The sequence below is a fragment of the Felis catus genome, chromosome A3 (genome assembly GCF_018350175.1).
Source record: "Felis catus isolate Fca126 chromosome A3, F.catus_Fca126_mat1.0, whole genome shotgun sequence".
Taxonomy (NCBI): Eukaryota; Metazoa; Chordata; class Mammalia; order Carnivora; family Felidae; genus Felis; species Felis catus.
In genome coordinates this window covers 106,168,188-106,312,366 of record NC_058370.1, presented here as the reverse complement: position 1 = coordinate 106,312,366, position 144,179 = coordinate 106,168,188, and positions in this window count along the sequence as shown.

The window sequence follows — 144,179 nt, the reverse complement described above, 5'->3', positions numbered from 1 at the left end:
CTCTAAAATCACCTGAGGAAGCCACAAGAAGATTTGTTTGTACACAGTTCAAAACATAATCAAGAATCTGATAATCTGCTGTGCTGCAACCCAAAGAGAACATAAGGGGGAAAGATGATGAATAAGGCATCGCTTCTTTGATCACATTTTCAACAAAAGAGCAAAATTCAGTACTGTTTAGCAGCTTACAATGTTTAACATCTATGCTCATAATAGAAACAGAAAACTATTTCCAAGACCTCTTTTTTACTTTGTTTACACAAATTCTGCATTTCTAACCCCACCTCCATGGAAACAACATTTAGGCAAGGAGCAGTCAAAAAGGTTTAAAATCCCAAGTGGCTGCGATCACTGTGGCAGGGAGGAGGGCAGGAGAAAAATCTTTTTCAATTCCCCTCCTTGCATTCCTGCCCCCATTCTAGAGACAAACCTCTTACAGGCCAATTATAAATATAGACAGATACAAGCCTGGTTAAGACAAAGGCCCGTAAAGGAATGGATGAGCGTTATCTGCGTTTTACCACCCAAATAACAACTGCAAAGATCTGCTGACTTAGAAACTGAACTCTGATGACCCTCTAGTCTAGCCTCTCACACCATGCAGAAATTTCTACTGTAACATACCTAAACCCTCCCAGTGAGAGAACTGCATTAACTTCCTGCCAGGAAACCCATCCTATCCTGCTATAGCTTTGAAACTCAGGTCAAGCTCGGGAAAACTAGGAACTACAGACCTACTTCACTTCATAGGCAGGGTCTTGAGACGAACTGCCAGGGCACAAACAAGGAGGAAGCCAACTTCTGGAGCTCCACTGATTCTCAATTAGGTGTCTACTTGACAGGCCTAACATTGCAGCAATTGTAACATAAGCAAAAAGTGGTTCTCCAAAGATGATGTTCTCAGCAGACAAGCATGCCAAGGGTGAAGACAAGTAAAGACTTCCATCAGCTCCAAGGGCTCTAAAGGGTGACTCAGCCTGGTGTTTGAGCCTGAACTTCAATGGAAAAGAAAGATCCCGACCCCCTTTGTTTTATCTTCCTTGGTCTAGTCAATACCCAATTACCAGATTGGCACCTAAAGTGTGTGGAGCCCAATCCTAGACCAACAGGGTGTGATCCCCCTCGATTACCCCTCTTTCCTCTGTCGAAGGAAGACCTACTCAGGTGACTTCTTCCTCTCTGACAGAGGACTAATTGGGGAAGCCTGTAGAGTGAAACTGGCTTTATTGCCTGCTGGCTTGGTAATTAAGATGACTGGATGTTAAACAGAATTACTGGGATCACTTTGCAAAATATACAAATATAAAATTATTACACTGTCCACCTGCAACTACCATAATGTTATATATGTCAATTATATATCAATAAAAAGAAAATGGCCTTACATTTTGACTTCTCACGTGAATTCATGAATTTTCTAATGCAAAATTTACCTCCAACATCCAAAACACCAAGAAAACTGGGCTTTACCAACAAGTTACAGTGCCCGTGTCTAATTTATCTTTGTACCCACAATGTCCAGAGCAGTGCCAAGCGCACAGCATGCGCTTGGCAAACATTAGCTGCCCTAAGCAAAGGACTGAAATGTGTTCAAATACTAACCTTCAAAAGCATTTCTTCTTGCTGGAGATGATTAGAATCATAGGGTTCTCCGTGCAGTTTCTCCATATCCGCAAATAAGGTTTTCGTACTCAACAATTTGCAGAAGGAAAACCTGAAGAGAGTCCTGACCTAAGAAATTCAAAAATAGGGGTGCCTTGGTCGGTTAAGTGTTCTACTTCAGCTCAGGTCATGATCTCACGGCTCGTGGGTTCGAGCCCTGCATCAGGCTCTGTGCTGACAGCTCAGAGCCTGAAGCCTGCTTCTGATTCTGTGTCTCCCTCTCCTTCTCTCTCTCTCTCTCTCTCTCTCTCTCTGCACCCCCCCACTCGTGCTCTCTCTCTGTCTCTCAAAAATAAATAAATGTTGGGGCGCCTGGGTGGCGCAGTCGGTTAAGCGTCCGACTTCAGCCAGGTCACGATCTCGCGGTCCGTGAGTTCGAGCCCCGCGTCAGGCTCTGGGCTGATGGCTCAGAGCCTGGAGCCTGTTTCCGATTCTGTGTCTCCCTCTCTCTCTGCCCCTCCCCCATTCATGCTCTGTCTCTCTCTGTCCCAAAAAATAAATAAACGTTGAAAAAAAATTTTTTTTTTAAAAATAATAAATAAATGTTAAAAACAAAACAAAAAATTCTTTGGCATTTGTTCACTTGATCTATGTGCAATAGAACTTTTTCTTATTTATATATTCAGGACATTGCTCAAATAGTATCTTACTAAAGCTCCACGTGGACAGTTGTCGAAGTTGGCTAAAACTTACCTCTCATTTTGGACTTTTCTTAAGCCAAGTTGCAACAGCATGGCTTAAAAAAACGAGGGAGCTCTTTATGCAGGTGACTTTGACAGTAAGATGTAGAAAGCAGAATGACAGCTTCTTAGAGATCATTCTGCCACCCGCCAAAGGGGGTATATCAGAAATATCTCAAAAGCATGTGTGAGAGAGAGAGAGACAGAGACAGAGAAAGAAATAGCCTTCAGGGATTCTTTTAAGATAAAACATAAAACTCTATGCCTATAGGTGGTGTTAGACCACATCTCCAAGGCCTTCCTTGTGCTAACAACTGAAGAGATTTGGCACCTGTAATAACGATGACATCTATTTTAATGTGATCTTTCTAAACTTAGATATGAGGTCACTCCCCTGCTCAGGGTCCAGGGAGAGGGATGCGAAAGATTCAACCCTTCAGGACGCTGGGCTGAGATGCCCTGTTGGCTGCATTGCCTGCTGTACACACTCTGTCAGACGGCACAAATGTCAGCAACTTCCCCCAGTTTACAGGGAAGGCCCCCATCCTAAGCCCACCCTGGGACGTGTGGCCTGTCATCGACACAGAGGAGCAGGTGGCGTTCAGGGACTTTGACGTTGGCAGGGGGAACTGCTAGCCCTCTCCCCCACCCCTGCCCTGACTGTTTCATGGGTTTTTAAAAGGCCTTTAGGGGGGCGCCTGGGTGGCGCAGTCGGTTAAGCGTCCGACTTCAGCCAGGTCACGATCTCGCGGTCCGGGAGTTCAAGCCCCGCGTCAGGCTCTGGGCTGATGGCTCGGAGCCTGGAGCCTGTTTCCGATTCTGTGTCTCCCTCTCTCTCTGCCCCTCGCCCGTTCATGCTCTGTCTCTCTCTGTCCCAAAAATAAATAAAAAACGTTGAGAAAAAAAAAATTTTTTTTAAAGGCCTTTAGGGTTTGCCCCATCCAGGCAAAAATAAATGAATAAAATTTTGTAGGGTTTCTCACCAGCATGAGCTCAGCAGGTGGCTCCTAAGGGACGTAGGATTACTAAACACTTTCCCACATGCTTTACATTCATTGCGTTTCTCTCTTGTGGAATTTCTCTTGGGCATAATATGGTTAGATTTGCTTCAGATGGCTTGTCCACATCGGTAACATGCATAGGGTTTCTCTCCAGGTTGAGTAGATGCCTGCCGATTAAGGGATACGTGGTAATTGAAGGCTACGTGGTAATTGAAGGCTTTCTCGCTTTCATTGCGCTCAAAAGGATTCTCCCCCATAGAAAACCTGCGCCTTTTCCTGCCAGTAGATGGTTTTTCCCAAATTTCATTCTGCTTTGTGGTGGTCTCTGGGGTTCTTGGTTGAGCCTTCCGGTCTGCACACGTGTCCTTGAGAAGTTTCTCCCGGGTCCGCAGCTCTTCCTGCTCCTCCAGCGCCAGCAGGCTTGGGCTTTCCTAGATGAGACCGCACTGAGGCCAGCCGGGTTCCTAAAGTTCTATGGTGTCGCGTCTCTGTACAGGATTTTCCGAGCAGACTCCAGCAATGCCCGCTCTTCCTGGGATTAAGTGCACCGCCACTTCCTCGAGGGTCCCCGCGTCCTGTGACCAGGCGGTCGTCAACCTTGGAGCCATGGCTTCCCGCTCCACGTTCCCCTCCTGCAGGCAGGTGGGATCTTGCACAGACACCGTGACAAAAAAAGCGGGCAGTCTCTCCTTTTTAAAAGACAAGGACAGCAGCTATCACACCTCAAGTGGCGGTGGCGCTGGAGGTCCCCACCAGGCCAGGAAAGCCAGACTTGCTCGCGGTCACGCGTGGGTGGGGGCGGCCCTGGCGGCGGCAGTGCTTCCACTCCCTTCCGGTCTGGGGGCGGGGAGCTGAGGAAGGCCCTGTGGGCGGGCCCAGAAGCCCCTGAGGCGGTGGAGGGTGGAGGATGGAGGCTGGAGACTGGAGGGTGGAGGGTGGAGGCTGGAGGGTGGAGGGAGGCGGGCGGGAGGGGAGGGGGGGTCCCATCGCTTAAACGATAAACCGGTCATTCCCGTACCAGAGCCTAAAGTCCTTCTGCCTAGCCTCTGCTTTCCCTTCTGGCCCTCGTTCCATTTACCCACCACCACCCTGCGCTCAGCATGCCATTCGCCAGCTTCACCCAGGCCACACTGAGCCTCAGTTTCCACAATTTTGCAGTACTGAGCCTCTCACGTACAGGCGAACTGACAGCACATTCCTCTGGAGGACCACCTCCAACAAGGGATAACGATGCATTAAGTTTGTCAACCAGCTCATTTCTAAAACAATCAAAAGGCATTGCTCTTCACATCTCTTGAGGACAGATGGATAGAGCATGTTTCAAAATAGGAGACCAGAATAGGTGAACCTAGATCTCATTTTTTCCTTCCATGTGCAAATAGAGGTTCATTATTAAGGGGCTATATAACACAAGGACCTATCCAGTAAGTATCGGTGACAATGACCTCTTTGAGGAGACAGAGGAAATATAACCCTGTTATATTTATGAGACTTATTATATATATGGTCACTGTCTTTTAAAATTCTAATTTACTCATAATCCATTTCAGCATCCAGTTAAACTAAATTAACGTGAGTCCTGGATAAGCCTCATGTATTTTGCCATTACACAGCAGTTTCAAAATTTGGTGTGCTTGTTTGTTGTGTTATTGTTTGCTTGCTTGCTTGCTCATATGGGGCTTCATTAAGGAAAATGTGCATATTAAACAATTTTTAAAGTTCTCTAGAGGTCAAACTTTATCATAATCAATGTTTACATCTCTTGAGAGCTAACCGAGCGTCCAGGAACTCTTCCAACGGGAGCTGACTCCTGATATTGACAAGTGTGCAAATTGCCATAAAGATGAGGATCTTGTGATGGGTGGTTTTCCATTTTCTTGCTGTAAGACGCTTTTCTGCATTTTTGTGCATAGTCCTCAATGTCTCCCAATGTAAGATCTGGGCAAGAAGAGTTGTGGGACAAAGAGGAAGCGATAGATTCTCCCCTACAGCATTTTTAGACAGCAGCAATTAATTTCCTTCATAGTTTTCATGCCATACTCTGATTCAGTCACAATATTGCTATTGGACTTATTGATCCAAGGGGCATTCAATTTTAGCTGTGGAATGAAGAAAACAGCTGTAACGTATTTTTTTTGTTAACCTAAATGATACTTAGTGATTGTCTGAATGAGACACTTATTTTTAAGAGTCTTTAAACTCTGTGATGTTAATCATTTGACCAAAGTTCTTAGGCACTAACTAGCAGGTAATCTCTGACTTTTTTTGCAAAGAAAAGAATGTGGCCAAAGTAGTTCTCCACATCTCTGAGTTGTGCAGGTATGCATACTCTATTTTATGTACTCATTTTAAATGGTGACCTGTTTTTTAATACTTTTCTTGACTTGAGAGCTGGGAATCGATAAGTGTGTAATTAGAAAACATTAAAGATACAGGTACTAGAGCTGAAATGGCTGCTATCAGGAAATCCAAAAATAATCAAACTAGTGTCTTGGTTCTTTAATTCATACGCAACCTTTACTCACTGCTCTTTGATTAAAATGCTCCTTTGAAACTTAATTTATTTTTGCCCTCTTTGCAAGATGATTGATGATTAGGATTTTATCTGCAGTCTGCCAAAATTATCCATTTACATACCACTGACCACCCTCTGCGACAGTGACACTTTTATTGATGAAGTTCAATTTTCTATTAAGAACTAAGAGTGAAATATTATGTGTATGTAAGTCCGTAAATAAAAGAAATAAGTGACTTTGATGGAATATTCTAAAGCAAAAACAATATTTTAAGAGATGAAGCAGGAAGATAGAGCATCTGCTTCTCAGTCCTATATGATGAAGCCAGCTCCCAGCCACCAAACAGGACAAGGAGTTCATAAAAACCTATCACATTTGCCTTTTGTTCCCCAAATTTACACAGGTTAGTTGCCACTTCCCTGTGTAACTACCTCTTACTCTGAGCTTTTCTAGCACCTCAGTTCCCCCAAGGTCTCCCATCCCTACACACACTCATATATCTCCCACTTTTTTGACTCCACACCTCGGGCTTAATTTCCCACCCAAACCTTTTCAGCAACTATCCAGTTGAGGCTCATTGCTTGGACTCTTAGAGGATACAACTTTCATCTCTTCTGGGGCCTGGAGTCTTGCCACAAGTAAAAGAGTGTTTGTTTCCCTGGCCCCAGAAAATGCACAGGCTGCATCATCCCACCCTACTCACTCAAGTTAGTGAGGAGTTGAGTTAGGGGGAGTTGAGTTAGGACGAGTTGAGTTAGGGGGAGTTGATAGTTGCCTATTTACACATGTAAGGGGCCAAAATCACAAAAACCAGGATGACCCAAGAAAGAAGAAATATGAGTTTAGGAAAAGGAAAAATAATTTATCAACACGTACTATTTGGTACTGATAAACCCATAATGATAGGTCTAATTTTTACTGCAAACAAAAAAGACATTAAGAACTTAGAGAAGATGCAAAGCCCCAGATGTTTAAAAATTTTTAACACTTTCTGAGTTTCTGAGTCTGTATTATATTGGAAAAAGAGACATTATCTGATTAATATATCTGATTTTTTTATCCCATAACTTCCCAGACCGTCTCCAGGCAAAATCATATAAGGATTCTGAAAGTCCTATTTCTCTTTGTTCAATCTTATTTATATCATTTTATGTCATATTATATGGTTTATAGTGATTATTGGATATAGTGATTATTGAATAAGTATAGTGATTATTGAATAAGTATAGTGATTATTGAAATATTGAATAAGAATACTTACATGCAGAATTTATAATGAATACTCATGCTGCCAGCTGATCCTAGCTTAAAAGATAAAACACTTTTATCTTTTATCATCAAAAACGATCTTGATGCTCCTGTGTGCTCCCACATGATGTCCCCCTCTGCTGTGGTCTACGCAACCTTGCTCCCAATAATTCTGTGTGTGTTAATCCCATACTTCTCTTTGTGGTTTTATCACCTATGGTTGTATCTCAACAATGCAGTATTTAGTTTTGCATTATTTGAACTTTATACAAATGGCATAATTCTTCTGAAAATTATCTACTTGTTTCAAACCTGGTTCATGCAGGTTGACTCATAGAGCTGAAATTCATTAATTCTCAGTCTTGCATTTTGTTGTACTGTATGAATATACCCACTTTCAGTTCAGTTGGACTTTTTGGTTGCTTAAAATTTTTGCAACTACAATCATTGCAGATACAAACATTCTTGGTTCATATATACAAGTTTTCTCCTAAACATGTGCCTAGGAGAGGAAGTTGTGGGGTATACGATTAGCACAAATATTTAAATTTACAAAATAATGTTAAATAGTTTTCCAAAGTGATTTTATCAACATATTCTATCTCTGAATTACTGTGACAGGTATCTGTTAAAATATTCTGCTATGTTGGTAAATTTGATAAATTCTACTTATAGTTTTGGGGGGGGTGTTTATGGCCTGTGATTAAGTTCATAGAAGTTCTAAACTATTACAACTTTCTAGTGGATTGAAACTCATGGCTAAGTAGTAATTTTTTATGTCTCTAGCAGTGCATTATTTGAATTTTATGTCTGAAAGTTGATTTGGTGTGATATTAATATAGCTTCTTTATCATTCTTGTAGTATTAGCCTCCTCTATCATTTTTTTCAAACTTTTACTTCTAACGTTTCATGCCCTTATGTTTCAGGTGTGTATCTTGTAAACATCCTGCATCTATATGCTTTTATATAATCTGAAATATTTTCTTTTCAACTTTAGTCAATGGATAATTACCATTATTTCCTCCTTTCCAATCTTTATTCCTTTAGTTTATTTTAAAAATATTTTCGTATGCTATTAATTTGTGCCTTCCCTTTTTTTTACCTCCCTCAATTTTGCCAAATGTTTTTCTTATTTTCAATTTTATTTCTTGATTATTTCTATTGTGTCTTTGTTTTCTGTTCCATCGATTTTTTTGCTCTTATGTTATTTCCTTCCTCCTATTTTCTTTAGGTTAATATTGTTATCCTTTTGTTAATATCTTGTTGTATACTTAGCTCATTAATTTTCAACTTTTATTTTTCTCTAATGTAAGAATTTAAGGCTAAAAATATTTCTCAAAACATTACTTTTATTGCCTCCTACAAGTTTTGTCTGAACTATTTTCTTTCTGTTCTTACCACTTTTTAATATTCATTGTGAATTTTTCCATGATTTTTCAGTAATTTAGAAAATTATTTTAATTTCCAAATATTAAGAAAATTATTTCTCTTTGCTCTTAAGCTCTGATTTAATTGCATTGTGGTTAGGGGTTTTCCCAGAACAGTAACTTCGAAATTTAATGGAAACTTGCTTCATTGCCCAATACATAATCAATTTCATAAATACCCCATTTATAAAAGCTTGACAAGAATGTATATTGTCTAATGTTGAACACAAAATTCCATATATGTCCATTAAATCAAGTTTGCATCTATATGTTCTAATTCTGTAAAAAATTGGCTTAATTTTTTTTGCAGTTTTTCCTACCAATAATAGGGAGAAGTACAGAATCTCTCATTATGATGGTGGTGGGTTTGTCAGTTCACATATATTTTGAGGTTATTTTAATTAGTTGCACACATTTTTAGATTTGTTATATTTTCCTCAGGAAACCAATTTTTTCTCATTGCGTTACAACTTTCTGCATGCATTAGACTTTTGCCTTACAATCTTTTTTGTGTGTGATATTAATATAGTACACCAGGTTTCCTTCATTAGGAATTTCCCGACAAACCTTTCTCTACCCTTTCACTTTCAACTGTTATGTGTCCTTACACTTCAGATGCATCTTTTGTAAATGACATTTATCTGAGCTATTTATCAATTTGCAATCTCTGTCATTCAACTGGTGAGTTAAGTTTATTTACATTTATTATAATTATCAACATGTGAAATTATTTCTACTATATATTTCTTTTGTTTCTCTCACTTCTTTCCTGTTTTCTTGCTTTTTCTTATTGAGTTTTTGTTTCTTTTCTTCATTAACACACTGTTTTTCCCATATACTGACTTGGAATTTATACTCTTTCTATTTATATAATGATTACCTGTAACATTTTACCATGCTTGTTTAACTTAACAAAGTCTAACATTAACCCATCCCTGAACTTTAAAACAGAGTAGCATTGATCATCTCCTCCTTTCCCAATTTACATACTATTTGACACTAACATCTATTTTATTCAGACAATGCTTATCTGGACTGTTCAACAGGTTTTTTTCTTTTGTGATTGTTTCGGCTTTGTCTTTAAAATAGTCTTTAGATTTTGGAGGTTTCATGAGAATAGATTTCTTGGTAGTAGGCTCCTGTTTCTTGTTTGTTTGTTTTTTAACCTTCAAATGTCTTTTTAGAATATATTTTACACTCAAAAATAAATAAAGTGTTAAAAAAATTGTTTTAAAAAGAATATATTTTACATCATTTGCATCATTTTTAACTATAAAACCACTTACATCATTTTTCATTGCTTTCAGCAGAAGTATTATTTAGGGAAACTAGTCTTTAATTTCTGCAGATAGAAAAGCAACTCACAAAAATCTTTAAATATTTATAAAATAGGACCTAAAGAAGTAAATTGGGGGAAAATGACTTTTTTATAGTAAGAATTGCCATCTTTCGTGTAAAGAGATAATCCACCATTAGTTGAGCTTTTGTTTTGAATTAGAATGATCTGCACAGCTCTAGCCTTATTGCATGCTCTGTTTCCCAGGTGGCCACTGGCACACATTCCTAAGTTGGCAGAGGAAAATTCTACCCTGGCCTTGAAACAGAGCCTGGATAATTGGTCCATATGAACACTGTAGCCATGGCCTTGGCTCCTTAGCAGCATGTGCTGACCAACTAAGCCATCCCACTAAACTGACCACCCTCTTTGATTACTCCCAACAAAGGAAAAGGGCTCATTTTTATCCTTAACTTCAACTATAATAATGATGCATACACAGAAATATACCTGATAAATGTAGATAAAAGGACTAAACCAGAAAAACATCATTTCCATCACCAATGGAATAGCTGACCCAGACAAGGATCGATCATTACTGGGTGCCAAAGCCACCAAAATTCACACAGTCTCTCAATCATCCTCCAGATTACATATCAAATGCAAAGAGGAAACTACATTTTACAATGGGGAGATCTCACATTCAAAAACCCACTGCTGTGGGACAACCGGATGTCAGGTGATACAATAAGAAATACCAACATTATCTGTGTGGTATCTTGCCCCAAACATTTAGCCTGATTCTAATCATGAGGAAAAAAAGTTTTAAGTTCAGAATATAGGCCAGTCTACAAAACAATAAGTCAATGCTCTTCAAGAAAAAGTCAATGTCATTAAAAATAAACAAGTAAAAGGCAAGCAGAATGCTCTGGATTAAGAGACTAAAGTCACATAACAACCAAATGTAATGCAAGAACTTTGACTGGATCTTGGATTCTTAAAAGACATTTCCTCAGTTGAATATGGACAGCACATCAGGCAATGTTACTGAATTAACATTTTAGGTGGGAGACTGGCATTGTAGTTATGCAAGAGAATGTCCTTGTTCTTAGGTTTTACAAGCTGAAGTGGTTAAGTGTGAAGTGTCAGGATGATTGAAACTTAGAAGAAGATAAAGAGGGAGAGGGGTGCCTGGATGGCTCAGTCAGTTGCGTGTCTGACTCTTGCTTTCAGCTCAGGTCATGATCTCACAGGTGAGACGGCACCCTCTCACCCTCTCACAGGTGGAGCCCCCCCATCAGGCTCTGTGCTGATAGTGTGGAGCCTGCTTAGGATTCTTTCTCTCCCTCTCTCTCTGCCCCTCCCTCATGCTGGTGCTCTCTCTCTCTTTCTCTCACTCTCTCTCTCAAAATAAATAAACATTTTTTTTTTAGAAAAGATAGAGAGATAGATTAGGGGATTCAGAGAGAAAGAAAGAAAAAGGGGCAAATGTTTACAATTGAATGAGGGATATATAAGTGCCCATTTTCTTAAGTAGACAGATATCTTAAGATAGATATCTTCTTCAAGTTCTTCAAAATAAAAAGTTGGGGAAATAATGTGTGATGACCCATTCTCTTCCCTTACCTCACTAAACAAGAAATCTAATCTTGAAATGGAGCCTAAGAGATTCAGGTAGATAGAATACATTTCAGAGTGAAGGTTGATAAACGGGGAAACAAATGTCTAAACAAGTTATGGCATCTCCTTATGGATCTTAAGACGTTGGGTGCATGATTGTGGGTGACTTGATATTACAATCACTCAAGCTAAATGTCTGGTTTAAAGCTGATACCTTAATGTTCCCTCCTGCTGAGGAATTTCTGATTAATTCCTAATTAATTTACATTAAAGACATTATCTTATAATTAGTTAAGAATTCAAAAGAACAATACAACAGAATAATGCATTATGGAGGTCTTTGAAACTATATTGAGGCTTCAAAATGTGGGTCAGCACACTGATGCAATAGACTCCCAGTAGTTAGCTTGTGTTAATATTCAGTATCTCCCAGCATAGTTTAAAATAGAATCCAATTCTAACACCAATGGATTAGGGAAATAAAATTTTCCCCTCAAGCCTAAATTCTGGCCAGTCTGCATTGTTGAACCATTTTATCCTAAAGCCATTATTAACTAAGAATGTATATTTTAGGGGCACCTAGCTGGCTCCTTTGGTAGAGTATGCATGCTACTCTTGATGGCAGGGTCACGAGTTTGAGTCCCACTTTGGGAATAGAGATTATTACTTACAAGAAAAGAAAAACTAAATAAAAAATAAAAAGAATGGGTGTTTTAGTTTGTACATTATGCTCTCTTGGAAGAACTTGAGAATGTTAAGATTGATGTTGGCAATATGTTAGGGACAATAAAAGCCACTAGAGCAAATATATATTTTACAAGAATACCATACTGTGAAAAAGTAAAGCAATTACAAGTTAAATTATGAAACATAATGCCAATTTAAATAAATGTCAATTTCTAATTCTATAAATTCTTTCTTATTTGCACTAAATACCAATGTTAATAAATCATTCCTATAACTACCAAAAATGGCTGTACTGGTTAAAATAGTTAAAGCTTTGGGCACCTGGCTGGCTCAGTCAGTTAAGCGGCTGACTTCAGCTCAGGTCAAGATCTCATGGTTTGTGAGTCCTAGCCCCGTGTCAGGCTCTGGGTTGACAGCTCAGAGCCTGGAGCCTGCTTCGGATTCTTTTTCTCCCTCTCTCTCTGCCCCTCCCCTGCTTGTGTTCTGTTTCTCTCTCGAAAAAATAAGTAAACATTAGAAAAAAATTTTTAAACAGTTAATGCTTTAAACAAAATATCTACAGAAAGCATACCACTAGGGTATACAGCTTGAAAATATGAAATCTTAAACATCTTGCCTAGATATTGAATCATTTACATTATAAAGAAAATAATTATTTTACCAAGTGACAATTTATCTGTGACACTTCTTAAATAGTCTACCGAGACTCAAGACTCAAAAAGAGCTTTTTATCCAGAAAATGCCTAAATCACCTAAGGAACTTCTGATTTTGTTTTTAGAGATTTCCAGGGTTGAAGATTTGTCTTGTTCATAAACATTTTTATCATCAAGAGCTTCTTCCTTCTCTTACCACAAGTTATCCCTTGTAATGTTTGTTTAAGCTAAGCTGGTCAAAGTTATGCACTGATATGGTATAGTCATAGCAATCAATTGAAAGTTATTTCAACTTGCTCTAAAAGGACTCTCTTGGATTGTTTTCCTGCTTCTCTGTATCTCTCTTGCAATGGAATGACTGACTGGTAGAGCTGGAAGGAACTTTTAGACTATATTGTTCAGTGGTTTTCAATATGGGCGCTGAGAAGTCTTCATGGTTTTCACAGATAGATCTTCTCTGTCTCCCAACCAGCAACCAGAGTTTCCCAGAAAGCTGACATTTATAGTGAAAACTTGAGGTCTACATTTGAGACTCCTGTTCTTGGTTATTCACTTTTACTTAGCTCTTAATCTTTTCAATTTTTTTTTTCTTCTGTGGACCATGCCAAATTTCTGAAAAACCCATCAATTTTAAAGACTGTAAAATTGGACACACGGAGAGTCCAAAAAAAACTTACAGTTTTCAAGTGAAGTGCCGACCAAAAAGTAATTACAGTAAAATTTATTTGTAATTTACATCCCAGATGTTATACTTTGGTCATTTAGAATGCCTTGAGTAAAAAGAACAAGAATAAAGAGAAAGAGTATTAAAAACAAGAAAATTACAGCTATATTGCTTATGAAAAAGATTTCACAAGAGTAATAATTCATTTTTAAATATAAAAAAGTCTGTCTTTATTTTTTAATTAGTTTTGAAGAAATAACATAGTCACAAATTTCAAAAATTAAAAAAAAAAAATTCTGAACATGTCCACAGTGACAGCATCCTTCCTAGCCTGGTCCTCTGTCCATCAAGTCCTCCTCCCCTTCCTCAACTTCAAACAGGGTAACTGTCATTATTGTGTCTGTGTATTCTTCCAAAAACATGTATACACAAAAATATCAAATACAATATGTATTTATCTATCCCCCTCAATTTTGCATGAATGTAAATATTCTATACATGCTACTCAGAAACTTTCTTTTTTCAATTAATATACCTTGAAATATTTATTGAACCTGGCATCTGTTATGTGCCTGGCACCCTTACAGGAAGCTATAAGAGAATTACACAAATATGCTACTTCTAATTCTCATCACAGTATTCTCCTAGAAGTCGTCATAAAATAAGTTGTCATTAATTGTACCATATTTCTTCATGTGAACATTATAATTGGGGGATTGCATCCATAACCCAACAACCAAATCAAATAAATTATAGTTAGGACCCAAAATATATTAAATCAAAAATAGAAAAGAAATCTTTAAATTATTGTTAGACAGTTAATGTAATTATTTTTCAAATACCACAATTATATACATATAAATACAAATTTCCAAATGATTATATATCAATGCCCCAATGCCTGCAAACAAACTTCTAACATAAATTTTACCTATCTAAAAATATATTCACCACACACACATTTGATGATATTTTTCTTGACTTCTTAGAATTTTTAAGGTTTTGTTTTTTGGTTTTGGGGTGTTTTTTTTGCATGATTCTAAGGCCTCAAATCTCCTTTTTTGCAGTCACATGCTTTCTTCTCTTGGTAAATAAATGTTTTATGCAGAAGATTGAAAATCATTTCACTGATACCATTCTTTTGAAAAATAATCATTTTGAACATATACATATTTGAAGTCTTTTCAATGAGGGCTTGTTTTAAGAGTTTATTTTAAAACTCTCTTAAGTTGATCCTTTTGTTATTTTCCTTTGTCTTAACCTTATAAATAGTATCAATGAGAGCTTTAAAGGGAAAACAGAATTACATGAGAGTCTTTTGGGCAGAAGATGTGAAAGCTGTAGGGCGAGGCTCATGATCACTCACTTTGGCCAAGAGTAGAGAGAGGGGAGCAAGTGGAAGGGGAGCTTTGATCTCCATGGTGGAAGATGGTGTTCAACTTTTTTTTAACTGCCTAAATCACTGTGTAGCATATTGACCTAGGAGGAAACCCTCAAATAAATGGACAAATATGGATGAACGATAAAGAAGAGTCTGACGGCAAAATGGAATCAGTGAGTTGTAATCAGCAGGAATTGCCTGTTTTAAATCTGATTCTCAGCAACAAATTACTTATGGTTCTTAATTTTTTATGTCATTTCTGCTTTTAAAAACCCAAAATACAATCTCTAATCTAAAGACGTGGCAACATGAATTTTCACTCAAGGATAACTATTTTGATTTAATGATTTTAAATGTGCCATGAGGTGACTGTTAGTGCGGTGTAGATGTTCATCACAACAGGTGTCTTAAGAAAATGTTTTCTTTTGATGTTCTCCTACCTCCCTTTCTGCTCCTCTTACTCATCAGCCCTCAGACTCTGTTCCCCAAAAGGCTGAGTATCTTCACACTGCTTCGGGCCCTCTCTAGCTCTTTACTCAGGACCACTCTCTTCCTGAAAGTTAAGAGCCTCCAAAATGGCCAGCCCATTCCCCAATATCCAATCATATACCCCCTTCTCCTGGGAAAGCTCATGATTTGGGAGCAATGAGTATTGATTGGAGAACTCAGAGCTGTTGGAAATGCAGAACATGAAGAACAAGTGGATGAGCCAAAAGAAAGAATACCAATAGGATTACATCTGTATTATTTCTACAATTATATGCTACCACTGATTGTAAAACATACTGGTGAAGTTGGTGGTAAGGTTGAGTTCCTGACACAGAAGTTGAATGAGTGTCGATGGCCACAATCATGGCAATAAACTTGAGTTCCTGGCACTTCATATTTATTGGGACAGAACAAAAGCATTCTTTTCAATATGAAGGTTCTACAGGTAAATGTTGAATATTGTTTCTAGATGCATAGCCTTGAATGTGATCCTCAGCCCCCTCAAAGATTTGAATACCTTTTTATATGTCTGTGGTTTTAGTCAACTATCCAAGGTGAATTCTGTTGTTTGCAACTAAAAGCTCTAATAAACTCTACTTCACAGAGTTGTGAGGCTCCAATGAGATACTGTAAATTAATTAATGTAGGTTGGTAGTATGATAAGTTTTTAAATTTGTGTTCAAAAGAAAGGATAACATTCAGTTGTGCTAAACACAGTTGACTCTGTAGTTTATTTTCCTTGTATTGTATGTCCTTTCTCAACAGCCCCTTATATAATTTGGACCATTTGGGAATAGTGAACAGCAGTTAAATATATATTAACAATATTGGTTTTACTATAATGATCCTTACTTAAAATTTATTTAAAACTCTTCACTAAAGTAATTTTTTAATGTTTATTTATTTTGAGAGAGAGGGAGAGAGAGAGAGAGAGAGAGAGACAGAGAGATAGCAAGTGAAGGAGGGGCACAGAGAGAGGGAGAGAGAGAGAATCCCAAGCAGACTCTATGCTGTCAGCACAGAGCCTGATGCAAGGCTTGGTCCCATGAACCGTGAGATCCTGACCTGAACCAATATTAAGAGTCGGACACTTAACCCACTCAGCCACCCAGGCACCTCACTAAAGCAAATTTTTAATCAAAGTAATTTTCATTATAGATTTATTTGTACTCAGCAATTCTTGCATTGTTACCCATCTGAGTCTCTGAGACACAAGACTATGAGGACTTTAGGGCAAGCACAATGCATCATTCATGATTATACCAGCACTGGGCCTGACATATAATAGATACTCAATAAATGTTCATTCAAATAAACTAAATTATAACCAGAAGGGCAATAACCTGAACACTCTATCAATTTCATTTGCTTTTAGTAGAGGCATTCCATGCATGTGTGGAAAAGTTTGCACTAGTCAGTTGGTGCTTCACTCTACTTCCTTGTAGATATTTTTATTAAAAATTTTTAAAATATTTATTTATTTTTAAGAGAGAGACAGAATGTGAGTGAGGGAGGGGCAGAGAGAGGGAGACACAGAACTGAAGTAGGCTCCAGGCTCGGAGCTGTCAGCACAGAGCCCGACACAAGGCTCGGACTCACAAACCGCGAGATTATAACCTGAGCCAAAGTCGGACGCTTAACAGGCTGAGCCACCCAGGCGCCCCTATTGTAGACATTTTTTAAGTTCCAAATTGATGAGTAACCTCTTGAATTTCTATATAAGTGATAGATAAAATAGCTGTATTATTTTACTGAAAAACAATTATTTTAAGCCAAACAAAGCCTAAACTCTCATCTCTCTCCCTTTGGGCTAATTAAGAGGTAATTATACACATGTAAAATGTGCAGCAACTAAAAAACAAGGTCTTCATGTGTGGACCTTATTGTTTGCATCTACCTGGACAGACCAACAAGAAGCAGAAATGCCCTTGAGATCATTGCTGAGAAATCAAGTTTGTTTCTCCTGGGTTGTTTCATGGTGAATCAAGGGACAAATCTGACAAAGGAGGAGGAGAGAGAGGAATGCTGATTCATCTGTGAAATGACCGTCCCTTACATAATCATTCTTGTTCCAAGGGCCCTTCTGTACAAATTTTACAGAAGTGCATTTGGATGAAATTGTAACGAGATGTTCCCTGATGATCTCAACCATGAAACCACCAAGTCATTCCGTTGGAATGTATTATGATTCTCTCTTCCTTGATGCTCTCATTTCATTATAGAAACGGATGCAAAAGTAATGAGCCATCCTACATAGATTTTGGTTAAATGCCTTACTTTAAAGATTATTTGGTCTGCTCATAAAAAAAAGAAAGCTTAACTTTATTCCAAACTATTACCTTTGCAATTTTTTTCCAAGCAGAATTATAGTTACTAGCTTGCATCTAGTACTGTATACGTAAACACTCAACTATCTTTAACATCTCAAACAACAGGAGACTTCTGGTGTTTACTTCCATAAGGTAGCCCTCAGGATGCAGAATACTTCTGACTAAACTCATCAAAGAATGGAATACTTTATACAGAAGTACAGATTAAAGATTAGGAACTTTCCCTTTGGAAAGATAAAGGCTAAAAGGAGGCTTGTTTTGGCACAAAAACAGACACATAGACCAATGGAATAGAATAGAAACCCCAGAACTAGACCCACAAACGTATGGCCAACTCATCTTTGACAAAGCAGGAAAGAACATCCAATGGAAAAAAGACAGCCTCTTTAACAAATGGTGCTGGGAGAACTGGACAGCAACATGCAGAAGGTTGAAACTAGACCACTTTCTCACACCATTCACAAAAATAAACTCCAAATGGATAAAGGACCTAAATGTGAGACAGGAAACCATCAAAACCTTAGAGGAGAAAACAGGAAAAGACCTCTCTGACCTCAGCCGTAGCAATCTCTTACTCGACACATCCCCAAAGGCAAGGGAATTAAAAGCAAAAGTGAATTACTGGGACCTTATGAAGATAAAAAGCTTCTGCACAGCAAAGGAAACAACCAACAAAACTAAAAGGCAACCAACGGAATGGGAAAAGATATTCGCAAATGACATATCAGACAAAGGGCTAGTATCCAAAATCTATAAAGAGCTCACCAAACTCCACACCCAAAAAACAAATAACCCAGTGAAGAAATGGGCAGAAAACATGAATAGACACTTCTCTAAAGAAGACATCCGGATGGCCAACAGGCACATGAAAAGATGTTCAGCGTCGCTCCTTATCAGGGAAATACAAATCAAAACCACACTCAGGTATCACCTCACGCCAGTCAGAGTGGCCAAAATGAACAAATCAGGAGACTCTAGATGCTGGAGAGGATGTGGAGAAATGGGAACCCTCTTGCACTGTTGGTGGGAATGCAAATTGGTGCAGCCGCTCTGGAAGGCAGTGTGGAGGTTCCTCAGAAAATTAAAAATAGACCTACCCTATGACCCAGCAATAGCACTGCTAGGAATTTATCCAAGGGATACAGGAGTACTGATGCATAGGGCCACTTGTACCCCAATGTTCATAGCAGCACTCTCAACAATAGCCAAATTATGGAAAGAGCCTCAATGTCCATCAACTGATGAATGGATAAAGAAATTGTGGTTTATATACACAATGGAATATTACGTGGCAATGAGAAAAAATGAAATATGGCCTTTTGTAGCAACATGGATGGAACTGGAGAGTGTGATGCTAAGTGAAATAAGCCATACAGAGAAAGACAGATACCATATGGTTTCACTCTTATGTGGACCCTGAGAAACTTAACAGGAACCCATGGGGGAGGGGAAGGAAAAAAAAAAACAGCTTAGAGTGGGAGAGAGCCAAAGCATAAGAGACTGTTAAAAACTGAGAACAAACTGAGGGTTGATGGGGGGTGGGAGGGAGGAGAGGGTGGGTGATGGGTATTGAGGAGGGCACCTTTTGGGATGAGCACTGGGTGTTGTATGGAAACCAATTTGTCAATAAATTTCATATAAAAAAAAAACAAAAAACAAAAAAATAAATAAATAAAAGGAGGCTTGTTTGAAATTAATAAAATCATGTATGTGAACATAGATCAGGTTTCCAAACAATACTAACTGCTGTAAATTCAGTGTGTCCCCCCTAAAGTTCACTTGTTGAAACTTAACCCCCACGGTAATAGTATCTGGAGGTGGGGCCTCTGGGAGGTCAGTAGATAACGAAGACAGAGCTATCAAGAATGACCCCAGAGACGGGGCGCCTGGGTGGCGCAGTCGGTTAAGCGTCCGACTTCAGCCAGGTCACGATCTCGCGGTCTGTGAGTTCGAGCCCCGCATCGGGCTCTGGGCTGATGGCTCGGAGCCTGGAGCCTGTTTCCGATTCTGTGTCTCCCTCTCTCTCTGCCCCTCGCCCGTTCATGCTCTGTCTCTCTCTGTCCCAAAAATAAATAAAAAAAACATTGAAGGAAAAAATTAAAAAAAAAAAAAAAAAAGAATGACCCCAGAGAGCTCCTTGTTCCTTCCTGTAGCCATGCGAGGAAAGGGGAAAGAAGGTCATCTGTGAAGCAGGAAACAGGTCCTTATCAGACACAGAGTCTGCCAGCACCTTGATCTTGGACTTCCCAGCCTCCACAACTTCTATCTTGATAAATCACCCAATCTATGGTATTTTGTTATAGCAGCCCCAAATGACTAATTCAAATTTGGGGGGACAAATAGAGGGATACATAACTTTAACATAGTTAAGAGATGAACAAAATCTCTGGTGAGAACGCCTTCCTTAATTATCACTCCTTTACCTATTCTATTAAAAACTGATTGGAGTTGGCAGGCTTCTTTTTAAAACCAGAGCCAGTCCCAGGAAAGGATCAAAACCACTAAACATTCACACTATAGTGCAAGCTACCATATTTTCTTTATCCTAAACATTTATAACTTATACATTCTTTTAGTAAGTAGTCTCTCCTCCAATAACCAGATGCTTCAACTGCCAGCCCCACCAGCTAAATAAAATCAAGCACCAAACTCTTCCTTACCATTGCTCATAACTAAAATATAGGCTCCCATGATACCTTTGACTTGTGAAGCCCAGGTATATCCTAGGTGCAAGGGAGGTTGGTAGGAATTTCAGTTCTGACTTCTATAACAATAAAACTATCCTCATAAGTTGGTGATTTCCTTCAATATAGAAAGACTTAAAAAATATGATGGGTAAGCACAAATATAAGTGTCCAATAAAAGGCAATAAGATAGGACCCACTGTCCTCATTGTTCAGAGAGACTATGCATAGTAACTAAAATCACAACCCGGATATGGCAGACTTCCACTGATATTCTTTTCCTGACTGAATGTCAAAGTATCCCAAATCAATACTTCTGTTAGCAACAAATGCACCTCGGATAAACCTCATCGGCTATGATACTGCCCTTGTGCAAAACTCCAAATTAATACTTATAAAAAAAAATAACCACACACTAGATTACCAATGGACAGATTTTAACACCTATAGGCAAATTGTTTTCAGATCCAGTAACTGCGTTAACCCAAAGACAGAAAAATATGTCTGAAGATGCTGTCACAATTACATGTCGACATCAATCGAATCGACATCTGCCTCTATTGAAACCTCCAAAACAGGGAGTCTAAGGAGTTGGATAAAGAAGTTGAACTGCAGTCCTTCGGATGTTTCAGAAAGCTTGCAGCATAATTGTAGACAACCAGAACCTTGTTATTCATGTGTGTGGGAATTTTATGTGCTGTATTTAAGACGTGAGTTGCAAATGAAGAGAAATCCCATGTTCACACCACTCCAGTGGGTGCTGGCTACAATTTTGCCTTGGCAGAGAAGAAAAAAGAAAGCCTCGCCCAGCTGCCATTGATTCTACTCTCTGTCCTTTTTTCTCTATGTCCCAGTTTGCAGGTGTGTTTTTGCAAAAATATTTTTAAAACTGACAACAACAACAAAGCATGCCAATGACTGATAGCCGAAACAGGATTTCCATACGGCTGGAGGCTTTGTTTATGCCCTGACACATGCAGGACAGACACCTTTTGTGTATGAGCGCTGAATCATAGGATCTCAGAGGTAAAACAGCCCTCAAAGCAATGGAAATCAGTTATATTCGGTCATGAGTAAGGCTGAGAAAATATTAAAGTAGATTTTGAGTCTCTACTTCTCATTAAATGTGGCTACCATTATTTTCTAAATGACTTGAATAGCAAAGGCATCTTTTATCCACACCAGGGACCTAGAATACAAAATACAAATTAAATCTTTAAAATTTATGTCCAATAAATATTGGTAAAACTAGGAAAGCGTACTTTGGCTCTGTCGGTTAAGCATTCGACTTTGGCTCAGGTCATGATTGCACCATTCGTGAGTTCGAGCCCAGCGTCAGGCTCTGTGCTGACAGCTCAGAGCCTGGAGTCTGTCTTGGATTCTGTGTCTCCCTCTCTCTCTGCCCCTCCCCTGCTCATGTTCCGTCTGTCTCTGTCTCTCAAAAATAAATGAACATTAAAAATAATTGTAAAAAAATAATTGTAAAAAATAATTGTAAAAAATTGTAAAAATAATTGTAAAAAAATTGTAAAAAATATATACTTTGGGGCATATATTAGGGGGCACAGTGACTTTAAAGGACTTTAACACTGTAGTTCTAAATACAGACATGGATATCTAAGTCAAAATCCTTCTTCATACTATAATGGAGAGAATGGTCCATATTATGTAGAATAGCTGTTTTGTTCTATATGTGCTATGCTTTATTGGAGTACAATTATAAAGAAACTAAACTGGGGTCTAAGAAACAATCATTCAGATAACTATGTGTGACTATCAATGTCAAATCCCCTGCAAAAGTTACTCCTCTTTGTATTAGCAGGTGCATCTAAAAGTATAAAACTTGTGGAGTGAGCAAACACTAAAAATCCTAAGAAAGAAAAGCATCCAATTATCTGTGATTTAAGTGACTAGTAGTTACCTTAAACACTATTAGTTTTTTTTAAATCTAACAGACTTTTTTTTAAAAAAACACAAAACTAATAGAATTCAAATGTTTCGTATCAATTTAAAAACTAAATTGAATTTGCATCAAGGCAAATTAAATTTGACCTCTTTATTCTGACTCCATGAAAAACAGTTCTGGGTTAAACTAGAATATTAAATTTGCCACTAAGAAGTCAGCGTTCTTAGACATCTCTCTGTATCTTGAAAAGTCTGTTTCCTTTTTGCCCTCCAATTCTGTCATTTTTTACTCTACCTTAGATTTCTGTTTCATTATAGGCACCCTACCCAGAAGTGGCAAGGATTTACTGAAAATTATATGAAGTTCCACTTGAAGTAAAAAAGTAGATGAGAAGGGAAAGTGCTATCCCTTCTACCAATTGGTAATTTAACTTCTGTTTTATTTTTCTGTTTATTCGTTTGTTTGTTTGTTTTCCAACAGAAAGGGTGCTAGATGCCTGGGCAAAGTCCATAAAATGTCTTTAAAATCTGTGAGTGGAATTCACCAGTAATCCATTGCAGCCTTTCCATGACTCCTAAAATCTGAGGTGGCACAAACTGATCTTTTGCTATTACTGCCTTTAAATTCACTGGCAAATGAGTGAATTGTAAATGCCTTGAGGTTAAGGAACCCTTTTTATTATCATTTTTTTCTTCTGGTTAAAAAAAAGAATCCCACACAAAGAATTCAAGGATAGGGACTTGGGCTGGAGAAAGAGCATAGATTAATTATGTCCATTATTACCGACTTATTAAAGTGGAATAACATTGAGGGCAAAGCCAACAATGCAAAGAATTCCCAACCACCCCTGATTTTTCTTTTTCCAAGAGAGTTTCTAATATTCTTACTTTTCATTTTTGTGTCCTTATTTTACTTTTTGGTCATTAAAAATATTGGGCTAAACCCCACTGGTAAACCACAGTCTAGGCTTTGTGCCACTTAATGATTAAATGGAAAGAAAGTGTCTTGGGGCGCCTGGTTGGCTCAGTCAGCTAAGTGTCTGACTCTTGATATCGGCTCAGGTCCTAATCTTGCAATCCTGAGATCCAACCCCAAGTCGGGCTCTATGCTCAGCCAGTCTCTCTCTCCCTCTCTCTCTGCCTCTCCCCCCCGTCATGCACACACTCACACTCTCTCTCAAAATAAATAAATAAACGTTTTTTTAAAAGGAAAAAAAAAAGAAAATACCTTACTCATCGTAGAAAAGAAAACCCTTATTTATTTATTTCTATGGAAATATTGCAATGAGTTGTAAACATTTTATAACCAAAGAAAAACAAATAATTGTACTAGATGGAATTGAGAACACAAATAGCAGAAGAACATACAACCAAAGAGTTAAATGTGATTATCTCTGGATGGAAAGAATATGTAATTTTACTCCTGTTTTTTTAGTAGTAATTTCTAATATTTCAACAAAAGGCATATATTGCTTTTGTAAAAAGAATAAACGATAAAAGTCATGTTTGATTTTAAAAATACACAGCCAGAACTTAGTCCACAACACAATTGCAGAGGCCTCTATTCTATTCAATCCTATGGCCTTGCAGGATGATAAGGATGAAGGAGAGATTCTTCACAAATCTGGAAGCAAATACAGTGCAGTGGTTAAAGGCATGGGTTTTGAGGTCAGACAGACTTATTTTGGAACTGTAGCCCTGCCTCTTGCTCTGTGTGTTTAGCCAAGCTTCCTAAGCTCTCTCAACCTTGGTCTCCGCCATTGTAAAACGGGACTAAGGATACCCAAGTACAAAGTTCAAACTCACTGTGAGGATTAAGAAAGGATTAAGTCTTTTAAGGCTACCATTTTTGCTAGTAGCCTTTTGCTAGTAGAATGATAATAATTTGTTTTACTGATGTGTTCATACGAATTATTTTGGATAACATGTATAGTATTTTAGAAGCTCAGAAGGTTAGAAATCTTCTGGCTCTAAATTTTATGTTGATTGAAACATACTTCAAAGGCTATCAATGAGGGGTAATAAAAGGGAAGTTAATTGAAAAGCCTGAAGCTGTGATTGATCCCCTAGAGCGTTTGTGTCTCGAAAGCATTAGGGACTGGGGTTTGTCCTAATTAAGGAAACGAGCATTCTAGGAGCTATTCCGTGGCCCCTCCATATGGCATGGTGGGAGACCAGCATTATTTTAGCCTTGGTCCCCTAAACAATGTTTTCTTCTGTCTGGAGTCCCAGAATGCTTCGACAGCCTTCATGGTGGTTCCTCTTATAAGAGACATAACAAACAAGATGGATAACAAGCCCTCCAGAAAAATCTGTTTTTCTTGAGGATAAATGACAATGTTCTACTGTCCTTAGAATTTTCACTTTCCCTTTTCTAAGAACAAATAACCGTAAGTGTAATATTCTAAATCACCATCACTCAAATTCTTGTGAAACATTAAGGAAAACTATCCTATCACATTAAGAAAAACCTAAGTGAAGGGCGCCTGGTTGGCTCTGTCAGTAAGCGTCTGACTTCAGCTCAGGTCATGGTCTCGTGGTTTGTGGGTTCGAGCCCCATGCTGGGCTCTGTGCTGACAGCTTAAAGACTGGAGCCTGCTTCAGATTCTGTGTCTCCCTCTCTCTCTCTCCCCTTCCCTCGCTCATGCTCTCTCTCTCTCTCTCTCTCTCTCTCTCTCAAAAATGAATAAACATTTAAAAAAAGTGTCTAAGTAAAAATAATAAAAAAGAAAAACCTAAGTGAGATACTTTGTACTTTGATACAGAAAGTTGGCTTATTTTTCTTGTTCCATAAGGACAATAGTCATCCTTTGTATCAAATGGGTTCGTTTATCTACTACTGCTTCTCCCTATAACACAGAGCCTAATTTCAAGTTTTCTGGGAGTATGTATAATTTATTTACAAGAGCCTCAAGACTGCTTGTATCCACATCAGAGAGCAGCATAATGATGATAACCACTTATGGCAAGAGGTTCTTTTTTAAATTGCAAAACATTAATGATTTAATTTACTCTCTCAGAATCTAGATGGGGACTGAAACCATAAGCTTATTCTATCCTCTGGGTAAACTTCATGCTGATTTATAAGGTGTGGAACTTTTCGTCAGTTCTGTTCTTTAGGATGTTATTAATCAAACTCTAGAAGGAGATGGCTTTTAGACTGAGGCCAGAATGCCTGGATTCTAGCTGTAAGCCTGCCACTTCCAAGGTCATTAGCCTTGGATAAGTTTACATTTCTGAGCCTCAGTCTTCTCAACTGCAAAATAAAAAGTTGAAACAGATGATTTTCCATGGGCCATTTCCAGTTCTAAAATTCTAGGGTTTCTAAGAGATGCTTAGTTTTATGTACTGTAGTTCATAAAATGAGAACATTGGAAAGACACCCTGACTCATCAAAGGCATGTAAACTTTAAATTTTAACTGTTTAAAACACATTATCTCACATTATCGGTAATGATTATTTATTTTCTTCGTGCCTATTTCCCGATGAACATTGCCTAGAAAATATTTCCTGTACATTTAAAATGTATTATTCAGATGGACACACATCAAAAATTGTAGTTACGGTGTATAAATTGTAAAAGGAAACCATTCTTAGCCTCTGCTTTCACCAATCTTTCCTTTTTAATTAATCAGGTACTCGTTCATTCAATAAACATCCAATAAGCATGTTTGGAGAATGTATGTATCAAGTGATATAAACAGACATTCCACTGTTTACATTATTCATTTAGTTTTTCCAGAAATCCTGAGGGTTAGAGAACAGGGTATTAGAGAAGTTACATGGGGCAAGTATTTGATAAGTAATGGGGCAAGAATTTGACCCCAGATTTGTTGGATCTGTCCCAAATATTTTTGTTTGCTTTTCAGACCCATTCATCCTTCATTCATTTCCACTCTGCCTCCAACCAGGATGGCTGACCTGTATGATTACATCAGTGTGCCAATAGGGACACCCAGAAAGAGATACTAGGGAAAATAGGGAGTGAGGACAGATGGGAAGTTTATGTCCTTGCCTCCTTCCCTGCTGGCTGAGTCCCTTCACTAGAGCTCAGGGTTCCACTGAAGTTGGCCTGCGCTACAACAGTTCTCCCTTCCAAGTTATGCTCACATTTTTTAGGTTAGCGGGTCTAGTCATGGTAACAGGTCTGCAGTACTACACTTGACATGATTTCCTAAATTCTGCCCTTGCCTTGAGAAATAGTCCCTTTTGAAGCCCTTCTCAGATTATCTTAATTAGAATATACTTCTCTTTCTTGTAGGGATCCTGACTAACATAGTCACCAAATTTCTTTCTACCACACCATGCCATTTCACAAGGTAGCGAATATATACATTCACTATATATATATATATATATATATATATATATATACACACATACATATATATATGTATGTATACATATATATACATGTATATATATGTATACATACATATGTATACATATATATGTATGTATACATATATATATGTATATATATATGTATGTATACATATATATATGTGTATATATATGTATATATATGTGTATATATATATATATATATATATATATATATATATATAGCAACCTTATATAATATAGTGACCAACTGATTTGATCAAGTATTTGAGAACAGATATCTTCCAATAGTGACAACAAATGCTAATAGTTGAAAGACATTATCATTGTTCTGCTCCTATATTTCTCTCAATTAAAACTAAATTTCTCCCAATTAAATCAGCAAAGTATAGGATTCAAGCATGATCAAAATTCTGTTATTGCCTCAGTATGTTTTGTATCAGAACAATTCAAACAAATCTAACCCACAGTGGTACTGAGTAAATGACCTATTATCGGCTCCTTCCATTACAGGGAAACACCCATGACATGCTATCCCTTCAACTACCCATACTTCAAGACAGGGCCCAGGGTTAAGTTTGAAAGAGATTTCCAATATAGGAAGGTTTATGTGACATCACAAAAGAAGTACACCAACTCTTCATGTTGTTATTTCTATTGCCTGGAGTCTGACATAAACTCTAATTTTTTTTGTCTCCTCTATTTGAACAAAAAGTAGTGGTAGGAATTTCTGCTGATTCTACCAAATGGGCAGAATTCTAGGACTACTGGTGTTCTTATATCCTAGCTGAGGAAGATATCTAAACACCAACCTCTTTGTTTGAGTCAATTAGATAATGAGGCATGAAGGACGAGAATTTCTTGGCCTAAAGCAAGCAAGGACTGATTAATCTAAATGTTGTTGCAGTAATGGAAAAGACATGTTTGCTTGTTTGTTTGTTTGTTTTTGAGAGACAGTGAGTGAGAGTGGGTGAGGGGCAGCAAGAAAGGGAGAGAGAATCTTAAGCAGGCTCCATACCAGTGGGAAGCCTATGCAGGGCTTAATCTAACAACCATGAGATCATGACCTGAGCCCAAATCAAGAGTTGGATGCTTAATGGACTGTGCCACCCAGGCACCCCAGGAGAAAACATGTTTTAAGCATTGAAAAAGAAGTCTCTAAACCGTGCATCCTTAGCCTGGGGACTTTTAACCTGGGATTTTAAGTCTTGGGTTTGGGGGAGTCTTTGAAACTACTGAAATATATGAGGGGCACCTGGGTGGCTCAGTCAGTTAAGCGTCCAACTTTGGCTCAGGTCATGATCTTGTGGTTCGTGAGTTCAAGCCCCACATCGGGCTCTGTGCTGACAGTTCAGAGCCTGGAGCCTGCTTCCGATTCTGTGACTCCCTCTCTCTGCCCCTCCCATGCTCGCATTCTGTCTCTCTCTCTCTCTCTCTCAAAAATAAAATAAATTAAACATTAAAAAAAATTTTTTTAAAGAAATATATGAAAAGGCTTGTGTGCATGTGCTTTTGACTGGTAAGAGATTCCATAGCATTAATTAGAGTCTCAAAGAGGCCTAAAAACCAAAGTTAATAGGGGGAAATGGGCAATATGTCTCTTTATTGGCAAGACCAGAGAACACAGATGAGTAGAAAAGATTACTTAGATATTATTCTGATTCCATATACTCATCAGGCAACCTTTTTGTTTTAATGTCCCATGTAGAGTTAAGTAAGATATATATCTAAACTTCAATTATTGCTTTAGCTAAAAATCAGTTTCATGAATTTGAAATAGGCCCTTTATGTCCTTTTTCTCAGGGCTTGAATTTCTCTGAATAAGTTAATTGCTGAATTTCCAGACATATTGAACTGAAGAACTGGACCCAGGAACAACAACCAAATAAGTCCCTGATGTCTTTGAGATCTTTTCTGACAACCAGCCATAAGCCTAAACCACACGGCCCCTCACTACCACAGGTTTAACCTGGAGTTTTAATATGCCAATATTGAATATCAAAAAAGCTCACATGTTCTAGTACTTTCCTTCCCTTATACGTTTATTACTTTTTTCTCACCAGGGAAGCGGCAGTGAGCAATTTAGTGACTGAAAATAATTTTTTTTCATTTGAAAAATAGACATCCTGAGGATATAATAAAGAATAACATTTGTTTAGAGGGAACAAGGTAATAATTGTTCCTTTCTATCCAGATCAGTAGACTTCACTTTTTGTGCTATGTGGAAGAGGTAATAATGTGTTTGGTCAGCTTTGTCCTCAAAGAGTTATTGACGTGATTTTTAAGAAGTTACATTTTTCTGTCATTTATGTTCACATAAAGGAGTGCTCTCTTCAAAGGAAATATGCTAGAAAGAAATCCATTATGAGGCTGTAATGAGTGTCCTTCACCAAATTCAGGATAGAGAGTTAAAGCCATAACTTCCATGTTCTTATTCATGCTGGAAAAGATTTTGAATCTCCAGTTCAGATCATAGAATGCTCAGAAGAACTATCTTTTAACACCATTATATCCAAAAGAGGCACTGCTTCTGTAATGCCCTCTGTAGCCCCCAAAGTTTCTTTCAAACTCTCTCAAAATCATCACCCATGTCTCCCAAGGCATTGATCATTTATCTCTATCATGCTCAACTCAATGCCTTCTTGAGGCTATTCAGGAATGAACATCCTTTACCATTTGACACTAATCACTCCCTTCTTCAAAAACTCTATCTCCTTAGTCACTGTGTTTAACTGCTTGAGAATAGTTTTTCTTGGTCTCCTCATAGGTCCCCACTCATTCTCCCTCATCTCCATTACTGACCATTCAGTGCCTCAGCCCTCCTCTTAAATGCTGTGTTCTCCAGGATTCCACCCTTGGTAATTTTCTCATTGAGAAATCTTATCCACCATTTCTATGTGGCAACACCTACATATGTATCTTCATGCCAGGTCACTCTGCTGAATATCTAGATCCGTTGCACCTAAATACCAACCAGGCATCCCTATCCAGGTACTTCAGACTTGCCTGCCCCAAATGGAATCCATTATCTTCCCCAGCCACTCCCTAGGCAAACTAGTTCTCCCTTCTATAATCCTCTTTTAGCTTAATTTTGTCCCTTTTCACCCAGGCATTCAAGTCAGAGGTTATTAATACTCTGAGACCTTCATACAAGTGATAACATCTGAGCTTCGTCCTCATAAATAAATAGAAATGTGCCAGTTTGGCAAGAACACAGAAGAGCATTCCAAGAAAGAAACAAGAATTTCAAGAAGGCATTGAGTTGAGCATTTTTCCTTATGTGTTCTTTCAAGCTCATAATAAAAGGAAAGGACAAAGATGGGGGGAAAGTTTGAGTCATAAACAGCACGATGTATTTAGAGAATGATAAGAAACTATATTGGGCTGGATTATAGAGGATACAGTAGAAATTGGCAGGAGATGAAATAGAAGTAGATTGGGGTCAGATTGTAAAAGATCTTACGCCTCAAGCTAAGGCTTTGTACTTTATTCTATCAGCAATAGGAGGTCTCCTACAATCCTTTTTTTAGCAACACTTTGTGCCCTTCACACTGACTCTAGTCTCTTCCAAATTCTCATCAGATCTGTCCTGAGTCATTTTGAGGAAATGTATAACTCTCAGAGAGGCATTCGCTATTTGTTGCTCAAGGTTCATGGGGACTACAATAGCATAGTCTTCTTAATAAAGACATTGTAGTGAACATTTATTATGTTAGATAACCATCATCCACTTCCCCATCTTTTGGAAACAGAAACTCAGTTTTCTCTTCCACTTAAGTTTGTGTGCTTCAAGTGGAGGTGACTCTTTGTCTCGCTCCTGCACCCTTTCCTCCACCAACTGGACCATTTCATCACTCTGACCACAGAAACTAATTGAGAATACCCAAGACTCCATTAAAGCAAATGATAGTCGGGTACAGATATTTAGTTTGGACTGTTTAGGGAGATGCTTTCTGGAATATGAATGTGGGGAGATGTTAAGAGTGCAGCAACTAGAAACCAGCTTATCCCCACCAAGAGTCTGAGGATAAAGACAGCATGGAATAAAATATAGGCAAGAGATATCCATAGCTGTGTTTCGAGTGCCCTGGGGGATACAGTGTAGTAATTGCAAAGCCTCCACCTTCAAAGCTTAAAACATATCTGCGAAAACATAATAACTATAAGAGTAATACTTAAGAAAAAGAAAGAAATTGGGAAACAACCCTCTTCTAGTTATACCACAAGGAGTCAAGAAAATAAAACAAGAGTGTTCATCTCTTCTCTATTGAGATACACTGGAGAGTCTGCCAATCCACTCAAACTTGAGAAAAGCAAATTTGAAGGAGTATTAAATTAGGCATGTAGGTTTTCATTTGTCTCTCAATCTTTTCTTCATTTCTTTCTCCCCGTCAGCTCACATTCTTAAATATTAATGGGTAAAAACATTCTTACCCCTTACCCTGTGCTGGCTTTATTGTGAACCGTCTTATAACCATGTTTTTCTGTAGAAAAGGAGGGGTGTTGGCACACTAATTTTAAACCAGATTGACAGGCAACAGAAAGTTAGACTGAGAAATGCTCACATGATTCGAGTGCAATCTAGGGATGGTGATGGAAGAAAGATGCTTCAGAAAACTGCAAAATCAGGAGACAGGATGACCGAGTGAGACTGAAGAATGGAGAAAGAACCTAGGGGAATTTGGGCAGATCAGAGCAAAAAACACCAGTACGTAAAACTATCCAGGCATAAAGAAAGCTCCTAGAGGAGAGATTTATTAATATATTTTTTATCATGCTTAGCAGAATCTAAATGAGGGGAAGAAATATAAAATGGAAAAGTTCCAAAGAGAGTTGTTTTGAACTGAAACTAAGGAGTAGACCTGAGAGCAAAGTACAGAGCTTAAGATCGGAGGACCATAACCACCTCATCCTGTAAAAGCCCAGCGCTGTTTCTATCTGGCTCATGCTGGATCTAGTAATGAGGCCATCTGCTTGTAATGTTTGCTCTGTGTGTGGCTTATGCCCAGAAATCTCCACGCCTTCCAGCAAAGTCATTTTTACACTGTACTTGACAGACAGAGCATGTGTTTGTGCTAAAAACACTGCAGGAAAGGGGTACTGGGAGGAATCAGAAAAGCCTTGACCTTGGAAGAAGACAGTCATGAGTTCCAAGGAGGTAGTACCAAAAAGCTAGGCGCAGGGGAATGCTGAAGAACCTACCAGAAGTAATTCCTGAGACTCGTATCACACCATGGTAGGCAAGAACATCTGTTTGCAGTTGCTTTGGGGGAAGACAAAGCATTCTTTGATTTTAAATAACTTTACTTTCTTCAGTTTTTAGCTAAAAGAAGTAAAGCCAAAAATGACTTTGAAAATCTTAGTGGAGACCCCACTGCCAACTGGAAAAAGCCCAAATTACTCATCATGATCTTTTACAACCTGACCCCAATTTACTTTGCCACCAACCCCATCTCATGCATTTACTACCAAACCCACTCAAAAGTTTGACAGTCCACAAATGTGGCAAACCCTTTAATGCCTCCATACCATTGAAAGTGTCATCTGCACTGCCTGAAATATAATTTTCACCCTTTTCCAAACGGATTATAATCCTGATGAGAAAACATATTTCTGTCTAGCATGCTTCTTCCAAATAATAGGCACTGTGATTAAACGACATTTTTTATATGCCTCTTCTATTCAGCATCTTTCAGCAACTATTTTCTATCACCCCAAACCAGATGTCTTTTCTTGTCCATCTCAGACCTAACTATTCTCCCACTTCTACCTCACAACCCTGGTTGATTTTAGTAATGCTTTCTTAATTAAGCAAATTGCTTTTGGTTACACACACACACACGCACACACACACACACACACACACACACCACATTTGCCCCCTGGTTGTCGTGCGTGGAGGGTACTGGGCAGTGAGCATGGGAAGGGATCTGGCAAGTCTGAGGTGTGTATGAGGTCTAAGAAGCAACAACCCCAATGCAGCTGACAGAAACGAGAACCAGACCCCTGAGCAGTAGCCATCAACAGAGACTAGGAAGACTGGAATGAGTATGCTTGGAAGGGATAAAACCTTCTAAGGTGTCTACTTATGTAAGAGAGGATGCCATGGAGTCTACCCTGTTGTCAAATAGGGAATACTGCCTCTGCATCCCTCTAGACTCCTAGTTCTTTTTTTTAATTCCAGTGTACTTAACATACAGTGTTAAATTTGTTTCAGGTGTGCAAGACAGTGATTCGACAATTCTATACATTACACAGTACTCATCACGATAAGTGTACCTTTTATTTTTAATGTTTGTTTATTTTTGAGAGAGAGGGAGAGAGAGAGTGACAGAGAGAGAGCAGGGGAGCAGCAGAGAGAGAGGGAGACACAGAATCTGAAGCAGGCTCCAGGCTCCGAGCCATCAGCACACAGCCTGACGTGGGGCTCAAACTCACAAACCATGAGATCATGACCTGAGCTGAAGTCAGCTGCTTAACTGACTGAGCCACCCAGGCGCCCCACGATAAGTGTACCTTAATCCTCTTCACCTATTTTCCCCATTCCCCACCCATCTCCCCTCTGATAACTGTCAGTTTGTTCTCTGTAGTTGAGTGGTTTTTTGGGGGGTTTGTCTTTTATTTTTTTCTTTGTGCGTTTGTTTTGTTTCTTAAATTCCACATGTGAGTGAAATCATGTGGTATTTGTCTTTCTCTGGCTTACTTCACTTAGCATAATACCCTCGACATCCATACATGTTGTTGCAAATGGCAAGATTTAATTCTTTTTTACGGTTGAATAATATTCCATTATATATATATATATATATATATATATATATATATATATATATATATATATATATCTCCCACCTCTTCTTTATCCATTCATCTATCGATGGACACTTGGGCTACTTCCATAATTTGGCTATTATAAATAATGCTGCTATGAACATAGGGGTGCATGTATCTTTCTGAGTTAGTGTCTTTGTTTTCCTTGGGTAAATACCCAGGAGTGTGATCTTTGGATCATATGTAATTCTATTTTTAATTTTTTGACGAACATCCATACTGTTTTCCACGGTGACTTCACCAGTTTGCCTTCCTACCAACCGTGCAAAAGTGTTCCTTTTTCTAGACTCCTTGTTCTCATTCTCCCTGTCATTCCATGTGATGCCCAGAACTCACCTCCAGGATACCCCAACTCCACTCTGATATTCTGCTATGTCCCTGGCATCTGTATCTTTGTCAGCTACTTTAAGATGTACATGTCTGTCTCCACAATGAGACTGTAGGCAACCAGAGAGCAATGGCATTGTCCTACGTAAGTTTTTGACATGTACTCCAACATATAGGACAGTTTGTGCTGAAACAGTGCCTTTTTGAATGTATGAATTAGAGGCATTTTAGCCCTACCACCCATGTCATAATTGTTCTGTATATGAATTGAATAGATAACACTTTATTTACCTCTTTTGCTGTTGAGATATGTGATTTTTTTTTTTTTACATTCTAACATCATTCGTGTTCTGTAAAGTTGAATGAAGTTTGCCTTTGTTCACTAGCACCTTGATGTATTTCACGTGAAGAACATTAGCCATGGATTAAACAACTTCTATTTTGTGAGTAGAGGCTTCTTGGCTATTTGTCCAGTTTCATCACGGTGATGACATGAGGAAGCACTTGGAAAGAGAAAAACTGTTCCTGACTGTACATATTTCACACGTTCTGATTTTATATGCTTTGTAATACAGTAATCATATACTCAATTATAGCTTTCAAGGAACTTTTTCTTAATGAAATTTGCATTTTATTAATTCCAAATCCACAATAAGTGGGACAAAGAGAGGGTTGAATTGTGACTTTATTCGGGAATATCATTCTTCATGGTCAGATTATGTGTTCAGAGCTCCTCAAATTATCTACTCTACAAATGGATATGTAAAATGCTGTACAGACACTCTCTGTCATTGCCAAAGACAGTCACCGCTCTGCCCTCCAAGAGAAAATATTGCGTTAACTTAGGTTAAGATACTTTATGCCAGGAATGTTCATTTCAAAATACCTTACAATGCAGATTTTTTATTAGAGCAGGTTCATATTTTTAACCTGTAAATCTTCCTAAAGTGAACAGCTTACTGCACAGTTAAATGTCATTTCAGTTGAAGATTTTTAGGGTTTTTTTTTTTAATTAAGAGGTGCATTATTTTTAGTGGCTTTTTCAAAATCTAATTTTTTTGAAACCAGAGTTGGAGTCTCTAATTCCTTTAGACATCTCATAATTGTGTGCTCTTCAATGCATTACGTAGAAACAGTCAGACTTCAGTTTTGCTCCCATCTGCACCTCATGTAACTAGAATCTTATTCTATAAAAGAAAATATATTAAGTAATTATGATGATGACCATTTTGTTCTTGTTTTCTTCTTTTTCCCATTTGAAATCCCACAATGAATGTGTTTTAATTTTATGTTTTTTTCCTAATCTGAACAAGTTAAAAAAAAAAAAGAAAAAACTATCATTTTTCTTTTTGTTGATTTTATTATATGGTACTGCCATCTATGGGTCCTACTCAAAGAGTAATTTTGGTGTGGGGGAACGAAATTTATAATTTGGAACCTAAACAACCATTGAGTCCTTACCTCTTAGTTACAAATAAGAAATTCAAAACTCTAAAAGGCTAAATAACTTCAATATAGGCACATGACTAGTCAATACTAGAGGCTGAATTATCACGTATACTTAACGTTTTATACCTGTACAAGTGATTTTTAATTTATATTTATTTGCCTCTTTTATAACTGAAACAAGCAGAAGTATCTGGTTCCTAACATTTGAAGATGTATTGCTTTTTAAAGTGAGGTAAAGATGAGCTATATTAAATATATAACCATCTACCATCTAAGGATCCCTATGTTAAGTAATTAACTTGCATATTTGTTTTGACGAATCTTTAAAGAATAAGGCAAGATCTCTGTGTTTAAGGAAGTTTTAAATCGCATCATATTAAGAATATATTTGCTTAAAAAGAAAGAAGATACTTGCATACAAATCTTAGGTAAGTTATTTAAAGGTAGGAGGAAGAAGAATTCAATGTAATTTTTAATTCTTTGAAATAATCTCCAGACACCAGGGCGTCAAAGGAAGAAAACGAAAGTGTGATTATTACCTCTGAGAGTAACCACAAAAATATTTTGAAAGCTTAATGGCAAGAAATTCCAATGAGAAATTCACACATTTTATATTTCTTTCTCCAAAACTTCAAATTTAATTTTAAAAAACACATTGGACATAATACTTTTCAATCTTCTTTTTTTGGTGTATTCAATTTTAATACTGCCAACATGTTAATAATTTTTGCAACAATCATACGAATGAAATTGATCTTTGATTTCCTTTTTATTCAGCCTTAGAAGGTTCTGGAGTTAAGTTATACTGGTTTCTTAAAATGAATTGGGAAGCTTATCTACTTTTATGCTGCACAACAGGTATTATGGTATTGGAAGTACACTTAATGTTATTCCAAAACCTACCCTCATTTTAGGTTATCATGGTCCTTTTCCTTCATCAGCTTCTCGGGGACTTCTGGAAACTGTTACTATACCATGAATATGTGTTGGGTTCTATGCAAAATATTTTTGTTTTGTTTTGTTTTACAGCAAGGTAAACTTGAGGTATAACTGATATACAGAAAGCTGAGCATATTTATGTATCCAGTTTCATGAGTATGGGACATATGCATACACCGATGACAGCATTTCCACTATCAAGGTAATAAATACATTCATCACCTCCATAAGTTTGTGTCCTTTTGGAGTTATTTCTTTTTGTTTGTTTTCATTTTTTGCTTCTTTCTGTGGGTAAGTAAGCATGCTTTGCATGAGATCCACTCTCTTAAATGTTTAAGTGAACATTCACTTCTTTCTTGACCTGAGTACTATTTTACTGTTTCCCAGTTGTGTTAACTTCGTGTGAGGACTCTGAGATATTAGCATTTCCTAAAACCATGTCATATAATTGTTAGGATGTCCTTGGAACCACAGTAGAGGGGACGGCCATCTTGCCAGCGCAACCCAATGAAAAGCTCCTAGCGGTGCACCGGAACGACTTGAAGGTCAACCAATCACCCAGCGCCAGTGCAACCCAACGGAAAGCCCCAAGTAGCGCGCCAGAACTAATTGGAGGCCAACCAATCACCCAGCAACAGCGCGACCTGCAGCTTACCCCACCCACCACACCCGGTTGCGACTTCTCTCTCTCTCTCTCTCTCTCTCTCTCTCTCTCTCTCTCTCTCCTCTCAGTCACAGAACCTCATCCGAGACCTTAGTTCCCAATAAAGCCTTTGACTGCTAAAATTTTTTAGCTTCTGACTCTTATCTTTACCCTGCCTTACGCCTGACCCTAACAATAATCACTACAGAGTAACAAACAAGAGACATTCATTAGTCTATCTGCTAAAAACTGAAGTTGTTAGTGGATCAGCCCACACTCTCCCACCCATGTACTGATTCTCCCTGGCCTATTCTTGAATAACACCCGAAGTTCACAGTGAAACAAGGCAATTATGTGGAAGGTAACTATTTATTCAGGGAGAATAATAACAGTCACAGTAAAAAGTACATGATTTCTTTTTGTATTTATTTTCTAAGGAACTTCACAGTTACTTTAATGATCTTTTGCAGGATGCAGAGAGAATTTATTTCAAGAAATTTCTTTGCTGTATAGGTTAGCCTAACCACCTAAATTAACTTCGTGCAAAGAACAGGCCTTACTAACTTCCCAAAAAAAGGCTTATAATGAATGTCCATTGTAAACAGGAAAATAAATGATTTCTCAATTCTCCCTGCGTAGACCATGCTTGTTTTCTCATTTACTAATCACTTCATAAAAATTTTTTTTAACGTTTATTTATTTTTGAGACAGAGAGAGACAGCATGAACGGGGGAGGGTCAGAGAGAGAGGGAGACACAGAATCTGAAACAGGCTCCAGGCTCTGAGCAGTCAGCACAGAGCCCGACACGGGGCTCGAACTCACGGACCGCGAGATCATGACCTGAGCCGAAGTCGGACGCCCAACCGACTGAGCCACCCAGGCGCCCCTCTCATTTACTAATCACTTTATAAACAAGGTAGGAAATAATGTGAAAACTGTTTCGAATAAATGTAACCACATTCTGCCAGTGCTTACTGAAGATTTAATAACAAAAATAATTATAATCAACATTTAGAATGTGCTTACTATGTGCCAGAGAGTTTAATTCCTGAGTTCATGCTCTCAAAACAATATTATAAATTTACTGTATAGAGAGTTCTGGGTTAGATGCTATGGGAATTGTAAGTATGAGCAACATCCAGTCATGGTTCCCCCAAATTTTGTAGTCTCATGAAGAAATAATTTTACAAATCACTGGAACACACACACACACACACACACACACACACACACACACACAAATCTATGTACAAGAAAGGTGCAAATCAAGTGCTATTTGACAAAATTCTTGGAAGAGATATCCTTTGAGACTAAACTTTAAAAGCACAGGTAGAATTTGAACAAAAGTTGAGGCCAAAGTATACCCCAGAAAGAAAAAAAATATCAGATAAAAGACAAGTAAGTGGGAAATTTTAGATGTGTTCAAGTAATATCAAGTTACCTATTTTGGCAGGAGCTTCAGTTAATATTAACTTTTAGGGGTGTCTGGGTGGCTCAGTCATCAAGCATCCAACTTTTGATTTCAGCTCAGGTCATGATCTCACAGTTCATGAGTTCAAGCTCCACATCGGTCTCCATGCTGTCAGTGCAGAGCCTGCTTGGGATTCTCTCTCTCTCCCCCTCTCTCTCTGTCCTTCTGGAGCCTACTCACTCACTCTCTGTCTCTCTAAATACATACATACATACATACATACATACATACATAAAATAGTAAAGTAAAAAAATCAACTTTTAGAAATGATCGCAAAAAGTTGAATCAGAAATAGACTGTGGAAAGTCTTCTCAACCACAGTAAGTATGTGATGGATTTAGGCACAGAAGGTAACTAGAAAGTACTATGAGCTCTGATCCATTCCATTCATTGGAATGGTGACAAACAAGAAGCTAGAGGATGTAGAACAATGAAGAAAACTATTTACAACTTTAAAAGTGGTTGGGATGGAATGAGGATAGAAACTAGAACGGTGGTGGTAGGAAAAATATAAGGGGACGGTTATGAGAAACATGATAATGGAATATATCCTGTGGCTTAGCATTCACTAACTAGATGTGAGAATGACAGAGGAGTCTAAGACACCTTACAGGTCTGAGTCAAAATGATCTGGAAAATGATGCTGCTATCAGGCATAGGGGAATCAGAAGGGATACATCTAGATGGGGGAAATGACAAGTTTCTGGTGAGAATATGAAATTCAAATTGCCAGAAAGCATCCAAACGGAATTCCCGGGAGGGCAGGTGGAAGCGCAAGTCTGGAAATCGGTGCTGGAGTGGGTCATCTGAATTCTTTCCACATTGAAGAGATCATTGAATTCATAGGAGTAGTTGAAATTTGAATTGCTTAGCAATAAGAGGGCCAATGAAAGCAATCAGGAAATCCTTATTCCCAGTATGACAGGAGATCGATAACTAAAGAAGGACATACAGAGGACTTCAGATAGGTAAGAAGAGAACCAGGAAAAAATGCTACAGAACCCAAAAGAGGAACCAGTTTCAGGGAGGAAACTGTCAAATGTTTCAGGCCAGGGGAAGACGGTAAGGACTTAGAATACATTTCAGATTATACTAGGGGAGACTATCAGTGATCTTTGACATAAGATTTTTATTAATGACCTTCCCCAAAATATTAATTATCACCAACAGTGCCTTTTACCAACAGTGTCAGCCTGCATTATTTGCTCTCAGTAACTGATTTACCCCCCATTTTCACTAAGAGGAAATACACTTCAGTAAGAGGAATACACTTCCAACCCCATGATTTTGGGCTTGGCCTTGTGACTTGTTTTGGCCGAAAGAATGTGAGCAAACTTATGCCATCTTCTCACAGAGGCAGAGACTGTGCTCGTGCGGTTAAGTTCTGCCCCTCTTGGGTTCTGCCTTCGGCCACAAGAATAGCACGAGGGTAGGGGCTGCTCCTTCAGCCTGGGTCCTGGAATGGGAAGATCGATGGAGCAAATCCCAGCTGAGCCCAGCCAAAACGGCTCAGCCAACTTTCAGCCCTCTTGCAATATAGGTTAAAAATAAATGCTTGTGCTCGTAAGCCATCGAGTTATCACAGTCTTTTGTTACCACGGCAAAAGCTAATACACCACGGTTAGAAAACAGATAGGCCTGTTTAAAACATTAGAAGCTTTGGAAATGTTGCTGTTTGAAGTTGCCTGAGGCATACAAATTAAAAATAATTTACATTAATCATTGTCATAAACCTGAATCAATGTCTGAAAAACATTGCCTATTAGCCCTTGGCCATTCACTTAAGTAATTTGTAGACACATGTGAGCCTTTGTAAAGCCCCTCTAATAATGTGATATACAAGATGTAAAGCATGTTTTCTTTTCATTTGTCTCCATGGGCTCTTTAATAGCCCTATAGCCACACTCTCCCAGTACTTGGATTTACCAGGGAAAGTCCTTTTCTTCCCTGTTATTGTTGGCAAAAGCTGCATCATTCTGGTCTGTTCAGAACTCAACAATCTGTATTGCCAATTGTGCTATTACAGTGTCTCTTAAGAGTTCTACCACTGTTCCTTTATTCTTGGTACTTCTTTGTGATTTATGAGTTGTTTTACGGCAGTGTAATGTGGCTCTTGACATATAGTTGCAACACACTAAATTGCCCTGATTTAAATAAACAGCTTAACATGTGACTGTATTGAAGCATTTTTAAATGTGGGATTTTTCCCCTTGATTTGGCCTGAGAAACCAATGGCATAAAAATTAAAACACAGTGCCTCAGCTTATCACGTGTACAATGTTTCCTTTGCTGCTTCTATTTGTGATGTTGCTGGCAACTAAAACTGTGTGTCTTTGAAGAAAGATAGTATATTGCTTTACAACATGAAGATTTCTTTCATTTATCATCACGATATTTCCAAAATCACATGGATAGTTACTTGCATAAAAACAGAGATAGCTCTGTTTTTAATTATGTTTCGTATCAAATCAGGAAGATGCAAATGTGTGTAAATAATGAACAACTATACACTATTTTCCTTGTAAATATTACCAGCACCACCCTGTGTGGTCAGAAGCATGTTGCTGATACTAACCTGTTACACCTGGAAAAAAACGAGGTTGAAGACATGCCCCCAAATGTGCAACTATCCTGAATGCAAAAGCTGCATCTGTAACCACTGCTGACTCGAGGAGGAGGCAGCAAATGGCACAATGGGGGCAGATGTAAAGTCCAGGAAGGTACAAAGAGGCTGGTATGGAACCGTTAGTGAAAAGATGAAAGGGATTTTTTTAAAAATGAAAACCCAACAGCTTTCAAGAGAAGGCAAACTGGGGAGTGAAAGTTCTCAGTGGGAAATACATCAGCATTGCTTCAAGAAATATTTTTAAATTAAAGGAAATCTGGATTCTTAGAAAACGGTACCTGTCCAAATGTTCTTTTCCCTGCTTTTATTACTTTAAGTGTTTAGTTCTCATTCCTCATTAAATAATAGTACTCCCTACCTAATTATGTTCTCAAGAGTATATTTAATTACAGTTTCTACGTTCTGTGATTTGGTCGTTAAATCAATACACTATGACATCATGTTTCTCCTGGAGCGCACTCAAAAAGCATAACCTACTCAGCCCTTGGATTTTCCTTTTTTTCTCCTGAGAATTTTCCCTTTCTTTCTTTTTTGTTATTTTTATTTTTTGAAGAAAGAGAATGTGTGCATGCACATAAGCAGGGGAGGGGCAGGGGGAGAGGGAGAGAGAGAATCTTAAGTGGGCTCCATGCTGTCAGCTCAGAGCCTGATGCCTGGCTCATCTCACGAACCCCGAGAGCATGACCTGACTGAAATCAAGAGTCAGACACTCAACCGACCGAGCCACCCAGGTACCCCAAGAGTATTGCCTTTTTATACATATGGGAAAATATGGCATTTCAGGTCCACTGTAATTTCTTCCTCCAGCAACGAAGCATTTGTAATATTGCCTTGAACTATGAGCCTACTCACTCTTTGAGCCTTCCTGGAGAGTTAGCCCTGAGCTCTGCATCCCATATGATTGAGTGGGAGCCATACCTGAACATCTGTCTCAATTCAACCTCCAAATTCAGTTCTTAGTTCCACTATGGAAGCTGAGGAAAATAAAAAATTTTGACTTTAGAAGTTCATTTTCTCAAATATCTCCACACATCAGTAAAGCTAATGATTTATTTCTCCCTAGTTTTTGCTTTTTTCTTTTTCCCTTCAGGAAGCCGTATAAGTGCAGAAATCATAAGAGACCAAAAATTAAATTTCTTAATAGGAACTATCAAATGTTACAATGCAATTTATCTTCTCGCATAGTTCGTCAACAAAATTTTGGAAACCACTAACAATAACAACACTACAGTATTTATCTTGTAAGATTCTTTAAAGGACCTACTTCAGGAATTAGTGAGGCAAAGACAACAGGTTAAAGATGCCAACCCATATCCGAGGTTAGGTAACATTGTATTCATTAATTTCAGCACACCATCCTTAGTGATAATGTGTACTAATAAACAAAGTGTACATTTTCCCCTCTCCTTAAAGAGTTTGGATGTTTAAGCTTTGTATTAAGTTTAGTCAGATTTAAATAATCAAATTGTCAGCACATAAAAATCAAATTGAAAAGATTTTATTTCTTTAACTGTCAGAATTAGAGCAGCTTACATGACAGCTTATATTCTCATTTTTTTAAACTTTTTTTTTTTGAGAAAGAGAGAGAGAGAGAGAGAGAGAGAGAGAGAGAGAGAGAGAGAGAGAACAGGCAGGGCAAGGGCAGAGAGAGAGAGGGAGAAAGAGAATCCCAAGCAGGCTCTGTGCTGTCGGCATGGAGCCCGACGTGGGGCTCAATCTCACAAACCATGAGATCAGACCTTAGCTGAAATCAAGCGTCAGAGACTTAACCGAGAGAGACACCCAGGCACCCCTACATTCTCATATTTTGTTTCTATTTCTTCTGCTTTCTATTATTTCCTAAGATCCACAATTTTCTTTCTTGCAGCCATAGCTTCAGTATTTATAAGATTTTATATAAAGCAAAGTATTGCTTCTGAATAAAGACTTAGATTTTCAAATTCCTAAAGATACGGGTAGGTTCTGGATTTCTTTAACATCAATATTTAATAAGTGTGCAAGCAAAGGACACACTTCAGCTTAGTTAAAAGTCAACAAGGTAGCTTGTGTGTTAGGTGCTGTCATTGCCATGTGACAGATGAGAAGCTGTGATTCAGCAAATTTTTTTTTAAATCTTGCTTTAGGTTAGAATTTGTAGGTGAAAACACCCAGGTTTGGCTCTTTTGCCACCTCAACCTTCCTTCCAAATCTGTTGTGTCTAAAGATGCAGTGTCATCCCCTGATGCTCCCTCTCACTGCCTACCTCACCCCTACCTTCCAGACACATGATGCTCCCTCTCACTGCCTACCTCACCCCTACCCTCCAGACGCAAGACTATTAGGCCATATTAAACTGCTTTGCGCCTCTGAGCCTTTTCTCTCACTCTTCTGGAATGTCTTACTCTGCTTATGGCTGCCTGAAAACTAAATAATTTGGGGGGGTAGGGGGGGAATGACAGCTCAGAAGTCACCATCTCTTAAGAGAGCTTCGTGAACTCCTTCTTACAGTTTGCACCCACCACACCACTTTGTAGCCTTCCTCCCCTATCTCTTTATCCCTGGTCCTCCTTGCCCTGAACCTCCTCCCAGATTGTGAGCAATTTGAGAACAGGGACTAAGCTCATCCATCTCTGAATCCAAATCCACAATACTTAACCGCTGAACAACACATCACTGGCCCCAGTTAAAATTTGTCAAATTAGGCCCTCAACTTTGAACAACAATCATTATATAAACAGCAGGTGGATATGACAGAAGACGATGTTTCCAGAAGTAAAAGGGCCTTGTATGTTGTATCCTGGTGATTTGATAACATTTTTGAATGAGCTATTCTCCATTCATAAAGAAGAGAAAAACTTCTATCCCCTTAAACGTTTCTAGTCTCACAAGATAAAAATGGTATGAACAGATGAGTGGTCAGACTATGTAAGGACTGTCAGAAAGCATTACAGATCGCTTATTCCAAAGATCATTTTAGTCAGTTCACAGCAGATACTTTCATATGGCAAGGAATCTCATCCATTTATCTATGTATTCACATTTGTATTAATTCTCTATTGTTGCATAACAAATTACCCAAACTCTAGCGGCTTAAAACAAAGTTTCTGAGGGTCAAGAATCTAGGAACAGCCGACTTGGGTTGACATGGTCTCTCCTTAGGTAGTAGTCAAGCCATTGACTGGGTTTGTAGTCATCTCAAGTCTCAACTGGCACTGGAGGATTAATTTCCAAACTCATTTACAGGGTTGTTGGCAAGCCTCAGTTCCTCACTGGCAGCTGGCTGGGGGCTCCAGTTCCTTGCCATGTGCACCTCTCCATAGGGCTCAGGACAGCTTCTTCCCCTCAGAACAAGAAAAATGAGAAGGAGAGAGGGAGAAAGGGAGAGAAGGAAAGGGAGAAGGAGAGGAAGAGAGAGAAAAAAAGAGAGAAAAGAGCATACTCAGGCTGGAAGCCACAGTCTTTTTTATTACCTAATCTTGAAAGTGACATCGATAATTTCCACCACTTCCAGTGTGTTAGAACTGAGTTAGTAACTCCAGTACATACCCAGCAGGGAGGAAGTAAACAAAGATATGAATACATGCAGACAGGGGATCTCTGGGAGCCATCCTAGAGGTTAAAATGTTACAAGTTTATCCTAGAGTATATTCACTTGGAAGATACATTGCTTAAAGCCAGTTGTATTTTGGAGGTATACAAGATTTCTATGGCCAAGCTGGACTTCCAGTTATACCTATTTTAATTTTGTTTAACCTAACATTATTGCAGTCATGCTTTATATTATTGAAAATTGAGTTCTAAATTATTAGTTGTTGCATGTTTTAGACTAAGTCCTAAATTAGTTTGTTTAAAAAGACTCTTAGTACTGACTCTCAGGGCTTTGATTTAAAAATAATTTTGGGGGGCGCCTGGGTGGCTCAGTCGGTTAAGCGTCCGACTTCGGCTCAGGTCATGATCTCGCAGTCCATGAGTTCGAGCCCCACGTCGGGCTCTGTGCTGACAGCTCGGAGCCTGGAGCCTGCTTCAGATTCTGTGTCTCCCTCTCTCTCTGACCCTCCCCCCCGTTCATGCTCTGTCTCTCTCTCTCTCAAAAATAAATAAACGTTAAAAAAAATTTAAAAAAATAAAAATAAAAAATAAATACAATTTTGGTTCATATTGTCTTCTAAATATTAAAGAACTTCTTTTACCCCCAGCTTGGCTAGATTATTAACTATATGGCTCCATAATTAATTAGCAATATAGACCAGCTAGTCATACTCCAAGTATTGGCCAGAAAATACCATCTCAAATTATCTGCACACCATATTTAACTCAGCTGAGAGAAACCAAATTTTTGGATGACTGATTGAAGTATATGGAGTCCACTATTTCCTCTAAAGACTCTAAAAAAGTATTTCTCAAGTGTAGTTCATAGACCTCTTGTACCATCAAAGACTCCCAAGGTGATTACCCAAACTCAGACTCTAGCAATCCACTTCCAAATTACTGAGTCAGAATCTCTTAGGGGCGATAAGGATGGGAGAGATTCATGAATCTACACTTAAATGAATTACCCACAACCTTTGCTACATTAAGCCAGATCATTAAAGAATGATCATATTGGTCCCCTGGAAAACAGATTCTACTGAATTATATTCTAGTATCAGTGCTTTTTCCCGACATTGATGAACCTTATGAGAAATTATGAGACTCAAGATTGTGTATATTTAAGAATCCATAGGAAAATTTTCTCACTGGTCTTAGTAGACTTAATTCCCAAATGAATGACTTAATTCTATGTTATGCTCATTATGAATCTTATCACCAATCCGTTTTCTCTCTCTGACTGATCACTAGAAAGGCCAAAGTCAATCTGTAGCCCACATTTGGCCTGCGCATAAAACTTCATAGCTTGAACCTGAGGTACCATTTTCATTCCTGCCTTCATTTTACTTAGCTGGCTTTATTTTCCTTCACCTTGTTTTTTGTTCTAAACTAATTTTAATTTAGTTAAACTTTCTATATTTTATGTTTCATTGTAAGTTTATTTATAGACTCACTGGAACAAGGAAGATGAAATGATTTAAATTTTTTTTTTTTTTAACATTTATTTATTTTCTGGGACAGAGAGAGACAGAGCATGAACGGGGGAGGGGCAGAGAGAGAGGGAGACACAGAATCGGAAACAGGCTCCAGGCTCCGAGCCATCAGCCCAGAGCCTGACGCGGGGCTCGAACTCATGGACCGCAAGATCGTGACCTGGCTGAAGTCGGACGCTTAACCGACTGCGCCACCCAGGCGCCCCAGAAATGATTTAAAGGTATGACTATTTTGAATTAGTGAATGAGAAAAGCATACATAATTTTTTTAATTTACCTTTCTAAACTCATTGTTCTGTTTGTTTGTTTGTTTGCTTGCTTTTTACCAAGTCCCTGAGCCAAAGTCTAAGTTACTTATTTATCTTGAGCCTTTCCTGAGAAATGTTAGCTTGGAAGTACACTTACCATGTGGTTTCCCATCTGTATTAGTTCCCTTTAAATTTGTACTGCTTTTCCTTATAATAACTTTACCAAATTACAGGAGACACAGGAATTATTTATGTTTTAACATCAAAGATCTAATTGGCTTTATTAAACGATTCATGAATCGGGCAGCATCCCATCTAGCAAACAGGGGAGCTACCAAGGAATTGTTTTTAAGTCACCCAAGACCCTATCATTTGAACACATCTGTTGTCTTTGTTTTGGTGCATTTCCTTCTAGTCACGTTTTGTTAACCTAGAGCACTTTTCAATTTTACTCAGCAAACATTTTCTGAGTGCTGACGGTGTGCCAGTCAGTGTGTTACATACTGGGTTGCAAAGATAAAGACACAGACAGCTCTGTGTAGCAAATTATGTCAAGATGTAAATAAGTAATGCAATACAATGTGACAAGTGTGTGGCGATCTCTAGCCCTTCACAAGCCGAAAACCCTTCAGTCAGGACCTAAAAGATGAAGAAGAGGTCTGTTCGTAACCATTGGAAAGAAGGCATTCCGCACTGCCACACAGCGATGGCTTGAGAATGAGGCCCGAAAGGTAGGCAGCCAGGGACCAGGATTGTGAAAGGTATTACATGCCGGGAACTGTGATATTCTAGAGACCTATTACAAAACCAGAGAGAGTTTTAAGTGGAAGAGTAACATGAACAGATTTGCATTTCAGAAATCATTTTGGTAGCATTAGGAAGGACTATTTGGAAGAAGGGCTGCCATTAAGACAGATAAGCCATCTGAGAAACCATGGCGATGGTGGTAAGACCGTCTTAACTGGACCATAATAGTAAAAATTAAGAGTCAAGGGACAAAACAGAAATGTTTAAAGAGAATCAACATGACTCAGTGACTACACAGTAGTGAGCATACCATAGGGGCCAGGTGGGAGCGGAGGGGGTGGGGGTAGAAAAAAAATCTTGAGTGACTTCAAAGTTTCCGGTTTTGGCTGCTGGAATGACAATGTTGCCATTAACAAAGAAAGGAAACAGTTCCAAAAAAAAAAAAAAAAAGGTTGCAAATGGGATTGTGGGGGAAGGTTGGAGACTAGTGAAGAGATGAGAGTTAGCTGAGAGGTCATCCTGTTTGAAATGCTGGTGGGGCTGGGAGAGACTCCCTTTGTGGCTCTTGCATATATACAGTCAGAAGAGATTTGGGAGCATTCCCTAACTGGCTGGTAGTTAAAACTCGTTAAACCTTTGTTAGGTCTGATTTAACGTGTGCTGAGGGAGGAGGGATGGAGGCAGTAAAAAACTGATGGAAATGAGTGGAGCAATTAATGAGGGACAAGGAAACAGAGAATCAGCACAGATCAGAGCCAAGATTTGGCTGTAATGGCACAGACACAGAGCCATGCGAGAGACTTCTTTAGTTCAAGATGAGAGAAGCCTGGAGGAGACTTCACTTCTGTGTGAAAAAAAAAATGCCTTAGTAATAGCAAGGGAGCATTAAGAAAAGGCATTCATTGCCTCCCTTCCCTGTTATCGCTGGACCGAAAAGAATCAGCAACTTTCACTCAGGGCCTTCAAATGCGAAAGCTCCACTCTTCCATACTGCCTTCCTAAACCGTCCAGAATAAAAACAGAATGATGTTGAAGTGGTAAAGGACCATGGACATCTTTCCAAGTCATGTTCCTATACAGACACCAAGTTATGCTCCTATATACTGCATCCTCTCTAAAGAAGTCTGAGAAGAAGCCAGAGAAGACCTCCAACACAGACACCTGTTTAATTTGCATTAACCACAAGTTTCCCAATGATGTGATTGAAGAGTTGCCCAAGGTTATTAGTGAGCTAGGAATAAAACCCAGGTCCTTCCAAGCATCTAGCAGTGTTTTACATATATTCCTTGGAGTCAGGTGCTGATAAGATACGTCAGAAGCCACCAGATAAGATTAAGAGGAGACTGGGTAGGTAGGCCTCCAGGTATACCCCACCATTTCAATCAAAACAGCTTTGCTTTTATCTGTTTTATATATCAGTGTTCCATTTAAAGTTTGGAATTTTTTAGTGTTTTAAACTAGTCTACTAGACGCATGCAAGTTTAAAATAGAAAATGGTAGGGTGCCTGGGTGGCTCAGTCGGTTAAGCACCCAACTCTTAATTTCGGCTAAGGTCATGATCTCTCAGCTCACGGGATCAAGCTCCCGTGGTAGCACAGAGCTATCCACTGATAGCTCCACACTGATAGCACAGAGCCTGCTGAGGATTCTCTCTCTCCCTCTCTGTCTGTCCCTTCCTGCTTGCACACACACCCACTCTCACAAAGTAAACATTTTTAAAAAGTAGAAAACAGTATTTTGATATAGCTAGTTGGGTGATTTTGTTTGGACCAAAAGCTCTAACCACTCAAATAAATTACAGGCTCCTTGAAGGTCAGAATTTTGTCTTAAACTTCTTTGAATCCCCTGCTTCCTACCAATGGGCCTTACACAAAATAGATGAACAAAAAAATTTATATTTATGGAAGACAGATTTGACCCCAGGACACTTTATTACTTAGTGGCCTTCCCTAAATATCTCTATTAATAGGCAGAAGACATAGGGAAAAGTCTTGTACCAACAAAGAATCTTCATTTCCTCCAAAGCTTGAGTGTAAGCTGGGGCCCTTGAGAAAAACCAAGTCTTGTTAATCGGCCAATGTGTTCCAACACCTGAGTAAGACAGGAAGTGTGAGATGGGAACTCTGGTTGGAAAGTCAGAGCTCAGCCCCTTCAGTGGCCCAGGAACTAGACCCTCTGAATGTAAACAGAGAAAAACTAGTTCAGAGTGGCGAAGGAATTTCTCATTTATTTTTATAAGAATCAATATCACATGTTAGAAGGGAATGAGGCAGACATTGATATAAACCCTGTTCCATGATTTTTTTTTAATTTTTTTTTCAACGTTTATTTATTTTTGGGACAGAGAGAGACAGAGCATGAACGGGGGAGGGGCAGAGAGAGAGGGAGACACAGAAACGGAAACAGGCTCCAGGCTCTGAGCCATCAGCCCAGAGCCCGACGTGGGGCTCGAACTCACGGACCCCGAGATCGTGACCTGGCTGAAGTCGGACGCTTAACCGACTGCGCCACCCAGTCCATGATTTAATAGCTGTTCCATGATTTAATAGCTATGTGACTTGGTTTTAAGTTCCATGATTTAATAGCTATGTGACTTGGTTTTAAGTTCCATGATTTAATAGCTATGTGACTTGGTTTTAAGTTCCTTGTTCCATGATTTAATAGCTATGTGACTACCCTGTTCCATGATTTAATAGCTATGTGACTTGGTTTTAAGTTCCTTAAACTATCATATCCTCAGTTTACTCATCTGTAAAATGGGGTGAACATTACATGCCTCACAAAGATTAAATAAGATAATGTGTTTAACATGCATTTCACTGTGCCTGGCATGTAGTAATCTCTCAATAAGTTGTAACCATTATTACGTAGGAAACAGCACAGGTTTAATAGAAAAGGTTGGGCTTTGATGCCAGGGGTGGGTGGGGACACCAAATTTAATCTCCGTCCTTGGCTCTACAACATTGATGAGTCACTTAACATCTCTGGGTCCCCTATTCTTTATATGTACAATAAGTTAATGACACCTAATTCCTTCATCAAGTGATAGCTCCCCGAGAAGGAGTAGAGATCTAGGATCTTTTCTTTCATTTTTTTTTCAGCTTCCCACAACAATGTGATGCTCATAAATCCATAACCCATGTGGTCTAGGGTTGTAAATCATGCAGCATTCAACAAAGCAATCCCCAAAGTTAATTTCAAGCTTTATTTTCTTCTTTCCAAATTATCCATCATTTCATATTTTCTGGCTGCCCATCATCCCTGAGAGCTTCCTATTCTTCCCTGTGAACATATTCTGTCTCATATATACTTTCAGGACCCTGCCATCTTGCTTCCTCTATCACATCTCCCCTGTCCTGTCACCCTCTACTGCACACCATCCCCAAGGTGGACAATTGTGCCCTTCGAATTTCCTCAAAACTGGAAAGGAAGAAGCCAAGTGGTACTGCTTAAGGTTTTTCTGTTCTTGTCACATGGGGTATGGGAAAGGCTGTTTTACCCCCACATGGTAATGATTTTGTACTATCACCTTGACATGATATTATCTTGTCTTCTCTACCCTGTGACTATGAATTAGGTAATTTTGTGACTGTGTGAACTCAAAGCATAACAACGCTTGGCTTAAGCCCTTAAGAGCTTAAGGGCTCACACGCTGCTCCCTAAAACTATGCCATTGCATGGGTTGAGAAACAGATGTGTTTTTACTAATTCTTCTACTTATTGGGTATTTTTTTTTAATTCTCAGAGACACAGCTTGTGTTAGGAACAGCTCTGGCATTGCTGAAGAGTTCATTCAAGGGCAGTGGTTCTCAAACTTTAATTCACTTTAAAATCACCCAGTGAACCTTTAAAAACTTGGAATACCTAGACTGAACCACATGCCAATCAAATCAGAATCTCTAGAGGTAAGACTCAGGCATCAGCATTTAAAAAGTGAAACTAGAAAAACTCCCAGGTGATTACACTGCACGCCCAAGTTTTCATCTCACCACAGTGCATCTCACAGTGGAACTACATAAGAATCCCCTAAAGAGGTTTCTTAAAAATTCCAAGTCCCAGTGTCTATGATAATTATATCATAATCAGTGGGCCCAAGCACTGAGTATCTTTTAAGATATTCTGGGTGATTCTATGTGGCCCATTTAAGAAGTACCATTGTGTCAAGAGAATAACAAGACAAGCCACAGACTGAGAAAATACTTGTAAAGCATATATCTAATAAAGGACAACTACCCCAAATATACAAAGAACTCATAAATCAACAACCAATTAGAAAATGAACAACCCAATTAAAAATTGGACAAAAATCTAAACAGACACCCCAACAAAGAAGATATACAGATGGAAAATAAGCATAGGAAAAGATGTTCCACATCACATGTCAAAACATCTCAGTTCTTTTTAAGTTTCTTTATGTTGAAAGAGAGAGAGAGTGTGTGTGGGCAAACACAGGGAGAGAGAGAGAATCCCAAGTAGGCTCCATGCCATCAGGGCAGAGCCCGATATGGGGCTCAAACTAACAAACTGTGAGGTCATGACCTGAGCTGAAATCAAGAGTTGGATGTTTAACCAACTGAGCCACCCAAGCACCCCAATACATCACAGTTCTAGCCAGACATAATTCTCTATCCAGCTCTGAAACCAGCAATTATTTATACTGTATAGAACCGTAGAAAGAGAAGGAGGAAGCTGAAAAGGCAGAAAACAAAGAGGAAAAATATCCTATAAAGACTTTGCTTGAAGTATAGATGTACTACCCTTAAAGGATCAATTGGCCAGTACCCCTTCCAGGAAAAGATGATTCCAGCATTTCTCAACATACATCTCCTCACACTTACATCAGATGCAGATTCCTGGGCCCTACCTAGACTTGCTGAATCCAAATCAATAAACATAAGGTAGAAAACTGAATTACTAACAAGCATCCCAGAAGATTCACATGCCTAAAATACGTTTGTGAAATACTGATTTAGAGGAAAGCTGAGTTCTAGTAAGTCTCATGATGCCAAGTCACATAGCTCTCTTTTCAACTACTTTTCAACTCTTTTAAGTCTCTGATGGCTGAATGGAACTCAACATACCATTATCCTTCCCAGGACTGAAGGATAAGGATTCACATCATTCAGACCTCTTACTAAATTGCATCAAGGTGAGACCCAATCAGCTTGCAGTGAGATATGCCATGAGAAACAGGAATTTGTTGTTCTGTCTCCTGCAATGAAGGCTTTGAAGATGTTGCTGATTTAGAAAATGTGTTCTCTTCACAAGATGCTCAGGAGACATTTCTTTCTTGTGTTGTAAATAGCAGTGCACCTTCTGAACAATTAGATGGTGGGTTTTTTTTCATCTTTGGAGGAAGTAAATGGCTTAACTAATCAGATTTCTTTCTATACATTGACCAGTCTAATCTGAGGCTTATGTCTATCAAATACCTAGGATTTAAAAATGTGCATCACTGAGGTGCCTGGGCTCAGGTCATGATCTCGCGGTTCATGGGTTTGAGCCCCCACATCGGGTTCTGTGCTGACAGCTCAGAGCCTGGAACCTGCTTCGGATTCTGTGTCTCCCTCTCTCTCTCTGCCCCTCCCCTGCTCGTGCTCTGTCTCTCTCTCTCTCTCTCTCTGTCTCTCTCTCTGTCTCTCTCAAAATTGAATAAACATTTAAAAAAAATTTTAATGTGCATTTCTGAGTTAATTTCAGTCCTAACTCTTTTTATGGTCTTCCTCTTTAGTTCCCCTTGCCTTTTTCACCTTCAATTTGTTATCTTTTTATCTTTTACATATCCTTAAAAACCACTTTAAAGTACTTTCTGGAACAAAGCATGTTCTAGACAGATAGATGGGTAGACAGAAAGATAAATCCTTCTGGGCCTCATTTTCCTCAGTTATAAAATGAGGGATTCAGACTAGGTGATCACTGAGGTATTTTCCAGATCCAAAGCCCAGAATTCTCACATAAATTTTGGTACAACAATGAAATCTTGTTTTAAATATACCATATTTTTAATGTGTTATTGCAACATTTTGCTAACTAAGAGCTTAGACAGAAAAGTAAAGAAATACCAATTTCAGAAAGGATTTTATATCTACAGAATGCAATTGTCTTTCACTCCATCTGGTTTTACGATAGTGCTTTATGACTTTATGAAACCAATAGAAAAAAGAAAAACACCACTGTCAGTTAAAAAAAATTCATTTGGGGCGCCTGGGTGGCTCAGTCGGGTAGGCGTCCAACTTCAGCTCAGGTCATGATCTCACCGTTGGTGGCTTCGAGTCCCGCATCGGGCTCTGTGCTGACAGTTCAGAGCCTGGAACCTGCTTAGTGTTCTGTGTCTCCCTCTCTCTCTGTTCCTCCCCAGCTCGCACTCTGTCTCTCTCTCTCTCAAAAATAAAGATCAAATTTTTTTTTAATTTCATTTTAGTCGAGTTTGCTTATTCCTCCATCTTCCACACATTTTTTTAATCTTGTCTTTCCATTTTTCTTTAGACCAGTAGATAGACACATGATATTTTGATATGGAGACAACAAAATTTGATTTTCAAAATGTAACATCAAACATTGTGAATATATTCACACTGAATTATATACTTACAAATGGTTAAAGAGATACACATTATGTATGTTTCGCCACAATTTTTTAAAAACAAAACAATATTGGGGCGCCTGGGTGGCTCAGTCGGTTGAGCGTCTGACTTCGGCTCAGATCATGATCTCGCGGTCTGTGAGTTTGAGCCCCGGGTCAGGCTCTGTGCTAACAGCTCAGAGCCTGCAGCCTCCTTCAGATTTTGTGTCTCCTCCTCTCTCTGCCCCTCCCATGCTTATGCTCTGTCTCTCTCTGTCTCTCAAGAACAAATAACCGTTAAAATTTTTTTTAAAAAACAAAACAATATTTATCACAAGAAGTTGCTACCTTTAAACCTTATCTTTAAACTATTACCCTTGCAAAATAGTTTTTGCACTATTCGTTTCTAATTTATATGTTTGAATATTGCATATATTCAGAAAACTATAAAATGGCAGAATTAATTTGTAAATTACAATCTCCTTTAAAAAATATTCCTATTTAAAGATACATGAACAGCAGTTCACAGAATGCAGTTGCCACAGAATTACCAGGGAGATACTGTTTTCTCCTAAATAATTTATACACTTTTTACATTTATTATCATTGACTGATTTGGATAATGCTCTAGAATGTTTCCTAGGATACACATTCACCCCAAAATACATTTGTGATACTTCCATAAATCATCATCCATGCCTAACTAACATACTAGGTCTATTTTCAGCCCTTCTGTCCAAACATTCCCTAAACAAAAGTCTCCTCTGTTTTACTTCAAAAACCAAAAAGGGTTAAGGCATATATGTAGAGATATAAATGCGGCTACAGATACAGACATAGAGGTAACTTACTGCCACATGCACAGGAAACACGGAAAAGAAGACAGTAGGAGAGAGACAGTAGGAGAGAATTTCACCTGGTCTTTATCAAGACCTTTTGTGTTTTACAAGGTGTTTTAAATAGAAGGTCTCCTTGAATTTTTGTCTTTCAGCCTCAAAACAACAACAACAACTACTACTACTGGTATTTGAGACACTTTCACATCTTCTACCCTCCTCCTACCTACTTTAATATTGTTGTCCTAGTTCTAAACTCTTGGTTCTGTGGCATTGCTTCAGGCCCCACACTTGACCTCTCCAGATACGGTGTTTGGGCCTTCCCTATAACAGAGAGAAACCAGCACAGTGCAGCCTCATTAGCTGCTTCCTGCTGACTCTAAAAAGGCTGAATGTACTTCCAGGTCCACCACTATGCCTGCCTCTGAGGCAGGCTTATTTTTTCACATGTATATGCTGATAGAAAGTACCACCCTGCCAAAACAATAATCTATCCTAGAGGTAAAAGGAGAACCAGCCCTTTTCTGTACTTGCAACAAACCCTAGCCTAATGGGATATGCTGGAAACCCATAGAACTAGAAATAGAAGACCAGCCACTGGTTTCCCAATTCACATCACAGGCAATTCAAGAATATTGTGGAGTTTTATGGACTTGACTTTTACGGACTTTTTGGTGCAGCCCAAAATGGTCCTGTGTAAGTGCACAAAGTGCAAAGGAGCAAAGAAGCTCCTTCTTAGGGGTCAGCCACACAGGAAGCCCTTTACACACATTACCAAACTCTTCCCTTGGCCTTCTGCCTCTCATCGTTAGACCCCCATGCACTACTACTGATCAAACAGTCTTGCCCTTTATTTTATACTTAAGTTCTCTCACTAGCCCAGATTTGAGCTGTGAAGAATGTGGACCTGTTTAGTACACTCAATGTATAGTTTGAATAAATTTAACTGGCTGTCAAACCTTACTTTATCAAGTTATCACTGTTAGAGCCTTAATTTCATATAACTCATGGTTATTTGTAAGACTTTCTATTAAAGCAAACACCCAAAACAGGAAAAAGAAAGAGCAGTAAACAGATTTTAAATATATAAAGTCTATAAGAATAGCCTGTTTTAAAGTCCTTTTGAAGTCTTAGATTGAAACAATCATCAATCAATGCAATTTAATTCACTAGCAGAATGACAATTAAAAGTTGTTACAAATAAGAAAAATGAGCAAGGCACACTGTTACAAATATTGTTGCTACCCTTTTACAGATTTGTGAAATACAAGGTTGAACACAGTAATTTAATGCCTTTTAAACTGTCACCTAAATATCATGTTCCTTTTAAAATTACAACCTCTCTTAGTCTTAATGAGTCATAAATCCATTACTGTTAAACTCATGACTGATTCTCGGCTAAAGAGCACCCCATAGTTGGCTTATATGTTATTATACCCCATTAAATTGCTTTTGCTACATTCTTTTAGGTTCTTCAAAGTGTGTCTTTCATTTAATAAGCAGTGATTTCATATAGTTAGAAAACGGAGGCAATTTTTTAAACAAAAACCTTAAGTTTTACTTCGGAATGTGCAGGCTTCATCTTAATCACCTTGTAAGACTGGTGCTTCATATAGAGCCTGGCATATTACTGGCATCTAATAAATGCTAACTGATATAAGAAAACAAAAATGTCTTTTATGCAATTTTGTACACAATCAATTCCTGCTATATCTAAGCTAAAGTAGTCCTCTGACACTATTCTCTTAAGCCTGCCCATGCAAGACTCGAAACTTCTAAGAGGACTGTTTTGCTCTTTTGCTTTGTTCTGGCCTGGTTGCCTCTTAGTGTGTTTAAGGTGACATATTTCTTTAATTCCAAGGTGATATGGATTAGAAAGGAAACATCAATTTAATAATAGCTTTTCAGGTGAAAAAAGAAAAAAAGGAACTACCCAAGTGAACGTACACATCGATTTTATGATGTATCCCAATCTTACAAATGTGAAACGTAAAAAACGTAATGTCTTGGAACCAAGTAGACAGAGTATAATGGCAGTGACTTGTCATGTTATTATGACCTGTCCTTGTTCTAGTTTCCAGCCCGTCAAATGAACTTACGATGGCATGTGTACCCATGCTGCTGTTCAGGGGAAGTCTATGGGCAGTGTTAGATCAAGAGCTATATCTTCCTATGTAGCCTTTTGTTCAGTGTCCTAACGAATATGAAATAGCAAGCATCTCATGTAACAAGGGAAATGGTAATACTTTTCAACCAGCATAGGCACCAAGAGTACCTTGAAAGAGAACTTTGAAATTGTAAATGGAAATACGTAAAGGAGATGTTTGCACCTAAGTAATTAGGAGAGGAATTAAAGTTTAAGTTGTTCAGATTTCTCCTTTCTAGTCTAAATTATTCTATTTTGAAAACTTGAAGTTCAAACAATTACCAGGTTTGCAGAGGCAGGTAATAAATAACCTGCAGAAGCAGTAAAAATAACCTGGGAGAATAATTAAGAAGGAATGGAGAGAAGAAGAAAAGAAGAGAGAATCAAAGGTAAAACAGATATTTAAAATTTTCTTAGGAGGGTGCCTGGGTGGCTCAGTCAGTTAAGCATCCTCCTTGTGATTTCGGCTCCAGTCATGATCGCACGGTGTGAGATGAGCCCTGTGTCATATCGGGCTCTGTGCTGGGCACTGGGCCTGTTTAAGATTCCCTCTCCCTCCGCCGCAACTCCTGCTCATGTGCACTCTCTCTCTCGCAAAAAGTAAAAATTAAATTTAAAATATTTAAAAAATAAAGGCAAACTTTAAAAAAAAATTCTTGGGAGCTCTAGGACATTCTAATCCAAATTACTGATCGTTACTTGTCCAACACAAAATGCCCGCCCTGCATTTATTTCTGGAATTGTAAATGGCCTGAAATTAACATCCTAACAAGGCACATGAAATAAAACATTAAAATCCTGTCACTGAGTCTCTGAAACAAGATGCTTAATTATGCCCAGATGATTTTTAATTCAACTTTTAATTATTCCCTGACTTTGAGCATGCTTCTGAGTTGTTTCTCCCTAATAAGAGTTTTCGTATATCCTGTAGATGCAAACTAATTTTAATTCTCATTTAAGCAAATCAAAGAGGAAGATAAGCATGATCCTGCAAAAAAAAATAATTTAATGTTCCCAAATTCTCATCTAAATGACAGAAGGCTGTCACTATTCATATTTGTGAATGTGAATAAGTAAAAGTTGATTATACAACAGTTGGAAAGAGTAGATTTTTTTAATTCATCTATTTAATACCATTCTTTATATTACACAGTAACCAATTAGATGATTTTGCTTGTATAAATTGTAACAAAAATAATTCTCAAATGCTTACCTTCTCTAACTGGAGAGCAACTATGTTTGAATAATGATCATAGTCCCATTGGGACAATTTCTAATTTTTTACTCCAATTAATGATTATTGGAATACAAAGGTGATTGGTTTTTTTTTTAATAAGCAGAGCTCTCTGCTTTAGTTAATGAAAATAAACACTCAGCCTATCAATGTAGAAATTACATATTCATGTCAGTATAAACCATCTGAAGATCATTTAATTCATTACCCAGGTTTCTATGTAAACAATGAAAAATAAATTATAGTTGATTCTGTTCTTAAACATACGTAGTGAAGATTCTACCTTTTTGAACAATCATTCTGACAATTTCTGAGAACTCTTAAAGGAACCTACCACTGGTTAATCTAAATCCCTTCTGAAACGTTAATCCTGTTGTTTCTCTAGTGTCAAGAACAACCCAACCGGTAAAACTCTTTAAAAATGCATTTATCTTCTTCAACATGCACCAAACAAGATTGTGATACGAGTCAGGAAAGTACTTTTGGTTTGGTTTGGTTTTTTGTTTTTGGTTTTGGATGTAATTACATCTTTCCCATATTTCTAGGTGAACCTATGGGTATATAGGCGTGTATATTTATATGCAACACCTACAGGATTGATTGTTTCTTTCATGGATTCTTCACTTGAAAAATCCTTTTCTGAGTGGCTGGAGGGTAGTTGCTGGGTAAATAGGAAAAGAGCTACAAAACACTACTCTCAGTTATTGTCCCTCAAATAAGTCAAACATTGGAGGGTTTAAAGTGTATCACTCTCGGGCACCTGGGTGACTGGCAGCGCAGAGCCTGCTTGGGATTCTCTCTCCCTGTCTCTCTCTGTCGCTCTGTCTCTCTCTGCCCCTCCTGCTTACACTGTCTCTGTCTCTCTCAAATAATAAAGTGTATCACTCCCAGAGTTCCTGCTCCGCCTCAATTATTCTCAGAGCTTAAAAAAATTACATCTATAACTGGAAAGAGTTTGACCATGAGGGTTTTTTTTTATCTCCAGGAATTGAATATATTATAACTTCTTTGAAATCAGTAAGGCAGATTATTACCTAAAGTTAAGCAAACAAATATCCAGAACTGAGCACTGAAGGAATAGCTACCTGGGATTTGAGGCCAATTTAGGATTAGAAGAGAATAGAGGAGAAAATAAAGCTTTTAATATGTAGAGTAAAAAGAAAGGAGGAGAGAAAGAATGTTAAATGTTACATGAGGAAGAACACACACACACACACACACACACACACACACACACACACATGTATATATCAGAAATTTTGTTCTGACTCAATGGGTTCCTCCACAATACTTTAAAGTTCTGGAATGTATTTAATACTTAAGTTTTAACAATCTTAAGAAAGTTGATATATTTTTTTCAGTAATCTCTACACCCAATATGGGGCTCAAACCCATGACTCAGAGATCAAGAGTCACATTCTCTACTGACTGAGCCAGCCAGGGATCCATGTATACTTTTATTATTTTTTTAATATGAAATTTATTGTCAAATTTGTTTCCATACAACACCCAGAGCTCATCCCAACAGGTGCCCTCCTCAATGCCCATCACCCACTTTCCCCTCCCTCCCACCCCCATCAACCCTCAGTCTATTCTCAGTTTTTAAGAGTCTCTTATGGTTTGGCTCTCTCCTCTAACTTTTTTTTTTCCTTCCCCTCCCCCATGGTCTTCTGTTAAGTTTCTCAGGATCCACATAAGAGTGAAAACATATGGTACCTGTCTTTCTCTGACTGACTTATTTCACTTAGCATAACATGTATATTTTTAATTGTAAGTAGTTTGTGGCTAATTTTTCTTCACATTTTCTCCAGTAAGAATGAGCAATTAAACTACCCTGTCACCATCATCACAACTGATGATGTACTACGATAACAGCTCTAGTGAAGAGAAACTTCACTGCTAAAATATAGAAACTGAAAAAACTGAGAAAAGCACTTCAGAATTGGAATAAACTTCAGGATTTGTTTTCTATTTCTGTAAAAAATGTCATTGGGATTTTGATATGAATTGCATTGAATCTGTAGATTGTGTTTGAATCCATGAAAACAACATGTCTTTGCATTTCTTTGTGTCTTTTTAGATTTCTTTAATCTATGTTTTATAAGTTTCAGTATACAAGTCTTTCATCTTCTTTGGTAAGTTTATTCCTAAGTACTTTATTCTTTTTGGTACTGTTATACATGGGATTGTCTCTCAATTTCCTTTTCAAATGGTTCGTTGTCAATGTATAGAAACACAACTGATTTTTGCGTTGGTTTTGTATCCTGCAACTTCAATGAATTCACTTATTAGTTCTAATAAATAAGTTCTAAATTTTTTGTGCAGTTTTAGGGTTTTCAACATATATAATCTAAAATCCATCTGGGAACCATAAAGAACCCCAAAGAGCCAAAATAATCTTGAGAAATAAAACTGAAGCTGAAAGTATTATACTTCCTGATTTTAAAATATATTGAAAAGCTATAGTAATTAGAGCAGTATAGTGCTACCATAAAGATAGACACATAGACCATTTGCACAGAACAGAGAAATAATCAAACATACTCTGTCAACTGATCTTCAACAGGGTGCCATGAATACATAATAAGGAAAGGATAGTCTCTCAAACAAATGATGTGCGAAAAACTGTATATCCACATGCAAAAGAATGAAATTGGACCCCTATCTTATACCTGAAGGGGAGGAAAACTTTCTCCTTCTAGGTTTTTTGGCTGGCCTGATAATTAAATTGATATAAGACAGAAACAGTAAAAAACAAATTTAATTTTGTATGTTTTGGAGCTCATAAAAAAATGTCACTCAAAGAAGTGACTAAAGCAGACAGCTTTCATACCTTTTAGACAAGGAAACAATGAATTTGTGAAACATTGACAAAACAAAGAATTTGGGGGTTGGGGTAGTAAATTAGCAAAGAAATAACAAGGTTCGGTTATACAGCCTCTCAGCCCTAATTTCCCTATCTTTGGTAATGAAAATACCTTTCTTTCCCCTGGTACAAGGAGGGTACCTACCAGAGAGGAAATTTATTTTCCACTTTCAGGAGGACAAAGAAGGGTCAGTATGTCCTTCTTGCACCAGCTGTTTCTTAAGTAACTTTAACTCAAAATAATCAATATGCCAAAGTGCTATATTTTGGAGTAGCTCGCCCTGAACCACATAGCACCATATGCAAAAATCAACCCAAAAATGAGTTAAACGCTTAAACGTAAGACCTGAAACTGTGAAATTCCCAGAATAAAACATAGGGGAAAAGATTCAGGACATTGGTCTTGACAATGACTTCTTAAATATGACACTAAAAACATAGGCAATGAAAGCAAAAAAAAGGCAAGTGGGGCTATATCAAACTACAGAATTTCTGTACAGCAAATGAAACAATCAACAGAGTAAAAAAGGCAACTTACCAAATAGAAGAAAATATTTACAAACCATATATCTGATAAGGGGTGATTATCCACAAATGTAAGGAACTCATATAACTCAATAGCAAACAAAAACCAAATAACTAGATGGGAAAAAAAATGGGCAAAGGACTTGAATGGACATTTCTCCAAAAAAGACATACATATGACTAACAGTTATATAAAAAATGTTCAGTATCACTAATTATCACAGAAATACAAATCAAAACCATAAGCAGATATCACCTCACACCTGTTAGAATGGCTATTATTAAAAAATTTTTTAAAAAGATAGCAAGTGTTGGCAAGAATGTGAAGAAACTGGGACCCTTGTACACTATTGGTGGAAATGTAAAAAGGTTTAGCTACTATGGAAGTTCCTCAAAGGTTTTTAAATGCCATACAATGTAGCAATAATACCTTAAAAGAATTGCAATCAAGATCCTGAAAAGATATTTGCACTCCCATTCAATGCAACATCATTCACAATAGCCAAGATGTAGAAACAAGCTAAATGTTCATTGGCAGATGACTGGATAAAGAAAATGCCGTGTATACACGGAATGGAATATTAATTGCTTTTAAGAAAAAGGAAATCTTACCATATGTAATTACAGAAATGAACCTTAAGGACATTATGTTAAATAAAATAATCCAGTAACAAAAGGACAAATACTGCATGATCCCACTTACATGAGGTACCTATATCTCATAATCAAATTCATAGTAGCACAGAGTAGAATGATGGTTTCCAGGAGCTGGAGGTGAAGGAAGTGGAGAGTTGCTATTCAGCAAGTATAAAGTTTCAGTTATGCAAGATGAATAAGTTCTAGAGATCTGTACAACATTGTGTCTGTAGTTAACAATACTATATTGCACAGTTTAAATTTTTTTTAACAGGGCACATTTCATGCCAAGTTCTTACCACACACACATGCACACACACACACAACTGTAATAAAACCCATTTACAGCAAACCTAATTGTTATAAGAAGATATGTGTGTGTGTATATATATATGTGTGTATATGTGTATATTGTATATGTAGTATATAGATATATATCTTTCCATATACGTGTGGATACACATACATGTGTTATATACAGAGCTAGAGTTCTCAATGTCTGTTTCTTTTATGTTTCTTAGGAATGAAAACTAAGTAGTACTTTTTGAAAATTACAACAGACTTAAGCACTGACTTTAGACATATGATTGGTAGTTCTTTATATTTTTTTTATTTTTTTGTGTGTGTTTTATTTATTTTTGAGAGAGAGAGAGAGAGAGAGAGAGAGAGAGAGAATGAGCAGGGGAGGAGCCGAGAGAGAGGGAGACACAGAATCTGAAGTAGGCTCCAGGCTCTGAGCTGTCAGCACAGAACCTGATGCGGGGCTCGAACTCGTGAACCATGAGATCATGACCTGAGACAGAGTCAGATGCTTAACTGACTGAGCCACCCAGGCGCCCCTCTTTATAAATATTTCTAAAAGAACTTATGAGAGAAACAGACATTCAGAACTCTATTTCTATACATAACACACGTATATATACATAAGCATATATGGAAAGATATACAGGCACATAAACATACATACATGTATGTATAAGTACACATATATGCATATGCATCTACATATATAAATATACATACCACAAGTTAAATCAAGCTAAATTAAATAAATACCACATCATAATATGGCATTAAAAATGAAATAAATATCCCCTTCCCCATGTTCTATCCTACTAATAGGGGCATTTTTTTCAAGTTTTTATTTTAATACCAGTTAGTTAACCTACAGTGTTTTATTAGTTTCAGGTGTTCAACACAGTAATTCAACACCTCCATACATCACCCTGTACTCATCAGGACAAGTGCACTCCTTAATCCCCATCACCTATTTAACCTATCTCCCTACCCACCTCCCCTAAGATAACCATCAGTTTGTTCTCTGTGATTAAGAGTCTGGCTTTTCATTTGTCTCTCTCTTTCTCTCACTCTCTCTTATTTTTTTTTTTTTTGCCTTTCTTTGTTGGTTTTGTTTCCTAAATTCCACATATGAGTGAAACCATATAGTATTTGTTTCTCTGACTCATTTGGGCATTATACTCGCTAGCTCCACCCATGTCCTTGCAAACAGCAAGATTTAATTCTTTTTTTATGGCTGAATAATATTCCTCTGTGTGTGTGTGTGTGTGTGTGTGTGTGTGTGTGTGTGTGTACACACCACATGTTCTTTATCCATTCATCAATCAATTGAAGGGGTTTGGCTCAGTTGGTTAAGCATCCAACTCTAGATTTCGGCTCAGGTCATGATCTCACAGTTGTGAGATTGAGCCCCATGTAGGGCTCTGCAAGAACATGGAGCTTGCTTGGGATTCTCTCTCTCTCCTTCTCTCTCTGCCCCTACCCCACTTGTTCCCCCACACACACACACACTCACACACACACACACACACACACACACACACACACACACAAAAATAAATAAACTTTTGTAGAAATTTTAAAAATATCAATTGATGGATACTTGAACTACTTCCCTATCTTGGCTATTATAAATAGCACTGCTATAAACACGGGTGCATGTATCCCTTTGAATTAGTGTTTTCATATTCTTTGGGTAAATACCCAGTAGTACAATTGCTGGATCAGAGGGTACTTCTATTTTTAATTTTTTTAAGAACCTCCATACTCTTTTACACAGCAACTGCACCAGTTTGCATTTCTGCCAACAGTACATGAGGGTTCCTTTTTCACCACATCCTTGCCAACACCTGTTGTTTCTTGTGCTGTTGATATTAGCCACTCTTACAGGCGTGAGGTGATATCTCATCGTAGTTTTGATTTGCATGTCCCTGATGATAAGTGACACCGAGAATATTTTCATGTGTCTGTTGGCCATCTGTAGGTCTTCTTTGGAGAAATGTCTGTTCATGTCTTCTGCCCATTTTTCAATTGGATTATTTGTTTTCTGGGTATTGAGCTACTGTATACATTCTTTATATATTTTGGATATTAACCCTTTATTAGTTATGTCTTTTGCAAGTATCTTCTCCCATTCCATAGGTTGCCTTTTAGTTTTGTTGATTGTTTCCTTTGCTGTGCAGAAGCTTTTTTGATGTAATCCCAAAAGTTTATTTTTGTTTTTGTTTCCTTTGCCTCAGGAAAAATATGTAGACAGAAGTTGCTAGGATTGATTTCAGAGAAGTTACTGCCTGTATTCTCCTCTAGGATTTTGAGGGTTTCAGGTCTCACATTTAGGTCTTTAATACATTTTGAACTTATTTTTGTGTATGGTGTAAGAAAGTGGTCAAGTTTCTTACTTTTGTATGTTTCTGTCCAGTTTTCCAAACACTATTTGTTGAAGAGACTTTTTTTCCCATTGGATATTCTTTGATGCTTTGTCCAAGGTTAATTGACCATATAATTGTAGTTGTACTTCTGGATTTTCTATTCTGTTCTATTGATTTATGTGTCTATTTTCATGCCAGCACCATACTGTTTTGATTACCACAGCCTTGTCATATAATGTGAACTCCAGAATTATGATGCCTCCAGCTTTGCTTTTCTTTTTCAAGACTGTTTTGGCTATTTGGGGTCTTTTTTGTTTCCATACAAATTTTAGGATTATTTGTTCTAGTTCTGTAAAAAAAAAAAAATTCTGCTGTATTTTGATAGGGATTGCATTAAATGTGTAGATTTCCTTGGGTAGTATAGGCATTTTAATGATATTTGTTCTTCCAATCCATGAACATAGAATGTCTTTCCATTTCTTTGTGTTGTCTTCAACTGCTTTCACCAGCATTTTATAGTTTTCAGAGTATAGGTCTTTTACCTCTTTGGTAGTTTATTCCTAGGTATCTTATTATTTTTGGTGTGACTGTAAATGGAATTATTTTCTTAATTTCCCTTTCTGCTGTTTCATTATTACTGTATGGAAATGTCACTGATTTTTGTATATTTTGTATCCTCAGACCTCACTGAATTAATTTTTCAGTTCTAGCAGTTTTTTGGTGGAGTCTTTCAGATTTTCTATATATAGTATTATGTCATCTGCAAATAGTGACAGTTTTACTTCCTTACCATTCTGGATGCTTTTATTTCTTTTTCTTGTCTGATTGCTGTGGCTAGGACTTCTAGAACTATGTTGAATAAAAGTGGTAAGACTGGATATCCTTATCTTGTTCCTAACCTTAGGGAAAAGCTCTCAGTTTTCCCCCATTTAAGGATAATGTTAGCTGTGGGTTTTTTATATGTGGTCTTTTTTATGTTGAGGTATGTTCTCTCTAAACCTACTTTGTTGAAGGTTTTTATCATGAATTGATGTTCTACTTTGTCAAATGCTTTTTCTGCACCTATTGAAATGGTCATATGGTTCTTATCTTCTCTCTTATTGATGTGCTGTATCATGTTTATTGGTTTGCAAATATTGAACAACCCTTGCAATCCAGGAATAAATCCCACATGATCATGGTGAATAACTGTCTTAATGCATTGTCGAATTCAGTTTGCTAGCATTTTGTTGAGAATTTTTGCATCTATGTTCATCAGGGATATTGGCCTGTTGTTCTCTTTTTTTAGTTATGTCTTCATCTGGTTTTAGTATCAGGCTAAATGCTGGCCTCAGAATGAATTTGGAAATTTTCCTTCCATTTCCATTTTTTGTAATAATTTGAGAAGAATAGGTGTTAACTCTACTAAAATGTTGGTAGAATTCACCTGAACCATCTGGTCCCAGACTTTTGTTTGTTGGGAGTTTTGATTACTGATTCAATCTCCTTGCTGGTTATTGGTCTGTTCAAATTTTCTATTTCTTCCTGTTTCAGTTTTGGTAGTTTATACATTTCTAGGAAATTATCCATTTCTTCTGGGTTGTCCAATTTGTTGGTATATAGCTCTTCATAATATTCTCTTAGGATTGTTTGTATTTCTGTGATGTTATTTCTCCTCTCTTGTTTGTGATTTTATTTGAGGTCTTTCTCTTTTTTTCTTGATAAGTCTGACTACAGTCTTACCAATTTTATTGATTTTTTTCAAAAAACTAGCTCCTAGTTTCATTGATCTATTCTATGAGTTTTTTAGTCCCCATGGCATTTATTTCTGCTCTAATCTTTATCATTATTGTCCTGCTGCTGATTTTAGGTTTTCTTGTTCTTTTTCTAGATCTTTTAGTTGTAAGATTAGGTTGTTTATTGGAGATTTTGCTTGCTTCTTGAGGTAGACCACCATTGCTTTAAACTTTCCTCTTATAACTGACAACTGCTTTTGCTGTAGCCTACAAGTTTTGGACTATTGTATTTTCATTTTCATTTATTTCCTTGTATTTTTTAATTATTTCTTTTATTTCCTGGTTGACCCATTCATTAGTTAGTAGTATGCTATTTAACTTCCATGTATTTGTGGTCTTTCCAGATTATTTCTTGTGGTTGACTTCTAGTTTCATAGGCATTATGGTCAGAAAACATGCATGGTATGATTTCAATCTTGAATTTGTTGATGTTTGTGGGCTAATATGTGATCTATTCTCAAGAATGTTTCATGTGCCCTTGAAAAGAATGTGTATTCTGCTGTTTTAGGATGGAATATTCTGAATGTGTCTGTTAAATCCATCTGTTCCAGGGTGCCATTCAGAGCCATTGTTTCCTTGTTTTATTTCTGTTTAGATGATCTATCCATTGATGTAAGTGGGGTGTTAAAGTCCCCTACTATTATTGTATTATTATTGATTAGTTCCTTTATGTTTGTTATTAACTTTTATGTATTTGAGTGTTCCTATTTTGGGTGCATAAATATTCATAACTGTTACATCTTCTTGTTGGATTTTCCTTTTTACTATTATACAGTGTCCTTTGTTTCTTCTTACAGTCTTTGTTTTAAAGTCTATTTGTCTGATGTAACTATTGCTATTTCAGCTTTCTTTTGACACCCATTTGGATAATAGATGTTTCTCCAACCTCTCACTTTCACTGTGCAGATGTCTTTAGAACTAAAATGAGTCTCTTGTAGGAAACATATAGATAGGTCTTAGATTTTTTTATCCATTCTGTCACCGTATGTCTTTTGATTGGAGTGTTTGGTTAATTTACATTCAAAGTAATTATTAATAGGTATGTATTTACTTGTTTCATGGTTGTTCCTGAAGATTTTCTCTGATCTTTTCTTGTCTAACTTTCATATTTTGCTGATTTTCTTTAGTGATGTATTTGATTTCTTTCCATTTATTCTTTTCATGTTTATTAGTGGCTTCTGATATACGGTTACCATTATGTTTGTACATAACCTCTTGTTCCAATAGCAATTTATATTAAGTTTAGAGTCATTTAAGTTTGAACCCACTCTGTTCTCCTCTCCTGTGCACATTTTGGATATATATTATTATATTTTATATCTTTTTTTAAAATGTTTATCTATTTTTAGAGACAGAGAGCGTGAGTTAAGGAGAGGCACCCAGAGAGGGAGAGAAAGAATCCCAAGCAGGTCCACACTGTCAGCACAGAGCCCGACACAGGGCTCAATCTCTTGAATCGTGAGATTATGACCTGAGCCAAAATCAAGAATCGGATGCTTAACCAACTGAGCCAGCCAAGTGCCCTTATTTTATATCCTTTTTTGTGCGTTCCTTGACTGATTTTTTTACAGAAATATTCATTTTTACTGTTTCTGCATTTCCCACATCTATACTGTTGTTTCTAGTCTCTCTTCCACCCAAAGAGTCCTCTTTCACATTCCTTGCAGAGATGGCTTAGCGATCATGAACTCCTTTGGCTTTTGTCAGGGGAACTATTTTTTTTTCAACTCCACCATTTTATTTTATTGTATTTTTTAATTTTATTTATTTATTTATTTGTTTTTATTTTTTTAATTAAATATAATTTATTGTCAGATTGGGGAAAACTCTTTATCTCTCCTTCCATTCTGAATGATAGCCTTGCTGGATAGAGTATTTTTGGCCACAGATTTTTCCCATTCAACATTTTGGGACATTCAACATTTTGCCACTCCCTTTCAGCTTGCAAAGTTTCTGTTGAAAAATCTCCTGCCAGCCCTATAGGTTGTGTCTTATAAGTTACTGACTTCTTTTGTCTTGCTGCTTTTAAATTTTTTTCTTGATCAATATATTTTGCCAATTTATTTACAATATGCCTTGGCTGGCCTCCTTTTGTTGATTTTGATCCAAGTTCTCTGTGCCTCTTCCATCTGGATATCTGTTTCCTTCCCCACATTAAGGAAGCTTGCAGCTCTTATTTTTTCAAATAAATTTTCTGCCCCATTTTCTCTCTTTTCTTCTTCCAGGACTCCCATAATCGAATGCCATTACATTTGATGGAGTTGCTTCTTTCTCATGTGAGCTCCCGGGTGTGAGGCCCCATTTCTCTGCCCTCTCCCTATGCCCTGCTCTCTCCCTCTTGTGGACAGCCTCCCGACACTTCCCGACCTTCCTAATCTTGCAAATGCAGCTTCTTCTTTATATTTAGTTGTTTAGTTTGCTCTCTCACTCCTCAGTTTATTGACTCGGATGTGTATGATATCTAGTTGTAAATGTGGGATGGGGTGAGCTCAGGGTCTTCCTACTCCACCATCATCCCAAGCTCCCTTCTAATAGGGGCGTTTTTTTAAACATTCACAAAAGCATAACAAAAAATTGTCTGAAAAACTTTATGACAATTAAAGTGACATTCTTTTTAGTCATATATTTTGGCTGATGTTGAATTTTATGCTTATCTAAGCATCTAAGCTCCCAGTTCTTATGGGGGTTTTTTTGTTATCATCTATTCCTATATTTGATTCTGCTATAAAACCATGTTTTCTCCTGGTATGGGAATTTACTTTTTTTAATGTTTGTAGTCTTCATGTATTCTTTCAGATAACAAATTTATGTATTCGCTTCATTTTCTTTCGAATATATTCTGTCTAATTTCATCAAAAATCTCAAGAACATCTTGGAGGAAAAGTAAACCATTTATGAAAATGAGAACACATGCAAATATTTGTCTTGAGGTCATAAAATAGTCTAGCGTAAACCATAAATATGTTGCTGATCATTTTTTAAATCTTTCACTTACCCACACAACTTATTTAAGGAGCTTCTCAGTATCATTACACATGATATAGATGCAAATTCCCAGGATAAAAATTTATGAAGTTTGTTAAGAATGATGTTCGAGCTTTCCTCTGATTAGACCAGCCACCTCAAAACTTTGATAGGTTTCTGTGGGTAAAATACTCTGAAATTTCTCATGTGTTCTGAAAGCAGGATGCTGAGCTACAGACAAATTGTTAAAGAGCTCATTTGTCATATAGTTGAATATCATAATAAGGACAGACCTAGGAAATCATATGTACCTTGTGTCACCTTTGAAATATTGTTATTAACTCTTTATTTTAACCATCTCCTTAAAAATAACTATTAAATGAAGCCACATGGTTAAGCCACTGGTTAAGTATTACTACAAGCATATTCCCCAGTAGGCATGCCCTCCCAGGGGTCCTGGGCTAAAGTAGACAGCAGTGCTTGGTCCGGTAGTATGATAAAGTCCAAGAGGTGCTGGCTGTGTGCAGGTTAAGTACTTATCATATTTCACAATCCCAATCCCCAGTCCACTAAACCTAAGAGATGAAGGTGGGGGAGGGAGCTGTGCTAAAGACTGCACTCACAATCTTTGCCCCAGTTCAGAAATGCATCTCCTCTGTGACCTCTTCTTTTTTTTTTTTTTAACTTTTATTTATTTTTGAGACAGAGAGAGACAGAGCATGAACGGGGGAGGGGCAGAGAGAGAGGGAGACACAGAATCGGAAGCAGGCATCCAGGCTCTGAGCCATCAGCCCAGAGCCCGACACGGGGCTCGAACCCACAGACCGCGAGATCGTGACCTGAGCTGAAGTAGGCCGCTTAACCGACTGAGCCACCCAGGCGCCCCTCTGGGACCTCTTCTAATGATCTTACTTTCTTCTTGTGAGACTTAGAAATCCTGTGATAGGCTACATGCTCCAGTTAGCACTGAAAAAGTTCCCCAGTGGCTTTTGGAACTTCCAAGATTTTGGTGTGCAAAGATTATTGTTAAGATTCAAGTATTTCTCCCCAACATCCAGCCAACACCAAGACTGTGTGAATTCTCAAACACACAGCTTGATCTATATAAATGTAATTCAATCACAAAAGGAGATCATACATTGCTCTGGCATAAAAGAGAATGAAAGATTATATAAAGCATCACAATCCATCACAAAGGCACTGTCTCCCACAAGGGAAAAGCAAAGGAAAATTGTGCTTTCAAATCTGTCTAGTATAATCATCACATTTCATTTCCCAAACACATTGGGCCTCCAACATTTTAGTCCATTTAGCATAGTAAGAAGGGTTCCATTCTTCAGCCAGGCACTCATCAGTCCATCCATATCTCCATACTCACAAGGCCTTTCGTTCCACACATACACATACCACACCCGTGTGCTCCTACATCTACTCCAGCAACTCATTCTCTTCTCTCTGCCCCAGTTATACCATATCAACTTTCAAAGTCATACAGAAGACCACAAAGAAATCAAAATGCTCCAGTGAATGATAACAAACTTGATAGAGAACAGGTTTACCCTGTTAGAAGCCAGTCTTAAAATAATCCTCTTCTTGGTTCTCCTTCTAATTTAGACAATGCATTTAACATTTGTTTCCTTTTTTTAAATGTGATTTCCAATAGAGATGTGTGTTAGGGTCAGCTAGCTCTCTGCCTCCTTCACTGTTGCCCTACTTCACCAAAGGCAGTAACGTACCAGCTAAATGACAGTGTTCCCAGATTCCCGAACACTCAATATCATGAAGGGACTTAGAGAAGAAGAGGATTGCTGTATGGAATTCCATGGAGGTTTCTTAAGGGGCTCTGACTGAGCTGGTAATTGTCCCCCTTTTGTCCTTCTCCATTCTTCTGTGTTGCTTAGAACACGAACATGATGACCGGCATATCTGCAGTCATCTTAAAACATGCAATGAAAGTGGAAGCCATATTCCAAGGTGGTGGAGCCAAAACACAGAAGTTGCTGGCTCCCTGATGATGGAAGAGTGGCCATCATACCTCCAGCTATCTTTCACTGGAGAAAGAAAGAAATTTCTATTTTATTTAAACCTCTGCTGCTTTGGATTTTCTGTTATATATAACTGAATTTGATCCTATCTGAAATGTTATGTTTTTTCTGACTTGAAATTATATTAAGGCCCTAAAAGCTGACTTATTGACATAACTATTGTCCAGAAAAATCATATTCACTATAGAAATATAAAATTATTGAATAAAAGATTGAGTGGTACTTTCTGCCAGATCATAATAGAAAGCACTGACCTTAGAGATATGATTGATAGCTCTTTATAAACATTTCTAAGAGATATTACAAAAGATTCAGAACTCTAGCTCTACATACAACATAGTTTAAAAGAGGCTCACAGCAGAAGACCTCTGATAAAATATGAGGTTAATTCATTTGCTAATAAATTGTCAGCAATCTTTCTCATTATTTTGGTACATTTTCTATACATTTTAATGGTTAAGTTTTAAGATTTTGATCTCAATATCCTTTATCTATAGTTTCTTTCTAGATGCCATTTCTGCTAAAATTCTGAAGTTATATACGAGTCATGTAGATTAACTCTGTTAATTCAACTATGCCAAAAAGCAGGGAACATACAGCTTACATACCATTAGTTTTCCTGGGTTAAAGCCCTAAGCCTTGCTCTGTAACATTCTTCCCTCTGGAAGATGCACACTGAGATGTCTCTCTGTAAAAGAAATGTGATCAAAGACTGGGACCTGGAAAGAAAGCAGGAGGCTAGAGAAAGGAAACATTTTGTTGAGAAAGGCTTTGACAATTAGGACTAAATAATATTAATGTTTCACAGATGCACTTCTTGTATTCGAAATGAGACCTCTGGGGTAAGGGCAGTGAAATTCACCAATCTCTACATGTGATCTCTCAAATGTGTAATTCCTTGACATTTTGTCCTTGACATCCAGAACTGGAAAATGAGCTTGAAGTTAAGGAACTTCAGTTGTGGAAGCCTAAAAACTATAATATCTACATCATTCTGTATAGTTGGAACATAAGACATGCTTATCACCCTATCAAATTTTATTTCAATATCACTAGTCAGTATGAACCACTTCCTCCAAATTAGAAACATTTCACTGATTTTATAAAAGCATATGAACTCATATTTGGCATCTAAACATGTTCATATTTCCCACCCCAGTAGTCAGCTCTAGCATCTTCAAGGTGCCAATGCTATACACAGAACAAAACCCTTCAGATACCTCTCTTTCCCTACTTTGTCAGGGTTCAAGCAGTGAAACAGACCAGTAGGAGACATATAAGGAGACAGTTATTCCAAGAAGTTGGCTCACACAATTGTGGGTACTGTCTGGAAAAGTGGGAAACCCAAACAGCAGGCCATCAGGAAAGACAGGCTGGAACTCTCAGGAAAGACTGAAGTTGCTATCCATAGGGAAATTTTGTCTTATTAGGAAAGAGTCAGCTCTCTTCTTAAGGCCTTTCAACTGATTGAATCAGACCTACACAAATTATCTATGATAATTTCCCTTACTTAAAGCCAAGTGACTATGGACTTTCATCATATCTATAAAACACCCTCACAGCAATACCTAGATTAGTGTTTGAATAACTGATAAAGACCATCATACCCTCCTTCACAAATTCTTGGTAAGCTAGAGAAGTCAACTCTGCCCTGGATTTTGAGCCCTGTTAACAAATTCTGACTTAATACAAATGGGCTACAACTATTAGAAGTCTGATCTTCACCTTCACACAGTGTTAATGTAAGAGGCTTTCAAGAACCTGTCATGGCGCACATCACTTTTCATTTTTTTATCCTCTCATATGCCTCAGTCGCCCTAACTAAGATGGTGGTGTACTAAGTACCCAGTTTAATACTATCCCAACTGAGACCCATGGCAAGAAAAAGAAAACACTCCAGGTCCTATGGAATAATTTTCTCAACTGTTATCTCAAAAAGAAAACAGGAGTGGGAAGCAAAGATGTGACCTGGTTTCAATCCAGGAAACTGGTTTGACTTTCCTAGAGGCAAAGGCCACCCAGAGTCATGCAGATCCTCTTACCACCTCTTTTTCTCTCCTCTTTTGTCATTTATCACAGCAAAAACACACCCAGCTGTCCCTGGGGCTCTTAGTCTGCTGTGTCCATAGTATCCAAGCATTTTTAGACAAAACTGTTGCATCGGGGGCAAAAGACAGAACCCTAAACATGATGATTTTACTCTAAATAAAATCTACCATAACAAAGGTTCAGTGATTGTTAGATTTTCAGGGTTGAGGAAGAAGAGATAAGGGGCTTTTAAAAAATATTAACAAGGGGGTACAAGTAGTAAAGTTTATCTTCAAAGACATGGGCTTGGGTATAATTTGTTTCATTTATTAATTACATGATCTTTGAAAAGTCTCAACCTTCTTATATTTCATCATTCTTTCCTCTACATAAGGTGAAGAGATTGAATTATCTTTCAGTTCTATTTTTCTTTGATCCTATAGATATAGAGCAGCAGAACATGGAGAAGAGCTGACCAGGAAAAGGATAGAAGAGTAACTTAAAAAATAATGGAAAATGAAATGATCAGTCTGGAAGGAAGGAAGGAAGGAAGGAAGGAAGGAAGGAAAAGTATAAGAAATGAGAGAAGAAAAAGATGGGGCACAAAGGTAAAGTATAAGAACATACAGGTACAGGGGCATCTGGGTGACTTAGTCAGTTAAGCGTCTGACGCTTGATTTCGGCTCAGGTCATGACACCACGGTCATGGGATCAAGCCCCACATGCGCCTTCGTGCTCACAGAGTAGAGTCTTGGGATTCCATCTCTCTCCCTCTCTCTCTGCCCTTCCCCTACTCACGCTGTCTCTCTCTTTCTCTCTCTCTCTCTCTCTCCCTCCCTCCCTCTCTATCTCAAAATAAATAAACTTAAAAGAAAAAAAAAGAACATACAGATACAAACAGGAGAGAAAGGTGGGAACTGTGGCCCACTGGAGAGTTCCTGGCCCCTCTGCAGAAAGTAGCTACTATTTATTCTTCTCTATCTGACTGCTGGTGAAGGAAATGCAGATCGAGTGGTGCCAGGTTTTAGAATCTTCCCAAAAAAGCCATAAATCTGGATGCTTATCTGATAACTCTTCATTTTTAAATGTGGACACACTAATTCAAATTTTAAAGAACAATATGCAAAATAAACACAATATATCTGCAGGTAGAGCATCATTTCAGCGCCAAGAGTAGGGTGAGGCAAGAGAAGCACTCACCTCATGCACATTTAAAGAGGCACCAAAACTTCAATAATCAACATAAATAATACTTAATGCAATGATTTTTAAGTAAAATTTATTGCCAAAAAATGCATCAACAAGAAAGTAGCAAAAATTCCTTTTTTATACACGTTAAACAGCTTTATGAGGTATAATTTACATACCATAAAATTCACCTCCTTTATTTATTTATTTATTTATTTATTTATTTATTTATTTATTATTTTAATTCCAGTGTAGTCAACATATAGTGCTATATTAGTTTCAGGTGTACAATATAGTGATTCAGCAATTCTATACATTACTCTATGCTCGTCCCAATAAGTGTAGTCTTAATCCCTTTCACCTATTTCCCCCATCTCCCCACCCACATCCTCTCTGATAACCATCCATTTGTTCTTAACAGTTAAGAGTCTATTTTTTGGTTTGTCCCATTTTTCCTTTGTCTGTTTGTTTTATTTCTTAAATTCTGTATATAAGCGAAATCATATGGTATTTGTCTTTCTCTGACTGACTGATTTCCCTTAGCATTATACCCTCTGCATCCATACACATTCTTTCTTTTATATGGCTGAGTAATATTCATTCTTTTTTATGGCTGAGTAGTATTCCATTGTGTATATCCACCACCTCTCCTTTATCTATTCATCTGTGGATGGACACTTGGGCTGCTTCCATAATTTGGTGATTGTAAATAATGCTGCAATAAACAGGGGTGCCTATTATCTTTTTGAATTCATGTTGTTTTTATTCTTTAGGTAAACACCCAGTAGTAGAATTACTGGATCATATAATAATTCTATTTTTAATTTTTTGAGGAATCTCCCTACTGTTTTCCACGGTGGCTGTGCCAGGAAATATCAAAAATTTCAATAAAGACCAGCTCCAACCTTGCTGTTGCACAATTCACATCCCTAACCTCACCCCAACCCTGGGTCTGTATCCTTTATAGCCTCTGGGTTAAAGGCTTACAACGGGAGCATGGTAGTGCTATAAATGCAAATAGGAAAGAGAAAGAAAAGCAGGCTTGGGAGCGGAGATAATGAATTCAACAGCAGGCATTTTATCTGAGGTGCTGTGCGGGCATCCAGTGAAGGAGACTCTAAGCATTTGAGAATAAGAAAGTTGTATCAGTAAGTGGGAGAAAAATTAATACTTACTTTGTGTTATACACTGGAGAGTCTACATATATTACCTCCTCTACCAACAACTGTCAACATGACTCTTTAGTTATGAGATTTAATCTCCATTTAAGAGACGTTTCAATGGATATTAAGGTTAATGTCCCAAGATCATCCAAGGAGCCGATAATGTAACTGAGCCTGTCTGAATTCCAGGTCGGTCTGACTTCAAACTCCGTTCTTTCCAATAAACTGTGCTGCCATGAGCAAGTCCCATACATGTGCATGTCATCAATAAACCCTGAGATTGGATGAGATTCCCAGAGAGCATAAATGACCTTTGCTGCTCCTCAAGCCTGTGTCATTATCCTGGTGATGTTATCAAGGATGGGGGCCCTTCCTTCTTGCTACTGTCAAGACTGGAGCCATTCTTTGGACTGGAGCCTTTCCATCCCTAAGAAATTTTCCGTGCAGCCTTTTGGTCTTCAAGTATCACAGCCTCTAAGTTCTACTCACACTTAAAGATCCCTGGCTTCCTTCCATATTTATCCACACCACCGCAGCCTTGTTAAACAACAATCAGTTTCCACACTCTTTGGAACCTTGTGACCTGACCACCAGTTTCTCTTGGGACTTGTATTGAGTTCCTATGTACTGGCAACCTTTAGCTCCAAGTCCTAACTTTTCCTAAGTGTCCTGTTAATCACGGCAAACTGAGTCATGTCTCAAGATATAACACCCCCAAACTTCTGGTTCAGTCTCATTTCCCTAGCACTTCTTACATAAATGATTGACTAAGGAAATGAATTATCTCTTTTTCAAACAAAAGTTTTATCCTCCTCCTCCACTCTTACAGTCGTGTCTTTCCCTTAGACTATCATCCTCCTCCATTACCCCATTACTCCATTACCCTCCATTATCCTATCCATACTTCTAAGTGTAGCTTACATTTTGCACTCTCACGAAATGCTCTTTCACCAGCCCAGTCTGAATCGATCACTCTACCTATGAATTATGGCAGTGTTGATTCATTGAATGCTCACATGCCATTTTTAATCAACAACACATCAATTTTATCTGCCTAACTAGAAGGACAGGGGCCAATGTCTTATTCTTTGTTAATATTCTCAAAACTTCACACACAATGTAGGAGTGCTGATAAATAGCACTGAATGATGTGTTTCTAAAGCAGGGAAAAACCTAAGTTTCAGGCTTGTATAGTCCTGACTGTCCTTAATTTCTCTTAATTTCTCTTTTTATTTCTAAAATAAAGATAGCGTTATACAAAATTCCAGGGGTATTATGAAGAAGAATACAATGAGGATATTTTAAAATATCTACAAATATATTTTCCCTTTTGGTTTCTTTCTTAGCAATCTTTAACCATTTTCTGCCCCCCTCCCCATTAGGAGGGCAAATCCAGCTAAGAAAATAGAAGGATTTGACTGAAAGAAATCTTGATGAGAAAAGATGAGAAAGAATAAAGCCCTTTTTTGACCAAGGGAAAAGGAGCCAAATAGAGAGAGAAAGAGAAAAGAGGCTACTCATGAGTGTCCTCCCATGTCCTGATTTGTTCCCAAGGTACCCTCAGCACCAGGGCTAAATCAAAGGAAAAGTGATACAAAAAGTCCAAAAATGCCAGAGAAATTAAAAAAAGGTTTGTGCCATCATTTACATTTGGGACTCTAGAAGGAGACCACCTTGAAGAAGGCTGTGGAAATATAGGAGAGGAAATATAGGAGAGTCAGGATCCTGTGTTTTGATCTATGTCAGGTATGTAGAGAATGCAGAACTCCCAGCAGGTTCTAGAGAAGATGTGAAGAGTAGGATTCCAGCTGGTGAGCTCACTAATAAGATTATTGCAGGAAGAAAACAAGGGATTCTGCAGTAGAATGTTTATAGGAAAGACTAAGAAAATGAGCAAATTGGAGTCTCAACCAGAATCAAGGAAACTATTGCCAGCAAGACTTAAGCCAAGAAAGGGGCTACCATTGTATCTTGACCATACCAAAACAAAACAAAACAAACAAAAACAAAAAATAAAAAACAAAAATCACACCAGACATGAGCAGATGAAAGATAGCAATGACAAGAGACTTTGTTGCCCAGACACCATTAAGATAAATGCCTCAATGGAAGAACAATAAATGTGCATCGGGCTCTCATTCAACACCATGTGGGAATGGGTTCTTCTCCATTTCCCGAAATAAGAACAGAAAAGACTTGAAGTATTTGTCAATTTCCTTTTTAAAAAATTAGTTTCAGGACAGCAGGGTGGCTCAGTCAGTTAAGCATCCGACTCTTGATTTCAGCTCAGGTCATGATCTCATGGTTCATGGGACTGAGCCTTGCATCAGGTTCTGTTACAGCACAGAGCCTACTTGGGATTCTCTCTCTCTCTCTCTCTCTCTGTCTCTCTCTCTCTCTCTGTCTCTCTCTCTCTCTGTCTCTCTCTCTCTCTGTCTCTCTCTGTCTCTCTCTCAAAATAAATAAACAAACATTTAAAAATAAAATAAAGTACATTTTAAAAAAATTAACTTTGACTGGGGAATAATGGAATTACTTTAATTGACAAATTAAGTTTTCCTTTCCCTTTGTGAGATGAAGGGCTTGAGGACAAATGAGATCAGTTATAAAATAAAAGAAGATATATGGTTTTCTTCACACATTTGAGTTATGGTGTGCCATCTTCATACATATCTCCCCTCACAATGAGTTTACAATGAATATTCTGTATTAAGAAAGCAACTTATGCTACAAAACTAAGGACACTGCATCATGAGATGTGCTTTAATCATTTATTTTCCTGACTGCTTTAAAGTAGGTTAAGAAAAAAATCTTCCCCAAGTAAGAGAAGAAGAGAAATCATTATAACATGAGACTTTACTGAAATTCTGCCCTATTAGGTTTTGCTAAGGAGAGAAAAGTGCCAGACAAGGGGATTTCAGGGATGAGTTATTATATTTGCAAATTGATATAATGAAAATTACCTAGGCAGTACCATGAATTTAAATGAACTGTGTAATTTTGTCTTAAGTTTTAATATAAAGTAATTGTTCATTTCTTCCAAGAAATAGTTAAGGTTGCCGATTCTTTTTCATAAATCAATATGCTCTGAACAATAAAGCTAATAGCCCAGTACAGTCTATAAAATGTAGCTATGTAGCTGTCTGTTTCCAGGGCTTTATTCCAGGGGCTAAACAGCAGTTTCTATTTCTAGTTGACTGCTGTCTTTATCAAATTACTTCCTTGACTTGGTGACAGCTTTTTAAGACATTTTCTAAAGGAAAGCTTTAATTTCTCATCTTTGTTCTTTAAGAATGTAGCTTTTAAAGTAATAGGATTGACTCTTGTTATATTTTGTTATAATAGGATTGACTACTATATATTATATATTATATATAAATATTTATATACACGTATGTGTAAAATTACTTGTACAAAACATATTGACTTTGTCATTCATCATAGAAAGATCATGGTCTAATTTCACTAAGATTATGTTATCGTATATCATAGTTATCTAAAGTGTTAAATTCTAATATAAGCAAACAAAAGTATTTTAGCCCAATAACAAATAATTTGTCCTTAAACCTTGTGTTCTTAGTTATGTAGCCTTTCCAAAAAAAAGATCCGAAGAAACAAATGTAAGAAAGCACAATCAAAGAAAATTCTTCTACTGAAATGGGGGATAACAGTCTCACAATTTTAGATTTTTATGTTACATGTATCTTATTAGTTATAAGATGGTAATGCTAATGGATGTTCATCCCTCAGCTTTCTCTGTGTAGCAAAATTACAAAATGTGTTTTTAATGCATAGAGCACACTGACATCTACTTGAAATTAAAATGGCTTAAAATATTATGTAGAAAGTTTTAACTAATAATCCAAAAATACTTTAATCTGAAAATATTTTATATCTAATTAAAGTACATTGTTGCTTATTTTTATTGTAACTTTTCAAGTAGTTAGAACACATTGGGGCGCCTGGGTGGCTCAGTCAGTTAAGCGTCAGACTTTGGCTCAGGTCATGATCTCACGATTCGTAGTTTGAGCTCCACATTGGGCTCTCAGTTGTCAGCACAGAGCCCACTTTGGATCTCCTGTCACCTTCTTTCTCTCTGCCCCCGTCCTGCTCTCTCTCTCTCTCTCTCTCTCAAAAATAAATAAACTTTGAAAAGAAATAGAACTGTTGATGATGAATTCTGATGCCACAATAATTTAATGTTGTATAAAACTTAACCAGATTTGCTTTCTGTTCTGTATATAAGGAAAAAGAATTAGATGATATCCATGATTTCCAAGATTATCTATTGTTTTACCTAGTTTTTCATGCTAGAATTCAGTCATAAGGCATATCATTTATCTCAAAAATTTATTAAAATGCAGAGCAGTTATGGCAGACACATGGATTATATGAGCTCAGAGTGACCTGAGACTTGAACTGTCCCTCCTGCATTTTCCAATTCTAAGTATGGAGTGTCTTGACAAACCCTTCAGTTTCTAGATTGAGGTTGATCTGAGAGAGGCCTAATTTAATTCCTACCTTCAGGTATAGCCTCAGAGCAATCTCTCAGGAAGAGAGCATCAGTCCTAACCCAGACCCAGGACATCTGATCCATCTCCAAATTTGTCTAGGGATCTCAAGACACTTACAGGGAAGCCACCAAACCCCAGCTCCAGCAGGGTATGATTAATATTTTTTTAACAATTTAAGAAAAGGTATATGTGTGTGTATACACATACATATATACACATACATACAACTTAGGATAAGTTGTCCACTATGTTTGAGTATTCAATTTTTTATCTGTAGAATGACAGGGACACACTAATGATCTCTAAAGCCCTTGCCAGTTCAAAAATTCTGATTCCTCAAGTTAGATCCCTTTCTCCCCACCTCCCTTCAAAATGGTGATGGATGAGACAAAGGTTTTCAGTAAGAAGAGAGTACTGAAAGCTCAAGCAATAAGCCAAAAATCTAAAAGGCACGTTATAAAGAAAATAAAGTTTATATTAGGCATAGAGTTTAAATGACTTAATAACACTAGTTGGTAAAAGAAAAAAAATCAATGTGAACCCAAGGACAATTTTTTTTTTTTTTGCATTTCTGCTATTAGAAGTAACTCAACTCAAAATGTTTGCTCACCAACATTCATACACACTTCCTTACAGCAAAAAGACAAGGAAACTTGGAAGGTAAACAATTCCAAGTAAATTTTCATGAAGGAAATGCAACACCTTGTTGTGGTTAAAAAGTAAGAGTACTTTCAAAATGTATGTGATTTGGGGAGACTAAAGAGACAGCTCACAGGAACTCTCATTGGCCAACTGCAATCATTCAAATATCCAAAAGTGAAGAATAACTAGTCAGTTGACACAAATTGAATGATTAAATGTCCATTATATATTTTTTAAGAAAATTAATGTAAAACAACAGAAGAAAAGTGATCCTAACAGAACAGAATCACTTTGTATCAATTGTAATTTGGAGCGATATGCTAACAAAGGTAAGTATCCTGTTTATTAAATATATATCATATGCAGACATACTATCCTCATCCTGTGTAAATAGGAGAGATTGAAAAAATTGGAGTAAGTCAAAGTCTCCAATTAACAGCAGAAACTACTCCAAGAGCAGGAAAGATTCCCCACTAGTGGGCATTTCCAGTGACTAAGTAGAAAGATGACCCAAAGTTATTCAACATCACTGGTCATATACAGCCTAACTGTGTTCCAAGATGATGGATTAGCCAAATATCCTAAAAAAGAGATGCTTTTATGCAGGTTTCATCCCTTGTCTCCTGGGAGATGCAACCTTGATGGCCTTACTAATTAAAGTAAGGTGTTAACATGTATTATGCATGATTTTCCAGTGATACTTGCAAAGGAGGTCAAAATATAACAATTTCAGGACAATATGTAAAATTTGTGTATATAACATTGTCTAAAGGGAACATAAAGGACATACCATTTGGATAAAAATATCAAGTTCCAAACAACTAAAGCCTACCAAAAAAAAGGCATATAACAAGTTTTTAAAGTCCCCCTTGATATAATAGCTTTATTCCTGTTAAAAAGGGGCCCAGCCCAAAGCATGTCACCTCAGATTGGGAAACTGCAGCTGGACTCAAATAGCTAATAAATCAGTGTCAGATGCTTGGTAATTCAAAAACCTATAACCTTGGAAAGTTCAAGGTAGGATTCTAACCCCAGGAAGGAAGACCTGACAACTATAATATATTCTAAGCTAATAAAGCAGTAAACTGAACTTCATAAAAATCAATGCCTCTGTAATTCATTAAGTCTTAGATTTTTGGCAATGTTTATGTCTTCTTCCTGATCTTTAAGGTATTCAAATGTTTTAAGAACATGATATATAAGCTTTTAATTTTAGTTACTAGGAGAACTTGATTAAATAGTTTTTTAATCAATGTGGTTTTTTCTGCAAACTTTTAACCTGATAAATGTATAAGTTGTTTGAAGTTTATTTATTTACTTTGGGAGAAAGAGGTGGGGGCAGAGACAGCAGAAGAGAGAGAATCCTAAGTAGGCTCCACATTGCCACGTGGAGCCCAAAGTGGGGCTTGAGCCCATGAACTGTGAGATCATGACCTGAGTCGAAATCAAGAGTCAGATGCTTAACTGACTGAGCCATCCAGGCGCCCCTTAATGTGTATATAATGTCTAAAAGTTTAGAGCTGTGTTGTCCATTATGGTACCCAATAGCTACATGTGTTATTTAAGTGTAAGCAAATTAAAATTAAATACAACTAAAAATTCAGTTGTTCATTCACACTAGGCACATTTAATGTGCTCAGTGGCTATAGGGCAGATGGCTAGCACAGATATGGAAGTTGTATTAGCTTCTTTTTAGATGTGTTAGTTAGGATAGAGACTAACCAGCTATATGTATAAGAATGTCAAAAGCATAGTGGCTCACTCAGCTCTGTTAAGAAAGAAGTTCCTTTCTTTCTTAAGTCTAGATTTGTGGGTGGTCCCAGCACAGGACTGGTAGGTAGAAGGCAAATTCAGCCCATGAGGTCTCCACGAACCTACGTCCTTCTTTCCTGTTTTGTTGTCCTTTAGGATGCTACCCCATTCAGCATGACTGGAACTGGGTCTACAACATCTTATTTGCATGTTCCAAAGTGTCAGAAGAGAAAGAAGAGAATATGAAGGGCAGTAAATTTTCTTTACAGAGAATAGGACAGAATGTTGCACACATAACTTCCATTTACACTTCTGTGGCTAAAAGATGACTGTACCCACATCTGGTTGTTACAGAGGCTGGGAAAGATGGTCTAGTTGTGTGGCTGTATGCACATCTACAACTCGGGCCAGGAAGGTGTTATTTCTAAAAAAAAAAAAAGGGCGAATGGTTACTGGAAAACTATTATGCCACAAGGGAATTCTGTTTAATGGATTTATAGGGGGAGAGAAGTAGAGATTAAACAACATTTAAACAGTAGATGTTCTCCTCGCTCAATAGTCTGTGGAAAGTAAAATGCCAATCAACACCCCTTCCACCAGTTATATAAATTCTACTTCTAAAACATTTTGTTCTGGATGAAGTAATATAAACTAGTATTAGAAAACTTACAGTTTCATTTAAAAACTCACCAAAGAGAAAGTTTTACTGTCTTGGCTATTATAAAATAAATATTAGCATTCACTTTTAACTCAACTTCTTAATAGGGAAAAAAATTCTTTAAAGAACAGTGCTACCCATAAAATCTATAAAATAATGTACTCAAGTCAACACTGCATAATTATTTGGTCATAGAACACTCCAGCCAAAAACAATAGTTACAGTACATATATAAATAAATTTAACAATACTATAGGCATGTTTTACAGATTAAACTTAAATTACAATGTAAATGTTATAATATTTCATTTTGTGCATGAGGAACTGAAAAGGGTATTATTAAAATACACTAAAATAAAATTCATTCTTCTTTAATAAAAGATTATTTGCTATTAAGCTTCAAACCTAATCACTTTTAACCTGCCAGTGAAAGTAGAATTATGTAATAGTGGTTTATATACTAACCTTCCACTTGTGAAAAATTGTTTCTTAAAATCACATATATTGCATGCTAGATACCTAAATTATATATTTTAGGGGAGCCTGGGTGGCTCAGTCAGTTTGGGCACCCGACTTCAGCTCAGGTCATGATCTCACGCTCTGTGGGTTCGAGCCCGGCGTCGGGCTCTGTGCTGGCAGCTCAGAGCCTGGAGCCTGCTTCTGATTCTGAGTCTCCCTCTCTCTCTGCCCCTCCCCTGCTTGCTCTCTGTCTCTTTCTCAAATAATAAACATTAAAAAAAATTAATTATATATTTTAGACAATAGAAATTAGTAAAAGGAAAATTAAAATTACAATGTCATAACCATCTTTCAGCAATTGCATCTAGAAATTCAAAAACGTGCTTCATAATTGTTGACAATAATCACTTCTGATATCATTTTGCTCAGATTAAAAAATGTGTAAAGAATTTTACTTATAAGCATTTTTTAAAAATAAGAATAAATTTCAACTGCTGGCTGAAAACATCTCAAAAATCAAAACTGGTAATTTTGCGTCAATAATAAAAGTTTCTGAGACCAATGATTGCAATGTGGTGTTAAATTATATTGATCGGCGACCCCTAGTACCCCAAGTCAATATTTATGTTAGTCAACAGTGTCTGTAGGACATATTTGTACATTTTATTATTTGTTACATTGACCTTAAATAATATGTTAAATGCACTATTTCTAAAGAAAATGAATTCTATCTTAATTTCTTCAGCATTGGATTTAAACAGGCAGTTTGAGAAATCAGTGTCAATAGCAATTCCCTTCTTAGTTCCTCTTATCAACATTTAAGAGGAAACAGTGCAATACGAGGGCATCCTCTCTAGCAGTTTTCCTCATTGTCTTTCATTAGTTTTCAAATATTTTCCCTTCTTACCCATATGGCCCACTCATGCACATTTCTAATCTGTTAGGATTAACACCAACAGTTCCCAACCCATGCAAAACAAAACATGAAACAAGGGAGAGTGGCATTTGATAATGGTATCTGTTCTATGGCTTATTTAAGAAAAAGAAGATACTTCACTTCTTATTCCACCATATAAGTCATAAGATATCATGCAAAATCTTTATAGAAGAGAATGCTTTAAAAAGCTGGATTCAGTGGAGGGGGGAAGGGGAAGGAATGCAGAAAAAAAGTCTCTGTAACTGCATAAAAGAACTGACAAGATATTGAGAGCAATCCTGAGAGGCCAGAAATGACGAGCAGAATCCAGAGAGAGAACAAAACGCTGATGTCAGTGTCTGTCATGGGAACATCTGCTGATCCCGAGAGGCATACAGCTTCATGCTTACCAGGCCGTGTGACTAAAGAACAGGGATAAACCTAGGGACTAAACCAAATGGGAAGTTGGATCGGACTTTCAGAAAACAAATTAAATCCCTGAGAGCTGACATCTTAGTGGAATAATGAACTGAAATTTTTAAAAGATTCCATAATGCCAGGGAGAAGATACAGACATCTGCCTATTCTATTTCTGTTAGCTCTGGGATGAGGAGGAATGACCATCTCTTCTGAAAATTCTTAACCAGAAGCCTAATCTCAGTTGAAATGGAACTGAAATCATACTACTTGCTTCTGTGGCTCCGCATAAGCCTTAGCCAATAATTTAAAGTGGTCTTGAATTAGGCCTTGACACCAACCAGAGGCAAATTTGAGTACTCTGGAAGAGAACACCTTAAAACCAAAACTGGAAACAATGTTCACAGATGAACTCCCAAGGAACATGAATTCACAATCCAAAAAATTGAAAACACACAAGGAATCAACCCACCATAAGCAAGAGTCAGTAGAAATAACAAGAGCAGATCCACTTAGATGCAGATATTAGAAATGTCAAGTAAAGATTTACATGTATATGTTTACTGTTTAAATATTTAAGAAAAGTCACATAGAAGATATATGTAGAAAGGATTTTAAATTGTTTTAAAAGTGCTAGAAATCAATTAAAAAGACAATCTAGTTAAAAAAAAGAAGAGGAAGAAAAAGAAAAAGAAAGAAACACAAATAGCCAATTAACACATCAAAAGGTGTTCACTCAGGAAAGTAAAAAGTAAAATCAGAGGAAAAACTGCATTACACATTAAAATACACTGGAAAATTTTCAAAAGTCTGACAATGTCAAGTTTGGCAAGTAGGTAGAGCAAGGGGAATCTCTTTTTTTCAATATATGAAGTTTATTGTCAAATTGGTTTCCATACAACACCCAGAGCTCATCCCAAAAGGTGCCCTTCTCAATACCCATCACCCACCCTCCCCTCCCTCCCACCCCCCATCAACCCTCAGTTTGTTCTCAGTTTTTAAAAGTCTCTTATGCTTTGGCTCTCTTCCACTCTAACCTCTTTTTTTTTTTCCTTCCCTTCCTCCATGGGTTTCTGTTAAGTTTCTCAGGATCCACATAAGAGTGAAACCATATGGTATCTGTCTTTCTCTGTATGGCTTATTTCACTTAGCATCACACTCTCCAGTTCCATCCACGTTGCTACAAAGGGCCATATTTCCTTCTTTCTCATTGCCACATAGTACTCCATTGTGTATATAAACCACAATTTCTTTATCCATTCATCAGTTGATGGACATTTAAGCTCTTTCCATAATTTGGCTATTGTTGAGAGTGCTGCTATAAACATTGGGGTACAAGTGCCCCTATGCATCAGCACTCCTGTATCCCTTGGGTAAATTCCTAGCAGTGCTATTGCTGGGTCATAGGGTAGGTCTATTTTTAATTTTTTGAGGAATCTCCACACTGTTTTCCAGAGTGGCTGCACCAATTTGCATTCCCACCAGCAGTGCAAGAGGGTTCCCATTTCTCCACATCCTGTCCAGCATCTATAGTCTCCCGATTTGTTCATTTTGGCCACTCTGACTGGCGTGAGGTGATACCTGAGTGTGGTTTTGATTTGTATTTCCCTGATGAGGAGCGACGTTGAACATCTTTTCATGTGCCTGTTGGCCATCCGGATGTCTTCTTTAGAGAAGTGTCTATTCGTGTTTTTTGCCCATTTCTTCACTGGGTTATTTGTTTTTTGGGTGTGGAGTTTGGTGAGCTCTTTATAGATTTTGGATACTAGCCCTTTGTGCGATACGTCATTTGCAAATATCTTTTCCCATTCCGTTGGTTGCCTTTTAGTTTTGTTGGTTGTTCCCTTTGCTGTGCAGAAGCTTTTTATCTTCATAAGGTCCCAGTAGTTCATTTTTGCTTTTAAGTCCCTGAGCAAGGGGAATCTCAATCTTATATATAACTGGTGAGAGAATAAACTGATACACAATGTTGGAAAAGTTTGGCATTATCTATTAGAATGGAAAATACCCCCTACCTTATTTAATTCCATTAATGTATGAATACTCAAGAAAGAGTATTCTTTGTATTCATGTATATAATACATGCTATACAATAATGGTTATAGCAGCATTATTTAAAATACAAAAAAAACCCTGAAGACTAAACGTCCATCTGTAGCTGACAAATGGAATGAACAAATTACAAATATATGCAAGAACACAGATGAATCTCATGACATAAACACACACACACACACACACACACACACACACACACACACACAGTATATATGAAGTCCCAAACAAGCAAAAACAAACTAAATTATCTAAGGATGCACTTATAAATGGAAAGCCGTAAAGAATAATAAGGAAATGGTTATTATATAAGTCAGGATAGTAGTTATCTTTGGGGGTAGAAATATTGTGATGAAGAGAGGCAAATGGTATGCTTTGGAGTGCTGATAAGGTTTTTAATCAGGATGGTGGTTATATTGAAGAATTTCTTATCATTTATTAAGCTGTACATATAGCTTTTGCTAATGTGTTTATATGGCAAAAAGCACTGTAAGTTAATGCAGAAATAGAAATTTAAAACTTAGAGTTTTGCAGAGATCATTATTATTCACTGATTATTCCATGTGTTCCTTTACATTTTCCAGTCTCCTCTGAAATTCAGTTGTAGCCAATGTGACTATTTCTGGTTAATGAGCTAGCAGCAGAAGTCATATGTGTCCCTTCCGGTCTGAAGCACTTAAAAATAGGCATAAGTTCTCCACACTCTCTCTTCCCCTGCCATGGCAAGCTTTGAAACCCCATTTTGAAATAGTAAAGCCACAAAATGTAAGCAGACTGGATTCCTGGATCCTAGTGTGGAAGGGAGCTGTTTTTTAGAAACACTGGACCCTCAGAGCAATTTGTATAAATGTGAAATAAACTTCATATTTACAGCCATTAAGAGTTGAAGAGTTAAGTGTTTCTGCTGCATAACCTAGCCTACGTGACCAACACAAATGAATTGAGAGCAAGTAAGATAACGATAGAACTAAACATATTAACAGTACTGTCCTCAAGAAACTTCTTCATGGAAAATGTGAAATAGAGGTAAAGTGATATGGAGAATAAGATGAGTATTATGGCTCCAGAAAATTTTCCACAGAGAAGAGAGAAAGAGGTAAACTTCACAGAAATATTGGCTCTCATCTTCTGAATTACTTAAAGAGAGCATCCCTCAAGTTCTAGAAACAGTATAATGTCAAGTTGAAGACGAAGAAATCCATGCCTACCCATGACATGTGAAACTGCATAACATCAAGGACAAAAAAGAGAAATAGAACATAACCAAAGAGCTAGAATCAAAACACAAGAAACGACAAGTGTTGGTGAGGATGTGGAGAAAAAGGAACCCTCGTGCACTGTTGGTGGGAATAAAATTGGTGCAGACACTGTGGAAAACAGTATGGAGGTTCCTCAAAAACTAAAACTAAAAATATCATATGATACAGAAATTCCACTACTGGGTATTTACCTAAGGAAAATGAAAACACTAATTCCAAAAGATATATGCACCCCTATGCTTATTGCAGCATTAATTATAATAGCCATGATATGGAAGCAAACCGTGCCCATTTATATATAGATAAATGGATAAAGAAGATACAAACACACACACACACACACACACACACACACACACACACACCCAATGTAATATTACTCAGCCATAAAAAAGGATACGATCTTGCCATTTGCGACAACATGGATGGACCTAGAGGGTATTATCCTAAATAAAACAAATCAGATAAAGACAAATGCCATATGACTTCACTTACATGTGGAATATAAAAAAAAAAAATGAAAAAACAAACAGAAAGCAGAAACAGATCCATAAATACAGAGAACAAACCGATGGTTGCCAAAATGGGAAGGGGGTGGGGAATTGCCAAAATGAGTGAAGGGGAGTGGAAGCCATAGGCTTCCAGTTATGGGGTGAGTAAGTCACAGGAATAAAAGACACATATTAGGGGGGCACTTGGGTGGCTCAGTGAGTTAAGCATCTGACTCTTGGTTTCAGCTCAGGTCATGATTAAGCCCCATGTCAGTCTATGTGCTGAAAGCACAGAACCTGCTTAGAATTCTGTCTCTCTCCCTCTCTCTCTTCCCCTCCCCTGCTCACACTCCCTCTCAAAATAAATAAATAAACTGTAAAAAAAAAGGCACATATTAAGGAATATAGTCAATGGTATTGTAATAGCATCGTACTATGACAGATAGTATGTACACTTGCTGTGAGCACAGCATAACATGCTGTGTCTCATCACTATATTGAACACCTGAAACTGATGTAACATTGTGTGTCAACTATACTTCAATTAAAGAAAAAAAGTAGCCAAAAAGTCACATCATCTATAAAGGAACAACAATTTAGTCTATCAGCTGACTTCTACAAACTATGATGACATCCAAAAGACAGCTGGATAATGCCCTTAAAATACTAAGAGAAACTAATTGCCAAAGTATAATTCTATACTCGGTGAAACTATCTTCAAGAGCAAGGGTAAAATAAACAAATTTTCAGATCTTCAAAAATAGAATAGTTACTGCCAGAAGGTTTTTAGTAGGCCTTTGATCTGTCACAGATGGGACTACCAAAGGGAACAACCTGGCAATACCTTCAAAATATCAATCACCTTACTCCTGACCAACAATCCCATTTCCAGGAAATGTATATCTTAGTGGATGGTTAAAGCCAAACTCCGGACTCATCTTTGACCCCTTTTTTCATCTCACATCCCATATTCAGTCATCTGGAAATCTTTTTGTCTCCACCATCAGAATATTTACAGAAGTGGCCATTGACCACCATCTTCACTGACCCTACTCTCAAGTAAGCCACTTCATATATCATCTGAATTATGGAAGTGGCCTCTAAAACATATCTCCCTGATCTGCCTAGGGCTCCCTAGAGACCATTTCCACCGTGGCAGTCCCACCACTCTTTGTAAAACTTGCAGCCAATCAGTCACTCCTCTTCACAAAACCCTCCTGTGGCTCCCCATTTCACTCAAAGTAAAAACCAAAATGCACATAATGGCCTAATGTGAATTGGTTCCACTACCCTTTAAACCACTTACACTACTAATTTCCATGTGGCTTGTCCAGCCATGCTGTGGTCTCTGCTGTTCCCCAAACATACCAAGCACATTCTCCCCGAGTCTACAGGCAGACTGGTACCTCCAGCTGGAATGCTCCTCCCCCAGACAACCATATGGTTAAATTTGTCACTTCCTTAGTCTTTGTTCAAATGCCACTTCTCAATGAAGCCCACCCAGACTGCCCAATACAAAATTGCAAATCCATACCTATTGTTCCAAATACTCTTTACCTTGCTCTTTTCTCCCTCCATAGCACTTACCATCTTGAAATTACTGCATTATTTCCCTTTTTATCTATTATTAATATCTTCCCCACCAGACTGTAACCTTAGTTTGTTTCAAGCAGACCCTGAAATAAAGATGTGGCTGCAAGTAGTTCATTTGAAAGGCAATGCCAGAAAGCACTGTGATAACTGATAATGAAAAAGGAAAAAGGGAATCCAATACAGTGTGCGATACTAAGCAGGATACCACTGGAGGGACAAGTGCCACCCTACAGGGGACCCTCAGAAAGACTGGGTAGGTGTGCTTCAGAATCATTCCATACTTCGCTGGTTGAAGATCACTCCTGGCTCTAACTCTACAGCTTGTCTGGATTACCCACATCCAAGCTTGCTTCGGTGGCTAGAGAATATCCTCTGGCAGATAGATGCAGGAAGACATTAGCTTATATGAGCACTGACTCGGAGACCCCAAAGATAAGCCAAAGAAATATGGGTACCAACAGCTTCACTACCATAGAGATCTTTGTGTATTTGTTTTAATTGATATATCCCAAAGGTCTGGCACATAGTGGGTACACAAAAAAAATCTGTGTTAAATGTCGCTGAATAGTTGAATAATGGGACCTAGAACAACATCCTTCAGACTTGTCTTAACCAGAAGTATGCTCTGTAGGGACGCAATATATTACACAGACACATCAAAAGATATTTATAGGTTTTTTTTACCCTGAATTTGAATTAAAATTTAAGTCTATTTGGAATAATACATCAATTAAATTAAATGTATTTTTAAAACTCATATCAGAAGCTATTAAGAAAAAATGCTACATCAAAGTCTGGCTGTTCAATGCAGCTACACAGTTCTCATATTATTACAGAATAAAAAGTCATTAAAGGAGTGCTTGGGTGGCTCAGTGGGTTAAGCATCCAACTTCAGCTCAGGTCATGATCTCGTGGTTTGTGAGTTTGAGCCCCACATCAGTCTCTTAGCTGTCAGCACAGAGCCCACTTCAGATCCTCTGTGCCCCTCACCCCTCTCAAAAATAAATAAAACATTTGCTAAAAAGGCATTAGGTTTGTCAGTTTATTTTAAAGTTAAGTTTAGCAGTTGCTTATAGAGCTAAGTATTCACCTACTTTACAATAGCAGTTCCACATCTATGTATTTACCTAAGAGAAATGAAAAACTATGTCCACAAAAAAAGATGTGCATATGTCCACAAAAAGACTTGTTCAAACAGCTCTGTACATAATAACCAAAAACTGAAACAATCCAAATGTCCATCAACAGGAGACTAGATAAACAAATGGTGGTATATTTATATGATGAAATACTAATCAAATTTTTTAAATTAGCTCCTGACTCACATAAAAATGTAAGTGAATCTTAAAACTTTATATTCAGCAAGAGAAGCCAGACATAGAGTATGCTTTATATAATTCCATTTACATGCAGTTCAAAAGAATTCAGAGCAGTGGTTGCCTATGGGTATAGGAATTAACTGGAAATGAGAACAAGGGAATTTTCTGGAGTGACAAATATTTAGCAACTTGATTTTCACGGTGGTCACATTGGCGTATACATTTATCAGAATGAATCATACCCTGAAGTTCTGTTCATTTCTCTGTATTTAAATTTTACCTCAAAAAGACATTAAGCTTTGAATGTTACATACTAAATGTAAAAGAAATGAAATATTTTATTTTGGTAAATGAACATCGTTCAGTCTCTAATCTCAAGTGAAAAAATTTTTTCTGCTGTATTTGGCTCATTACGAAGGTATTTTTCAGGCAGCCTTTTAAGAGAGAAGGAAGGCACTTGGGGAAATTATATATTGAGCATGATGGCTTATTTGAAAAAGCAGACAACAGTTTTGTAGATACATTAAAATTTATAGTAAATAACAGGTTCAAGAGTGTTTCACTGTTGGCATAAATCATCGCAAATGATCCACTGTCATCAAAGTTCTCAACTAGTCATGAAACTGAATGCAAAGGCGAACTATACTCTATACGTGTTTACTCAACAGTGAAAGCTAAAAGGAACACAGAATAAAATCAGCATAAGAGAGAAGAGACTAAGGCCTAAAACCTCGAGTTTCATAATGTAGTTGAAAAAAATATTCTCCGTGTGGAAAATAATTAGTAAAATATAATAAAGACAATATACTAGGTAGAATCCATTGTAAGCATTCTCTTCAAGTTAATAAGCTGCACCATTAAAATAAAAACACAATCTAAAAGCAAAATACAAGATACTGGGGAGGTCAACATGTGACCCTGTGTGTTATATGAAGGAAGCCACTCTCAAATTGGAATTTGGCTTATTCCCACACCTTCAATTGTGCACATAAATACACACACACATGCACACATGCATAGCTTATTAGACCTTTCCAGATCTAGGCAGGAAATTCAGTGACTTCTTATTGAAAAGTGAAAATGAGTATAAAAGGCCCCAACTTTTTAGCAAGAGAAATAAAATTAAGCCCCACAGTGTACTTTGAAACTGACATTTTGCTGCAGTCAAAAAGCACTTTGAAGATTGCTAGTGATGATTTGTGTCTGTTGCTAAGCACTAGGTTGATGTTATTTTTTCCAGCTTCATCCCTCTGTGCCACTCTGGACATTGACAATGGATAAGGAAAAGAGAAAGTCCCCATAGAGACAATTAGGGCCAGTGGACAGAGGTTAAGGGCCACCAACATCAGTGCAAGATGTGGAAGACAATTCTCACACTCAAAGAGAGAATGAGCTGCCCTAGACTGCCATGAAGTCACGAGTCAAGCCTAACCTATATGACAACTTTCAGGATTGTTGTAGAAGCAAGAAGTATAGTGGCTGAAGAGCACATTCTTTGGAGTGATGGGGTCCTCTATTTTTTTTTCTAATTTTTTTATGTTTATTTTTTCCATTTTTAAAAATTTTAATCGAAAAAGAGGTTGCATGTATTATATTAGTTTCAATTGTACAACATAGTGATTTAACAATTACATACATTATGATATGCTCACCACGGTAAGTGTAGTTACCATCTGTCCCCATACAAAATTATTATAATATTATTGACTGTATTTTGTGTTGTACTTTTCATCCCTGTGGTTTATTTTATAATTGGAAGTGTATACCTCTTACCAGATAAAAGGGATTAAGAGGTACAAATCCATGTATTTATTTTTCATTCAAATAGAGACACATTTCATGGAAGTATGTACTTCATTTCTCACACTCTAGTCCTCTTAATACATTTTTTTTATTTTTATTTTTTTATTTTTTTTTCCAACGTTTTTATTTATTTTTGGGACAGAGAGAGACAGAGCATGAACGGGGGAGGGGCAGAGAGAAAGGGAGACACAGAATCGGAAACAGGCCCCAGGCTCTGAGCCATCAGCCCAGAGCCCGACGCGGGGCTCCAACTCACGGACCGCGAGATCGCGACCTGGCTGAAGTCGGATGCTTAACCAACTGCGCCACCCAGGCGCCCCGATATTTTAAAGTTAAATTTTCTTTTTTTAAAAATTTTTTTTAACGTTTATTTATTTTTGAGACAGAGAGAGACAGAGCATGAACGGGGGAGGGTCAGAGAGAGGGAGACACAGAATCTGAAACAGGCTCCAGGCTCTGAGCTGTCAGCACAGAGCCTGACGCGGGGCTCAAACTCACAGACTGCAAGATCATGACCTGAGCCGAAGTCGGACACTTAACCGACTGAGCCACCCAGGCGCCCCTAAAGTTAAATTTTCAACTGGCTGGTATTATGATAATAAGCAGAAGTTAGGAAATTGTAAGAATAATCAATATAGTCAAATGGTCCACTGAAAATTGAATCTTACAATATAGTATTTAAAGACTTAATTCCACCATCTACTAGCTGTTTCAATTTGGCTAAGAAATGAATTTACAACTCCAAGTGCTGTTGTCCTCATCCCTGTACAATTCTGGGATGAATTAAACGAGATGGTACGTGTCGACGGTCTTACCACAATGCGTGACACTCAGTAAGCAGCCAGTAGTATCATGATCAGAGGGAATGAATTCCTTACCTGAAGGGGGACTAGCAGGTGAGGAGATAAGGCTACACACCTGATAAAAATCCAGCCCAGTACCAAGAAAAACAAGTCTGTGAAACAACGCCTCATAGATGAAGTACATATTTTGAAGAGTGATGACAAAGAAGGCTTTTTATAGCTTATTAATAACATTTTACACGTCAAAAAATAAAGAGATACGGCCATTTTATTTAGAAAGAGAATTGGGGGATCATGGTCATTGTTTTACTGTAAGAACTAATCTTCTTGTCTTCAATTTAAAAACAGAAGTTCGCCCAAGGTCACGTTGGACAGAGGTTAAATAGCTAAAGAATTTTAAATGTGCAATTTTCATGTAGTCAAACCTAAGCATCTAGTGGCAGAGACCAGTACGGCCAAAGGGCTAAGTCGCATAAGAAAAGGACTACAAAGAGGCCAAGGGAAGCAGAAGAGATTCATGAGGAGCCAACTTGGCCTCGAGGAGATTTCTGCAGAGCTTGACTTCAGCTTCCGGATGCTCTCAGCATAGCCTCTCCTGGAACACAAGGGCAAGTGATTTGCCTGTCCTAGGCTTTGCATTCTCCATGAGAAAATTGACTTGACAAGGCCACTTCAGTTGCCTAAGGATGTATTTCATAAAATACAAGCTGATGTTGCTAGATTTTATCTTCTTCTCCATTATAAGATTTTTTTCTTGGAAGCAAACATGTTAGTATGTCTTAGCAAAACTAGTATTGTCTTTTTTGCAAAATGGCGGTCTCTGGTTCTACCAGGGAGACAGAATTGGCAAGATCAGATTGCTTTTACATTCTTGACTGTAATTTTCCTTCAGAGCAACAGAAATGTTAATGGGGATCCTCTGTAGATTAACATGCAGACCCTAGGCAAACTCTTTATGTCTGGGCAATCCTTTCTATTCCTTTTCCCTTAAAAAAGCCTATGCATGTTTATGCTCTGAGTCAAGATCCTTCACTCTCTTGTGTCAACTTGCCCAGACCTACTTTCATGTTAAATATTTTACAGAATACATTGTGGACTAAAGGGCTTTGTTTTTGGTAAGGGAATATGAAGCACTTGGCAAAAATGCTACTCTGTGTGTTGGGGCAATTGCATCATAGGTGGGAAAAGGGGAATTTATATTCCTCAGCTTTCCTTACACACACACACACACACACACACACACACACACTATCCCTAGGCTGACCCTGAAAGATATTGCGTTGGTCACTGGCAAGAAGTTATAGGGCTCAAATCAAAAGGAAAAAAATGTTTAGTTCTTTTCTCCATGCCCCTCTCCCTCCCTCATGGGACCACATTCCTTTTTCCTATGAAGAATTATAAGCTCCTGTTGGCTTCTTCTGCCAGGTATTTTTTTTAATGTTTGAGAAGCAAGATATTCTTGCAAAAGTGCTTTCTCTGGTCCCTGTTTCTCCCCTGCTTAATTGATGGCATTGCTCATTAACCCTAAGATCTCAGATGCTGGGGACATGTTGTCAGTTCTCTGTCCCTTATTCCAATTCTCTCAGGCTAAATCTCTCCCTGTACTCTCCAGTCCTATTGCCACATGATAACAAAGCATTGACCCTGAAACAAATGGCCCAAAGCTTCACACCCCAAATTTCAACTGACTGAATTCTTTCAAGGCACTAGAAAACCAGAAACAACAGGCATGCTGCTAAGAGAAAAGGGAGGGACCCAAGGTTACTTCATCCTAAAATAAGAATCAGCCCTAGCCCTGTCCATAGTGACTCATGACTTTTGAAAGAAAGCATTCATTCTAATCATGTCTTTTTCTTTTTGTGAATATTAAGAGTTTTATTCTGCCATGTGCAACCAAAGTTAATAGTATTTCTTCCCTAGAGACTGGATTAATTTTTGAACCATCTGCACCAATCAAGCCTATGAAAATTATGCTCACCATCACTCATCATCAGGGAAATACAAATCAAAACCACATTGAGATACTACCTCACACCAGTCAGAATGGCTAAAATTAACAACTCAGGAAACTACAGATGCTGGCGAGGATGTGGAGAAATGGGAACTCTCTTGCACTGTTGGTAGGATTGCAAACTGGTGCAGCCACTCTGGAAAATAGTGTGGAGGTTCTTCAAAAAATTAAAAATAGAACTACCCTATGTCCCAGAAATAGTGCTGCTAGGCATTTACCCAAGGGATACAGGAGCACTGATGCATAGGGGCACATGTACCCAATGTTTACAGCAGTGTTTTCAACAATAGCCAAATTATAGAAAGAGGCTAAATGTCCATCAACTGATGAATGGATGAATGAAAGAAGATGTGGTTTACATATAATGGAATACTACTTGGCAATGAGAAAGAATGAAATCCTGCCATTTGCAGCAACGTGGATGGAACTGGAAGGTATTATGCTGAGTGAAATAAATCAGTCACAGAAGGACAGATATCATATGTTTTCACTCATACGTGGATCTTGAGAAACTTAACAGAAGACCATGGGAGAAGGGAAGGGGAACAAAATAATTACAGAGAGGGAGGGAGGCAAACCATAAGAGACTCTTCAATACAGAGAACAAACTGAGGGTGGATGGGAGTGTGAAGGAGAGGGGAAAATGGGTGATGGGCATTGAGGAGGGCACTTGTTGGGATGAACCCTGGGTGTTGTATGTAAGCGATGGACCACCAGGAATCTACCCCCAAAACCAAGAGTACACTTTACACACTGCATGTTAGCCAATTTGACAAATTATATTTAAAATAAATAAATAAAATAAAAATATTAATAAATTATTAATAGAAGATCAACTCACAGATGGACATTAGCTTGTCAATCCTGTTAAATAATAGATTTGTATTTATTGCATTGAAGTAAAATCATACAATAAGTAAATCATAATAATAATTAAGAAGAAAACTCATAAGAACTTATAACTGCTTTCTTAGAAAACAGTACCTTCTTATAAATACTAAATCATTACTAATATGTCAGTTATAGCTCAATTTTAGAAAAAGAAAAGAAAATAGTACCTTCAGGTGAATTAAACTGGAAATAGAATTCTCCTCATGTCAAGTGAACATAGACCAGACTCCAAGTTATTATGGTATTTGTGCAGCAAGAGGACAGTACAAATTTGTATAGTTCTTTAGTATCTCCTTTGAATCTGAAATTCACCAGTGACATTTAGGAAGGAGATTACCTATTTAAAACATTTCAAAATATTTAATTTGAAGAAATTTAAAGAAAAAATGTAGCCATCTTACCAGTGGGATTTTCTATTTAGACAGTATAGGATATCGGGCACCTGGATGGTTCAGTCAGTTAAATGTCCAACTCTGCTCAGGTTATGACATCACAGTTCATGAGTTTGAGCCCCGCATCTGTCAGCACAGAATCCGCTTTGGATCCTTTGTTCCCCACACTACCACCCTCCTCAATGCTCTGTCCCTCCCAGATCATCTGCTATCTCTCTCTTTCTCTCTCTCTCTCTCAAAATAAGTAAATAAACTTATTTTAAAAACCGTACAGGATAATAGGGAATTCAACCTAATTTTTAAATTCTCCAGTCACTATTCAGGCCCACGAAGGTCAGATGTGTCCTATATTGAGAGACATATTCATTTGCAAATGGATTGAAATAGTCCAGCTTACAGTGTCTTACACAGAGACCAACATTAGAAAGAAATATGTTCTGTGACTTCTCAAAGAGAAGGTTGTGATATTGTGTTGACATAAAATGCTTTAGACAATCATACTTCATTTCAAACACTCAATGTTCCAATGCTGTTTCAGTGTTTCTCTGTTAGGGATCAAATCTTAGTACCATCTAATTTCACTTTTATCAAGGAACATGGAACATCAAGCTGAATTGACATGAGGAACCTGAAGTGATAACTAGAAGAGGTAACAGAACTCACACGAGGGCACACAGAAACTCCTGTGCCAAAGTTAAGAATAAGGGAGAAAGAAAGAGAAATTTAAAGAATTACACATATGGGATCAGTTCATTCATTTATTCAAAAAATATTTGTTGAATGTCTATGTACTATTAAACTAAGTATTCTTCTGTAGATAGTACATTCTGTAGAATGTAGTTTACATTCTAGCTGATGACAATAGATGATAATAACAAACATAAATAAACCACAGAGAATGTAATGTAATTAGGTGCTCTGCACCTAGAATAGGGTGACGGAGACTGGGACTGTCAGATTTGGGTGGGAATAAGAATGGTGGTCAGGGCAGCACCCACTGAGAAGACAACGTTAAACAAAGACCTGATCAAAGTTTCAGTCCTCAGTAATCAATAATCACTGAATAGCCAAAAATAGATGAAAATTGTAAGATCACTGTTCTGTCATAAGAATTGTGCCTATACATACATATCTACATATATTTTTCCTCTGAATAAAACAAAGCTTTTGATGTAATCATTTTAAAGCTTTTTTTAAGTTTTATTTAATTAAGTAATCTCTACCTCCAATGTCACGCTTAAACTCATGACCCAGAGATCAAGAGTCACATGTTCTACCGACTGAGCCAACCAGGCGCCCCTGCTGTAAGCATTTTGATCTAAATGCTCTTTTATAGGTTATATTTTTAACCTGATGTTTTCAATCTGACCTTTTATTAACAGATACTTGTTACATCACAATGTGATCTAAAAATATGAAGTTCTGGTATCCATTCACATTTGATTTCTAGAAAACCTGCTATGCAGAAGTAGGTGATATGAACATCCAATCTACACTCTACTGTGTGCCATGCTAGACACTGTGGATACAGCAATTTGAAACATACAGTCAATGATCTCAAAGAGTTGACAGTCTAGTACTTTGAATTGTCTATACTTATTAAAGCGCCAGGCACTGATCCAAGTGTTTTATCCATATTACCTCACCTAGCCTTCGTGACAAGATTGCGAGGTTGTTCCTATCATTAGCCCCCTTATTTAGATAAGAAAACTGAGGCCCAGCATCGTTCAGTGACTTGCTCAAGGCAAAAAAGCTAGTTAGCGGAAGAGCCAGGCAGTGTTAATCTTAGAGCTTGCTCTCCTCCACTCCTCTAAAAAGATAATAGATCAGTTAACAAATACATTGAACATGATGATGCCTACTTAGATGTGCCTCAAACGAGGCAGGCCTCAGCTTCTTCTTCCAGGTTCATGTGCCAGTTTTCACGCCAGCATTTTATTCAGCACCAGTCCGGCAGCAGACCGGGGGACAGAAAGAACTTCAGGCAACCTAACGCAGAAGTAAGGAGTGAGGCTCGGGATGGCATCAAGACCTACAGGATCTGCTATGCCACCTCGCCAGGCTCGCGCACCTCTACGCGCTCAGTTCCACCACAGGCCAAGTCCTCAGAAATGCTCTGCCAGGGACCGTGTTTAAGTTATGACACTACATCTTGCTGAGTGATAGGACTTTGCTTTCCTCCACACATTTACATGGCTTCGACTGTCCTTTTAAAAAATGTTTTCAATTAAAATTCTCCCGGATGGTGTGAGCACTTTATGTATCTAATGAGCTATATCATACAAAGTTAAGAAACCTTCCCCCCATCCCCCCACCCCGTACTATTGCTTCAATTTTTTAATGAGAACTCGTAAGGTGCCTAACAGCTTGTTCTAAGATTAACATATAAACACTATTGATCTGCTCGCCAAATAACAAATTAGTACTTTTTTATAATGACAGAGCAAACCATAATTAGAGATTAGTAAGACTTGAGGCACCTGGGTGGCTCAGTTAATCGTCCAACTCTTGGTTTCAGCTCAGGTCATGATCTCACAGTCCTGGGACCAAGCCCCCCATCGGGATCCACATGCTGAGCACGGAGCCTGCATGGGATTCTCGCTCTCCCTCTCTCTCTCTCTGTCCCTCCCACACACAGGCAAGCTTTATCTCTCCCTCTTGCTCTCTCTTCCTCTCAAAATAAATAAATAAACTTAAAAAAAAAAGATTATTAAGCCTGGAATAAGAATTTACCAAAATAACAAATTAAAACAATTTTTTATTAAACTGACGTTCTTATTCCTTGTTGCAATCTGCTATTTAAACCGTGCTACTGGGTTGCTGCTCCGCAGAAGAAAATATCATAAGAGAACAAATTCCAAATTGCCACATTTGTCATATATATTTGCGTGTTATTCAACACTTGTCATCAGATTGATAAGAGATAAAACTGGAAGCAATATTTTTAAAATAACCTTCACAGACTTTTTTTAAAGAGTGCATTACTTATATTTCCATAGTAATATCCAATGTGTTCAGCAGTCAGATTTCTGACAATGCAAACCATCCAGAATATATCAAATATCAAATTCAAGAGAGGAGGCTGTTTAAAGACCAAGCACTTTGCTCTACAGGTGAGGTGTGTCCCCCAAGCAACTTTCTATATCGAGGAAACAAGGAAGTATTAAAAGCCAGTGTATACTGAGGAGGCAAAAACAAAGAGAAAGGACAATAAAATAAACTTTAAAAGCCTGGTAGTGTAGAATCACGTTGCAAAAGCATCAACGGCTAAAATTTCCTATGAACCTCACAATACAATAATTAACATTCATAATAATGCACACTAACCACAAAGAAGTGGTTAAATTGTATCCATTAGCCATTGTTTATCAAGAGATAAAGGAATGCTTGGAAACGTATAACAACTGGGAGCTCTAATGTATCAGTGCTACATGGAAGCTCATGGAAGTCGTTTTCCCAAAAGCCATCACACAAAAATGGAGCTTTTAAAGGTATCAAGGGTAATTGGTGAAGGTGCTAATTAAGAAGCAGATACCTTGGGTTCTAGTTTCTGGCCCTCACTTTGGGCAGACTTAGTGACCTCTCAGAGTCCCTTGTCATCTGCAAGAGTTCGAGATACATGTAAGAATTTAAAAATATTTTTAACATTAGAACACTGTCAAAATTATAGAGTTTCATCAGTACACATTATTATTACTGAATAAATGGCATTAATAATTTATCCTTGATATTATCCATTAGATCAACCCAATGATGTCCTTCATAATAAAAATGATGATGTTTCATTTCTATTTGAAGACCATATGGCAGCAGTGTACTTGAGAAACACAGATCTACTCAACAGAGACACAACACAAAGAAGCTTACATCCACATAGCACTGCCCACACATTTCCAAAATTAAAAGCTATTTGCTTGGCTCCATATTTCAGGTTGGACAAATGAAGCCAATGTCCTTTGTTGTGATAAACCCAGAGTGAATTAATCAACTTTCCATCATTTAATACCAGCAACTATGAGATGATTCATCTGCTTTAGCATTTTTAAATGAAAACTAAAAAGTGAAAGGAACTTCTCCCCCACCTCATTCTCTTCCTCAAATTTCCACAACTTAATTCTACATCCCTTTTTGGCAATGGAAGATCTCAGATTGAATGGGCCTGAACTGCTAGTCACTCGTACAGGAATCAGTCAAGGAGGGTACTGGACATCCAGAACGGGAACCAGACACACAGCAGCCAGCAGGAAGGAGCAGAGGCCTCCCCAGCAGCCAGCAGAGGCCTCCCCAGCAGCCAGCAGAGGCCTCCGTGGGGAAGCCTTGGGACAGTAAGGACTGCTGAGGGCGCTTAAACCCACATGTCATGTCAACACTCTGAAGAGGTCTGGGAGGAGGGAGGAATGAAGCCAGGTTTAAGAGATTACAAACTTGTCTCAGTTTTCTATTGCTGCCATAACAAATTAGCACAAAGGCAGTGGCTTAAAAAAAGACACATTCAGGGGCACCTGGGTGGCTCAGTCAGTTGAGCATCCAACTCTTGATTTCGGCTCAGGTAGTGATCCCAGGGTCGTGAGCTCGAGCCCCGGCGCTTGGCTCCATACTGAGCATGGAGTCTGCTTGGGATTCTCTCTCTCCCCCTCTGCCCCTCTCTCTGACTCACACACACACACACACACACACACACTCTCTCTCTCTCTCTCTCTCTCTCTCTCTCAAATAAAACTTTTAATTAAAAAAATAAATAACTTCAAGAAATATAAATAAAAGTTTGTTAAAAAAAAAAAGACACATTTATAACCTTATGGTTCTGCAGGCCACGAGTCTGACACAGATCTCACCAGGCTAAAATCGAGGTGTCATGTTTCTTTCTATAAGCTGTAGGATCCACTTCATTGCCTTTTCCAGCTTTTAGAGGCTGCCCATATGCATTGACTCATGCCCCTTCCTCCACCTTCAAAGCCAGCAATGGCAGGTCAAATGCTTCCCACATGCCATCACTTTGACCCCCTCTCCTGTCTCCCTCTTCCAAGTGTAAGGACTCCTGTGATTACAGTGTGTCCACCCAGATAATCCACAATACTCTCCCCATCTCAACCTCACATCTCATCAAATTATTTATTTATTTATTTATTTATTTATTTATTTGTTTGTTTATTTATTTATTTATTTATTTATTTATGATCACATCTGCAAAGTTCCATTTGCCACAGTACCTAACATGTTCACAGATTCCAGGAATTAGGACCTGGACATCTTTGTGGGTAAGGGAAGCATTGTTCTGCCCACCACAGTGCCATAGGTAACAGGTAAATTGGCAAGATATCACCACTACTTTCTTTCAGTCTTGCTCCCCTCAGTCAGCTTCCCACACAGTCAAAGCACTTGAAAACAGTGATCACATTATGTCTCTCTTGTACTCAGATTCCTTCCGCGGCTTCTTCACATTCTGAATAAAACCCACACTCCTTATCACAACCTACAAGGGTCTACATAATTTAGCCCAGCGTATTTGGAACTTTTTACACCAGTACCCATAATAACTCTTTAAATCATAACCCAGCATGTGTGTTTGTACAGTTCCACAAAACAGTACTTGTCCTTACTGTATACTCTGGAAATTCTGATCCATCCTTCATTTATTTTTTTTTAAAAATGTTTTTTAATGTTTATTTATTTTTGAGAGAGAGAGAGAGAGACAGAGAGAGAGACAGAGAGAGAGAGCAGGGGAAGGGCAGAGAGAGAGGAAGACTCAGAATTCAAAGCAGGCTCCAGGCTCTGAGCTGTCAGCACAGAGATCGATGCTGGGCTCAAACCCATGTACCGTGAGATCATGACTTGAGCTGAAGTTGGACACTCAACCGACTGAGCCATGCAGGTGCCCATAATAACTGAGGCACCTCAGTTGCCTCACCTCAGTTGGGTTTCTGCTCGACTATCCCTTCTCAAAGAGGCCTCCCCCGACCACCCTGTCTCCAACAACCCTTCCTCCACCCCCCGCATCATTTTCTTTTATCTTGCTTTAGTTTTCTTACTGCTTTGTGTGTTATTTCTGTTTCCTCTCTCCCACTAGAAGGAAAGGTCCACTGGGACTATCTTGTTTACAATACCAGTGCTTGAATAGTGCTGCCTAATACACAGGAAAAACTCAAACATTAGTTGTAGAGTGAATGAATAAAACATGAGTGAATGAATAAATGGATTGGTAGACCTAAGACTATACGGGTTATTGTATGAAATTATAAGTATTATTACATTACAATTTATATAATTAACTACAAACATTGGTAATTATCATTCCTTAATTATCTATGCCACGCCAGATACTATGCAGTCCTCTTAAGTTATTTCTAGTTGTCGCAACAGCTCTGTGAGGTAATTATTTTTACGAATGGGGAAACTGAAGTTCGGAGAAGTTAGGTTTCTGGTCCAGGGTTAATATGGTCTGTAATAATAGCCAATTTTTATAATACTTGACATATGTTGTCAGGCATTGTTCTAAATATTTGACATGGGGACACTTTTATTATTCCTGTTTTACAGATTGGGAAATTCAGGCATTGGACTTGCTCAAAGTCAAACAGCTAGTAAGTTGTGGCACCAGAAATCCAACCTAGGCAGTCTGGGATCTGAGTCAGTTCATGGCCTACACACTCTTGCTGCTCATAGTAAGGTCCAAGCACCAGCACCAACACCAGCACCAGCAGCAACACCTGGGACCTTACTAGAAATGCAGAACTTCATGCCTCATCCCAGGCCTGCATTCCACTAAGATCCCCAGGTGATTCATAGACACAATGAGGTTGAAAATCCTTGCTCCAGGGGTGCCTGGGTGGCTCAGTTGGTTAAGCATCCTACTCTTGATTTTGGCCCAGGTCATGATCTCATGATTCGTGAGATCGAGCCCAGCATTGGGCTCTGTGTTGAGTGTGGAGCCTACTTGGGATTCTCTCTCTCCCTCTCTCTCTGCCCCCGCCCTCTCTCTCTCTCTCAAAGTTATATAAAGATTTTTTTTTAAAGAAAAGCTTTGCTCTAAACCAAACTATTTCATAGGTAAACAAGCATAAAAGAACAGAAATAATTTTATGACAGTAGGACAACCATACAAATAATATTTAATTTGATATATTAAATGTTATTTCACATGAATTTAATATAAGTAAAATAATCTGAAATAAAACTAAAGGCAATTGCAGAACTCCAGATAAATGACTATTCATCCCCCAAAATGTTATATTCCTTTAGGTAAGAAAAAAACATTATGAAGTACATCAAAAGATTAGAACCATTATATTTTCCTTGTTCTTAACCTCATGGTTCAGCTTTAGATCATATCAACTGACTCCCTGCTATGAACAATAAGTAGTCAAAATTTCTCCCTTTTCCTCTCCTACCTCCACTTTATCTGGGTCCCTTACTATTTTTCTTCACTAAGATGTGAAACATTTCCATTCTATTGCACCACCACAATCCTCTAGTTATTTAGTCTTACTTCAGTACTTCTTTGGATTTAGTGATCCTACATGCACCTTTACCTCATATTCCTCATCTCTGAGTACAATGTTGACTCACCCTTTGTTGGCTAGGTCGCTGTGTTTTGTTTTGGTTTTTTGTCAAGTAGTGCTTTCTTAAGGAATCATGGGCAACATATTCTATACATTCTTTCATCTTTAAAATTTTTTACTTACTGCCTTTATAAATGGATGAAAACTTAGCCAACTATATTACTTGGAGGTGGCACATTCCTTCAGAACTCTGTAGATGCTGCCTCTAGGCACTGAATGCTGGGAAGAAGTATGAAGCCATTCCCAGTATTGACCTCTTGTACATGCATTACTACTCTCCCAGAAGTACTTCTTTTTAATCTTTGACATCATTCATAACTTAAGAAGAATATGGCTTGATCTAGATAGCTATATACATTTTTCCCTGGTATACAATGTCTTTTCAACATGCTCATTCAGTTCTTTTTTTTTTTTAAGAGAGAGAGAGCACGAGTAGGGGAGAGGGGCAGAGGGAGAGAGAGAAAACGGGAGAGAGAGAGAATCCCAAGCAGGGTCCATGCTCAGTGCAGAGCCCAGTGTGGGGCTCCATCCCATGACCCTGGGATCATGACTTGAGCCAAAATTAAGAGTCGGATGCTCTACTGACTGAGCCACCCAGGTGCCCCAGTTCCTTTTTTATTTCAGGAGAATCCTCTTGAATTATTTTTCAGGGCATCTTTTCTCTTCCATTTGATGGTTTCTTTACTTTAGGGGGCATAATCTCCTGGGAGGAATCCTTTGTCCACAATATAGAGCACTTTCTCTCTAATTGCTTTAGTTTCTTTTCTTTTTTTTAAATCTTCAATGCCACTGCACCCCAAGCTTCTCCTTCATGCTAGTGATTTGATTTTAAGCTTTGTCTATTCTGTCACTTCCTATCTGGGGTTTATTTGTTACCTGTAATGGAATTGTGTCAGCACTACAATCCCTCCTTCTTTCTAATTCTATTGTTTCACCATAATACCTTGGGGCTCCTATTTTATCAAATTCATATCCTTTAGATTTTTCCAGAGCATGAAGCACACTTACATAGCATATTCTTTTCCTTATATTATGCTTAATTTCAGACTCTCTTCAGCTCTCTTTTGCATGTTATGTTGTGGTTTGTTTCCTTTCGACTATTTGGTAAAGGCATCATTGTCCTGCCATTTCTTTTCCTCTGCCTAGAGCTCTAATGATTCAGTATAGAAATGTCTTTGACACCCATCCCATCACATCTAGAAACTGCTTAACTCTACCGCACCTCTGGTATTTCTAAGCTACAATTTAAGGATTAGGAGTTTATTATATTTATTTTTCTATTGGATGAGCAGGATTGAGGAGTGGAAGAACGAACCCAAGCTAAGTGTAGTCTTTAACGTAACTAGCACTGAACTCTTGAGAATGCCTTTACAAGAGTGACTGAAAGATGAGTCCATAAAACTTTAATTATTATCCATGCACACATCCACCTTCCAATGGATGTAGCCTCAATTCCCCACCTGATTATTGTTTTGATGGTTTCCATACCATACTTTATTATAAAATAGCCAGCTTCCCTAGATGTACTGGATTGGGCTGGATTGGACTGGATTGGATTGGATACCAGGGAATTAGAAGCCCATTTATCTTTGAGGCGTTTTCAAAGAAAATCGCCAATAGGCATGCATACAGATGATCACGCAATCTTGTAATCTCTCTGAAGTATACAAGTGGTTCCTTGAACTCGGATTATTTTTCTCAGTAATGTCTATCAATTTGTCTCCTTCTCTCTGAAGCCCATGACATATCCCAGTGTTAACTGTGGACACTATGACATGTTTCCTTGTATCCTGATACTCAATCTCTATCAAGAACAAGGACTTTAGAGTCATAATTTCCGGGGTTCCAATCTCAGTTTAACTGCTTACTCTCTGTGTCACTACAAGCAAGGTAAAGCCCTCCTAAGTCTCAGTTCTCTTGTCTACAATCTGGGGTTGATGATATCTATTATGGAAAGTATATGAAATAGCATATAAAAAGTACTTGGCATATGCCTGACATATTGTAAGCACTTAATAATTTATATACTTATCATTCCTACACATGTTGAAAGTATCATGGAGGTACTAAAGAGGAACATCTTATACAGATTCTGTTGAGGACACCCTGTAACTAGGAAAGCTTTCTGGAAAAGGCAGCCTTTAGCTACATATTACTGGTTAGAGAAGAGTGAGCCCAGAAGGAGAAAGGAATGTCAGACAGAGGGGACAGACTCCAGTCATTCATTTATTCATTCAGTTTAAGTATTTATTAAACACCCTCTGCATTCCAGGCCCTATTCTATTTGAGGGGGTGGGGGTGGATATAGCAGTGGGCAAGGCAGACAAAACGCATATTCTACTGGTGGAAATAAACAATAAATAAATAAATGCACACTGTAATGGCAGATGCTGGGAAGCATCAAGAACATATAAGGTAAAGGGAGAGGATAAAGGAAAGAAAGGGATATTTTAGATAGTGTGGTTAAGGATGAGTTCCCTCAGGAAGCAACATTGAAGTAGAGGTCAAAATGAGGAATTAGTAAAGCTTTCAGGTAAGATACAACACGAGAAAAAAAAACAAAAACTCAGTATTCTAGGACACCACAATCATTTGGTGTTGCTGGATTGTGAGAGGAAGGTAGGCAGGTGCAGGTATCAGTTATGCTAAGCTAATTGTGCTGACCAGGAGCCACTGAAAGGTTTTAAGCAGAGGAATGGCACAATTCTACCTGTGCTGTAAAAAGATTACTCCAGAAATGGTTTGCAGGATAGATCTGTGACAGTCAAACTGGTGGGGGGGGGGGGGGAGACTTATGTGGAGGCTGGAGAAGAAATAAAGGATTTAAAAGTTATTTAGAGGTAAAACAAGGATGAGTGTAAGTAGATGGATTAGCTCAGCATATCAGGTTCTTAGGTCTAAGAACCAGTAGTTAGGTTGAGATCTGGCAGTTCCCAAGGTAGAGAACCGGGGGAACATGTAGGTCCCAGGAGCTCATTCTAGGTCTGATTGATAGGAGGAAAACAACATAGGGACCAAACAGTAATAAGTAGACCACGAGACTGGAAGTCAAGAAGAATTTAATTCCAAACCCTGCCAGAAGACGAATCAAAACTATTAATATGAAATCTGCTCTCTAGTTCTGTCCAGGACTGGAGTAAATCTGAGTTTGTTTCTAAGGACTGTTATTTGATTTTGTTTACAGAAAATGAGAAAGGAACAGGTGAGGAGCAAACCAAAAGAAACAAAAAAACAAAAACAAAAAAACAAAAAAAAAAACAGAAAATTATAAAAAAAAAAACTTCCTCAGCATCTCTAAAAATACATCCCTTATTGACATCTAATTTTTACATGCGCCATGACATCATTTTGTCATTTACCTTGGTGATCCAATGACAGATTTTATATTCTTCCCCAAGATGTTCTCCAACTTCTTCCCTGACAACACACTAGTGGAAAGAACATAGGCTCTGGGGTTCAGAAGACCTGACTTCTAGTCCTGGCTGTGCCATAGATTAGCCATGTGACCTAGAAGCCAAGCCACTTCTCCTGTCTACATCCCTGTATCTTCACTAGGAAAATGCAAATTCAGAGTGATTTCTGAGGATTAATTAAGGTAATGAACATTACAGTACCTGGTACAAAGCCTGGCACATAGTAGGTGCTCTATGAATGTTTTTTCAATTTAGCTCAAGCTTGAGATGCAAGAGGAATAGGGGAGGGATGGGAGATGAGGAAAAATCACAAAAAAATGTATATGTCAAATTAAGGCATTAATGGGGAGTCCTCTAAGAACTTTAAGAAGGAAAGAAACAGATTTTCTTGCAGAGGTCAAGCTACAGCATAGAAATCGATTAGGAAATATGATAATCCAAGTAAGAAATAATGAACTCAGGCAGTGCAACAGTAACAAGACTGAAAATAAAGAACAATTTCTTTAGATATTTAGAAGATGATTAATAAACAATGGAAGTGAAGGAGAAAGAGGAGACTAGGAGATTCCCAATTTCTGGCCTGAAGGACTAAATCCATGGTCCTATTCAAAATGTAAGGAATGCAGGAGGAGTAGCAAGTCTAAAAAAGAACATAAGGAAATCACTCACTGGGCATTCACTCACTGAATGATTGCAGTCACTCAACAAATATTTGTGGAATGCCTACAATATAAGATCATGGGCAGAGAGCAATGAACATACAAACATGGTCCTTCCCTTCACGGAGCTAACGTTGCAGTGAAGAGTGAACTAGATAAAAAGGATTCAAGGAAAATGATCAGGGAGAGAGAACAGCATATGTGAAGGTCTTGAGACTGAAAAAAATATGACCTTCACAGATGGAAAGGAGTCTTAGGCTCAAGTGAGGAGAGTGAAGCGCAAGATGAGGATAGACGCATTTTCTAAATCATATAGGACCTGGCAGACCATTTTAAGGAGGTAAGTTTTACCTTTACAATTTGTGAAACCACTGATGCATTTTGAACAGTAAACTGAGATACGGTCAGATTCACTTTTGGAAATTTCACTCTTACTGCAGTGTAGAGAATGCTTTAAGAATATACACTTATCAGACTAGAAGTTCTGAAAAGCCTACTTGCCACAGTACATCCACATATTGGAAAAAAATAATGCAAACATACATTTAATGCATTGCTGGGCTAACAGGAAAGAAAGAGAGATCCCCAAATCCCATGGAAAATAACAATGTGCTGAAACCAATAGTAAGCAAACTCTGAAGCCAGAGCTGCCCTGGGAATAAATGTTAATAACACAAAACTAGAGCTCTGGAGACTAATGGTTGCGTGGGAGAACAGGAGCTTAAACCTTGGGTCCATTGAAAGTCCATTGGAACTTGGGTCCAAATTGTAATTTTGGGGGTGTCTTTTCTACCAGACAGAAATCATTTGCATCTCTATCAAGCAGTTCTTTTTTATATAGCCAATTTTCTACAAATAAACATGAAAGGGAAGCATTAAGTTTAAAAGAACCACACCCAGTGAAAAAGTGAGCTAGAAGAAAATCCATCTGCTTCCAAAGGAAAAGAGAAGGATAACTGTTTATCTCAGCAACAGCTCCTGATGGGGTAAAAATATAAATTTCAAAACTGGTAAAAATCCATGACTCTCTACAAATACAGATTTCACATGCATCAAAGATTTACTTAATTGATTAATAAAAAGGTCAGCCGGATGAGCCCAGGTGAAATATGAGTGCTATGTTAGTACTGGTTAATATCCTAGAAGGCATTAAAACTGTAACTCTGGGGTTATATTTTCTACCAGACAGAAATCATTAGCATCTCTAACAAATAACTCTTTTTTATATAGCCAGTTTTCTACAAATAAACAGGTAACTTAACAGAGTCTGAGCCCTAATCAGTAGTAAACAGTATGGCAAACAAAGGTAGTTTCCCCTTTGCAGGAGCTATTACACATATGTGGCTATATAAATTTAAATTGAAATTAATTGAAATTAAATAAAATTTAAAAATAAAATTAAAATTCAGCCTCTCAGTTTCATTTGTCACATTTCAAGTGTTCAGTAGCCATAGGTGACTGCCGGCTACTATACAGCAAACCGCAGATTCATCACCACAAGAAGTTCTGGGTTGTGCTCCCCTAGAGAACTAAATCATCCTTGGGTAGGCTTCTTGGACAATGCTCCAGTATGACACTGAAAGGACATGCCGTCATCCTTTTGTCTTATTTCCAAGTTTTGGATAATTTTTCTTAACAGTGGAAATATTAATAATGATAATTATAGAGACCCTGAGAATTTATAATCTTATATTTGTTTCTGCTTTCTTTCAGGCCTCATTCCCACACCACCCTCACTGCAGGTGATACCCTAAACTGAAAAAATGAAAGTACCTCGGCTTGGTAGTACACAGCGGGTCTGACAGAAACCACATAATTCTGTTTGGAATTTTAGTTCTTAAGCCACTTTATTGAGGTATGATTAACATACAAAAAGCTGTACCTATTTAATGTATATAATTTGGTGAGTTGGGGAGAAAACATATATACCTGTGAAAACATCACCACAATCCACTCCATAAACACATCCGGCCCCTCCAAACAGTTTCCCTCCAGTCTCTTTACTTATTGCTGTTATTTTTGGGTATGTGACAAAAACACTGAACATAAGACATAAGATCTTAGCAAATTTTAAACGAACAATTTTTACAATATGCAATACAGTACTGTTATCTCACTGTAAAGTTTCACATGCACCACCTCATTTTATTTTCTAGTCCAGGGACATACTGCAAATCTCCTAATAAAGTTCTTGTGTCACTCTTTTGGCACACATTACGTTACCTGAAAATTTATTGATCAAATAATATCAATTTTTTCCATAAAGTTTCCAGGAAGCACAATGACTTCTGGGCAACATATAAAATTAATGATAATACCTAACATTTGTTACATGACTTATAGTTTATAAAGTGTGTTTAGGAACGAGACAGAGACCTAGTCTCTCTTCTGGGAAAGCTTGATTATCTAACATCATCAACTCTTTAGAGAGGTCACGTGTGGCCTCCTCTACCTGTTGCCTCCCAGAAGAAGTGGCCAAGGAATGACTAAACCAACAACACCTCTTTTCCTTGGATTTCTGGTATAGATCAGCCATTCTATCTTTTCTCTTTAGAGGTCATTTCCTTTTCAACATGTATATGTCTATTCCAGTAGGAAAGGAAATAGATGTGAATTCGCCTTCCATAACTTGTAAGTTGTAGGACTCTGTGCAAGTTCCTGACCCTCAGTTTCTTCACCTGGAAAAATGGGAATAGAAACTTCTACCTCAGAATTGCTCTGAGGGCCAAATAACATAAAGATTTGTTTATTCTCACATAGATTTCATTATTTTTTTTTTCGCCCTGCTTACCATCCTCAAACTTATCCATTATTCAAAAACAGAAAAGGCCTTCCATGGGATCACCATTTTAGGTGTAGGTATATTATTTTTTCAGTTTACATATAGAGTTGTTGCTTTTGAGGATTTTTAAATTATAATTTTGATATCTTTTTTGTTATCGGTACCTAATATTATTATTTTATATTAAAGTTGTAGAACATGATCTCTATAATAGGCATTCTTTGGAATACTGACTTCACTTTTGACTAGGTATGTGGTTAGTATCTATGAATATTTCATCTGTGCTTAGAGAGAATATAAATGTTTTTCTACTTATAGATTTCAGAAGTCTATTAAATCACCCACTACGTGAACTTTATCAATTTACAGTTGTATTTCTGCCAGTTTTCAGTTTATATATTTATATAAAATACATGTGTTGAGAAGGGCACTGTACCTAATAATTCAGTGTATTTACTATGCCACTATATTGGGATAGCCGCCTGGTAAACACTCTCTTTTATCCATAATTCTTGCTTTCATTCCTAATATTGTTCTAGGAGTCAGAATCTATTTAGTCTGATATTAATATGTTAATAATGTTATACCAGGTTTCTCTCAATTCCTGTTTGCCTGATATGTGCTTTTCCATCTCTTTACTTTCTGTCAGGTGTGAGCTATGTCTCTTAAAATGAGGAAAAAAAGTTTTCCCTTCAATCTGAGATTTTGTCTTTTAGCAGATTGAATCTATTTACCTTTATCATGATTATTGATATTCTTGAATGTATTTTTTTTCGTCTGATTTTGCCTACACCACAATTTGAGTTGGATCTCAAGTGCAAAGAATTGAGTTAATTACATTTTTCATTTTATAGCAAATTATCACTAGTAGTACACATTTCATTTTTGTTTTTTGGTTTTTTTCTCATTTCCCTCCTTCATAGATCACCATCTCATGTGATGGGAATACATCATTAATCTGCCTAATGTGATTATAAAATGTGTACCTATGTTCTGAGTAGGTATTTTTCAACTTACATAAATACACTAACTCTCATTCTCTTTCTTGTTTGACTCAATATTGTTTTTAAGATTTATCTATGTGCCTGTATGTACATCTAGTTTGTTTATTCTAAATACTCTATTATTTCATAATATGCAACCATTACATTTTAGGCGTTCCAGATTGGGGACCCCAGGTCCTTCACTTTCCACTTCCACAAACAACACACAAAGAGCATTTCATTTTTATCTGTGTCCTCTTGTAAACTAGAGGAAGAATTTCTCTGAGGCTGGCATTACTGGGTAATACAAAAGCTTTGTGTGTAATTTCACTAAGAACTGACTGTGAATTATTTTCCAGAATGGCTGGAAACATTGAACTTGCATGAGAGCTTCTGCCTCTCCACATGCTTGTTAACACCGTATGTTAGCCACCTGTGTAGCGTTTACAATTTGATCAGTGTAAAATAATATATTATTGTCTTCTCATAATTCTCTAATTCCTAGTGACTTTGAGCATTCTCTCTTTGTATATTTATAGTCATTCAGAATTCTTCTGTGAGTCGCCTATTCATGTATGTTGCCTATTTTTCTCATTGATTTGGATTTTTTATACACTCCAGATATTAACATCTTGTCAATTTAGACATTACAAATAATTTTTTCCCTGTCTTTCAGCTGTATGTATAACTTTGTCTATACTGTCCTTGGTAGAATAATCCATCAATCTATTTTACAGTTTTTGCTTTCAGGAGCTTTCCTAAAAGGTCTTTTTAACCCTAAACTAACAGAAATATTCCCTTACATTTTCATCTATTAGTTTTATAGTTCTACCTTTTCCACTGAGTTCTTTAAGCCATCCAGTATGCAAGGATTCAGCTTTATCTTTTTCATGTGGTGTACTAGAATAATTTTCCCACATCTACAAAACAAATGAAAACTTCACTGGAATCCTGACTGGGACCACGTATAGAATACTTTTAGGAAATTTGACATCTTTGCTACATTAGGTTCAACTCTCCTTCAACATGCTATCTCTCTTCATTTATTAAGGTCTCCTTTTATGTCTTTTAATATAACCTGAACGTTTTCTCTATAAAAGTCTTGTGCATATTTTTATAAGCTGTTAGGTACTTGATCAACTTAATTGCTATGGCAAATAGTGTATTTTCTCTTATATTTTATTTTATACTTACCACTGCTGTAATATAAGAATACTGCTGATATTTGTAAGTTGGCATTATATATAGTTCAAGCCCAACGACTGGCTCCATGCTTCCAATGTGGAGCCTGCTTGGGATTCTCTCTCTCTCTCCCTCTCTCTCTGCCCACCCCCCCCCACTCTCACTCACCCTCTCTCTCTCTCTCTCTCTCTCTCTCAAAATAAATAAAGTTAAAAAAAGAAATTTCTTTCTATTCCAGGTTACCTGAAAGTTTTAATTATAAATAGAAGCTGAACTTTTTCAAAAATGCTATTGTTCGTCTATTGAGACAATCATATGATTTTATTCTATCAGTACATAAGAGGATAAAGTTGCATTAATTGATTTTCTGAGCTTGGACCATCTTATACTCCTCAGATAAATTCTACTAATCACATATTAATTCTAATTCATTGTTAGATTCAGGGTAAAAAGTATTTTATTAGGATTTGTGCACTATCAATCATAAGTAAAACAGACATTACTTGCTTTATTGCATAAGTATTTCCCAATCTTAAGATGAAAGTTTTACCAGATCCAAGAAATGTGGTAAGTAGCTTTTCTTCTTTTCCTAGCTATATTGTAATTTGAATAAGCTAGGATTATCAACTCTTTGAAAGTCTAGAAAAATTCATCCAGGTAACCATATGATCCCTTTGTTTTGATTTTTTTCTTCTTTCTTTCCTATCATTGTCTGACAGAATTTCTTAATTCCCTTTTCTCCTGCTACTGCTTTGTTGACTTGATTTCTTTCTACTTTTTTTTAGCTATTACCTTTATATTTTGAACATGCATGTATGACTTAACATAGTCTGAAATTAATAGTTATGTCATCCTCCTAAATAATGTAGACTCCAATCTTCCTTGGAGAGGAATCTTGTCCACAATATTGCTGCGGAATGTTTTGCTTCCATGTTGACTGTCACTGAAATCAATTTTATTTTTACAGTCAGTGGTTATTCAAATTTACAAATATGCTCAGCAGTATCTTAGCTCTCCAATGTTTTTTATTCTAACTTCTTTCATAGCTCAATTTCCTCCCTAATGAAGTACATTCTTTTGTGGATCTTAGAGCAAAAATCTTTAAATGTTTTGTTTTTGTCCAACTGAAGATGTCTGTATTTTGCCTTCACTCTTGAATTATAGTTTAACTTGGTATAGAATTCTAAGTAAACAAATTTTCTAAAATTTTTTTAGTGTTTATTTATTTTTGAGAGAGAGAGCGCACGAGCTGGGGAGGGGAAGAGAGAGGAGGAAACAGAGGATCTGAAGTGGGCTCTGTGCTAACAGATTTTCTTTCAAAACTTTCAAACTATTGTTCCATTTTCCTATGCAGTGTACTGCTGATGAGATATCCATCAGCAGGCAATTAGCCTTTGCTTTCCGGTTGCTTTTACAGTTTTGTCTATGCCTTAAATGATTCAGCACTGTTCACCATAGGAGGTCTATATGCAAATATATTTCATATTCTTTAGAACCCCAGTATGTCTTCAATGTGGGATTGATATATTTCTTCAGTTCTGGAAGGAAGGAAGGAAGGAAGGAAGGAAGGAAGGAAGGAAGGAAGGAAGGAAGGAAAGGAAGGAAGGAAGGAAGGAAGGAAGGAAGGAAGGAGGAAGGAAGGAAGGAAGGAAGGAAGGAAGGAAGGAAGGAAGGAAGGAGGAAGGAAGGAAGGAAGGAAGGAAGGAAGGAAGGAAGGAAGAAGGAAGGAAGGAAGGAAGGAAGGAAGGAAGGAAGGAAGGAAGGAAGGAAGGAGGAAGGAAGGAAGGAAGGAAGGAAGGAAGGAGGAAGGAAGGAAGGAAAGAAAGAGAAAGAAAGAGAGAAAGAAAAGGAAAGAGAAAAGAAAAGAAAAGAAAAGAAAAGAAAAGAAAAGAAAAGAAAAAAGAAAAGAAAAGAGAAGAAAAAGAAAAGAAGGAAGAAAAAGAGAAAAAGTCAGGTATTATAGCTTCAGTTATTAAAAAGCCCTATTTTTTTTTTAATTTATTTTTGTAGGCTTCACGCCCAGCATGGAGCCTGACGGAGGGCTTAAATTCACAACTCTGAGATCAAGACCTGAGCTGAGATCAAGAGTCAGACGCTTAACTGACTGAGCCACCCAGTTGCCCCAAAAAGCCCTATCTTCTTATCTTCACTATTAGATTTATGTTGGTCCATCTCATTCTCTCATATTTCTTAACCATTCTTCCATACTTTCTATCTACTGTTGAGTCAGCACATTAGGTGACTTCCTCAGATCCATCTTCTACTTCATTAATTATCTCTTTGTTGTACTTAACATGCCATTTAAGGCATGTATTAAGTTTATAATTTTAAAAAATACTTTTTATGTTCAGAAGTTCCACTTGACTTTTCAAATCTACACATTCTATTTCTATACCATCAGTTCATTTATTATGGTTTCTATTCCTTCATTAAGCTTTATAAGCTCTTTAAATACACTTCCTGTATAAAATCTTTCAGATCATTCTATTCCTCTACTTAATGGAGTACTAATTCTCCTATATCTTGCATCAGTTAATTTTCTTTCATGATGCATAATTTTCTCACGTAATTTATAATTTTCATTATGAGCTCATTTTCAGTGAAGATAGTATTTTCTAAGATGTCTCAAGGCTCTGATTTATGGAATTATCCATACAGAGTGGTTTAACATTTGCTTCTCTGAGGACTTCAAAAGTATCAGAACCAGTTTTATTAATAATTTAATAATTTATTAAAAATTTAATAAAACTGCAATCCCAATACTAAATAGTAAAATGAGTTAAATTCTGCGATTTGATTTCTTGTAACTGACTGTTACCTCACTTACAGTCCCCAGCACCCAGAAAACTTCCTTGCTTCTTCCTTAGTTTTCCCCAGTTTCCCTCCATGGATGAGGCAGCCATCCAGTCTTCCATGTTTTATGCAAGAGCCCCCCTCAAATTTTCTGCAGCCTAACTCCATATTTCCTGCTCTTCCATGGCTCTAGCTTTGAGTTCCCTCTTTATTTTGCACTTACTTATTTCATTTTTTTAAGCTCAGCATTTATTATTACATTGTTGTTATCTAGCATGTGTCTGTGTTTGTAGTATTAGGGATACCAGTCTATACCAGTTTCATCCACTTTGCTTCTAGAAGTTTCCATTTGGGTGTCTTGTTATATGCAGGAGTTCAGATTCTTTCCTAATTCTCTTGTCCTGACTCTTAGTTCTCAAACTCAGTCTTGATTTGAAATCTCTCACTCACTCATTCCCAGCATTCACTCATCCAACTTAAAGGCTCATGCTTGGAGAACAGCAAAGCCAAGTAGTTCAGGTACTCTTTGAATTCTTTCAATCTGAATTTCTATGTACTCTTTGTACTCTAAGTTCTTCCATTCTTTTAAGAAAATAATGTCATACAAAGGAACTGACTGCTCTTTTTTATGCAGAAATACATCTTCCTTGGCTCATCTAGTAATACCTTCATTAGGTCACATGCACAATTATTGAATATTTCCGTTTCTCTTTCATGAGGTTGCCTACCTAATTAAGAGCACTTCAAGACCTAGAACACAGGTGATGGGCTTTACAGAGGGGCCAATTAAATGACTATCTTTGCTTTTCATTACAAACACCATCAGAAATAAAAATGAGGATCTAATCTTACATGCAAAGGAAGTTCTGTTGTTTTCAATATTCCTCTAAAGTATGATACCCTTTGGTCAATGGTAGGTAACGTCCCATGCAAAATCATCTACAGTAGTCCCCACTTAGCTACAGGGGATATGTTCCAAGACTCCTAGCAGATGACTGAAACCACAGAGAGTACCAAACACTATATATACTATATTTTCCTTATACATACCTATGATAAACTTTAATTTTAAAAGTAGGCACAGTAAGAGACCAATAAAACAGAATAATTATAATCATACACTGGAATAATGGTCCTTCTAATGCATCAGAAGGAGGATCATCTGTTTCCAGACCATGTCCAATTACAGAAAGTGAAACTGTGGATAAAGGGAACCACTGTATTTAAAGTATTTGCCACTCAACATAGGCCCATTTTGGGAAGTGGGAGAAGACCTTTGTTAGAGAAATAATTTTATATTACATATATTATATATTTCATATGCATACATATATATGTATAATACCTCATTTTGAAAGTTGTATTCTATCCAAGTACAAAAGTAAGTTGCATTGTAAACAAATAAGATTGGTAAGAAAAAGCATGAAATAAACAGATTACTCCATAAAATCAAGTCTATTTTTCTGTAGGATGGTGGTGGAAGACTGCATTTCAGTAAAACATCCAGTGTTTTCATCTGTTATTTAATTGTTTGTTCATCTTTAGCCTCCCACTATTTTAGCTAGGTCATTTTTTAGCAAATGATATGGATAAAGCAGGTTCATCTTTTCCAAATAAATAATTACTATGTATTGTGGTAAGACCAAATACTATACTCATGAATAAGCTCTTTTCTTTAAAAAAAAAATCACATGTCTTTTTTGTATTCTTTAGCATTCTTTACCCTCCTACTTTTACTAATCAATATAGACAGTGCAAGTTGCCCAGGAATTCTCCAGCTTCCTTACTTTGTAAGTAATTAGCGCATCACATAAGGACTGCCCCCACTCACATATCCTTCTACCTGCCTATCTTTTAATAAGAATGTCAAGTGCCCAAATTTACTACTGCCAACAAAGACTTCTAACATCAGCCCTTGGCCTGTGCTTTGTCCCAACCAAAGAAGAAAAGGTATTACATTCAAAGGCATATTCAGATTCGTTCTGTGGGGTGGGATGGAAAAAGAAGAAAACTGGATACATCTCTATTTCTGCACTCTGCACAGTTGCCTCTCTCCATTCCATCCCTATATGCCTTCTCTTCTCTTCTGCAATTGCAGGTCTATTAATAGTGACTGGAAGGATTAAAGATGGATTGACTTTTGGCTCCCTACATGTCCCTCATTTACAAACTTTTAATGTTTACAAAGAAAAAGCAGATTCTTTAACTAAACACAGCAGAAATTATACTGCTCCAATAAAACCCTGCCATTCAATTATTCAAACTTTATGATCTTTCCAGAAGAGTAGCTCTTCATATATATTTTCTAGTGGCAAAGGAATTCTCACTGTTGATTTGGCAGGCAAAAAGGATGACAGCTATTATAAATAACAGAGGAATCTTACATCCTGGATCAACATACAAGATAATAGAAACTCTTCATTTGAGCAACATGCCAGAATTCAACACTCAAATGATTTTTTATCTCCTTCAAAGCAGTCAGCTCAGAATGTATCTTCACTACTCTCACAAGCAATGCTGTCCTTGCTCAGAACATTCTACAGCCTCTCTTTCAGAATTGTCTTCAGGGTTTGGTACATGTTGCTTCGAAAAGCCTCTGGGGTAGCAAATCAGCATCACGCAAGAGTTGTTCTTAATTCATTTAGTTTTCAAGATATAAACATTACTTGGAGCCAACTGAAATAGGTGTTAAAGTTGGATAACACAATTGGGTTTGCTCAAATACCAGGGTAGTGAGACTGTGAGGTAATGGAGGTCTTTTCCCAATGTACCTTACAAACTGATCCTGAAGCTATGATGAATTTCAAAATTAGTTGAGAAAACAACAGCCTCATAGCAACAAAACCAAATTCTTTCATAGCAACCCCTTTGAAGGGCAACACTCCTCCCATTTAACAGGTTAAGTACTATTGTGTTTCTTGTGTGAAATTGCTTTTTGTTTATGACTCATATTCATTCTCTTTAAAAATATTTAAAGAAATTTGCTGAAGATATTTTTATGTTCAAGTTGTATCTTTTTTTTAAATTTGTTTTCAAAATATGCTTGGACACTATTCAAAGAAGCAAACCTTTTCTGGGGGAAATGCTTAAGATGTAATCATGGGAGTTTTGTTCGCTTCACACTAGGATTCCTCGGGCACGTTAAACATGCAAACATTTGTGCAATGTTCCCTTTCTTGTGGCACACAGATGGAGTGAAATAACAGGACACGCCACGGACTTGGAATTAAGGGGTGTCACTTCTAGTCTTGGCTGATCTTTTGGGTAAGTGACTCAAATACCAGTCTATTTTTCCATCAGTGATACTTATCAACCTCTGAGGATTCGGGGAATCCAGTGAAGTGACTTTTGAAGGCCCTATGGAATCAAATTGTAGCAGGAGACAAATCCCTAGAGCTCTGAATGGGGAGATCCAAAAATACTGTAGTGAACCAGTCATTAGAGTTTAGCTCCCTTTTAGCCCCTACCTTGTGGAAAACACTGAAATGCTAAATGAGCACAAGGATGGCTGGAGCATCAGACTCAAAGGATCACAATGGAAAGCGAGAAGCACAAAGGTTTTTTGGAACTGTGATTATGATCAGTGACCATAGTAAACATGGCCACAAGAGACACCAGCTACTAAGTGAGGAAAATATACATAGCACATAGTACATTGCTTAATTTATCTACATGTGCATTTTTTTAAAATCTGGAAATATATATATATCATACATATGTGTGTGTGTATATATATATATATACGCACCATGAGGAAAAGAGGCCATCTGTGAGGTGGAATTTTTTTCCTCTCTTTTGCTTATCTGTATTTTCTAATTTTTCTAAAATGCACACATAGGAATATGAATAACTTCAATTCTCATAAAAATAAAGCAGTGTAAGTAGGACCACTGTGCAGAAGTGACACCAGAGCACAGGCGTGTTACTCACTATCTACACTACAGCACAAAACTGTCGAGCACATGGGGTCCCAGGCAGCAAACTACGGATTATCTCGCTTAGCAAAATTTTCAAATCAGTCATTGTCCATATAAAAACTGATTAAAAGTCTCATCCATTATACTGATGTCAAGGTCATTTCTCTCTGTGCAACTGGAAAAACAACACAAATAAAACATATAGTCTGCATTGCTTTCATTGTTTATATCTGTCTGAGCTAATTAAAAGTAGGTTTTTCCCATTGTTTTATACTCAGAAAAAGTTAAGGTTCTTGCTTGTTCTCCTTGAACTACCAAGAAGCGGCAGGCATATGACAGTTGCCAACCTTAAAATATCGTGCATTTATTTCTTAGAAACTGGAACTACATTTAGTTTCTCATTTTTCCATCTTTATTATCATTCTTCAATGCCAAAATGTTCTTAGGAGAGTACATAGAATGAAAGACCACCTTCATTTTCAATAGCTTACAAGAGAGGGTGACTCTCAGTGAGCTTTTGCAAAGGGCACAGTGGAAGAGAAATACTTTTGAGTGAATTACTATGAAAAAAATTGCCATATGTGAGAACTTCTGTTTGACAGTTTTTGACTAAAAAATTATAAGGTATCCATGTTATTTCTCAAGGTACTCATTTTCTGCAAATTAGACTTTGGTTCAAAGACTCATTAAATGGCATTGCTTGTAAGTATGCTTTTTCTGGGGGGGGGACCACCACTGAAGTATAATCTGGCATTATCATTGGCTTCATCATGTCCATTAGCTTTACACTCCAGAATTTAATGAAAAGGATTTTAGAAAACTTTCAAATCAGCATGGTGAGTGAGGAGGTGGGAGGGTGGGTGGAGGATGTGGTTGATAAATGATGCATGCTGCTTCTGGATACTATTTTAGCATATTTTCCAAAAGAAGTTATTTTAGCTTATTCTTAGCTTTAAAGTCATCATTGGGAAAATATATGCTGCCTTTGAATGGAACACAGAATTTCAGAGTAATATGTAATTCCCTCCATAAAAAAAAAAAATCTTGGTTTCTGCAAATATCACATATCTATAAAACTGGTGTTTTTAGGCCACTAAGTCCAAGAGCTCTTGCCCAAGGTCATTGTGGTAGGTAGACTTTTGGCCCCATGATCTTTGCTCCCTGGTCTTACTCCTGTGAATATGCTATCTGTATTGTTACATCATCACATGACACATGTACTTAAGGTTACTAATCAGTTGACCTTAAACTAGGAAGATTATCCTGGAGTATCCACAATGAGTCTAAGCTAATCAAATGAGCCTTTAAAAAGCAGAATCTTTCTCTGGCTAGTAGCAGAGGTAGTCAATGATTCAAAGAATGAGAAAGATTTGATAGGCCCTTTTTTATTTGAAAATTAAAGGAGCCACATGTTTAGTAAATAAGAACCTTAGGCTTGCAATGGCAACTGAATTGAACTGAATTCAGCCAACATCCTAAATGAGCTCAGAAGTGAAATCTTCCCCAGAGCCTATAGATAACAATGCAGCCAACATCTGGATTTTAGTCTTGTGAGTCCCTGAGTGGAGGATGCTTCTAAGCCACACTTTACATAAACTTCTGACCCACACAACTGTGAGATAATAAATGGGTGTTATTCTAAACTGCTATTCATAGGAATCTGCTACAGCATCAACAGAGAAGGAACACAGACACACAGTGAACAAGGGGTCGAGTCAGTCATACGGGTCAGCCCGAGGCTATCTGACTCTCAATCCCACACTCTTAGACATCATACTACACCATTAACCACTCTCCCTGCCAGGTAGGTCAGCACACACTACCAACCCCTCACTACCCCCAGTGCCTCTCTCAGCCAAGGCTTCTGTCCTCTCTTATGTGGCCAAGGGCATCATTGCAGCTAACTGCCCAGGGAGCCCACAGTGTCCCACACCTGAGGGACAGCCACATGCTCATGAGCCTCCACACCACTGCCTTCAACCACGATGGCAGCTTTAGTGTGCTGGGTGTTGAGGTGCACCAACAGGGCCTTCTTTAGGCGGTGGCTTCCATTGCGAGGGAGAATTCTAGGCTCTCCCTGAACCCCCATGTTGGGCATTATAGCTTCTCCAGGACTGGGCAATGTTTCAGTCTGTGTAACATAGCAGAAAGAATATAAGCTTTGTCATCATGCCACCAGGGTTCAAATCTGGACTCCATCCTTTATAGCTATGTGACTTTGGCAAGTGCTTAACATCTCTGAACCTGTGTTTCCTAGGTGTAAAAGAGAAGTAAAAATGGTTCTGCCTTAAAGACTTAAAGACTGTGGGGAGCTTTAAATGAAATATTCATATGATGTTTAGTGTAGTTACTGGCATGCAATACATGCACAATTATGTTACTGATTGTTAATTTATTTCTATCACTCATCAGGAATATTATGCTCCTCTGTCTTTTCCAAGCTAGTCAATTAGTTAACCTAGTGAAAATGCACACCCTCTTATTACCTTAGAATGTGTTTCACCTGTCCCTTGATTCAATGATACCCAAACTTACTTGATTTCAAGAAACACCTAAAGTACTTATTAAAACTACAAATTCACAGGTCCTGTCTCCAAATCTTCTGTTTTAGGAAGTCTGGGATAGGAAGTCAGAAAAGCTCCAGAAATCTACATTTTTATCAAGGGCCTCAGATAATTACGAACTGTCCTAGTTAGAGTGTAGGATCTATGTAATCCTGGGTGGTTGTAGTCACTGATACTGGTTGTTGATGAGCGAGGAGACCCTTGCACCAGGAAATCCAAGAAAGCCAGGAACCTTCTGGGGCTACCATGGTCACTGTCACAGGATACCAAGATCTCATAAAGAAAAAAATCATCCCCCAGCTAATGGCAAAGGTTGCAACAGCAAATGCATAGCCCCTTGAGAAAGTGTTCTCCCCACTCTACTCTCTATCGTTCAAAGTGGCTGGCTAAAAACAATCTTGAAAAAGACTGAACAAAATGGGAGCTATTATTATCCTAGATTTCAAGGTATACCTCAAAGCTGTAGTAATCAAAACAGTATGGTACTGACATAAAAATAGACACATAAATCAATAGAGCAGAATAGAGAGCCCAGAAATAAACCTACAATTAATCTACAACAAAGAAAGCAATAATATTCATTGGGAGAAAAGACAGTTTCTTCAATAAATGGTATTAGAGAGGCACCCGGGTGGCTCAGTCAGTTGGGCGACTGACTTCAGCCAGGTAGTGATCTCATGGTCTGTGGGTTCAAGCCCCGCGTCAGGCTCTGTGCTGACAGCTCAGAGCCTGGAGCCTGCTTCAGATTCTGTGTCTCCCTCTTTCTCTTCTCCCCCTTTGTGTTCTGTCTATCAAAAATAAACACTAAAAATTTTTTTAATAAATTGTATTAGAAAAACTAGACAGCTACATGCAAAAGAAAGAAATCAGACCGCTTTCTTACAACATACATAAAAATAAACTCAAAATGGGTTAAAGACATAAATGTGAGACCTGAAACCATAAAATTCCTAGAAGGAAACATAGGCAGGAATCCCTTTGACATCTATTGTAGAAACATTTTTCTAGCTACGTCTCCTCAGGCAAGGAAAATAAAAGCAAAATTAAACTATTGGGACTGTAACAAAATAAAAAGCTTTCACACAGCAAAGGAAACCATGAACAAAACAAAAAGTCAACCTACCAAATGGAAGAGGATATTTGCAAATGACATAGCCAGTGAGAGGTTGGTATCCAAAATATATAAAGAACTCTTATAACTCAACACACAAAAAATAATCTAATTAAAAATGGACAGAGGCACTTGTGAGGAAAGATGATGAAGCAAGCCAAGGGGCCCAAACATATATTATTTGAAGTCTCTTAAAAATATTACCTAGAGGGGCGCCTGGCTATCTCAACTGGTGGTGTGTGCAACTCTTAATCTTGGGGTTATGAGTCAAGCCCCATGTTGGGTATGCAGATTACTTAAAAATAAAATCTGTTTTTAAAAAATCTTAGAAGAAAAATAGGCAGAGGACCTGAACAGACATTTTTCCAAAGAAGATGCACAGATGGCCAACAGACCCATGAAAGGATGCTCAATATCACTCGCCATCAAGGAAATGCAAATCAAAACTACAATGAGATATCACCTCACCCTTGTCAGAACGGTGAAAATCAGAAATAAAAGAAACAACAAGTATTGGTGAGGATGTTGAGAAAAAGGAACATGCACTGTTGGTGGGAATGCAAGCTGGTGCCACTACTGTGGAATACTGTATGGACAGTCTGCACTAAATTGAAAATAGAATTACCGTATAACCCAGTAATTCCACTACTGGATATTTACCCAAAGAAAATGAAAATACTCATTCGAAAAGGTATATGCTCCCCTGTGTTTATTGCAGCATTATTTACAATAGCCGAGATATGGAAGCAACCCAAGCATCCATCAATAAACGAATAGATAAAGAAGATGTGTTGTGTGTGTGTGTGTGTGTGTGTGTGTGTGTGTGTATGTGTATGTGCATGTGTGTGTGTATAGATAGATAGATAAATATAGACATAGATATAGATATAGATATAGATATAGATATAAATGGAATAAATATAGAATATTATTTGGCCATAGAAAAGAATGAGATCTTGCCACTTGCAAAAACATGGATAGATCTAGAAGGTATAACATTAAGCATAATAAGTCAGAGGAAGACAAATACCATATGATTTCACTTATATGTGGAATTTAAGAAACAAAACAAAGCCAAAAGGACAAGCAAAAACAGACTCTTAAATACAGAGAACAAACTGGTAGTTGCCAGGGGGGAAGTGGGTGGGGGATGGGGGAAATAGATGAAGGGGATTAAGAGTACACTTACCATGCATGATAAGCACTGAGTAATGTATAGAATTGTTGAATCAGTATGTTGTACTCCTGAAACGAATATAACCCTATGTTAATTACACTTGATTTTTAAAAATTAATTAGTTTTAAGAAAAACAAAGTGGCTGGCTCAGGTTAGCATTATTCTGGAAATGGACAGAATGAAAGATTATGCCAGTCTGTGCTAGACCATCCAGCAACAAAGCACCAGCAGTGCTAACAGTGCCCGGCATGAAGTAAACACTCAATCAATGGCGGCTGATTTATGTAAATCTCGACCAAATGTGTATAACTTAGTGAGTGACAGGCTAGAGATGCCGCTTTACCTTCCTGCCACGGCATTTGCTGGCTGCACGTGGTTCATAAAAATCTTACAGTCAGTACACATCTTACAAGTGTGTACACCCCGAGGGTTGATGACTGATGAAGGTGGATTTGTGTGAAACTAACTTAACAAGTCCTAGCAAGGTGTTCACATGCCATATATTTTTATAAAATTTGCAAAAATAAAATATTTTCTTTTTTTTTTTTTAATTTTTTTTTTCAACGTTTATTTATTTTTGGGACAGAGAGAGACAGAGCATGAACGGGGGAGGGGCAGACAGAGAGGGAGACACAGAATCAGAAACAGGCTCCAGGCTCCGAGCCATCAGCCCAGAGCCTGACGCAGGGCTCGAACTCCCAGACCAAGAGATCATGACCTGGCTGAAGTCGGACGCTTAACCGACTGCGCCACCCAGGCGCCCCAGCAAAAATAAAATATTTTCAAGCTCATTTCTTTGGGGGGGAGGTTCCCAAAATTCTTTAAGCTTCAGGCTCCATAAAACCTGGATTTGCCACGCAGGGTTCAGAAACGCTGAGAGCACAGGGAAATAGAATGCTTCCTGGCAGCCTGGATCCCTCAACACCTATGGGTTGTGGTCTGAGTTTAAAAAAAAAAACAACAAAACTGCAGTCCCCTGCCTCAGGCATGGCTGATACCCTCTTCTCTCCACCTGGCCAAGAGTACAGAGCTCCCCTCCTTTGCCTGATACCAGAAGCTGTGAGGAACCAAGGAAAACCTTCTATAGCCCTGCAAATCACTCAGGCTCCTTTTCATTATCCCAGGACTTAGAGTTTCTCACTCCCAGTCCCTCCCACATGTGCCAATTCCATTTTGGCCCCAGCCAATGGGTCCCCCACTCCATCCCCAACTCAGTGACCAGGCTACCTAACCATAAACAGTAAGGTAGCAATAAAAAAAATGTTGATGCCTTATGGACAAGCAGTGCTTTACAAACACTCCATGATTTAATTTGAAATATTTGCTTTTATATAATTTGTAGATTTTAGCTATTGGACTAAGATCATTCACAGAAATAGATTATAATTTACTGCTGTTTCTCTGTTTTTTTATTACTGCATAATTAAACCCTACTGTTCGCTAGCACTGTGGGGAAATGCTGGTGTTACGCAGTATGCATTTTAATTGTCTACATAACCACCATGCCTTCTTCCAGCGGCCCTGCTTCTCTACAGCTTGTGTGCATAATTCTCAGATCCCATTAGGTGCCTGTGATCCATAGCCTTTCAGTAAACCTATGTTCTGGTTCTCCAATCCTCAGCCCTGCAAACGCTTTCAGAGTGAAAGATGTCAAAGTGAGGTACATGGGCTCGGGGAAGTTGGGCATAAGTGTAAGCAGGACGTCTGGAGGAGGCTCGGCACGGAGCATGGGTTTTGTTCCTCGGGTTGTATTCCCTGCAGCCACTGGGGTTGATTACAAAGATGGGAAGAGTTGGGCCATTCAACTGGGCAAAGAATGAAAGACTTCAGATTTTTTTTTCAGTATGGCTGACACACAATGCCACATTAGTTTTAGGTGTACAACACAGTGATTCGACTTCTCTGTACTTTATGCTGTGCTCACAACTGCAGCTACCATCTGTCACCATACAACACTACCACTGACTATATTCCCTATGCTGTACCTTTTGAATAAAACTCCTCCAGTGAAAAGGACTTCAAATTCTTAGTAAATAATAAACCTCCATCCACTCTATAGGGTCTTTTAGTCAACAAACATATATCTACTCTGTGACAGCCACTGTGCTTGGCACTGGGGGTGTAGCAATAAATAATACACAGTCCTTGTCCTTGGTAAACTCACATTCAAGGAGGACAGGGAAAATATTCATATAAATAACTGCATTGCATCGTTAGATTTTACTAGAGATATGAGAAACTATTTGAGGTAATGGGAAGAACATGTTCTTTGGAATCAGAGAAACTAGGGTTCAAATCCCACTTCTGCAATGTGTTCAGCTCTATCACCTTTAGAAAATCTACTTCATTAAAGAACTCTGATGTCCTGGTAGTAAAGGAACACTACCCTGCAGAGTGCTGACAGGCTTCAGGGCTGCGAGGATGGTGTGGCTGGTAAAAGCTTCCTGCCCCCACCCACCCCATACTCTTCCCAGTTGCAATCCTCCTTGGGGGCAGGAGAGTGTCCTGTAACAAAGATTAGAAATGACAGATGGCAGGGGAGCCTGGGTGGCTCAGTCAGTTAAGCATCCGACTTCAGTTCAGGTCATGATCTTGCAGTCCAGGGGTTCCAGCCCCGCATCCGGCTCTGTGTTGACAGCTCTGAGCCTGGAGCCTGCTTCAGATTCTGTGTCTCCCTCTCTCTCTGCCCCTCCCCTGCTTGCGCTCTCATTCTCTCTTTCTCTCTCTCTCTCTCTCTCTCTCTCTCTCTCTCTCTCTCTCTCTCAAAAATAAATATTAAAAAGAATTTAAAAAAAAGAAATGACAGACAACAGGTACTGGGTACAGTGGTAGCCATCACAAGCATCTGATAAATGGCAGTGATCATTGCTGGCAACTCTTTGGGCAATGCCATTTCTTCATGCCCCTGGACTATTTTGGTAAGCACGAGACTCCACCTTCTGTACCCCCTGAGCCTCCTGATAGTGTCCCAGGAGGGCTCCTTCTGCCATGCAAAGCTGATCTGTTAGAACCTGTTCTGAATGCTTAGTAGTTCCACCCATCAGAGAAAAATTCTATCTTCTTGGCTTAGACTGTGGGCACAGCAATGTTCCCTCCCTTCCTTTCCAGCTCACCACCCAGCTCTCCTCCCCTGTTCCTCCCTCTGCCTCTTACAGAGCCAGTTTCCCTGGCATGGTCTGCTTCCTCCTGCCTCCTGATTTCGGACATTCTGTTCCCATCATTGTCCTTCTGGTCCAGCCATGTCTGCCCTTTGAGAAACCACACTCCAGCCACCACCAATGTCTGACACAACTACTAACAGAATCCCCCTCACTGCTCACTCCATTTCCCTATTTGCCTCTCTCCAACCCACTCTCCAAAATTCCCACACATAAATCCCATCATGGCGCTGGATTTCTGTTGTATGGTGACAGATGGCGACCAACTATCAAGGGAGCACTGAGTAATGTACAGAATTGTTGAATCACTACGTTGTACACCTGAAACTACTACAAGATTGTATGTCAGCTATACTTTAATTAAAAAAAAAAAAACTTAAGTTGTTCTCCTCCCATCACACGTGAGTGAAATCTTTCTCCTGACCATGACCTACAAGGCCCTGCCTGATCTGACCCCCATGCATTCCCACTTGTTCCCTGTGTGCAGCCACACTGGCCAGTCTGCAGTTCCTTGAACCCCAAGCCCTTCCCACCTTCACGTGCACACCAACCTCTGCTTCGAGAATGCTGGCACCCTGTCCATCCTGGCAGACCCTACCCCCCTCTCAGCCCCAGGGCCACTCCCTCTGGGAGCCCTTTCCTGCCTCCACAAACCGAATCATGACCCTGTTACTCTCTTTCATCATACCCTGCTCTTCTTCATAGGCATTATCTCCATGTGCATTGATGCATTTATATACTTAATGCCCTTCTTTCCTTCTATATTGTAATTTCACAAGGACAGGGTCTTAGCTCTAAGCAGGAGGCTCAGAACCCACACAAACGTCTGTCAAGCAAGATGTCTGTCTGAAGGTTTCCTGCAGTCCCCCCCCCAACACATTTCAGTCCTGCACTCACCTCTATGACACATTGCTTTATAGCATTTTGCTTCTATGTCAATCTCTTTCCACAAGAAGTGAGCTTCTTGACACCAGAGCTATTCCGTGTATCCCCAGTATAGCAAAGCATATTCCCTCTACTCCGTGCCCAGCATAAAGACTAACTCACAAAAGGTCAGGATTCCAACACCTGCATATAAAAATAGAAAAGTCCTGACTTCAGATAACACTGTGACAAAATCCAAAAAAGAAAAGAAGAAAGAAAGAAAGAAAGAAAGAAAGAAAGAAAGAAAAGAAAAGAAAAGAAAAGAAAAGAAAAGAAAAGAAAAGAAAAGAAAAGAAAAGAAAAGAAAAGAAAAGAAAAGAAAAGAAATTTCCTGGACTGTACTGAAAATGTCTACAATCATGATGTGGTCAAATTGAGTATTTAAGTAAAGTAATATTGGTACTAAATAGCAATCTCCCACCTTACTTTTGAGAGGGGTTGGCTAGGATTTCAATTGTTACTGAAGCCTCTGATACCCTGAAGAATAGAGGACCTTGTTTGAGAACTTAGAAAACACGAACAAAAAATGTTAGGAGAAGCATAAGGAAAGGCAGGTTGAAAGAACAAGAGACCACACAGGGGCACGCAAAGACCTTGAGCTCTGAAGTCAATGTACATTTACACCCACTGGGTACTCCCCCTCCTCAGCCCTGGCTTCAGGCAGGTCCCCAGACCTCTATAGACCTTCATTTCCTCAGGTAAAAAATGAAGATAAAATTGCCTGGGTTGTCATGAGAATCAGATTATGTAAAACATGTCTAGCATAAATGTGAAAGCACCTAACAGTCAACGTTCATAGCCTCCGTTCATCTGTATTTGCTCTTCCTAGTACTTATTAAACTTCTACTGCGTACCAACCAAAAACTATATTAAGCTGCTCCGGTTGCAAGGGAGAGCAAAACAATCATGTTTTCATGCTTACAGAGCTTACAGACTCTTCAGGGATATGAACATTCAAATAAACACAAACAGGCACCTATAGTTGGTGCCATAGAGAAGATTATACTGTGAGCACATGTAACCATGGGGAAGGCAGTGACCCAGCTGTAGCCAGCTGGCCTGGGTTTACTTTCTAACACTACCACTTATCAGGCAGGACCTTGGGCAAATCAAAGTACTTCCTTCCTTATGTTTCTGTTTACTTACCTGTAAGAGAGGGGTACCAGTAGTGTTTAACACATAGGGTTGTTAGGAAGATTAAATGAGTTAGTTAATATAGAGAGGTCTGGTACTTGATAACTGCTGTATAAGGATTTGCTCTTTCATTATTATTACTTTGCCTAATTGGGGCAAAGGATTCCTAGGAAGTAACATTTGAGCTGAGGTAGTCAAAAATCAGTAGTGCTATCTAGATGAAATGAGAAAGGGAAGGGCAAAGGCAGGTGCCTAGAGGTGGGAAGGATGGTAGCAAATCCAAGGAACGAAACGGAGGCCACTAACACAGCAGTTGAGAAATGAAGTCAGACCAGGCAGGACTTTGTAAGTAGAGTCAGGAGTGTTATTTTCAACCTACAGGCAATCAGACAGAGCCTGTTAGGAGACCACCACTCTACCTTCAGAGTAGAGCAGAGACCTGTGGAGGGACAGTGAATGAACGTATGCCAGCTAGAAGTTTACTGTAGAAATCCAGAAGAAATTAGGATAAATGGACAAGAGGGGTTGTAATCCAGGTGATGACACATGGCACAGATTTGATAAAACTGACAAAAGTTGGTGATGGGGCAAGAGGCAGAGAGAGACATCAAGAATAGCTCCTGGATATCCAGCTTACAAAACTGGGTGGATAGTGAAGCTGTGCACTGAGATGAAGGAGCACGATGTAGGTCCGTGTAGCAGCAGCGTGCAATGCAACGGAAGGTAGAGAGCCGTCTACATAACAATGTATGTGAGCTATCACAGGGCGAGAAATCTGGGTGCTCTTCCCTTGAAGAAGTCACATGACCTGTGTATCTCATATTCTTTTAATAGTTCTACCAACCGGGAAAACAACTGATCATCCAAAGGTCATTCATATTTAGCTCTGGGATGCAGTGATGTGAGAACAGTGTATACTTAACCTTTCTAGCCCAGGCAGTCCTCCACATCAGGCCCCTCCTAGCAGCCTGAGACCAGGACAGGATGGAGAATGTTCTAACTAGAGCAAAGAGTTAACTGAAGCAAAGGGCAGAAGGACAAAACCATGTTCTCTTTGATGTACAAAAAATCCAGGTAAATTGTCACAGGAAGAGTCCATGGATTTTTAGCATCATTATTATTTGTAGCTACCCTGGACAGAGCACTTACAGTGTGCCATGCATTTCACCTACACTGGCTAACATCTTCACACAGCACCTACAGAGACAGGAAGAAATATTCAGAGAGTTAACTTACCTGAATCACGCAGCCACTGAGTGAAAGAGCAGGGATTTGGACCCAAGTCTGCATGACTCAGACCAATCTTCTTTTTTTAACCCAAGTGAATTTCTTTGACTGAGCAAACACTTCAGCATTGACCCCCATATGTACAACAGACACTTCCAGGTGGTTAAACACATTTAAGGTTAAGTTCTTGGCCACACAATAGAACAAAGCTAATTGGCCTCTGCAGAGATCAAAACCAAGACCTTGTCCTCATTGTATCACTATAACAATGGGGTGCTTAAGGCAGAAAAACACTTGCTGTCAAATGGCTATCAAGCCATTTGTTTCCCTTCATATTGTATAGGTTGCTCATTTGTTAAAAGAGCTCAGCCTTTCAAAATAAGCCACTGGATAGAAGAGAGACAAGTGATGCTTCTATAAATTATCAAATGTAAAGTCTTTTACACAATTTCCCAATAACTTAAAAGGTAGGAGGTAGGGGACTGGAACCATACCTTCAGAGAGATGCAGAACCAGCTCCCAGCATTGCCTTGCCACGTGCTCACACTGCCACCTGCTGGACATGGCACGCATCTCCCCTTTCCCTAATGGTCCACCTGGAGACTGGCACAGCTGGTCAAGTGGATTACTCACACTGTATCACCTCCTTTTCGCATTTTAAGGTGTCATACTCAAGAGGAATTTTTCTTTTCAGATCAAAAATCCTTTTCAGACTGATAGCAAAGAAACGTAGGTGGGAATCCAAGCATATGTTGGTGGTGGAGAGGAGCCAAGAGCACAAGGGAACATTCCAGAGACAGGGGAGGGCAGTGGGGGAGGGGGGAGGCTGTGTGGGCTTGTGACAGCAGCCACGAGAACCCGCTGCATCTGTGAATCCAGTTGCCTATTTGCAGAGCCCTCAAGGCTTTTTTGCCACTCTCGAACGACAAAATCTCTCCAAATCCCTTTTAAACATAATAAGGTCCATTCTTCCCTGCATATTTGCTTTTCCTACAAGCACAGCTTGTATATCTAAGGGCAGTGTGGGCTTCCAGCTTCAGAACATAGTGCTATTATTTTACGAGACCACAGGCAGCAAGCTTTCTTTTTAAAAGAATTTCAATCTTCCCCTTTCAGTCACTCACAGCATGAAAATAAATCACTGTGCTCAAGCATTTTAAAAATTAAAGGCTTAAATGGCACATGCTGATTAAAAGCTGATCTTCAAATACCTATTTCCATCGGCTATTACTTTTTTATAAAGGTTTTTTTTTCATTTTTCTTTTATTTACTTCACGTGGCATTATAGAGATGCAGCAGACTGAAATGGGTCTCTCTCATTGCAAACAAGATAGAATGCTAAACCCCATTCCTTCTGGATAAGTGTGGAACAGAAAGATAGGTTGGAGAGGATTGGAGGTTAAAGTCAGGGACCTGTCTAGTGACTTTTCTGTCTTATATTTAAGGTTCAACAACTCAATAAAAAATAAATTAGAATCATTCCCTGAATTCACTTTTCAAAGGAAGATATTCAAAGTTTCTCATTTGTCCAGATTTCCAGAACTTCTCGATAATAGAAGAGGACCTGGAATTTCTTAGCCAGTTTTCAGGTCTTCTGCATTGTTCAGCGAACACCACTACTATCTTCCAAAATCTCATGCAGAACCGAAACCATACAGCCAGTCTCTCCCCAAAGGTCTCACTTATTCCCATGGCCTCAAGCACACTTGAGTGTCAATGACTCCCAAGTCTCGTCTTCAGTTTCAAACACTCACCTCAGGTCTAGACCCATCTCTCTAAGTGCCCACTAAATATTTCACCCTAGATGTCCTACAGGCACCTTAAGCTCATTGTGTCTATTCTCAAGTCCTGGTCACCCCGGCCCCATCTCTCAAACCTACTCTTCCCTCATGTAATCATCCCAGTTAATGGAAAAACTATCCACTCAACTGTGTAAACCCAAATCCCAAACATCACCTGATACTCCCACCCTCTATGTATGTATGTTTGATCATGAAGTCCTATTACATTTACTACCAACAGAACTATTATCCTCTTCTCTCTTGCTATACTGACTCTGCCTTTTCATCCGGGCTATTGAATCAGCCTTGCAACAATCTACTTTTCCTCACGTTTAATGCTCTCCTTTTCATCCTCCCCATTGAAAATACAAAACTGATCACATCGTTGACATCACAATCATAATACATAAAAGGAAAAATTGATAAATTCGACTGCATTTAAAAAAATCCTATTAAGAGGGTAAAAAGAGAAACTACAGACTGGAAGAAAGCATTCACAATCACATATCCAACAAAGGACTTGTATCGAGAATGTATAAACAACTCTCAAAACTTAACATTTGAAAAACAAATAATCCAACTCAAAAATGGTCAAAAGGCATGCAGAGACACGGAAAAAAAGAATATATACAGATAGCAAATAAGCACATGAAAACACGTTCAATGTCATTAGCCATTAGATAAATGTAAATTAAGCATACGATGAGATACAACTACACCTATCAGAATGTCTAAAATAAAAACCAGTGGTAACACCAAATTCAGGGAAGGATGTGGAGATGTTGAATCACTAGTGAGAATGTAAAATGGTAGAGCCACACTGGAACATAGTTTAACATTTCCTTTTATTTTTTTATTAATAAAAAATTTATTTATTTATTTATTTATTTATTTAGGCACATGTGTGCTCAAGTGGGGGAGGAGAAGAGAAAACGGGAGAGAGAGATCCTAAGCAGGCTCCTTACTGTCATCACTGAGCCCACGCAGGGCTTGATCTCACAAACCATGAGATCATGACCTGAGCCGAAATCAAGAGTCAGATATTTAACCAACTGAGCCACCCAGGTGCCTGTAACATTTCCTTTTAAAACTAAAAATGGACTGCACCATACAAACCAGCAAATGCACTGCTGGGCATATATCCCAGAGAAAAGAAAATTATTCTCACAAAGAAATTCATGCACAAATGTCATAGTAGCTTCACTTGCAGTAGCCAAAAAACTACCCAGATGTCCTTCAATGGGTGGATGGCTGAACTATAGTATAGATATGCCATGGAATATTAGTCAGCAATAAAAAGGAATGAACTACTGATACAAGTAACATCTTGGATGAACCCCACGGAATTTATGTTGATTGAAAAGAGCCAATGTTGGAAGGATGTATTTTGCATGATTTGATGTATGTGAAATTTATGAAATGACATAATTATAGAAATGAAGAACAAGTCAGTGTTTGCCAGGGGTTAGGAATGTGTAGGGGAGAAGGCTATAAAAGGCTAACATGAGAGAGTCTTACAGTAATGGTACAGTTAAGAATCTTTATTGTAATACTGGATATATGTGCTACGCATATAATAAAATTCCATAGCACTATGCACACATGCACACACAAATGAGATAAGTGAGTGCTTATATTAACCGGTAAATCTGAATGAGCACATTACACCAATGTCAACTTCCCGGTTTTCATATTATACTATAGTTATACCAGATGTTCACATTAAGAGGCTGGGGAAAGGGTGCATGGGGCCTACCTATACATTTCTTTACATCTTCCAGTGAATCTACAATTATTTCAAAATAAAGGTTTAAAAAATTGATTATTTCACTCCCTTCTGAAGTTATTTGTAGCTCTCATTATTCATAGAATACAGTGAATTAATCTCAGCTTACATATAAAATCCTCCACTCCAACTTCATTACCTACTAAGTGTTACGGTTAATTGCGGCTCTGCTCTTTCGTCTCCTTATTGGGTGTGCTATAATGTCTACCATTCTTTTAGACATTTGCCTTTACTTCTAAGATTATAGAAAATGTACACAGGCAACCGGAAAATTCTCACATGTGCTAGAGATGGACATTCTAAACACATTCCATGGCCGTTTAGTAAATCTCTGCATGCCTTAACCAAATTAATCTATCAAGTAACCATCCATTCTGGATACTACAGGCTTTGTGCAGTTTCTCTAAAGAGAAAGGAAAGATGAGATACAGGGATAAAAGCAATAGATGAGTGATGATTATTACAGCACATGAAGCATGGGAAATGGTGAAAGGAGTCCACAAAGCTGCAAAATATTCCTTCTTGGAGATCTCACGCATTTCACAAACACAGTGAATTCGTCTCCCAGGGCTACAGTAACAAAGTACCACAAACTAGATGGCTTAAACAACAGGAGTTTATTGTCTCACAGTTCTAGAGGCTAAAAGTCTGAAATCAAGGTGTTGTCAGGGTCAGTTCCTTTTGTGGGTTGTGAGGAAGAATCTACTCCGTGCCCCTCCTCCAGCTTCTGGAGATTTTCCGGCAATCCCCGGCATTCCTTGGCTTGTAGAAGCATCACCTTTGCCTTCTTCATCTTCACCTCAACATGATATTCTTTGTCTTCACCATAACATGCTCTTCTCCCCATGTGTCCAGATTTCCCCTTTTCATAAGGATACCAGTCATATGGGATGAGGGGCCCACCCTCCTCCAGTACAACAACCTCATCTTAGCTAATTACATCCCCAATAACCCTATTTCCAAACAAGGTCACATTCTGAAGCACGAGGGGTTAGGATGTCACTGTAAATTTGGGGGGAAACAATCATACCCAGCTAGCATTAGTATCCGAAAAAAAAAAACCCATGTTCCTTCTGTTTGAATGAATCGAAGTCTACATGTCAATAATGTGCCTGGTACCAGAGCGTACACAGAATTTGATGTGGACACTAACTGGGGCTTATTGTGAAGATCGCTATGCTCATCACGTAAGAAGACACTTAACAACCACGTGAGAGTGTCTGACACTCTATTAGCAGATATTTGATGGCTTGCCAAGTATGCAGGCTGAATCATTCTACAATCAAGCTGCTAATCACATGATCATCACATTCCAGTGTACATAGTTGACTCTCCTTATGAGCTGGTTTAGAGTCATCAATTATCTATAAAATTCTGTGGAAAAAAAATCATTTACTGGAAACAAACCCTAGTTGGTGGATAATTCATTTAATTTTTATAAGACTCAAACTGCTTAATCAAGCTTAATCAAAGTATCGTAACCAATTGTGACGAGGCACTGTGAGAAGAAAGTGGATGTGGCCATTCTAAACACTGCCTAGGAATTGTTTTCTGGCTTTTGTGGGATGAAACACACTCTGTCCAAGGAAATCCTCTGTGCCATCATCCTTCATCTCCAACAACCCAATCCTTTCATATATGTTCAGTGCATGCAGTTAAGTGAATCTAACCAGTTCCTGTCACCAAATCTGAAGTTGTTGTCTGATAACTTCTGGCATCTCCTATCTTTTGGACCTTAGCACCTTAATCTAAATTTCTAATATAACATCCTATTTTTATGTCTATTTTCTTCTGCATGTGATGTAAGATTATATGTGCTCTTTAGAAACATCCATCACCTACTCAGGAGATTAAATTTGTATCAAGATGTCACATGAGACATCCATTCAGGGAAAATTAGAACATAGTGAAGTTTTGTGGGAAGGTGACATGTGAGATAGAACTCAGCTGATATACAGGAAACAGACGCATAGAGCTTATGGCAAATGACATGCCAAGGAAAGCAAAGAGTAAAGTCATTATTTCATAAATGGTACAGCTCAGGCATGGAGCCCACAGCTCAGTGAGAGCTCCCTGAGCAAAGAAGAAAACAAGGAGGCCCAAGTGGGATAGAGAGTGAAAAATCAATCAGAAATGAAGGGGCTGGAGCCCAAATATTAAATCTGCAAAAAAGAAATCCAGGCTGGCACCAATATCCAAGAGAGCCGATCTGAGGGAAGTAACTTAGCCTTTTGGCACAAGGTAGATATCCAAGTCCCAGACCAGAATGCCCTAAGTCTGTGAAAAAGATGCTGACTAGGAACAGTTTTGTGTCTTAGTGCTGGAGACTCTATACATTCCAGATTATAAGGAACAGGAAGTTTCCCTCCTCTGAGCTGGAGGAGGATGGATAGACCCAAGTTGCTCAAGCTGCCTGAGATGGAACCGAGAATAACCTTGGGAAAGAAACATGACAACACAAGTATGTCCCAATTTTCATCCAAGTAGATGTGGAAAGCCAACAACTATCATCATTACCACCATCACCATTATCGTAGGCATTGTCACTAATGCTTATAGAGCATTTACCACTTGCCAGGCACTGTTTTAAACACTTTATACAATTCATTTAAACCTCACAATAACTCTATTAATATCTTTTTTTAAAAAAGGAGGAAAGTGAGGCAAAGAGAGGTTAAGTAACTTACCCAAATCACCACCTGAAAAGTAGCAGAGCCAGGGTTCAAACCTGGGCAGTCTTGCTCCACAGTCTGTGAGAAACCACCCTAGCCTGCCCCGTTTCCCTCACAGACCTTTGCCTTGACTTCAGTGTGCCATCCTCCCTCTCATTTCTCTGCCTCCATCCCCTGAATTCCTGCCGCCTCCTGCTACTACCTATGCTAACCAACCCTGCACTTGGTAACAAAGCCAGATAACTTGTTCTCTGCAGCCAGAAAGATAAGAAGAGGGGCACTGGGGGACTCAGTCACCTGAGCATCCAACTTCAGCTGAGGTCATGATCTCACGGTTCATGAGTTCAAGCCCCACATCAGGCTCACTGCTGTGAGCACAGAGCCTGCTTCAAATCCTCTGTCTCCCTCTCTCTGCCCCTCCCCCACTTGCACTCTCTCAAAAATAAATAAACATTAAAAAAAAAAAAGATAAGAAGAGGACTAGGGCAGGGCTGTGAAGGGGATTGTGGGCTAGAATTAAGGCCCAACCGGGTGACCAGCACAAGCCCATTTCTCCTTCCTCCTTGCTATAAAAGCAATAAAATTATAATGATGAAGGCAAAAAGGTCTACAAGCAAATGAATGAATGTTTCACCTTTGTACTGAACACAGCACAGCACATTCTCTCCAAGACTGTCAAACAAGTCTCCTCCCTGCTGGACGTTACTAGTCTGCTTGGGCTGCCATAAAAGAATACGACAGAGCAAGTGTCTTGAATGACAGAAGTGTATTTCTCACAGTTCTGGAGACTGGAAGTCCAAGATCAAGATGTCAGCAGATTTAGATTTCTCAATGAATATACATCTGTGGTATCTCTTCCTTTTCTTGTAAGGTCACCAGTCCTAACAGGTTAGGGCCCCACCTTTATGACCTCATTACACCTTAATTTCCTTTTTAAAGACCCTATTGCTAAATATAGACACATTAGGAGTTAGGGCTTCAACATATGGATCTGGGCAGGTGGGGGTGGAAGGCGCACAGTTCAGGCCGTGACACTGGCATTAAGTCATGTGACTACAGAGCTTATCAATGGAAGGCTGCCTTCCAGCCTGGCTGAAGGCCCCTCCAGAGGGAGAGATCATGAACTATCATAAACTTTATGAAGGTAGGAACTACAAATCTTTACTATATTTTTCCTCTACATTCATGTACCATGTGATGAAATCAGTCATCGATCAATGTGTATTAAATTAAAGAATTAAAAGTCCTATATAATTAAAAGTCCTTTCTCTACGTGAATGTAGTCATTGGGAACATAGACATAGCCCTTCTCTAGTACCTCTCCTTTGCAACCAGCAGCAGAAAAAAAGTACACACCATCTAGTCCTTAATATTAAGCAATCCAAAAACATCATATTGTTTGCAGATACAAAGTACATTTTTTAATTTCACGCAATAAAAGCAAACTTTTCTCCTGAATAGTCTTCCATTTTTACAAGCCTAGAGAGAGAGCAGCAATTTTTAAGTGCCACTTAATTGATTTAAATGGCATACTACCTGGGCTTCACGGCTTTCCCGCCTTTGCTGATTCCCACAGGGTGCCTTAAAAGCGAGTGGTGAGGCACAGTGACTGCACACATGAAGGATAGCTGAGAGTGCACGTGAGGTATGCTACGAAGCCAAGCTTGCAATACAAACAAGCTTCTTATCTGTGAGGAATATGGAGCTTGCTCTCAATTTCCATTCATCCTCAGATCAATCACTGAGCCCACAAAGGGCACTGAAGGTAAGTGGTGTCAACCGCTGTGGCCACATTTCCCTTTGAGTAGCAAATTGAAACAAGCAAAATGTCTTGTAGATTCAAGAGTAGATCTGAAGCACAAAAAGCCCCTTAGGGCTAATGACAAATAACTTAACCGTGGGGTAAAAATTGGTAATAAATTATACATGGAGTCAAATGTAAATTTAAGGTTAAAAAGTAAACTCAGAATTATCAGGGAACTCCCAACTTTATGTTGCATATTAGTTTAGCAATTTGACTGAACAACCTGCAGAAACTGTTTAGTAATATAGGTAACTTTATAAATGTAAATAATCCTAACTAATTTAATTTCGCTGGGTGGAATCCTTTTAAGGGACCTGCCCAATGCTTGCCTCTGCCATTCCAAACTATCTGACACGTGCTGATGCCCGAGTAGTTTTCTAAAAGAGCCTGTCCAATCAAATTAGCTCAGAACTACCACTAACATCTTTGAGCAGATTAGAAATATGACACCCCCTTAAGTTAAAAGGAGAAAAAGGATGCAGGTTTGTATGTGTAAATTAGTGTATGAACGCACAACCTGAACAACTTGCCATAGCCATATAGTTCACCTGCTCACATGTCCCCATAATGCCAAGAAGTAAATGTTACTGGCAGTAGATACCCAATGTGCATGTCCACATACACAAGCACACACACTCCAATCCCAAAGTGAGAGGCTATGACAGGTTTGGAGTTTGGCGGGCAGGGTTTGAAATCCGGCCACCAAGATCAGCAGGTGAAAGAACACCACATGCTGTCAGACTGGACACAGGGCATGCCAGTGGGCGCGTAAGGGCTTCCGCTGGAAGTCTGTCCTGCAGCTTCTTACGCTCAAGGGGAGACTGAATCTCCACCCCTGCCCACCTGCTCTCAAGTCAGCTACTACAGTGGTTCTCAAGGTGTGGTAAGGGGCCTTGGAGATCCTCTGGGTGCTTTCAAGGGACCAGGAGGTCACAAGTACTTTCATGATAATGTTAACACATGTTTTTCACTCTTTCATGAGTGTACAGTGGAGATTTCCAGAGGCTATCCTACATGTGATAACCTCATCGCTCTGAGGGCTAATGGAATGTATGCTACTGGGTTATAAGATTTTCACAGTTAATTTCCAATACAGTAAAATACTTAAAGATAATCCACACAAACACTCTTTGGAATCCTCAGTCATTTTAAGAACATAAGGGGGTCTTCAGACCAAAAATGTTGGGAACGACTGGGTTACACGTCTACAGTGTGACAGGTACTCCCTAAGAAGTAGCAGCCACATGCGGTGGTCATGACCACTCCCTGGCTCAAAATCTGCAGTGGTTCAGGAGCAGTGAAGCAGCGTGGAATGCATCCCCGTCTTGGAGACAGACCTATGTTCAAACCTTAGTTTGACCACTTATTAGATTATGTGACCTAGGCAAGTTACTTAATCTATCTGAATATGAAGACCTGAGGGGCTTTAGAGTGGCGTTTTAAATCCTCCCCATTCTCCATCTATCACTCTGGGATTCTCAACCAAAAGAAACACGCCCACAAGAACCAATAGCTAAATGAGAAACAAATACCAATTTAACCAATAGTTGGATAAGTATCCCAAACCCCAACTCTACTAACAGGTGGATGGAAGAACGAGGTAAGGAGTTCACGCAAGGCTTCCTCCTCCCTGTTCTCTAAACTTTAGAATGATGGCCCATCTGAGAAGATTCCTAGTCTACTTACCAAGCTGCCTGGACAGCATGCCTGGCCCACCTTACCCGCATAGGTGCAGGGGAGAAGCCCATGGACTCAGAGTGCAGGAAGGGAGGGGCCAAATGAGAGCAGAAAGCACCTCAAAGTCCTGTAATTCAGTTCCCCAACGAAGGACTCTGACCCATGAGATTAGCTATTTTCCCTTTAGTAGGGAATAGTGAGTAATAGATCAGAGGTAAAAATATTAAGATACCAATGGAAGGATCGCCTATTCTCATTAGAGATTAGAACACCTCATGACCTGGCACATATCAGTCACTCAAGAAGTGGTAATAGCAGTATAAGCTGGAGTTAATAGGGAAAGAGTCTGAAAAATAAGAGCCCTAAAACTTTTATAGCCTCTGTTTTTCACCCTAATATATGGAAGCATAAGGGACACTGGAAGCTATAAAGTTCTACATTCCCCCAAAGCCATTGTCCCTTTCTAGAGTTCCTCCAGCCTCCGATTCAACATGTTTTGAAGCTTCCAGTTTAGTTGAAAGTTCTACTGTAGAAGTGGTTGGGTGGGGGGATAGGCCAAATGGGTGGCAGGCATTAAGGAAAGCACCTGTGATGAGCACTGGGTGTTATATGTAAATGATCAATCACTGGGTTCTACTCCTGAAACCAATACTATACTGTATGTTAGCTAACTTGAAAAGAAGGAAGGAAGGAAGGAAGGAAGGAAGGAAGGAAGGAAGGAAGGAAGGAAGGAAGGAAAAGAAAGAAAGAAAGAAAGAAAGAAAGAAAGAAAGAAAGAAAGAAAGAAAGAAAGAAAGAAAGAAAGAAAGAAAGAAAGAAAGAAAACGAAAGAAAGAAAGAAAGAAAGAAAGAAAGAAAGAAAGAAAGAAAGAAAGAAAGAAAGGGGGAGGAAGGGAAGAGGGAGGGAGGGAGGAAAGGAGGGAGGAAGGAAGGAAGGAAGGAAGGAAGGAAGGAAGGAAGGAAGGAAGGAAAGGAGAGAGGGAGGGAGGGAAGGAGGGAAGGAGAGAAAGAGGAAGGGAGGAAGGGAGGAATTTCGTTCGTTCATTTGTTCTACTGCAAGGTTCAACACAGTGGCCATTTTCATGACATACAAAGAAAATCATGACTTCCCAATTATTTGCCAAAACAAAACAAAACAAAACAAAACAATGGCTACTATCCCCTCTTAATAGCATGGCCTTAGTGTGGTAACTGAAAAGCCATGAAAAGATGTGAAACCTATAGAATCCACTAAAATACCTATGAGTCCTGGCCTTGCCAGTTAGAGGGGGATGAAGAAAAAACATAATTATAGACTCAAACTTCAAATTGGTTAACTGACTCCCATCTAATGATAAAGCCATCTGGATAGGAGTTCTAGAATTTCATCTACCCAAATCAAACAATAAAGTTCATACGTCACATAATAATTAAGGTCTTAACTTGGACTCCAGGGACTTAGGCTGCAAAACAAATGGCATTTTATAGATCAGGGTCTTGAGCAAGACTCAACACAGTCATAAGGAAAACTGCCCCAGTTTTGCCCCAGCCCCAAATCTCTGGTTAATTAGCCTTCTCAGCCACTGAGAAGTAGCCCCAATCTGCTCAGGGTGATGACCCTATCTTCAGTGGGTAAATTTTTTAATGGACAGAAGACTGAGAGACAAATAGAGATAACAATGTAAACAAATCCAAGGTATCAATATTTTTTAATTGCTTAATCTGGGGTGCCTGGGTGGCTCAGTTGGTTAAGCTTCTGACTTCAGCTCAGGTCATGATCTCACAGTTCGAAAATTCAAGCCCCATATTGGGCTCTGTGCTGACAGCTCAGAGCCTGGAGCCTGCTTCAGATTCTGTGTTTCCCCCTCTCTCTCTGCCCCTCCCCCTATTCATGCTCTGTCTCTCTCTCTCTCTTTCTCTCTCTCTCAAAAATAAATAAACATTTTAAAAAATTTTTAATTGCTTAATCTGGTATATCAAAGCATCTGACAAATTAAAGTATGTAATTGAATAATTGATTTTTAGACTTACAGTTTAAAAGACATAAATGTACTTGCCTACATTTATATATATTAGAATATATAAAAGAATGTGATACTTACAATACTTACAAATTTTACTCATTAAATTAACTAGAGCATTTTAAGTACTTAGAAGTGATTTAGTGATTTACTTGTTATAGGCATTCACTTCTTAAGAAAAGCAAGTCCATTAAAGTTTAAAATATTTAAAAGACTACAATTAATCAGGTAATTAATGTGTTTTTTATTATTTATTTTTGGAAAGAGTGTGAGAGAGACAGAGTGCAAGCAAGGGAGGGACAGAGAGAGAGAGAGGCACAGAATCCAAAGTAGGCTACAGGCTCCAAGCTGTCAG